This window comes from Ammodytes marinus (assembly GCF_949987685.1).
Source record: "Ammodytes marinus genome assembly, chromosome: 10".
NCBI classification, from domain to species: domain Eukaryota; kingdom Metazoa; phylum Chordata; class Actinopteri; order Uranoscopiformes; family Ammodytidae; genus Ammodytes; species Ammodytes marinus.
In genome coordinates, this window is record NC_137214.1 from 1,487,437 (window position 1) to 1,593,286 (window position 105,850).

General features: G+C 41.7%; 1 protein-coding gene across 2 annotated transcripts; it reads left to right on the plus strand.

Annotated features, from left to right (window-relative positions):
- Positions 1-25,843: 25,843 nt before the first annotated feature.
- LOC307256224 (storkhead-box protein 2-like) lies at positions 25,844-100,653 on the plus strand. 2 transcript variants are annotated; one of them, XM_080035124.1, is made up of 4 exons: positions 25,844-26,620; positions 56,171-56,323; positions 77,566-79,924; positions 98,694-100,653. In XM_080035124.1, exons 1-4 carry the CDS (start codon positions 26,290-26,292, stop codon positions 98,896-98,898), a joined length of 3,048 nt encoding a protein of 1,015 aa, XP_079891250.1. In that variant the 5' UTR covers positions 25,844-26,289; the 3' UTR covers positions 98,899-100,653. The 2 variants fall into 2 exon arrangements, with proteins under 2 accessions (XP_079891250.1, XP_079891251.1); XM_080035125.1 differs by lacking the exon at positions 25,844-26,620 and adding an exon at positions 42,900-42,996.
- Positions 100,654-105,850: the final 5,197 nt, after the last annotated feature.

The following is a 105,850-nucleotide window of genomic DNA, read 5'->3' on the forward strand; positions in this document are numbered from 1 at the left end:
AGGTCGACGCTTCGGACTCCGGGGTAGGGGCGGTCCTCTCTCAACGCTCCCCGGAGAACCAGAAGCTTCATCCCTGTGCCTTCTTCTCCAGACGCCTGTCTCCCGCAGAGCACAACTACGACGTCGGCAACAGGGAACTGCTAGCGGTTAAGCTAGCGCTTGAGGAGTGGAGGCACTGGTTGGAGGGGGTGGAGATCCCTTTTATTGTTTGGACTGATCACAAGAACCTGTCCTATATCCAGTCCGCCAAGCGCCTTAACTCCCGCCAAGCCCGCTGGGCATTGTTCTTTGGTCGATTTAACTTCCAGCTCACCTTTCGACCAGGGTCCAAGAATGGGAAGCCGGATGCCTTGTCCCGACAGTTTGCCGTTGACCACGGTCTCTCCAGTCCCGATACCATCATCTCCCCTGGCTGTGTGGTGGGGGCAGTCAGGTGGCAGATTGAAGCACGGATCCGAGAGGCGCTGAGGGAGGAACCGGATCCGGGAACCGGGCCGCAGGGTCGGCTGTTCGTGCCAAGTGCTGTCCGCTCCAAGGTCCTCCAGTGGGTGCATAATTCCCGTTTCTCCTGCCACCCGGGTGTTAACCGCAGCCTGTCCCTGGCCAAGCGACACTTCTGGTGGCCCACCATCGAGGCTGACACCCGTGCCTTCGTGCTCGCCTGCACTGTCTGCACCCGCAGTAAGTCCTCGCATCAACCCTCCTCAGGTTTGCTCCGTCCCCTCCCGGTGCCTGGGCGCCCCTGGAGTCACATTGGTCTCGACTTCGTCACTGGTCTCCCGCTGTCCGAAGGTAATTCTACCATACTCACCATTGTTGATAGATTTTCCAAGGCTGTCCATTTTGTGCCTCTGCCCAAGCTTCCTACAGCGTCTGAGACTGCTGATCTCCTGGTTCAGCATGTGGTCCGCCTCCACGGGATCCCTGCTGACGTGGTCTCCGATCGGGGTCCACAATTCGTGTCCCAGGTATGGAGGGCTTTCTGTCGTGAGTTAGGATCCTCTGTCAGTCTCTCCTCAGGCTACCACCCCCAGACGAACGGGCAGACTGAGCGCGCCAATCAGGACCTCGAAGCTGCGCTGCGCTGTGTTACTACTCGGAACCAGTCTTCCTGGAGCACTCACCTGCCATGGGTTGAATACGCCCACAACTCCCTGACAAGTGCAGCTACTGGTATGTCCCCATTCGAATGTTCCCTTGGATATCAACCCCCTCTGTTCCCAGCACAGGAGGGCGACATCGCGGTGCCATCTGTCCGGGCCCACCTTCGACGCTGTCGTAAGGTCTGGAGGGACGCTCGCGCTGCCCTGCTCCGTTCCACCGAGCGCAATCGGCGCATGGCAGACAGACACCGGGTTCCAGCACCACAGTTCACACCAGGTCAGAAGGTTTGGCTCTCTTCAAAAAACATCCCACTCAACACTGAGTCTAAGAAGCTGTCCCCACGTTACATTGGTCCTTTTGAAATCGAAACTGTTATCAACCCATCCGCTGTCAAATTAAGACTGCCATTATCTATGAAGATTCACCCCACATTCCACGTTTCCCAGCTTAAGCCTGTCTCCACCAGCCCTCTGTGTCCTCCAGCTACACCCCCTCCACCTCCCCGCATGATTGATGATCACCCCGCCTACACAGTCCGGCGGATCCTGGATATTCGCCGCCGTGGTCGGGGCTTTCAGTACTTGGTGGACTGGGAGGGTTATGGTCCTGAGGAGAGGAGCTGGATTTCTCGCCAGCTCATCCGAAGAAGCAGAATAGGACGGCTGAAAAGCTGTCTTTTCGTGATGCCCGACTGGGTCATCGGTGGGGTATTATTCTAGACCACATAGAGCGTTTTCCTTTAAACGCGGGCTGACTAGCATAAACAAGCGCTTTCTCTGCTTTTGCAAGCGCAGTCTGACACTCAAGCATTAAGCTGTCACTCATAAGGAGCTTCTGAGTGCACTCAGCCAGTGAGTCTGTGTTTTCCCGGACCTCACTGCGTAGTAGGGCTGGCCCGAATGCGCTTGTGACATGCGTGCCACCCATGCATGTGTATGGGCACGTGTCCCAGCAGATTTTTGAAATCTGAATAAAAAAATGTAAGTTTGTAGTTAGCAAGTGTAACATGTTCTTAGGGCAGAATTTCATAAATAAAGGTTTATTTTTTTATTTTTTTTATTTTTTTTTTTTTTAGGTTTTGAGCAATTTATTTCCTTACTTGGTTTGAAGTTACATCAATCAGTACAAGTTGTTACTGTTGTATTCAGACATCAACTCCTGGAGATACAAATGATAACATTTTGACTGACACACAATTGGTACTGTATATTTGCCCATTATATCAGTAAGCCTACACATACATTTCATTTTCATAGCTATGACTGTAAAAGGTTTATTTTTTTAGCAAGATATTTGGTCAAAAGCTAGTGGTCATCCGTCCCTCTGTCCAGTTGTTAGGCATCTGGCTGCTAGCAAGTTATGTTGTCTTGCTAATTTTACTATTCATCTGAACTGAAATAAATATTGACTTTTTCCTTTATTATCTTCGCCAGAATGCACCAGAATGCTTAGATTACATGTTAAAAACACAAAAAAAATCTTCTGGGGGGGATGCCCCCAGACCCCCCTTCAGGGGTTTAGTTTTCTGACAAACATTACAATGGATACTAACATGATTTGGGCATTTGGGATTATAAATCATCTTTGAATTGGTTGTACAGCATATCACATGCTATTCATTCAGGGGTGCGATGGCCACCCCACTCTAGCTCTGTGGCCCACCTTGGCCACCCCCAGTCAAAATTTCCTGGAATCGCCACTGAGACACACACAACTCCGCGTTCAGGCTGCACAGCACATTAATCGCAGGTAGCATTTTGAGCTAAATCTGGCCACTTTCCAAATCCAAGACTCAATAGTTGAAACATTCTCTGAACTGGGTTGTCAGACAGCAGTGTTTCCCATTGATCATAGACTTTGTTTTGTGAAGCTTTTTCATAACAGGTATACCTATTGTAGAATTTATTCTGTGTATGTTCTATTTAGGCTACTATTTTCTTCTCTTCTAAGGAGATTTAAAAAAAAACATTTCCTCAGTGTCTCATTGATACAATCTCATAATTAGCTATTAAAGTGCACCAAAATTTAACGTTAAAATATAAGAAATTTCCGGACCCCAACCCTAAACCCAATGTTCAACTCAAAGGTGCGCCACTGGCCTAGCCCTTGTGATAATAACAATAATAGATTATCTATCTATCTATCTATCTATCTATCTATCTATCTATCTGTGTAGGGTGGTGTGTGTGTGGGGGAGGGGGGGTTGTCAGGGTCAGTGGGGGGGCCCAACTGCAATGACCCAGCTTTGGGGGGGCCCAGCTTGCAGAAGGTTGAGAACCCCTGCCATAGAGCATGCCCGCGTGAACCGAAAATCAGGCAGGGTGTGCGACCAGACCAAATGCAGTAATGAAAACTATATAAAAACGTCTTTCTTTGCACTGATGGTCTCGTTTGCTGTTAAAGGTAATTTCTGATTATGAGAGGAAACATGAGGCTGTTTAAAAGATATTTAAATGTTACTGGAGCTGCTTTAATGAGATATTGCCTCATCTGCATATTTAATTTAATTATTTAGACCAGGGGTTCTCAACCTTCTGCAAGCTGGGCCCCCCCAAAGCTGGGTCATTGCAGTTGGGCCCCCCCACTGACCCTGACAACCCCCCCCCCCCACACACACACACCACCCTACACAGATAGATAGATAGATAGATAGATAGATAGATAGATAGATAGATAGATAGATAGATAGATAGATAATCTATTATTGTTATTATCACAAGGGCTAGGCCAGTGGCGCACCTTTGAGTTGAACATTGGGTTTAGGGTTGGGGTCCGGAAATTTCTTATATTTTAACGTTAAATTCTGGTGCACTTTAATAGCTAATTATGAGATTGTATCAATGAGACACTGAGGAAAGGTTTTTTTTTAAATCTCCTTAGAAGAGAAGAAAATAGTAGCCTAAATAGAACATACACAGAATAAATTCTACAATAGGTATACCTGTTATGAAAAAGCTTCACAAAACAAAGTCTATGATCAATGGGAAACACTGCTGTCTGACAACCCAGTTCAGAGAATGTTTCAACTATTGAGTCTTGGATTTGGAAAGTGGCCAGATTTAGCTCAAAATGCTACCTGCGATTAATGTGCTGTGCAGCCTGAACGCGGAGTTGTGTGTGTCTCAGTGGCGATTCCAGGAAATTTTGACAGGGGGTGGCCAAGGTGGGCCACAGAGCTAGAGTGGGGTGGCCATCGCACCCCTGAATGAATAGCATGTGATATGCTGTACAACCAATTCAAAGATGATTTATAATCCCAAATGCCCAAATCATGTTAGTATCCATTGTAATGTTTGTCAGAAAACTAAACCCCTGAAGGGGGGTCTGGGGGCATCCCCCCCAGAAGATTTTTGTGTGTTTTTAACATGTAATCTAAGCATTCTGGTGCATTCTGGCGAAGATAATAAAGGAAAAAGTCAATATTTATTTCAGTTCAGATGAATAGTAAAATTAGCAAGACAACATAACTTGCTAGCAGCCAGATGCCTAACAACTGGACAGAGGGACGGATGACCACTAGCTTTTGACCAAATATCTTGCTAAAAAAATAAACCTTTATTTATGAAATTCTGCCCTAAGAACATGTTACACTTGATAACTACAAACTTACATTTTTTTATTCAGATTTCAGAAATCTGCTGGGACACGTGCCCATACACATGCATGGGTGGCACGCATGTCACAAGCGCACTTATGCTGTTTTCAAGACCTTTGCTGACCAGAGACCAGTTCTAGTGGCCACAGTCCTACCATTAATTCAGTACTTAATTGTAAACTGATCTCATATCAGTGGATTGGAGTGTTTGTGTGATGAACTTGGCAACTACCTATCAAAAAAAGTTAAAAAAGAAAAAAAATACATATCATCTCTGAACTAGGCTACATATCAGGAAAAAAATTGAAATTACAAAAAAAAAAAAAAAAAAATTAAGATTTTTTATTTTTTTTTTTTCATCCCCCTCGCGCCCCCCCGGTAGAGTGTCCACCGGTTGAGAACCACTGCTCTAGATTGTGCATCATACCGACCAATTTCACTATTAAATACGGATGTGAAGATACTTGCTAAAATTCTCGCCCACAGATTGGAGGATGTTCTCCCCTCTATCATATCCCCCGACCAAACTGGGTTTATAAAGGGATGCCAATCATTTTATAATATCCGCCGGCTAATGAACATTTTATATTCCCCCAGAAATATTGAATCAGAATGCCTCGCTTCTATGGATGCTGAAAAAGCATTTGATAGAGTAGAATGGAATTATTTGTTTTTCACCCTTGAAAAATTCGGTTTGGGTCCTGTTTTCACTTCTTGGGTTAAATTATTATATGCATGCCCTTCTGCCTCAGTATTAACAAACAGCCGTTACTCAAGTAGTTTTGATCTGCACCGTGGGACCCGGCAGGATTGTCCTTTGAGCCCGCTCCTTTTTGCTATTGCAATCGAACCACTTGCGATTGCCATCCGCGGTAACAAACAGATTCAGGGTATATGGAGAGGAGGAATTGAACATAAGGTATCATTATACGCCGATGACTTACTTTTGTTTGTCGCCAAGCCAGCCACCTCTTTACCGGAGGCACTTTCTGTGTTGGAGGTCTTTAGTCAGTTTTCTGGCTATAAACTTAACTTGAGCAAGAGCGAACTCTTTCCGATTAATAAAGAAGCTCTTAAACTTGATTATACAGCTCTCCCACTCAAAGTGGTGACAGACCATCTGAGTTACCTTGGGCTATGTTTTACCAGAAATTTTAAAAACCTATTTAAATCGAACTTCCTCAAAATATTGGATCAGGCGAAGCAAATATTATCGAAGTGGTCTCCTCTGGCTTTCTCTCTCATAGGTAGAATAAATTCAATTAAAGTGACATTACTCCTGATAGTAGAATTATTTCAACAAACAACCCAAGTGTTTGAATAAAGAAACTGAGTCAGGCATCTTCGAAGCAGAAATTAATATTTACTTGTAACAGCATACAAGGGTCAAACAACAATGTATCTGGTTTGGTACATGGTTGAATACAAAAACTGAACAGAAATAGCACTGATATTTATGGTCCAAAAGTTGTATATGCGAAGACACTCGGTTTGTGTGTCCAGCCCCCGTTTGGCTGGCGACAGCAGAAACGTTTTTAATTAGGCAGATATTCCCAGAAACTCATCTCAGCTGGTGTTATTCTTCATACAATGTCTGATAACAGAATATGGGAGTCATTCCTCCTCCAAAGCTTTCCTCATCAACTCTCAACCACTGTGCACATGAATGTGTCATACATCTGTATGTGCCAAATTCTTTAGTAGGCAGTTTTCTTCTTCAAGGCCAAACAAGTAATCAGCAGACTTTGTCCTAAAATGCAAGTTTAGCAAAACTCTTTGGGGCTGTCAGGTTTACTGGGATAAAGTTCAACAGGCAGAAAGCTGTTTGAGCATTAAAATATTATGCAATCATAAGGCAAATTAAATTCCGTTAACAACTCCCAAAGTTCCTATATCTATTCCAATGTCTCCCCATCTTTCTCCCCAAATCCTTTTTTCAGGCCCTTGACTCTTTAATGATAAATTATATGTGGAATGGTAAACACCCTCGGTTACGGAAAGCATTTCTTCAAAGACCAAAACAAACAGGCGGAATGGCCCTCCCTAATTTCCAATACTATTACTGGGCTGCTAATATCCGTTCTTTAGTGTATTGGGTGCATTTTCACCTTGACGACTCAGCCCCAGTCTGGGTAACAATGGAGTCCAGCGCTGTTAGCCCATTGTCTCTATCTGCCCTCTTAAGCGCCGCACTTCCACTCTCTTCGGCTATTCCCAACAGTAATCCCGTGATTAAGCACTCCCTTCGAATATGGACCCAATTTAGGAAGAATTTTGGAATGCAGAATTTTTCACTTTTCAGCCCAATTGCAGCTTATCATATATTTATTCCCTCGACGGTGGATGGTGCATTCAAGATCTGGCATAAAAAAGGCTTAAAATGCATCGGTGATTTATTTATTAATGATCTATTTGCTAGTTTTTCTCAATTGACAAAGCATTTTGGTATCGAAAAGACAAATTTTTTACGATTTCTGCAAATCAGGCATTTTACGCAGAAGTTAATTCCCCAATTCCCTTATAAACCGCCAGCCAATCATGTCGATTTGTTTCTTTCTGTAAACCCCACATTAAAAGGCTCAATTTCTGTGTTTTTCGACCTTATTTCAAAGTTGCATAGCCCCTCTTTAGCAGCTATAATAACCCTGTGGGAGCAGGACCTAGGCTCTGCCTTCACAGATCACATGTGGGATTCAGTCCTGGATCGGATACACTCTACCTCCATGTGCGCCCGACATGCTCTTGTGCAATTTAAAGTAGTACATCGTATCCACATATCTAAAACTAAATTAGCTCGTATGTTCCCCGATGTAGACCCGACCTGTGATAGCTGTAAGAGCACACCGGCATCACTCTTTCACATGTACTGGTTGTGTTCCACCTTGACTGAGTTCTGGACATCAGTTTTTCAAACAATTTCTGAAGTACTTCAGCATCAAATTGAGCCGAACCCTTTCACTGCAATTTTTGGCATTGCTCCAAATCCGGGCTTGCCTAAAGTGAGGATGAAGGTACTGGCCTTTACTTCATTACTTGCTCGTAGGGTTATCTTACTCAAGTGGAAAGATCCTGCTCCTCCTTCCCACTCACATTGGATTAGAGACATTATGGCATGTAATTTAGAGAAAATACGTTACACTACCCAGGGATCCGAGAATAAATTTGACAGAATTTGGCGCCCCTTCCTAAATTATTTAAAAAAACCAACAATAATTATAGAAGATTTTTTTTTTTTTTTTTTCATATTGATTGTTTGTTTTTGTTGCTTGTGGTGTGTGTTTTGTGTTGTTGGGTGTGAGGGTGGGATGTGGGTGGGGTATGTTCGGGAAAAAAGGGGAAAAAATTTGTACTCGTGCTACAATTCTGTTGTTACTAACATTCAATAAAAATACCTTTGAAAGAAGAGATGGAGTTTGCAAGGTTTAACAGCATATTGATATTGCACATTTTTGCATAAGGGGACTATGAATAGTTTTCAAAACCTGAAGAGGCAGTTTGGCTTGGATAAGGATGATTTTACAGATTCCTTCAGGTCCGGCATTATATTAACCAAATACAGAAGGGTTGTACACAAGTAGGCTGGGATAATATTCTGTTAAAAGTGTTTATAGATGCTTATTCTGCTGGCTCTAACCAGAAACTTATCTCAAGAATCTACAAGGGGTTACAACAAACAAAATGTAGTTCACTGTATGTAAAACAAAAATGGGAACGTGAAGGAAACATTGTTATAAAGGAAGAGGATTGGGAAAACTTATGTGAGACAGTCAGTGCGTTTACATGCAGACTCATAATCGGGTAACTAAACGAATAAGACCTCAACAGGACTTTTAAACTGCATGTAAACACCTTTATCCGATCTACTTCGGACACAAATCGGCACAATAACGGACAAGAGAAGTCGGATAAGAACACCTAGATAACTCGTTCATTGTCGGCTTTCTCTCTGCATGTATACAGGGATCGGACATCGCATATCGGACTTCTCGTTCTGTGCTTGTGTGCCTGCGCGTCATAGACATTATAATGTCTATGCTGCGCGTGATAGGGTTATTGACGGAAGGGAACCGGACGTGGCTCTAAAACCACTTGTTGAAAGCATGGTTGAAAGGGCTACAGCGCCACCTAGCATAGTGGAGACAGCCATGCATCGGACATTTATCCGATTTCTGAAAGGCCATGTATACTCAGACAAGTGACACGGTCCGTTCGAGTGTCTTGTTCGATATATGTGATAATCCAATCTAGTTGTGCCATGGAAACGCACTGACAGTGGAAAACTTCCAGCTCAACTGTATGGCGAGAGTTTTGCTGGAAAACCCTTATAAGGTTTTTCATTACTCCAGCTCAAAAGAAGCACTACACAAATGTGGGTGCCTCGAAGCAAATCATTTTCACATATTTTGGTCCTGTGCATCATTGATTCTATTTTGGCAGGAGGTTTATAAAGTTGTGCGAAGCATTTCAGACAGACATTCAATTTAGTTTTGAGTCTTTATATTTGGGTGCCTTAACATCAGAAAATGTCTCTTCTAATGTCAAATATTTATTTAGGATCCTAAGTGCTGCTAGTAGAAAAGCTATTACTAGAAGATGGTTAAAACCAGGAAAGCCTACTGTGGAGGAATGGATTGATATTATCTATGATATTTTTAAGATGGAAAGGATTACTTTTGCTTTGAGACTGCAACAGGAAACTTTTTTGAAAAGATGGGAAAGATGGATAACGTATGTCACACCAATACGACCTTCATTTGTCTAAAGTGGATTTGTGTGTCCGGTTTGTTTTCTTTTATTTTCCCTCTGTAGAGGGCTTTATGTGTCACTGAGGTTTACCCCAACATGTTTGTTTATTTTATTTATTTTATGTGCGTCTTTCCGTCCGATATCGTTACTGTCTGTTGATGTTAAAATACTTGCGAAGGCCATTTCACGTCCAGTGTTTCCCGCAGGATTTTTTTCAGCAGCGGTTCGGTGGTCCCCGAACCCTCTAGGGGGGTCCGGGGGCATGCCCCCCCGGCCAAATTTTTTTTGTACCCTGTACATTGGAATGCACGAATCTGGTGCACTTTGATAGGAGAATATGCACTTAAATCCTATTCACACAGTCCTGTGTATTACTGTAGATAGGATTATTGGTGTTGTAACTTTGCCTTTTGTGTCTTCATTTACAGATTTTGACATTTTTGTATAGAAATTAATATTTAAACAAACAATGCCACAACGCAAAAATAATTTGCACAATTTATTTACAGATTTTTGCCTAATGCTTAAACACTAAAAGTGGTTGCTATGCCCAAAGCATCACAACCTCTGACTTTTGTAACCATGCCCTAAACAAAAGCACCAACCCTACAAACACAATAAGTGCTTTGCACTGTGTTTGAAATTCTCCAACACACTTCTTTCAAAACACTACACACTGTTTTTTACACAAGACACATTGTTCAAAAATTAAATCTCCTGCAATCATGGGCAAAACACCTCTCAGGATCTACCACTGCACCCTCTCTCTCTTGTTCTCCTTACTTCTCTGTCACTTCTCTTTCCTCTCTTACTTGGTCTACCTGTATTTTCTGTAATAAACTTGAGCACTTAAACAACAAGTAAGAAATGCTAGAAATCTTATTTGTTTCCTTCAAATTACCCTATATACATGTATTTGTAATGTTCAAATAATATCACCTAGCATTATGCATTCAAATCCAAAAGAAAATTCTCATTAGCTTGAAAGTTTGCTTTACTAACCTCAGCTCCTCCATCGTCCCCGTCTGCCTTTCTAATCACCCAGCTTTTTAGACTCATCTGCAAATGTAATATATATTATTTAACTATACATTGTGCACAGTGCATCCATTAAGAGCTTGTACCAGCCTTTTAACCTTTGAGCCCTAAGCCATTTTTGAGATGTTTTGGTTTGCCTGGATTTATTCTCTTATTAAGATTGCATTCATCACCCCTATAATGCATAGCTGTCAAGCTATCATTTATTTGGGTCACAACCTGGACTATCAGAATATGTGTGCTGCAGTGATGTCGTTTGAATGTAGGAAATTATCAATTAGACAGTAAAAAAGCAAAAAATATCTCACAATTATTCATTGATATAACACAAAAAGGCAAATGTATTAAGCTTGTTATTGCTTAAAACACTTCTTCTTAGTCTTGGGAGTCAAAAAGTGATGAGAAAATTATAAAATAAATATAAGTTATACATAATAGAAACTATTCATGCTCTTTTAAAAAGTCCATAGGCTTTTTCCCTTTCCCTGCATTTATGCTAATGACCACATGCTTACAGGCGATTAGCATAAATCCCAAACTAAAATACGCGATGAAAACGGATTTTATATGGCAATAAAGAACAACATCGGATCGAACAGTATGGATTCATTTTTCAAAGTTCCCGAAAATACACACACACACACTGTAGTCTAGAGGAAAAACGGCACGGTTGCGGTTTATAGCCTAGATAAAATAAAATAAAATAACAGTAGGGCTCAGAGGGTTTTTAACACTTGTGGTCATGTAGCGACACATTTTAGCAACTTACTATTTCTCTCTCTCTTTCCTTCTTTCTTTGCTCTTCCGCTTCACTCGCTGCTAGAATCAATAGCCTCGTTTGAGAAGGAGCCGTCTTGCTAAGACCTGCGCAATTATGACACTCGTCTTGCTGAGCGCACAGCATTTTTGCAGCATTTTTGCTGACGCGCATCATAATTGCGAGGGTCTGAGCAAGACGGCTCCTGCTCAAACGAAGCTGTTGTAACTTTGCAACCGTGTAGGCTACTACTGCCAACAACTGCCACACTCGCTGTTAGGTTATTTTTCTTCTTTGATGTTGGCTACGTGATGATGTGCCGCGTGCTGCGCAATTTACGTTACGTGCTGCCCATTTTCTAAAAGGAGCTACGTACCAAAAAAAATAAAAAATAAAAAATAGAAAATGCGGAGGAGAAGGATTTTTATAGCAGCGGCGCACGTTCACTCAGCAGCGGCGCTGCGCCGCTGCTGAGTGAACGTGGGGGAAACACTGACGTCGGTTGGAGACTGTTATGACCTCCATCGTGTCAGAAGACCAGACGGGGTTCATTAGACAACGACACTCATTCACCAACATTAGAAGGCTTCTCGGCATCATCCACACCCCACCCTCCCCTTCTGACCCAGAAGTGATCGTGTCCCTTGATGCCGAGAAAGCCTTCGACAGGGTGGAGTGGTCCTACTTGTTCACTGCGTTGCAGCGTTTTGGCTTTGGAGGCAATTTTATATCTTGGATTCGATTGCTTTACACCTCTCCTCAAGCATCCGTATGCACAAATACTTCCCGTTCAAAGTCTTTTCCCCTTTCACGTGGAACGCGCCAGGGGTGCCCGCTTTCCCCTCTTCTCTTCGCCATCGCCATAGAGCCACTCTCGATAGCACTTAAAATGGAAAGAGGTTTTCTGGGCATCCAGCGATGGGGAACAGAACACAAAGTCTCCCTTTACGCAGATGACCTGCTTTTGTACGTAAGGAACCCGTTGTCTAGTATTCCTCGGATCATATCAATCCTTAACTCCTTCAGCACTTTTTCGGGATACAAATTAAATGTTCAAAAAAGTGAATGTTTTCCAATTAATCAGCCAGCCTTGGACATCCCAGCATCGTCTATCCCGTTCCAGTTTTCCAGCTCAGAGTTTAAATACTTAGGTGTTGTCATTACACGATCTATAAGGTCCCTACGTGAACAAAACTTTGCAGCTCTCACGTCAAAAATTAAGTTGGACCTCCAAAGGTGGAGCCACTTACCCCTTTCACTAGCAGGGAGAGTACAAATAGTTAAGATGAACGTTTTACCTCGCTATCTATACCTCTTCCAATGCCTTCCCATCTTTTTACCTAGATCGTTTTTCAAATCTATTGACTCTGTTGTCTCTCAATTCATATGGGCGGGTAAACATCCTAGAATCTGCAAAGCTGCCATGCAGACCTTCAGGTGGACTTGGCTTACCAAACTTCCAATCTTATTACTGGGCGGCAAACGCGCACAAACTCTTACTCTGGTTTACATCCCTACAGAGCAGCTGGTGCCAATTGGAATCTGATTCATGTATATCTTCATCACCGCAGGCTCTGGCATGCGGCACCCTGTCCTTACCTTACTCACAGTACAAGTCTAACCCCCTTGTCGTTGCCTCACTGAAAATCTGGGCTCAAATAAGGGGACATTTTAAGTGGTCTTCCCTTCCTCAATCAACACCCATCTGCAAAAACCATCTCTTTGCACCAGCCAGAATTGATCCGCGCTTTACGTTCCTGGACAGAGGGGGTCTGCGTTCATTAAAAGATTTGTATGTGGGAGGGTCATTTGCAAGTTTCAACCAGCTATGCATGTTTGGATTAACCAGTTCGGATTTCTTTAGATATTTCCAACTACGAGATATTGCAAGAACTCACTCGCCTGCATTCCCACTTATCCCAACCGTAACTGGTATGGACCACGTTCTCTTAGCTAACACCACCCCTAAAGGTCATGTCTCCTATCTATATGACCTACTGTTGCCAGCCAATGAATTAACAATTGAAAAAATCAAATCGAACTGGGAAGACGAACTACAAGTGACCCTTTCTGATCAGTTTTGGAGTAAAGCCCTTACAAATATCAAACTTTCCTCTTCATGTATGCGGCTTAGCCTCATTCAATTTAAAGTGCTCCACAGGATACATTATAGCAAGTCCAAGCTCTCAAAAATCTACCCAGATACGGTTGAAGACAAATGTAATAGATGCTCGCTCTCACCGTGTGACCTTACACATATGTTTTGGACATGCCCTAAGTTATTTACTTTCTGGGATTCATTCTTTAAGGTTATTTCTGAAATAGCGCAGATCCATATCCCACCATCTCCTCATGTAGCTATTTTTGGAAGACTTCCGGAGGGAAATGTTGCAACAAATACTCAATCCAATGTGATTGCTTTCGCATTTTGCTCTTATGGAAATCCCGCCTCCCCCCATCATTTAAATCTTGGCTTCGTGACATCATGTCCTTTTTAAAATTGGAAAAAATTAAATTTGCTTTGAGAGGCTGCTCGGATAAATTCCATTGTCACTGGCAACCGTTGATTAGCTATTTTGACCGTCTGCCTGCGAGTGAAATTGCACAGTAGAACCCAAAACATACTTTACATTACATTACACTACTTTGCATTACATTATTATCTGTGCGCTGCTGCCTGTCCACCACCCTGCCCTCTCCTGTAGGAGTGACATATTTTGAACACTGTGGTGTAAAACATGTTAAAACTGTGAAGTACTGCAACAATTCTATTATTTGCATAACGCAATATTGAGATACTTTAATACTATACTTAATCTTTGTATCTTTTTTGTTTAAGGTTTTGTTTTATATCGTTTATTTACTTGCTTAATTATCTTGTCTGTTCTATCCTGTCCTTGTCTGTTTGCTCTTGTCTGTCTGTCTGTCTTTATTTTATTTATTTTTTGTTATGCTGAGGAAGCTGGGAAAGAGGGTGGGTATTGGAGGGGTTAAGAAATCATAATTTGGAAAAAACTGAAAATGCCTCTAACGGTCAGTGTTAATTTCGTAGACTAAGACTATGACGAAAAATATTCGTCTACGAACCTTTTTCACGGACGTAAACTAAATAAAAAGGCAGATGTGATGACGAAGACTGAGACTAATTTAACTGACACTATAGTCTACGAATAGGAACTAGACGAAACTGTTAGGGTGGGACGAATGGAGAAGAGATCCAATCAGAACTACTCTTTTTGTGGGATAAGTTGGGAAGAAATCCAATCAGTGCAAAGCAGCGAATTCAACCCTGTGTCGGTGAAAATCGACGGGAGACCGCGCAGGTGTGAGCGGATGGAGTGAGCCGCTGTGCTGAAAAACTCTGCGGTATGATGGACAAAAATGATAGTCAGGCATATCCTGCCCGTTAACGATGTCTAGGGGAACGGCTAAGTTCCGCGATCTGTTTGTAGTAGGCTCTGTCTCGAGTTTGAATACACAGAGCCATGTGAAACTGCCGCCTCCGTCCGTTAGTTTCTGTTTTTAAGTTACAATCAACTCCGACGCATGGACAGCGTTCAATTAAAACCTCTAATTGTATTATCTAAAAGGCTTTGATGCAAAAGAAGTCCGAACACACACAGCGGCAGCAGTGTTGCTTAAAGGAAGGCGCAGTTGCTCAAATTTATCAGCACCTCAACTGCGTGCTGCTGCTGCCCAGGGGCGGCCTTAACGATCTCGGGGCCCGTTTCAAGACCTAGTGTGGGGCCACCCACTTTTTTAAAATATTTCCTTTATTTTATTTTATTTTATAAATAATGCTTGTGCATGCTCCCCGCAAAAAGAAAAAAGATTGTGGAATCCAGTTGGTTCATAGACAGATCATGAGATAATGGACCCCCGGGCACAGGCTCTTAAAGCCCCCCCTCTCCCCTATCCAGTCAGTTACACTGATTTTATGTGAGATTATTACTAATGAAATAGAATGTTTTGTATTACAACCATTAAATCTGTGTCTGTATTGCATATTCAAACCTTAATACCATTCAATGAAGAAAAACACTTAGTCGACGAAGTCCGCTGTAGATTTAGTCAAACTAAAATCTGCTTATATTTAGTAGACTAGACTAGACTAAGACTAAAATATTTTAGATAACTAGAGTAGGACTAAGACTAAATGGTGTGATATTCAAAAGACTAAGACTAAGACTAAATCAGAATTTGCTGCCAAAATTAACACTGCTAACGGTAACTGTTTCTGAATGTATACCATACTGCCTCATTTTCTTCAATAAAATGTTTAAACAAAAAAAATAATAATAATAATAATAATGAAGAAGAAGAATAGAAGAAAAAAGGAAATAAAAATGGTGGTGGGTAAAAAAAATCATAAACGCCTACTGTTTACATGAGTTTTGTGGTGTAGTTCTAGTTTACAACTGTTGGCTTACAACAAAGTGGACATCATTACAAATGGATGGAGGGGTGAATCTGATTAAATAATATTTCAACTCTCTTTAAAAATATCAGGTATTTCATGGAAATGACATAATACAACATGGCCGCCACCATATAACGTCATAATATGCTAATTAGATGGAACATTTTACTCCCCAGATAAACTTTAGGTCATTCTCAATATTTGTCTCATTTACACTTTGTCTCTATCTCAAACCACTTTAAATCCAGAGCCTTCTGAAATTTAAGTGTCAATATCTAGTATTTAAAAAAAATTAAATCCGGCGCCTAAAGGGTTTGCTTTGATGGAAATTATGAGATCTTAACATAACGGCAGCAGTCATGGTGCGTAAAGGACAGCTCAGTTGGCAAGCTCTCCTCAGCACTACAAGTGCTGCAGCAAAAAAGCCACAGTAAGAGTTGATCGCTTTGTCGATTCATGCCTCTGACACACACGTCGACTCCCAACATAATGAGTCGAAGCTTTGAATTCAATGCTGGGGGTGTTGAGCTCTTTGGCGATTTCCCGTGCCTTTTTATAGCCTACCGCGTTCTCTCTCCCAGCGCAAAAATGCACGTCCCAGCCGCTTCAGAGCGCACAACCAGTGTTCCACCCGAAAAAAAGAAAAGAAACAAGGTGGACACAGACCCTTAAGCTGAATGATTGCTCTGGTAACGGGCATTCCCTTACTGGACGCCGAATATTAGACCCCACATATAAGACGACCCGACTTTTTACGACCTATTTGTAGGGGAAACCCCCAGTCTTATATTAAAAACATCACCGCTGCATGTAACACTTTTACATTCGTGAAGTTTGTACTTATCAATGTAGCGAGTTGCGAGACAAGTGCAGGCTGAGCTTTTTTTTCAGCAACCCCTGTTGAGAATATGTTCCCGCGGCTATGTGCGCGTCTGTTTTATGTTGGCGAGCCTGAGTAAGTAGCCTATATTTTAGAGAAGTTTCACATCAGGCCAGCCTTTTATGTAGCCTGATGATGTCCTAGTCCTTTTATTTATTTATTTATTTTTGCCTCGCACCCGGCCGAGAGTCAATCTGCTCCGCCCGACAGCATGTCATTCATATAGGCTGCTGCATCCAAATCATCCCACAATCACCAATTTGATACAAGAAAAGTTGCCAGCGTGTCTGTTTCTCCCCAGCGCACAGCAAAGGAGATATATATTTAGGCTACTATTGTTATTATAAAATGTCATGCAAGAGAGACGATAAACAAACATAATGGGCAGTTATCATTTAGATTAGATGGCAAGATGATAAGGCAGATTCTTTGGAACAACTAAAAAAGGCAAAGGTTGATGATGATGTGAACAACTTGTTTGTGCTTAAAAGTCGCCAGAATGCAAGAAACAAGTCTTTGAGGCTGTATTTACTTTTTCAATCTACAGCAGTAGGCTCTAGCTCTATTGATATTAATATCGGCTAAATAAATACCTAAAGATACAGTATTTCTATTATAAAATGTTTGCTAGATTTCAATAGTTAATTTAAGAACTTTGCTCACTACCTAGCAGCACACTCTACAAAACAACGGAGTGTAAGGTTAGTAACTTGTACTTCTATGGTCAGTAAACAATGCGACTGTGCTCGCTCAAACCTCTCACTTGCAATGCTTGAAAACGAGAATATTTCTACATCATGGGGGCTAGGCGGAAGAAATTCTATCCACGATGTTGCGCTGCACCACTGAGCAGCTTTCATAGGAATTAATTGGTGCCATGTTTTAATCTGCTGTCCTTTTAATAAAAAGTCCATGTTTATTGGAGTCGCTTCAAATCAAATCAAATCAAATCAGTTTTATTTATATAGCCCAAAATCACAAATAAATTTGCCTCGGTGGGCTTTACATTTCATACAATATGATATATGATACAATATGATACAATATGACACCCTGCCCTTAGACCCTTAGCTCGGCTGAGAAAAAACTCCCAGTAAAAACCCTTTACCAGGAATAAAAAATTGAAGAAATCTCAGGGAGAGTCGACAGAGTAAGGGATCCCTCTCCCAGGACGGACATGCTGCAATAGATGTCATAAGTAGCGAAAAGTCACGAAGGAATTTGTTCATTGACCAGATGTTTACATGGTAATACTAAGTAAAGTGCGAATAGTGTGGATGCAGGAAGACTTCAGATGCTGCCAGAGGATCTACACCGTCTCACCTCCACCAGGGAAAACTAAGGTTTCCATCGCCGGGATTACATCCCACGTCTCCAGGTGGCGTCCTTAACCACTGCAACATCATTCGCGTTGATGGTCCATTCTCAGATGAAACCGGAGGGGGGACCAGATCCACACCGTCTCGTCACGACCAGGGAAAACTGATGTGAAGCTTAAATAAAGCGAGATAAAAATCACAAACACAGCTTGGTAATCAACAAATCAATTTATGTTCTTTTCTAACTCTACTAAATGTAATGGCCATATGCGTGGAGGAGCCGTGATGTCATCGTTATCAAAGGGAATGGCTTTTGTAAATTCACACGTTAATGCTGGAGTTTCGTGTTCAAAAGATTTCACTCTGGAACCTGGTTTAAAAAGTTTAGATTTTCAGCCCCCCAATACGCTGTTCCTGTGTAAACGAATGGCCCCAAACGTTAAAATACTTTTGCACATTATGTTGAAAACATTGCAGTGTAAACGGGCCCTCAGATTCTGTCCCAGAGACTGTGCCTGCAAGGAACCATGCACGGTGACTGACACTGCTCAGCAGGGAGCTGGTGTGGGCATGTTTGATTTGGCACTGAGCCCCCTCCCCTTAGGCCCGCACTGTGCCGGTTCCATGCCGACGCCGCCCCCTAGTCTCGGGCTGGTTGGTCCGCTTAAACACACTTTTTTGTGATATAATACATGCCTACGTGTTGCACTTGTATCCCGGTTACAGCCCAGGTGAGTCTTCTGCTCCAGATTTTGCAGGTTATCATTATATGATGATGAACAGGCAGATAGCATTGCAGGTGATTCACTCTCTCCCTTTTGAAAGATTATCGGTTGGGAGACACTGTAAAAAAACATTCAGACTGAGAAACTGAATCATCTGTCTTATCTAAATCAGTCTAGACTCTGGTAAACATTTATTAAACGAAATGTAAATTAGCACTACCATCTGGCCATTTCTGGTGGGTGGCTTCCTTGCTTGAGCAGTGTTGAGCAATAGGGTATACAGTGGGAAAATACAGAGGGAAAGAATAATAATTATTGAACTCCAAGAAAAGTTATTTCCATCATTACATTTGTTAACCGGGATGAGTAGGATTGTGTAGGCCTGCCAATGTCAAATTTCTCCCATGACAGTGGAAACTCTGTTGACAGGGTTTGATGTCAGAGCAAATGTTTATAAGTGGTTACCAACGTCACAACTACAATGTGGTTGTGGGACTAGTCCTTCACATGTGTACACACATGATCTATCATTGACTCTGCCTTGCTTTCTCTTTCTAAGCCCTGCAATGAGCCCTACATGAGCATTGCTATGACGCACCACATGTCACATAATATCAACCCTTCATTGCTGCTGTGCAAGCTACATAGGCCAACATTGGTATGAATCATGTTGTTGTTTTCAATGTGTCTTTATGCTTGAGCTATTTGTATGCTGCCCAGCAGCAGGAGAACTAGCATGGAGTAAGAGAAAAAGGAAAAGTTAACTAAGAAAGTAGACTGTAAAGAAGGTTATCGTAGATTCATAAAGATATCATTGATACGAAATATAAAAGTTGTGCCACATTGAAATAACTAGATAGCCTACTAATATTCTTTACTCATGTCAGAATATCACATAATAAAAACACAAATCCAACACTGCATAGCTCACGTTATATAGTGACTACAACCCGAACATGAACATGAAGATGGATCAAACGAATCGAATTAATTAATATTCAGAAAAGAAAATTCAGAAACAGCAATAATGCCATGGCGGGCAAGCATACAAAAACCATATGACAAAAACCCGGTCTAACCGGAGCTTCTACACAAGGCGGAGTCTTATATAGCCTACTACCTATATAAAATTATGAAGTGGAGAGAACTTGCAAATCTGTAGTATTTTAATATGCCTTATAGGCTAGGCCTACTCATGTCATATCACATAGGCCTACCAGTCTGTCGGACTCGGATCAGATGTAGGATAATAACAAAATAAAAACACAAATCCAACACTGCATAGCTCACTTTATATAGTGACTACAACCTGAACATGAAAATGGATCAAACGAATCGAATGAATTAATATTCAGAAAAAACTTTCAGAAACAGCAATAGCGCCACGGCGGGCCAGCATACAAAAACCCAGTCTTACCGGAGCTTCTACACAAGGCGGAGTCTCACAGGCTTCGAGTTGAAAAAGTTGATCATGTCATCATAATCCGAACTGTCAATTAGTTCTCTTTCAAAAGACAAAAGTGTCAAGTTGTTAATATGATATTCCTTTCACGGACAAGTCTGCGGTCGCAACAAAGCCCACTGCCCGCTCTTTGATTACACCTCCGTGAAGGAATCGCACACACACGGCAACCGGCTCACGTTTAGTTAAGTCTTTGTAGCCTACTCATCTGCAAGTATGGCAAAATATTGTCCATGCAGTTCGGTCTTTATCTTGCGTAGCAGGATTGATGCCGCAGCCTCAAGCAGCTCATCCTGGATGTGGTGGCTCATCAATGTGGCATTTCGGGGTGGTATTTCTAGCTTGGCACAGAACGCAATATCAAGAACAACTTTGCTCCCGGTTTCGTTCCACAAATGACGGGGCGTCGCCGTGCAGCTGATTCAAGTCCCGCGGCTTTGCGGTGTATGGCTGTCACTGTATGCTTTTAGTTTAGTTAGTGCAAAAGCATGCGACTTGCTTGATTTCCTTTAACCATCTCTGATTAAAGTAAACTCTGCGTGCATAAAATGCCTACACACCCTGCAAAAGACTGTGTCCCGCTCTTGGCTGTATTCCATCCATTTGAATTGCTCATACCACCTGATGTTAAATGAGCGTGATTTCCAATTTATGACAGTAGCTGGAAATGTTTTCAGCTTTGGTTGAGTGGCGGGTTCCTCCAGGGCAGAGAGATCCGATGGAGTCCCACCGACGGTTGTCTCTCTGGATGCCAGCGGCTGCGGCTGTATTCTAACATTAGCAGGACTGGTTGTGGCCATTTCCTCTGCATTCTCCGGGCAATCCTGATGCTGCGGAGTCTGCATAGCTACAACCTGGTCCAACGGTATTTCATCATAATTTTGTAGACATCGTTTTTTTTTAAAGTGACTCAAAGAGAGCAGTTTAGCCATTGCTAATTGAGGCTGCTATCTGATAGTGCACGAAACCGCCATCCGTTGTCTGCGTCGACCATGATTTTGCGTAAAGACGTCACTGGACAGAACTAATGAGTAGGCTACGAGAGGGTTTTCTGAATATTATTATATTTTGGTAGCTACTGTAAATATTTTGAATTATAAATGTATTCAAGAAAAAAACATATATTGTATGAGAAAAGACAATTAAACATTAAAAAGATATTTTTATTTTTTATTTTTATTTTCATGAATCTGATTGGGTGGGCCCACTGTCAATCTGGGTGGGCCTGTACCAACCAGGCCCACCCGTAGATCCGCCCCTGCGCAGAAGTTGGATGTATTGAACTTTTCGCCAGGAGGACTTCAGATGCTGCCAGAGACCTGCTCCACACTGTCTCGTCTCCACCAAAGAAAACTGGTAGAGCACAAACAGACAACCAATGTGCGAAACAAAATTAACATAAAGAATGAACAGGCATGCGAGTAAAAAGAGTACTTTCCTGCTGAACGGTGAATCAATGCTGATGTGAGGCACTAGCAGCAGGGGAGAGACCGTTCCTAGGACGGTGGATTCTGCACAGAACAGAGGGCAATCAGGCAGGGTGTGCGACCAGACCAAATGCAGTAATGAAAATTATATAAAAACGTCTTTCTTTGCACTGATGGTCTCGTTTGCTGTTAAAGGTAATTTCTGATTATGAGAGGAAACATGAGGCTGTTTAAAAGATATTTAAATGTTACTGGAGCTGCTTTAATGAGATATTGCCTCATCTGCATATTTTATTTAATTATTTAGACCAGGGGTTCTCAACCTTCTGCAAGCTGGGCCCCCCCAAAGCTGGGTCATTGCAGTTGGGCCCCCCCACTGACCCTGACAACCCCCCCCCCCCCCCCACACACACACACACACACACACACACACACACACACCACCCTACACAGATAGATAGATAGATAGTTAGATAGATAGATAGATAATCTATTATTGTTATTATCACAAGGGCTAGGCCAGTGGCGCACCTTTGAGTTGAACATTGGGTTTAGGGTTGGGATCCGGAAATTTCTTATATTTTAACGTTAAATTCTGGTGCACTTTAATAGCTAATTATGAGATTGTATCAATGAGACACTGAGGAAAGTTTTTTTTTTAAATCTCCTTAGAAGAGAAGAAAATAGTAGCCTAAATAGAACATACACAGAATAAATTCTACAATAGGTATACCTGTTATGAAAAAGCTTCACAAAACAAAGTCTATGATCAATGGGAAACACTGCTGTCTGACAACCCAGTTCAGAGAATGTTTCAACTATTGAGTCTTGGATTTGGAAAGTGGCCAGATTTAGCTCAAAATGCTACCTGCGATTAATGTGCTGTGCAGCCTGAACGCGGAGTTGTGTGTGTCTCAGTGGCGATTCCAGGAAATTTTGACTGGGGGTGGCCAAGGTGGGCCACAGAGCTAGAGTGGGGTGGCCATCGCACCCCTGAATGAATAGCATGTGATATGCTGTACAACCAATTCAAAGATGATTTATAATCCCAAATGCCCAAATCATGTTAGTATCCATTGTAATGTTTGTCAGAAAACTAAACCCCTGAAGGGGGGTCTGGGGGCATCCCCCCCAGAAGATTTTTTTGTGTTTTTAACATGTAATCTAAGCATTCTGGTGCATTCTGGCGAAGATAATAAAGGAAAAAGTCAATATTTATTTCAGTTCAGATGAACAGTAAAATTAGCAAGACAACATAACTTGCTAGCAGCCAGATGCCTAACAACTGGACAGAGGGACGGATGACCACTAGCTTTTGACCAAATATCTTGCTAAAAAAATAAACCTTTATTTATGAAATTCTGCCCTAAGAACATGTTACACTTGATAACTACAAACTTACATTTTTTTATTCAGATTTCAAAAATCTGCTGGGACACGTGCCCATACACATGCATGGGTGGCACGCATGTCACAAGCGCACTTATGCTGTTTTCAAGACCTTTGCTGACCAGAGACCAGTTCTAGTGGCCACAGTCCTACCATTAATTCAGTACTTAATTGTAAACTGATCTCATATCAGTGGATTGGAGTGTTTGTGTGATGAACTTGGCAACTACCTATCAAAAAAAGTTAAGAAAGAAAAAAAATACTTATCATCTCTGAACTAGGCTACATATCAGGAAAAAAATTTAAATTACAAAAAAAAAAAAAAAAATTAAGATTTTTTTTTCTTCATCCCCCTCGCGACCCCCCGGTAGAGTGTCCGCGCCCCCCAGGGGGGGCGCGCCCCACCGGTTGAGAACCACTGATTTAGACCAGTGGTTCTCAACCGGTGGGGCGCGAGGAGGCTACGCTACGGGAAAGGAAAAAAAATAAAAATCTTAAAAAAAACAAATCTTAAATAAAAACAAAACAAAAAATCTTTAAAAAAAATAAATAATTGTCAGCGGCTGCTGCCGTGAGCCGCTGCCCGTTCAAGAGCACTCACGGGCGGTTAGTCTCTCAGTAGCCTCCCGCAGCAGTCTCAGCCTGCAGTCAGAGCAGAGAGGAGACACACACAACTCCGCGTTCAGGCTGCATAGCACATTAATCGCAGGTAGCATTTTGAGCTAAATCTGGCCACTTTCCAAATCCTCCGGGCGACTTTTTTTTTTGTCAAAAGCGACTAGCGACAAATCTACAGACTTTAAATGGTGTTATTGTAAACTTCTGTGGTGTTTGGAGACTCTGACTTGAAAGCACGTATCACTCTACTGTGCTCAACGAGCAGCGGGTGCTGCTGTGAGCCCCTGCCCGTCCAAGAGCACTTACAGGCGGTTAGTCTCTCAGTAGCCTCCCGCAGCAGTCTCAGAACAGAGAGGAAATACACACTAGCCTACTCCGCATCCAGGCTGCAAATGAATTGCGCATGCGCATGGCCGCTGCTGTTCCCACCCTATTTCTTCACTCACTCCCACAGCAATTGAACTGCATTTCACTCACATTGCTACAGTCACTCCAGTTTCTTGCCAAGTTCGCTTGTGCCAGCTCTCGCTAGTCTATCTGTTATCAATCTTGATATCGATTTACTTGCCTACTTCAAACCCAAAACAGTCTTTTTAAAGACTATACTACCATAGCTACTAAATTTGAACTTCTAAATCAAATCAAAGCAAATCAGATTTATTCATACAGCCCAATATCACAAATAGCAATTTGCCTCAGTGGGCTACAATCATTAAGTCTGAAAATAAAATCTGCATTCCCTGCAAAATCGTTATTTTACTTGTATTAAACTTTAATTCAACGATTGATTAGCCTAGCCCCCAATACTAGTCTTTCAACATAGCCACACACACACACACACATATTGTTACATCATATCCTAAACTTTATTGAAAACACTAATCCACATCCAAATGATTTCAAAAGATAAACCAAACAAAAATGGAGAAATTTCTAGTGAGGACCAACAAGGCAAGCAATGCACCACCAGCTGCAAAGAAGCTTCGAAGGTATGATGAATCATACTTGCAGTTTGGGTTTACGGTCACGGCATGATCTGAGGCCTCAGTGTGTCGTGTGTTCCGAGGTGCTGGCTAACGACAGCATGAAGCCCTGCAAACTGAAAAGGCACCTTGAAACAAAACATGCTGGCATGAAAGATAAACCGGCTGACTATTTTAAAAGAAAGCTTGATGGCCTGCATCAGCAACAGGCAACCATTTCAGTGCACAGCACTGTCTAAACAGTGTTTGGAGGCATATCTAGTTGCGAAAAGAATAGGTCAACTGGGTAAACCGCATACAACAAACATTTCCTCAGTGTCTCATTGATACAATCTCATAATTAGCTTTTAAAGTGCACCAGAATGATGCATTTAACGTTAAAATATAAGAAATTTCCGGACCCCAACCCTAAACCCAATGTTCAACTCAAAGGTGCGCCACTGGCCTAGCCCTTGTGATAATAACAATAATAGATGATCTATCTATCTATCTATCTATCTATCTATCTATCTATCTGTCTGTGTAGGGTGGTGTGTGTGTGTGTGGGGGGGGGGGGGGGGGGTGTTGTCAGGGGCGGTGGGGGGGGCCCAACCCCTGATTTAGACAAAGTTTATTACAAAAAGTATTTCTCTTAATATGAAGATTAATCTGGTAAAAAAGTATGAGGATCCCATTCACCACATAGCTTTTGTGGTCATTTTCAGGACTTTGGCCCCGGATAGAGATTTTGTCACACATCCCACGTTGTTCACTGGGGTCATATATTAGTCTATAACAGTTGAGATATTCTCCGCTAAATGAAGCGCATACAAAACTTTTCTAGGACCTCTACTAGTGGGGAAAAACTCAGTTAAGCGTAGGCCTACAATTTAACGGATATTGAGGTTTTAAATGAGCGGGTAACACTTTACAATAAGGTACACATAGGCTAATTGTAGGTAGGCTAGTTACTGAGGAATGGCATGACCTGGAGAACTACGTTTAATAGGCCATTTTAATTCAAATTATTTATTGTGAAGCAAACATATTAGGCTACTTCGGGGGCCCGTTGTGCAACTTGTGCTCAGACTGGAACTGTAGCAAACGAATTGATGTTACGTTCAAAATCTTAACTTGAAATTTTAGCCGGAAGATTGTTGTCAGTCTTGTTAACACTCCCCTGACGCAGCTCCGTAACGATGCCTGCCATCACAGTAGGCTACTTGGATGAGACAGCCCTGCATCCAGCTGTATCCTCGCGCATCGCACCGAAGCGTGCGCGCGAGGCAGGACTATAATGAGCGGCGGCTGGAGTGATCTTTCCCTCTCGTTAACCGTGAAGGCTGGCAAAAAGATACAGGTGTCCCATTAGACCCAGTTACCGCCTACCGACGAGAAAGGGGGGGCTCGCCGCATCCGTTGCCTGGATGAATTCATTAACACGTTAGTACCCGGCTAGCTAGCTATAGTCCTTGTCGTAACAACAACGGTCAAGTTTTATCGAAAATCACGAATGTCATCTCTTGTTTCACCCGGAAAGCGTTCGACATTCATCCTAAGTAAATACTCTGTTTGTTTACAGGGCGAGCCTTTACGACCGGATAATAAGACAAGCCTTAATGGTTTCGGAATGGGGTTCATGTAAGGCTAGGGAGCTAACGGGGGCTAACAGGCTAGCTTCATGGAAATTCTGTTGGCTATGCGGTTGTTGCAGAGTGTAGCTTGTAGCTACACAACCTGCTAGCTAACATGGGATGCTTGTTTCAGATTAATTCTGGTAGTGGCTCAGATAGGTAAATACAATGGGTATACTGCATTTTATAGTGAGCTAGAAGGCCGACGTGACAATGGAGTCTTTCCTGCAGATAGCTCCTCATTCCCTGGCTATAGTGTTATCCAGGGTCGAGGCGGGGGAGGCGGTCGGTGTGTCCGAGAGCGACGAGCTGCCGAGACACCACACCGGCTATGAGATTTTTGCGGATTTCAAAGCAGAGAATACACAACAGCATGTATGGAACCAACGGATTCCCGAGGCTGTGTCCGAGACCTTCTTCCTGGGATGGATCGACGAGCATGTGCTGCTGATACAGGGGAAGGAGGATCATCTGGAAGTGCTGAGGGAGGGGTGGATGCGGAGGTCCCTCAATCCGCCACGGGGATTCACCATCAAATACCTGGGTAAGGCCTCTCCACCCACCACTGTCTGCATAGGTTTTAGGCCGACACATTTTCTGCTTGTAAGTGTGTTTCAATTGATGCTATTCGACACCTCCATTCAGCAGTGAAACATTGATGTTGTCATCATAGTCAACATAGCCTATTGAGTCATTTCTCTGTTGCATTCAGGCTGAATTTTAAGTCAGAAATTTCATTGGCATATGCCATATTGCTTAAAAAATAATTAAGGTGGAGAGAAAGTGTATTATCAGTGCGACTTGTTTATCTGCAACTTTTTTGCATGTCCAGAACGATACTACTTTTAGTTATTAACAGTATAACAAGTATAAATTAATTCTGTTTCAACTGTTAATCTTTCAGAATAAGACCAATAACGAAATGGTGCATTGCATTATTACTAACAGCCAGTGATGTAGGAGGAGGAAGAGGTGAAAGAGCCCTACAATTATTTTAGATAAGCTGTTATTACATTGACCGTGAGACTAATGTAATTTAGTATATTCCTATTGTAAATTTGAAGAATAGTACTGGTAAAATTACTTGTTAGGTCCAGGGGATATAATGATTGTAATATGTCCGAATTTTATTATCCTGGGCGGTTAATATTTTTTCAATATGCACAGATGTGTCTTCGCCTCTGCTTAGACGGCTTTCGTATTTCTTTGACTTTATATGCAATCGTGCAACTTAAATTGTCTGAACATACAGTTTCAACAAATTCAAGGCATCCAGTTGTGTCCCTACTAAGTCAACCATCTGTTGCACATTTAGTGTACACTTGAAACCTATCAGAAGCAGAGTACCTGTTCTTAAGCTGCCAGATTTATAATGTAAATTGTGGTTGTTTTGCAGACAACAATAGTTTCTCGTGTCTGATGTCAATGTCCTTCTTAAAGATCTCCTATTATACTACTTTTCTGGTCTTAATTTCTCATTAATAACTCCTATCACCCAGGGGGCAAAGTGATTTTATGGACATGGAGCGTTGTAAAAGGTTGTTCACCAAAAATGACATCTAGGACCTTCTACGATCACAACCTGGGTGGACAACCTTGTCAACAAGCTGCTGGAAAGCTACAGTGGGCCGACATAGCAAATCAGAACCACTGTTTAAGTGAATGGGGGTGAATGGGGATGGACTAATGGGGAATTTTTTGAACTTATAGATATCATTATGAAACTTTGCGAGTTGATTACTGACATTAAAACAAAAACTTTTTGTATTACAGTATTTTCCAAAATGTTTAAATAAATATGAAAAATCATCAATATCTTACTAATGATGCGTAAAGTTGCATATCTGCAAAGCCCCAAAATCTAGATTTTGGAAGAAAACAAAGTCAATTTGTTTTTAAATTTTGAAAACAAAACAAGTGTCCAACTGCCTGAAGCCTTTCCTAATCACAGTTCAAATTTGATCAATAACCCATAGAAAATAAAATCTTTACACAGTTACATTTCATGTGCCATGGACCAAAAGTGTCCTTTTGGAGTCTCCAGCTGGTATTTTAGGAAACGGCTAGACATTCCCTTGGAAAAAACTGTGTAAAAAATGTATTTTCTATGGGTTATTGATCAAATTTGAACAGTGATTAGGTTTTCAAAATTTAAAAACAAATTGACTCTGCTTTTGTCCAACATCTAGATTTTGGGGCTTTGCAGATATGCAAATTTACACATCATTAGTAAGATATTGATGATTTTTCATATTTATTCAAACATTTTGGAAAATACTGTAATACAAAAAGTTGTTGTTTTAATGTCAGTAATCAACTTGCAAAGTTTCATAATGATATCTATAAGTTTAAAAAATTCCCTATTAGCCCATCCCCATTCGCTTAAACAGTGGTTCTGATTTGCTCTATATCGGCCCGCTGTAGCTTTCCAGCAGCTAGTTGACCAGGTTGGGATCCTGGAAGGTCCTGGATATCATTTCTGGTGAACAACCTTTTACAACGCTCCATGTCTGTTTTTCAAAAAAAAAGGGGTTTTGCCCCCTACAGGGTTCGACATAACCAATGGCCCGCTGGCCCGGGGCCAGTAAGATCATATGCAGGGAAAGTTGATTGGCCAGTCACTGTCCCGCCCGGGCCAGTAACGGCCAATCACAGTTCAGTAGGCTATCTTTTTGTAGACTACATCATGGTTCATTGAAATGCGCGTTGAGTCGTAATGAAAGCAGTGTTTATTTAAGACTCAATATAATAAACCTAATATAAAATATATTTTTTAATGAAAGGCCAGTGGACAAACGATGCGTGGGCGTTTTGGCAGGCGGAGCAACAAGCGGGCGCACTCTCGCTCCGTTGGCAGAGCTGCCTACCGTCCGCGAGTCGACAAATCAATCGACTTACTCTGCCCCCTTTCTTTCTTCCCACAGCAGAGGTTGAGGTGCAGAAAATGAAGTGAAAACTGCGCTTTTCCTTTAGCTGCCGCCGTAATGTTACAGTATTTGCATCAAAGCCGTAATGGTAATACAAATGAGAGGCTTTTTTTAACCGCTGTGAATGCGTCTCCAGTGATTGTGTCGGTTGTAGACAGAAACTGACGGAGGGACTCGGATCACGGACAGTTCCTTAGTCGCGCAGTTTGTCTGCCGACATGGCTCTGTGTTTTCAGGCTCGAGACATACAATCAGATCGCGGAAGTCTTTCCCATTGAAATCGCTAACGGGGGGAATATCCCCGGTTATTATTTTAGCCACAAACCACAGTTCTTCTGCGCAGCGGCTCACTCACTCACTGGCGAGATCTCACGGTGAAACGCTGCTATGCTCGGACGAAGGCATTGTGTGTTTCTAAGGTGATTTAACGTCATAGTCTTAGACGAGCGTTTAACTAATGCTTCATATTTTGCACTGCATTGTTTTGTATCAATAGTTTGAAAAAATGGTCCCACACCGGACTCTTATGTGAAGCTGACACTTCATGCTGAAGTGACGCTCCTGCAGCGCGCTCACGAGCAGACGTGAACGGTGAAATCCCCATTAAAAAAAACGGCATAACCCCCTGATTTTCTATTTTTAAAGTCAACTTGAGCGCAAGTGGAACACCGGTCATTCAGTCGACACATTCACATCCCTAATGCATATAAAAAAAGTAATAAAAACAGCCTACCACACCACCAAGACTGATCAGACCTTCATCTCTTATTTTTCCCTATGTTTGATCATGACTTCTGCAGGTGAACTATTCATTAAACTGCCCAAATTCAAGAATAAAAACAATCATCAACTACTGGACTTTAAAATACTGGCCTACCCCATCCACATACTTTCAGTCGTAGGCTTCAAATTCAATGTTTGCCTGGTTTTATATTATATGTATGAGCAATCTCAACATTTCATATAATTAACTAAAAGAAAAATAACCAAATCTAAAGGGAATATCTATACTGTTACAGTGTAGATATTCCCTTTAGATTTGGTTATTTTTCTAATACAGGTATTATAATTATTGACACTAAATTATGAAGGAAAAAAAAAGTGTGTGCAGGGCCAGTGAAAATATACAAGGGGCCAGTAAAACTCAGAAAAAAAAGTTGTGTTGAACCCTGCCCTAGGTATATAGAAAAATCTGACACGAATCACAGCACAAAAAACTATGTAGATTTTCGGGAAATGCTTCCTCTCATCTGGGGCTTTCAGCATTATCTGTCAACACTGGGCTTCGTCCTTCTCCGTCCCCTCGCCCCCCTCCTGCCAACCCCACTCCGTTGTGATTGGTTACCTTCCGGAACACTTTCAGCAGCGTGCGGGCAGATTTGAGCAGGCAGGTGGGGGCATGGCCGGAGCGTGCCTGAGCACGTTCAGGGCTGTACAGTGCGACAGTTTTGATCGCCTTTGCTACTGAAATTGATCACGTGCGATGATGAATACAAATCCATTCGCACTCGTGCGACAGCTTGCTAATGAGGAGAGGCTGTCTTTGAAACACAGAGGAGCGCTCTACATTAACACTGCGGGTAAATGAGTCTTAGGCAAGTAAGTTATTGAGTCCACCCTCCACTTTGGCTGGTGAAAGATATGTGTCCTCGGGATCTGTGCTCGTGCAGCGATTCTAGGTATAAAACTTCACCTACGGCAATTACCGGAAGGAGATGGCACATTACCGCAGTTAAGTTAGCGCGTGTACAAACAGAACATTTCCTGTGCGCCTTCACATTAAGGGCCCACTCACACTAGTGCCGTTGGCCTGTTCCGTGCTGCAGGAAGATTCAGCACGATTCCCCCCTCCCCACCGCAGGCCCGTGCTCACACTGCTTGTGGCCTGGGCACGATTGCACCTTGCCAACGTCACCGTGCGCGTTTAGGATTTGGAGCGTAGTCTACTTGTAGGCTATACGACTGTTTGTGAATATTTGCATCATATATTCCACTTCCACATTAGAGCAACGAGAATCCTTAAGCTATTGTGTTTTTTAAATGTAGCCTTGACGTAATAGGTCGCGGTGGACAGTCTCATATTTGTGCAGCACGCTGTTTATTATTAATATAACGGCCCGTCATCAGACCGTACCGGATGGTTTCATACACATCGATCGCTCCATCAAATCCAAGTCAGAACTTTTTGTATGGGCAGAGATCGTTTTTTTAAGTGTCTTTATAAAGTTTCTTGTTAAACCTTAGTGTAGGCTACTGTTTCCTTATCACCGGGCCGCGGAGTCCCGTTGTGTGTTGTTTTGTGTTCGTCTCCACCGTCATGCGTAAAGGCAGTATTATGACAGCTGACGAGAGGAAAAAGAAAGCCTGTTACTAGCCAAACGTGAGTTGACTTTTATTTTGAAGCCGGTAACAGGAAGGAAGCGCTTTTTTCTAGCTTGGAAGGCAACTCCTTCAGCTGCAGCGAGCAGTCAACAGTAGCCTAGTCTATTTAAACAAAGTTTTAAATAGGCCACTGAAAAGCTACTCCCAACACATTCACAACAACCTATTTAATTTATCCTAAATTGTACCAATATGTATACTTATTTATTTAATAGGCTATGTTTAATGTTTTAAGTTTGGTTTTAATTAACAGAAGGACATTATAACAATAATAATTCTGAATCAGTAAAAAATTGCAATTGGCAGGTTAGATTCTTTTTTCTAAATTGCAATCAGTGCACCCCTATTAATTTGTCCATAATTATCACTGCACACACTAGGTTATAATATTAATTGAGAAAGATGACATGCTCAAAGGTAATTAGAGCGAAATGCAAGGGTTAAGGTTATGCAAGTTTTCGATCATACTTTGTGTGCTACCAAATTTATTTTTGTGCTACTGAATTTTTTTGCTTGATAGCACCAGTGCTATCACCTAAAAAAATAAGCGTACAGCCCTGACGTTGCAGCATTACCATACATGGAAATTCCGGATTGATCTGCGTAGATAAATCCCGGAAATTTTAACCAGTGAATCTCGACCGGCGTTCCTAGTGTTTAGTGCTCTGCACAGCCACCCCAGACGGTCAGCAGAAAATACGTCTAAATGCATGCAAGTCATTATTTGACACTTGAGTATGGTTAAATATGACTATAAATCTTTATAACAACGTTTATAGGTCATAAAAGTTGAAAAAGCATAATAGGTGCTCTTTAAACATTATTTGACCTGATCCAAGTTGATGTTGAGAGTGCTTTGGATCGGTTGTTCAGATGTTTGTTCGATTGCACCTGAAAAATTGTGAACTTCAGACACGGCAGCACACACAGGGTGCAGAAAGACTTTTTCATAAATTTTGAAAATGTGGGACCTAGGACCATGTCTTATACAAACCATAGACTGTATAGAACATAAAAACGATATTGAAAAATTTACAGATGTACTGGAATGCAAACAGGTCTGAACTCAGTACTATTGAGTCTAAAGCTCCCATGTCCATAGTAAAAGAATGCACAGCTGCAGCACGGTTAATACGACATAGCCCCTCGATAGTATAATATAGGGCAAAGCAGCAATTATACAGGTGCTTTCATCAGTGGGTCATGTGCTCAATCACTATTAGATAAATAGGAACTTAAAAGACAATAAATAAGATGTTAATGCGACAGATAACATCTTTAAAGGAAGCAGGATTGTTACCTCATTTAGCACTTTATTACGTTTTTAAATATTTGATGATTTTATTTAAAAGAGCCTTTGTGGACACAGGCTATTTTGTAATTCACTGTGGATTTTTAAAATCAAAATCAAATTTAAAGCAGCTCCGAGTAACATTTAAATATCTTTTAAACAGCCTCATGTTTCCTCTCATAATCAGAAATTACCTTTAACAGCAAACGAGACCATCAGTGCAAAGAAAGACGTTTTTATTACTGCTTTTGGTCTGGTCGTACATCCAGTCCGATTTTCGGTTCGCTCGTTTAGGCTCTATGGTCACATATCCGTATTGGTCGCAGATTTCAGTGTGGCGCTGCAACGCGATTTGAGAAGCCTATCCCTCCAGGTGAGGGAAGGGGAGCGGGAGCCTTGTTTGAGACGTTATTTGTCGTCATAATGACTGATAACGGGGCTGAACAATCAAATAAAAAAATGAAAATGCAATGAAGAAAAGCTAAAAGGGAGAGTGATAGGCGGGCGGGAGGGCGTTGCCAAGCAACGTGTATATACACAATTTCACGGGAGCGAATTAGACTGCAGTGTTTACTCCTAAATGAATGAGCGGTAGCCTACTAAAACAAAGTTTACTTTGCCTCACCAGCATCATCAGATGACCATTATTCATCTGAAATAGTCATTATTTACAACAACATAAACACATTACCTCATCGTGATCCATACTAACTGCCGTCTCTCGTTCATTCGCTTTGTGTGAGGACACGGACTCTTTCAACTCCGTGAGAGGTGAGACTGCATCAACTCATTGCAATCAGGTGTGTGTGTCACGACACAGGAAACAGTTCAGATACCAGAACAGATTTAATGAAAAGTGGATGACAAACAAGTCCAGTTGGGGCAGGCAAAAAGGAAAGTCCAAGGTCAAAAACGGGAACAGGCAGGCAGGATCAGAATGATATGGAATAAACTAAGAACGCTGGAAAGCTGGGTGAAGGCACTAAGCACAATCTGGCACTGACTGATGGAACTGAACTGAAATATATACTGGGGCTGATTAACTGATGAGGAGCAGGTGAGTGTAATTAACCGGGAGTGCAGAGCAGGAGGGAGTGGCCGGGTCTGAAGTGACATGAGTAGAAAGTAAACCAGGAAAACAGACATGAAAACAAACTAAATACTGGCTGAAGTTGTGACAATGTGTAGCACTGACTGGCATTAGTTGATGCTGTGTCACTAACCACTCTCACGGAGCCGAAAAGAGTCCGGTGCCCTCACACTTTCAACACACGGACATGCACTATATTGCTTCCTGATCATTTGAATCTCGCACGCCCGGCACGCGCTAGAAAACAGCTTCACGACAGCTGGTGTCGTAAAAATACTACCGCTTTTGTCCAAAGGGGCCGCCAACGTGCCATGTTACTCGTAGTGGCTTTAATTGAAACCAAAATAATATATTGTTATATTTGCCTTTTTTGTTGTTGTTGATCCGAAAATTATCCGATTTGTGACTCAAAAACCGTGACCGTGAGTTTTGTGATCGATTGCACCCCAAAACAAACTCAGGTAAACCATAATTTACTCATCTTCATCACATTAAACTCCAAACTCAGTCCGTTAATCTAACGGCTAAAAACCATTAATGAGTTGTGCCTTACTCTGTTCATGGTTGAAAAGTCTTGTTCACAGTTCACACTGCTTACAGGAATGGTGAGCGCTATGGCAGCGTTATGGCAGCAAGTTTGCTCAGGCAGGGATAGAGCGGACCAAGCTCATAATACTGTAACATCTAACTGGTTTGTGTCCTATAGTCAGAATAAGCAGTTGACAAGGCACATCAATATAAAATGGCATTTGATAAGGGACAAAGTTAGCTGTCTAAAATAGCTCTCACCTTCAGCATACCAGTCAGAAGATTTTCTGTGAAGTGAAGACCAGTCCTCTAAAAGTGTTTGCTCATCCAAAGGGGTGAACTTGGCAGTGAGACTTTTCAGGTGACTCACAGGAACATTTAGCTCTGGGTTCCTGGCTACTTGTGGGCCTAGAACACTGAATGCACCCAGGATGTGTAGCTTGTGGAAGCGTTGATTCAGCTGCTCTGTTAGGTGTTGTACATATGGCTCCATCAACTTGTTTAACAAAATCTTGTTATCTTGATAATTGTGGTACTGCTAAGATTACAAATACCTGAGTGTGAAATTGTTGCCAGAACACACCCTCGTCACTAGGGGTGTCACGATTCTCCAAATCCTCGATTCGATTGGCTTTTAGATTTTAAGGCCATGATTCGATTTGATTCTTGATTTAAAAAAAAATAATATAAAGCACAGATTGCGGTGCCATTTTATAGTCTAGGTTCAGAGATGGTGTGGTGTCATGAGTGATATAATCTCCATAAGGCTATTATTAATTATAAGTTTAAATGTGTGTGTGAGAAAGAGCTAGGTGGATGGGTAGAAGAACCTTACGATATTCATGTCTGTTTAGGGTCCTGCTCCTGCATGCCCTTTTCAAACAGTGAACTCATATTTACGTGTAGGTATGTTTATCTGAAAACAAGGTATTATTTGGTTGATGTTTTGTCTTTTGATGTGAGCACATTTAAGACATTTTAAAGTGGCATCTATTGTAGAGAAAGTGGCTCAATTGTACAGTGAGCCTACTAACTTTTTTCCATGTCAGCAGTTCAGACATAAAAAAAATACAATATTGGCTATTAAAAAGTAAAAAAATAAAAATTCAGGCTTGTTTATAAATTAGGGCTGTCAAGCGATTACATTTTTTTATCTAATTAATTACAGGCTCTGTGATTAATTAATCTAAATTAATCGCATACTTTTATGACACTTTTATACCTGTTTATAAACAGCTGTATAGCCTGCTACAGTTTGTCTCTCTCTCTCTCTCTCTTAATTCCTTCTCCACAACAGACAGCGCTGCGCTGCCACAGATTCATTCACCATCGTCGTACTCATAGGCAAAAATATTGACACACACACACAGGGCGGGTGTCCGTTTACGCGGGAGGCGAGACAGCTAGCAAACAAAATTGAGACACACACGGAGGAAGATTGAGAGATACTGTTTTGAACCTACATTGTTGCACCCACTAAATAAATAATGCACAGACACTGCGGAGAATAAAGTAAGATGTCTTCCTACCTTCATGCTTATTTGCCCGAAGCATCCCATAAACCGTCCATAGAGCCCTCGGGCCGGCCCCTTTCCCCGGCTTCTCTCTTTACTTTTCTCCCTTTCACCCGTGCGGGCCGTGTATGCAAGCTACAGGTGCAACTTGGTGCAGCTGCGCACCACTTTTGCACTGGGTCAACGTGCGATTAATCTGCGTTAATTTTTTTAATCGCGTTCATTTTTCTGTGATTAATTCATCGAAATTAATGTGTTAATTTGACAGCCCTACTTTATACCATTAAGATTAAATCATAGGCTTATTTCCAGTGATCTAAATGGTCTGGGAATTGTATTTTACATGTAGTTTCGCAAAGCCAGACCAAAACTACAACAAGTAGTATGATGATACACATCATAATAAAGTTCATCATAGCCATCTCTGCAATAATAATAAGGGATCTTTTATTAGACCTTCTTTAACTTTATTTAGGCCGATCATATTCGTTATGTGAAGGGACAAATACTAAACCGCCTTTATTTGGATTTGTAAATAATTTTTTATCACTTAAAAAGTAGGTTCACTAGTAAAGTAACAAGAAAGATAAAGATGTGTGGGGAATGGGGAAATATCTTTTTGAAAATGCCCCTCGCTTTTAAAGTGTTTACTCGTCTTTGTGTTGTGTTCTGCTTCTAATCGGTTGTAGCATGTGTAGCTCTTACACATGCTCAAGTCGAGCCAACTCAGAGCTGTACGGCTTCAGTCAGGCTTTTTCGCCACTCCCCCGACTGCACTCGGCTACTCTCGTCTACTTTCCAGACGAGCCGAAACTGGGGTCGAACGAGCCTATTAGTTATAGTGTCGACCCCAGTTTCGGCTCGTCTGGAAAGTAGACGAGAGTAGCCGAGTGCAGTCGAGGGAGTGACGAAAAAGCCTGACTGCAGCCGGACAGCTCCGAGTCGGCTCGACTTGCATGTGCCGTAGGAAGTAACGTCTTTGTTGCGGATGCAGTTCGTTTTCTAGTTTTATTTTGAAGGCCTACTAGAAACATGTTCGTAGAAGAGCTACACATGCTACAACCGATTAGAAGCAGAACACAACACAAAGACGAGTAAACACTTTAAAAGCGAGGGGCATTTGCAAAACAAGAAACAAGATATTTCCCCATTCCCCACACATCTTTATCTTTCTTGTTACTTTACTTGAAAACCTACTTTTAAGTGATAAAAAATAATTTACAAATCCAAATAAAGGAGGTTTAGTATTTCTCCCTTCACATAACGAATATGATCGGCCTAAAGTTAAAGAAGGTCTAATAAAAGATCCCTTATTATTATTGTAGAGATGGATATGATGAACTATATATTATGATGTGTAACATCATACTACTTGTAGTTTTGTTCTGGCTTTGCGAAACTACATGTAAAATACAATTCCCAGACCATTTAGATCACTGGAAATAAGCCTATGATTTAATCTTAATGGTATAAAGTTATAATTTCACCAAGATAAGCGACTCAAGTTTGTGTTCACTTTGAAATAAATCCATAGGCTACAGGAGAGTTAAACATCCAAATTATTTCTCTGTCAAGGGTTGGTAAATGGTAAATGGACTTGTATAGCGCTATATCTCAGTTTATCACAGACTCAAAGCGCTTTACATTGTTTTTGTACACATTCACCCAGTCACACACACATTCATACACCGATAGCAGCAGCTACCACGCAGGGTAGGCTTAGCACTAGGGTGCTAAGCTAACTAAGCTAACTATCGGGAGCAATACGGGGTTCAGTGTCTTGCCCAGGGACACTTCGACATGTGGCGGGGAGAGGGGGGATCGAACCTCCGACCCTGCACACCAGAGGCGAACTCCCTACCCACTTCACCACTGCCGCCCAGTTCAGACCTGTGGAGGTTTAACTCTGATTAAGTATATTTCTGCTTAAATGCATATAGGCTACTGTGGCGGCTTAATGATTAAACATAAATTAAAATCAAAAAGAATGGATCGTAATTTAATTTTGAGCGGTGATGTCAGACTTTTGCGTAACCAATTGGGGAAACGCATCAAAGGCACGGGTTTAAACTCCCAATTAGCGCTCAGCTCCGTCTGTCAGCAAGACGTTTCCCATCAAACATTTCGCTCCCGCAGCCCGTGGGGTGAAACTGCAGCGACTTGCTCCAGTGTCTGTGTCCGTCTTGATCCTGCAGGACTTCAAAGTCTCAAGCAGCCGAGCCGCCGCCAGCCGCAGGTGCAAGTCGGACAAAAAGTCTAACCATAATGCTCAGCAAGACGAGCGTCATAATTGCGCAGGTCTTAGCCAGGCACCCAGGACTGTGCCTTCTCCTAGCAGCCAGCATGGATATGTGGCCAAGCCATTGGTATTACATGGTTGTGGGAGGAGCTTATTTTCATGCGGCCCGTAGGCAGATTTCCCTGTCCACACTAGGGGTGTGCACGTGTACACGTGTAACCGTGTAACCGTTTAGTAAATCATAACCGTTTAGGAAAAATCAATAAACGAAAACCGTTTTTAATTTTTTTTCTTCTTCAAATTTTTAATTTTCCCTTTTTCAAAGTTTTTAAAAATGTTCTGGAGACATGCATTTATTGATTTTACATCACTAATAAACTAATTGGGGATGATAAAAGCTAGTCTGCCTAATCGGTCTGTCCCTCGGCGAGTGTGTCTCTGTGTGAGTGTGTGTATCGGCGCACACACACGCGGGGAGTCGCCGTGCTGGGGCTCGACTCACAGCCACGGACGAGTGATGAAAGATAACCTAAATATTAAAGTTACTCGGTTGTCGTGAACTACGCTTGTAAGTAGCCCGAACTTTATAATACCTGTTCAACCTGCATAAACGTGGGCATGTAGAAATTTGTGCGAGAGGCTATATTAATCAGGAAATTAATGAAGGGCGATAATGACGGCACACATGACAGGCGAACTTGTGTGTGTGTGTGTGTGTGCGCCATGGACCTATTATAAGAGGCTTGTAAAAGAGCGTAGTTCATGTCAACTGTGTGTTTACTGGTGAACGAACGCGCGTGTGTGTATGCGTGCGCCTTCAAGACGGCGGGCGCACGAGGACAATAACGTCACGGGTACAACCGTGTACACGAAAAAAAATCCGTCGTGTACACGGTTAGACATTTTTGTAAACGTTCACACCCCTAGTCCACACAGTACAAGCGGCGAACAAGATTGTGTCTCTGATTCTGGATATCAATCATAGGCTCATACTTATCTTTAGACCATATACTATTAAAATTGAAGTTTTCTCATTTCAAAACGCCACCTCAAGCGTTTTATTAGCCCTATTAACGGCTTTTAACGGCTTTCAGTTTGTTTTCGCCAGGCTAGATGCTACAGAACGAGAATGATTCTACACCCGCCTCCAGTCCGCCACGCTTGCCGCCCTCTTTCTTGATAGCTCCATAATGCAGCTACGTCATGCTTCCAGGCCGCATGGAATTTCCGGATTATGCTTCCTTGTTGCTTCTCTGCGCCAATGAGCAGCTTTCATAGGAATGAATGGGCGCCGTGTTTCAATCCGGTGTCCATTTCTTTATATGTCCATGGTCTTAGCAAGACGGCTCCAACTCGAACGAGGCTAATAATGTGCTTTTGGCTATTGCTGTTTTCACGGTGTTTGAATGGTGCATGGCGTTTCAAAGCCGATCTCTCAGTCAGCTGCTATGCGCATGTAATCGGCAAATAAACTTTTCAGGGATCCCGAAATTAATATCCAATCACAAGAGAGAACGCTACAGAGCAACAGATGGGTGAATGATTATGCGCCTACAATGGCGCAGCAGGTAAAAATCCTTCCTAATGTATGTTTTGATGGTTTTTATCATGTTTTATCACACTTACTTATCTGAGATGGTGCTAGATAACACGCTGTTTGAAGTGCATTCATGTGGTGACGTGGGGACGAGGGAGGGGACTGCTAACTGCTGTAACTGACAGGAAGTTAGCTAAACTGACCATTCCGCTTACTGAACCTTTAAGGCACATGTGTCAAACTCTAGGCCCCGCGACACGTTTTGATGTGGCCCGCGAATCAATTCAGCCGATTTGAATCAATTCTAAAAAAAAAAAAAAAAAAATTATTTATTTTTCTTCATGGAGCCTGTCCCATATCCGCACGTTGCATAAGCTCCCAACTGTTAGGAAACTTACGTGGCTTACAGCTAGGAATGTCTGCTGAAAGTTCTACAGCTCAGGATTTTAAGCCATGAATTGATGAACTTGCATCTAAGAAGAGCTGTCAGTTTTCTGAGGGCTGTAAATAGGCCAATATATGTGGCCAAATAGCATGCTAATATTGATGATTGATTGTGTCAAGTGTCTAAGGCAGTGGTGTCAAACATCCGGCCCGCGACTTGTAGAGCACACATTTCTGAGCATTTAAAAAAAAAAGTAAGTTAAATTAAATTTAAATTAAATTGGGAAAAACGTATTCCAAAACAACAAATAACCTCTGTATTTAAAAATAAATCAAAACAGTAGAAGTTGCACTTTTATTTAATTGTATTTTGTACTGTCTGCATGTTTGCACAAAATGTGTCCCTGTACATATAGTAAACAAAATTGGCCTGTTGTATTTGTGTATTCAAATAAACAGTTGTTTATTTCATTAGTGCGTATTGGCATCTTTGAGCAAAATACCCCCAAAATTTTTGCTGCGGCGCTCCACGCCCAGGGCTGTAAACTAACTTTTTGGCTCACCTGCCAAGGGGACCGGTAGATGAAAGAATCTACCGGCCAAGTACATTTTTTACCGGCCAAATAATAAATTGCCTCTTTTTGTTGCATATATACATCTGTTTCAGTACTTTTCATTGAGATAACAGTATTATATAGCAGTACATGCTTAGAAAAGAGGCCAAAGTAATATTTAGAAATACATTTTAATATTATATTAATTTAGTTTCATTCATTTCATTTCAAACATTGCACATTTAAAACTTTTATATTATTGTGTTGAAACAGAACTTGTATTATTTCTTTAATTGCTGATATGATCATAGCTCAACATAGGACATTAAACAGGTCATAATTCCATCTATACTATCTATTTTATATTGCTGGGAAAACAAGTTTTCGCCAAAATCTCATATTTCTTTTTTTTTTGTTGCATTTGAACACATCAATCATATTACTGAGCCGGCCTGAACACATCACAGTTGACATGTTTGCTACTTTTTTTAAGCTATCTAGCTCTATATCCTTCCGATTTTAACATGGATTTAAAATCTGGATCACTATTTTTAACCTACGGGACTTTCTCCACCGTCCGGTTGTGTGATTACTGCCGCTGCTTTGAATGACTGTTGATGCGCGGATGCCGACTCTCCGAGCCCGTCTGCACACCGTCTGCAGCAGCAGCAGCTGACAGAGTGTTTTTGGACTAGACGGATACTGAGTTGAAGGAGTTTTTTTAACCCAAAGACAGCAAAGGTACAACACTTTTATATAGGCCTACAGTCCAGTGTTAGATATGACCAAAATACAAGCTGTGGCCGCTCACACTATAGCTTTCCCGCACCGCTTCACGTGCGGAAGGCTCGCTGTGGGCGTGAATGAACGGCGTTCTTATACATTCTATGGCGGTGAAGCGCACGCTACGTTTCTTCGGGGGAACTTATTTTCTACAGCGGTGACGTCGGGGGAGCTACTTCAGTGTGACACACAACAAATCACCAGTTTAGCTTGACGTTTGCTACCGTCATAATTTATCAGTTTACAGCTACTACAATGTTTTGTTCTATCATGCATAATTTATCGCAAGAGGACGACCATCGGGACAAACTTTTACCCGCCCCAGTGGCATGTATCCCTCCAAAATTAAGTCGCCAGGGGAATATTTTGGTCGCATTTGGCGAGTGGCGACCGCTAGTTTACAGCCCTGTCCACGCCGCACCTCCTATTATATGGCCAGCAGCAACCTTTACTAAGACATTTCCTGGGGGCTACAGAGATCCCTTGTGATCCGTGATAATGTAGGTTACATATGTAGGCTGAGTTATAAAGCATATAACTGAAAAACAAAGCTAAAGATTTGGATTTGACATATGTACGTTATTTTGCCATTATTGTACTGGTCCGGCCCACTTGAGATCAGAGAGGCTGTATGTGGCCCTCGAACCAAAATGAGTTTGACACCCCTGCTTTAAGGACTGCAAGGTGGAGTCCAGAAGCAGAAATAAACCAACATGACAAAATATCACAGATGAGTCCTTTCTTGTTCCTAGGGAACATGAAGTGATAACCAATATACAGTATAGCTTTATTTTAAAGTACCTACACTATAATCAGTAAATGACTGTCCTATATAGTATACTTGTAGTATAATCAGTATTATTACATCAGTGTCATCAATGCGTAACTACACTGAACATGTTTGGTTATAATCGTAAATAACTTTTAATTATAAAATATTTTTACTGGACCGTTATGTTTAAGCAATTGTTTTATAATTCTGAAATGTTTTGTTGGCTGTGTGTTTGTGTGTCCTACATTCCGCCTTAGTGTTCTAACTGGGTCACACCAGAACCCAGCTGCATTACTGCAACACCGGGCAAGCAGCGCAGACATGCATGCATGCACGCACGCACGCACGCACGCACGCACGCACGCACGCACGCACGCACACACACACAGTGTAGTAGAGATATGTGAGTGTATTTAGGAGAGATGGCAACATAGAGCAACTGGGGATGCGTTGTTATGGCAACCCTCTTGGCAGCCCGCCCACAAGCTTGTAAATCGGCCTTACACAGTGAGCATGGAGGGGAGGTGGGGGGGTATTGCAGGAAAGGAGAGAAAGCTAGTGTGTGATTGGTCACACCCCCTTGTCTTTGTGTGGTGCAGGGGATTGTGGGTAGCCCTTAACTGAATGCTCATTGTGTGTGTGAGTTGGGGCTGAGAAAGTGTGTGCATGTGTGTGCATGTGTGTGTATGTGCGTGTGTGTATGTGCGTGCATGCAAAGGGACACTAACGGAGGAAGATGACGCCTCCGTGTGTGAATGACAGAGAGGGGAGGGGAGGGGCATAGTATGTGCATGAAAGAGGAGGATCAGCTAGTGTGTGAGAGAAAGGGAGAGAGAGTGTACCTCCTGAAGCTATACTGGGCTATTTTAATACTTTTTTATTCTATTTTTACTAAAGGAGTAGATTACTACCAGTCAAGGTATGCATCCACTGACACACACTGTCTGTCTGTTCTGTCTGTCTCACACTTTTTCATTAGCTAGCCTGTTAGCAGCAGCTCCTAGTTAGCATTAGCATAGCATAGCGTCACAGCTCTACACTGAGAGAGCCACAGAGACATAGAAAGAACAATGATGGAAGGATAGATCCAAATATATTTTATGGGGATAGAGATAATGAAGGTTTATATGAAGCAAGAGAAATGGAGGGAGAGAGAAAATAGGGTTAGAGTGAGGAGGAGGGAGTGCATGACAAAAGGAGGGGGTGTGGTTTAGTGCTTTGGACAAAGGAGGCTAGCTGATTGTTTACTGCCACTGCAGTGAGAGACATGAATGATCAATGTTCCATCATTCTCCCTTTCATACTCCCAATTTCTCTGGACTTCTTTATTTTCATTCTCTAAACACTGTGTGTTTCACAAAGCTGACTTACTCTTACGTCTGCAACTGTTTTTCTCTCTTTCGGTCTCTGTTTTTCGGTCAATAGTACAAATGATGAAATGAGCAGGGCTGTAAACTAACGGCTGCTGCTACAAAATGGCTCGTCTTTTTCGACTTTATCAGAATTGCTCATATTGATGCAGATTCTGAAAACCACCAGTAAAACCCAACAGTTCAATGCTTTCACTCCATACTGATTATATACTGTATTACTGTTTTCTGTTTTTTTGTATGCATGCAAGTTGGCTGTCTGTCTGCTGTTTTTATAAAAAATAAACACCACACAAGGAGCTCAAACTGAAATGAAAGTAAAAAGATGATAGAACCAGAAACCGATTGTAAAAGAAAAGGAATGCTTGCTATATAGAGTAATTTTCATACACAAAAAGTCAGCATAGAGTGCTTTAAAAAACATATTGACCCCCTCCCCTACCCATCCAGAAAGCAGAACATTGCAGATTGTTCAATACATGTTGGGGAGACCGGGGGCAAGTGTAACACCTTTTGGTTGTGATTAGTCAAAAACATCTTGAACAATTTAGATAATTTATTCTATGTTGTGTTACTGTGCTCTACTTGTAACATAAATTGTATTTATTTTACAAGCAATGTAAGATGTCCTCTTAATACAAGAGTATAAGCCTACAGTAATAGCAAGTATTTTACCCCTTGACAAGCATTAATTTAAATATAAATAGGGCCCTATGATTTCCGCGATAACGAAAACGCGGACTGAATCGGGAAATAAAAACGGAATCTACTGTTAACCCATTGATGACTATGGCAATATGGATGCATGTCCTTAATGCCTGAGGGTTTTCTGAAAAAATAGTATGAATTGTAAAGTCTACCAAAACCTTAATATCTAAGCCTGTGTAGCACATAGAAACATGAAATAAAATACATTTAAAAGTTAAGGTTCACAGGTTTATTTAAACATGCTCCCTTAGAGCTTACAAACCAACTCATTTTTCTAAAAATCGTCAAAATTAGATGGGGTAGAAAAAAAAGAATAAATAATATAAAATATTTAAAAATAATGTGCTAAATGAGGTTATAATCCTGCTTCCTTTTAGCATGGATAGTAGTGACTGAGTGTGCAGTGGAGGGATAAAGATAGACAGATGGAGGAGATAGCTTTATTTTATGTTTTAGTTCAGTTATCACTAGCACCATAAATCCGACTTCCCAGTACAACTGGAACGCAGACTGACTCCTGCTGTCGGGAGCCGATCAGCTGGCTCCCGACGGCTGTATACCACAGAGATGAAAACGAAACTGAAACTTAACTATCGCCTGGCTGGGCTGAATTTGAGTTGGAGCAGCAAAATACAGCCTAAATTCATAAATATTGTTTTTTTTTTGTAAGTAGTATTTTATTGAGTTTTTATACTTCACTGTAACAATGTAATCAGAATTGTAGTCAACACAACAATTGACGTCTTATAATTTATCCCTTAGTGATGTTACATTTTTGAAAAAGAAAATAAAGATTATGCCAAAATGGGTAATAGAAATCAGGTAGAAATAGTTAAATAAAAAGGTAAAAAAAATAAAAATAAAAAGAGAGAAAAAAAAATATATATATGTATATATACTAGAAAAACACACATGGATCAGTTGTACAGATTTACAATAAGCAGCACTCTCTCATCTGGTAGCAATATATTGCACGTACTTTCCCCATTTCGCCACATATTTTTCAGTCCTGTCATTGATGTTGAACGAGATTTTTTCGTAGGATGCCACTTTTGCCAACTCCGTGCTCCACTCCTGAAAAGAGGGCTCACCTGGGTTCTTCCAGTTTCTCATTATAATTGGTTTTCCAACCATTATACTGGTCTGAATAAAGTCCGCTGCCCCACAGTTGGATGTTATTTGTGGGTCATTTAAAACATACAGCCTAGGGCAGAACTCCAAGGTAGTCCGAGTAATGTTTTCAATGCGATCGTGAATCTTTTGCCAGTAGCTCTGAATCATGGGACATTCCCAGAGCAGATGAAGAAGAGTCCCTTCTGAGCTGCAGCACTTCCAGCAGTCTGCATTATCCCGCAGCTTCAGCCTGAACAGTCGGCTTGGAGTCCAATAAAAGCGGTTCAGAATCTTAAACTGGATTAATCTAATTTTAATGTCTCTAAACACCCTCTTGATGTTTTCACAAATACAATCCCACTCTTTATGTGTGACATCAATGTTCAAATCTGCCGACCAAGTTAACATTGTTGCATAAGATATGGTAACAGTCTGTTGGAATAACATTGCATAGAATATGGAAACCCATTATTTTCGTAGTCTGAGAAAGAAGGTTTGACTGTTGAGGTTCTATTCCTCTCCCTATTACAGTAAATAACAAGTGACGCATTTGCAGGTACTTCCAGAAATTATTCATTCATAAATATTGTTAATAAATAGATTCAATGTGTTGTGTGATTTTCGTCAGTAGCCTATAGTAGACCTAGATTCTGCGCTCCGAACGCCACTAACTGTTCTGTAATACACTATCGCTGGCGTATTTTTTTTATAATTATTTTTTATAATTTTTTTTTTATTTATTTTTTATTGGCGTGATGTTCGGCAAACCACACAACTTTTGGGTGGTCACGTGGTCTTAAAAAAATCAACAAAACCCACCTCATGTGTATTTGAACCAATGACGGTGCATTTTATGTTGCACACGCTATGAAAATTAGATAAAGTAACAATGCTGCGCTACGCAGCATCAGGCAGGAGATACAATGTGGCATTGTGCAGCAGCCGTCATCAATGGGTTAACAAGGAATGCAGTGGAATTAGGGACATTTAAATACCGAGTAACACACGTGCAAAAACACCGGTGTTACCGGAATGGCTCTTAAACAGGACCTATGATACTTTTCGACTTTTATGACCTTTAAACCTTGTTATAATGATTTATAGTCATGTTTAAACATACTAGAGTATCAAGTAATTACGTACATGCATTTCGACGTATTCCCTGCTGACCGTCTGGGGTGGCTGTGCAGAGCACTAAAAACTATGGCAGCCGGTCGAGCCGAACTTGTTCAAATTTCCGGGATGTGTGAGTCACGCAGGGATCGTTTCTGTCATGTTTCCATATATGGTAATGCTGCAGCCTGCTACTCGGGCAAGCTCCCAGGTTGCTATATATAGCAGGGGGTGACATTACTAGCCCAGTGCTCGCTTAGCTCAGCCGGTAGGGAGTTCGTTTATGAAACAGTAGACCCGAGTTCGCGTCCCGCCCGGGCTGTTCCTTTGCAGACTAGACATTTAGAATTTTTTCACTATATTTTACCAAAGTAGGCCTACAGGTTCCTATCGTTTAACACTGATTCAGTGTCATAAACCTTTTTGTATTATTTGTGTGCCACTGTCACCTGCCATTTATACTAATAATAGTACCTTACAAAGCATAAAATTGTCATAAAATCTACTACACCAAATACCAGAGGTGGGACCAAGTCATTGTTTTGCAAGTCACAAGTAAGTCTCAAGTCTTTGCCCTCAAGTCCCGAGTCAAGTCCCGAGTCAAGACAGGCAAGTCTCAAGTAGGGCTGGGTATCGTCAAGGACTTCGCGATACGATACGTATCACGATACACTGGTCACGATACGATATATTGCGTATCTTGATATATCACGTTATATCGCGATATTCCATAAACAAGTTGCCTTGTCAAACATAACAGCACAATATATTGATAATTGCACAAACAAATGAAGTCAAAACTATTTCATTCACAACTTCCTTTACTATTTTTCTTCCTTTTTTTTTGGTTTTGGCAAATTATCAAACACTGCTGCAGCTGCCATAACATCAAAATAACAAATCCAATTCACTCTTGTACTAACTGTACAGGACACAATGAAAATTAAAACACATCAGTGTGCTTTTGTGACACAGTGAATCTTAAGTATTTTTATAAACAAAACTGATCTAACTTCAATAGTCAGTATCCTAGAGGCTCAGGCCTGACAGCAGACATGGGTTTGAATCTGACCCGTGGTTGTTTCATTCCCTCTCTGCCCCACTTCATATCTGTATCTCTGCACTGTCAATAAAGCATTTTTGGGGGCGGGACCTGATAAGCCTTTGGCTTCTTCCGTCTCCCTTCGGACAACACAAAGTATGATGTATGAATATTTGCAAGAGAAAATTGTGTATTGTGTGGAATTGTCCGAAAGAATAATAATAATAATAAAAAAAAGCCTTGAAAAGCAAAAAAAAAAAATCATAAAAAATGTATTAAAAAAAATCGATATTTTGATATAAAAATCGATACTGATATCGGGAAACTATGTTGTCATTGAACACATTGAACAGCAGTCATTTTTAACATTTAATTTATATTATGCAAGACTGTTCGTAATTTTAAACCAGTCTTGTACAGAATAAACACATTTTAAAAAACAAGGGCAACTATAATTATTTTTAGAAAGTGCTAACATTGAATTTCCATGGCATTTTGCATTTGAACTAGTTACACAGCAAATAACAAATACTTACAACACATAACAAAGAACACGGTTGAGCATTTTATACTGTATATCATATACATGTGACCTATGCTGAATTGCATTTGCAGAAGACCAAATTGTCCAAAAGTCGGTCAGTCATCTGTGCACGGTGGGGACGCAGTATAATGCCACCATGGCTGAAGACTCGCTCCACTGGAGCACTTGAGGCGGGCACTGCCAAGACTCTCATGGCCACTTGGAACAGTGAAGGAAGAGTCTTCGCGTTCAATGCCCAGAACATAAGGGCGTTCTGTCCTTCTGCTTTGTCAAGGTACCGACTGAACTGAAGTGCTGAAGTTGTCCTGACATCCGTCTTCTGCCTCTTATGGTAGGCAGCAAACAGCCCTTCTCTTTCTCTTTGGTCCTCTGGCTCTTCTTCCTCAACAAGAGGCACAGGTTGCTCAGCCTCTGCTGCATCTTGCAGTATCAATTCTGACAAAACATGTAAAAACAATAGCAGAAAAGAGTCCTTATTCCCATTTGTGTTGGTTATGCAGTGTGTTGGACTGAAATACTTAATTATAGTTTATATTTGTTTTCTTTTCCATTCTAGCTCTTTAATCCAAAGTTAAATAAAACACTAGTGTTTTATTTAACTTTGGATTAAAACATTGAAAACATCAGTTGGAGAGCCATGACCATTATTCAGCCGGGATGCTACAATTACCTTTAACTCGTTGTGCCACCTCTGCCTTGACGTCATGATTGACCAGCACATGGGGCTCCACCCAGAAAAGAGCAAAGGCTGGATCCAAGGCAGCTGCTTTTAGGTACACTGGATCTGAAAAGGGGGCAGTGATCCCATCTTCTGCCCTGGCCATTTTCACATTTATAAAGATTCCAAGAAATTTTTTGTGAAGGGAAGCCTGGAGGCTCCTGACCAGGCCGCTCAGGAAACAGACTTGAGGCTTCAGCTTCTCAAGGTGGTGGTTGAGGGACAGGATGGATGGTACAACAGCACTGATTGTGATGACCTTCTCCCCCTGTGTCAAATCAGTTGCTTCTCCAAATGGCTTCAGGATGTCCACCAACTCCTTCAACAGATTCCACTCCCGTACTGTGAATGACAACTCCCTGTGCCCAGCCTTTTCGAGAACAGCAGAGAGCTTTACATGACTGCACTGGAGAACTGCCTTCACTTGCCTCAGTGTTGAGTTCCATCGTGTGCTGACTGCAGCAGGGATGCCTTTCTTTTCCCCAAATTCAGTGTCAAACACCTCTTTGAATGTGGTGCTTGTGTGCAGCATTGAGCTGAGTTTTGACAACTTGGAAAGAGAAGGAGATGCCACTTTTGTTTCTTTTAAACCGTTTCCCCCCACCAGCTGAAGAGTGTGCTCAAAACACTGCAAGCGCTGTTTCCTTGCCATGGAAGCATTGACTGTTTGCTGATCTTCCAGCGTTAAATCGCACCAGAGCTCAGGGTCATCAAGATCAGCTTGGTCATCCTCATCCTCTTTTTCACTGGGGAAGCACACAGTGAAAGCTTTATGCATGTTAGCAGCATTGACACTTATGATGTAGTCCAGTTTATCTTTGATTTTGTACTCATGAGTGATGGCCTCAAATTGGTCACAAATCTGTTCAGCTGTGTGAGAGCCTTTGAATCGCTCACAGGCCAAGAGATTGGATTTAAGCTGAATCCTCTCTGCCTCTTGCTCTATCCAGTGCACAGTGACACCGAGGAATCCCCTCATCTTGCGGCCAGACCAAATGTCCACAGTGACTGATACATGGTCAGCGCTGCTCAATTGAGTTTTTAATTTCAATTGTCTCTCTTCAGCCAGGGTATCTGTTTTTGTTGTTAGTGTTCTGCGACACACTGGACTGTACTTGCTGTCAAGTACGTTGAGGAAGTGCCGAAAACTCTTGTTTTCGACAATAGAAAGTGGCAAGCTACAATTAAGTCAGACAGTATTGCGTTGGTTATGGCTTTCTGCTGTGGATGATTACTGCTGTAATGCCCGACATGATTGTCTAGGAATTGTGCGATTGAAGGCTGTAGTGGTTCATTTGGGATGCTTTTGTTCATCTGGTATTCTTCAAATCTATAAGAGGTAAACATAATAAAACAGAAGTCAGAAAATCCCTCATAAATTGTATTGAAACTACTCTTTATTACCCATATTATTAGTATCATTATATTATTATTGTCAATCTCAACATTGTTATGAATTGTATTGTAGTGTGTGTATGTGTGCTTTTTTTATAGCTTAAATAATTGTAATGAAATAGTATTTATTGTAATTAAACGATTTTAAAGGTTGCAGCCCGGGCATCATGAGTGCTGTACGCCAGTGATTTATTGTGGTTTATCTTATTTTTATATCAGTTGGAACCAACACTGTCTGTGCTCTCGGAAGCGTCCGGGGCATGCGTGTGTGCAATGGGAGAGAGAACGCTTTGTGTGGAGAGAAAACAAGAGGCACGGGAAATCGCCAAAGCCAATGCAAAGCCACGACTCATTATGTTGCCAGTCAACGTGTCGGAGGCAGGAATCGGCTCCGCGATCGACTTTTACTGTGGCTTTTTAGCTGTGGCAGTTTGCAGTGCTAAGGAGAGATTGCCAACTGTGCGTTCCTTTTACGCACAACACAGCCGCCGTAATGTTTAGATTTCATCATTTGCATCAAAGCTCTAATGATAATAAGAATAAGAGGCTTTATTTAAACGCTGTCTATGCGGTCGTTGTGATTGTAACTTTATCGGCTGTAAACTGAAACTAACGGAGATCGCGGAAGCCTTCCAATCGACAACGTTAATGTGCCCATTTCAGCCTTAAACCACGGCGTTGATAGCTTTCGTTTCAGCACTAGGCTATGTGATTAACTATGAGCATTAAATAAATGTTGCGTCTCAGATGCCGAGGACAGCAGCGAGGATGACCCGCTAATGCCACTACCGAATCAGAGAGAGATGAGCGGGGCAGAGGAATACAGTCTGTGGTAAACACATCAGAGTTTGGTCTATTTGCACTCGGCTACTGTTCATTTGCAATGAAGGAAAGTGTTTTATTCAATGCGTTTTTATTTTCGTATATTATTTTAATAAATCAAATACATTTATTTTTAAAAACAAAATCGGGTCTTCAAATCTTTTTTTCCAAATATGAGTTTTGAAAAACGGGGAGTCATCTTATAATCAGGGTTGTTTTATATTAGGACCAATACGGTATATGTACTGTTTAGTGTCATTTTGGTTGGTGGTGTGCCCCAGGATTTTGTAAACGTGAAAAGGTTGAAAATCACTGACATAGAACATATGGTAACCGGCCGGCCGCCTCCCCTCATTGAAATGAATGGAGGCGACGGGAAAGGACGTGAGTTTACAGCCCCATTGACTTTGCAAAGAAAATGTACTTAGCCAATACACATTAGCTTACATTCAAAACTTACCTTTCTTTGTGTAACTTCATGTGCCGAACGAAGTTGGAAGTGGTTCCTTCTCCGTCGGCAATCCTTGTCCCACATGTTTTGCATATGGCAATTCTTTTTCTGTCTTTTACTTCATAGTTTATGAAACCGAAAGCAATTATCTTTGGTATCATTGTAGATTCTCGATTCAGTTTCAAACTGGCGCGTTGTTGTTGTTCTTCTTATTCGTTGGTTCAAATTGTCCTGCAATTTCATTGGACGAATGCTTTCGGAAGAAAACGTGGGTCTGATTTGATTGGATGTTGTGCGGACAGCGCATATACACCACACGCACAGAGACACACCCACAATGAAAGATACAGAGAGCGCAGTCATAATAACATAGGCTACGTTTCAATCTTTATTTGGGGGGTAGCAAGTCTTGTCAAGTCTTTCAAGCCAAAAGGCTCAAGTCCAAGTCAAGTCACGAGTCATTGATGTTAAAGTCCAAGTCGAGTCGCAAGTCCCTTTACATTTTGTCAAGTCTCAGGGGCCACTCACACTAGGGCCGCGGCCCCGTGCCAAAGCTCATTTGCATACTAAAGTCTAGAACGTTTGGCTAGTGTGACCACGCCAACTTGTATTCCAGCACGGAACAGCCCCTTGGCCACGGCACACCTGGGAGCTGAGCACGGAACAGGCAAACGGCACTAGTGTGAGTGCGCCCTTAAGTCATCAAATTCAAATTCGAGTCCACACCTCTGCCAAATACCATTGCTGTAGTAAAAGGGGGGGGGGGGAGCACGACTTCCCTTCGCAAGGTAACCAATCACAACGGAGTTGGGTTTGCAGGAAGGGGGGGGGGGGAGGGGGCGGAGATGGCAGAAGCAAAGTGTTTACAGGGCCTGCTGGATCGCCAAAATAAGAGAAAGAGCTTCCCGAAAATCTACATAGTTTTTTGTGATGTGATTCGTGTCAGGTTGCTCTACAGCAGTTTTTAACAAGAAAAGAAGACCAGAAAAGTAGTATAATAGGATCTCTTTAAAAAAAAAAAAAAAAAACGCAAATTTCAAGAGAAGATACCTGTGCTCTGTAGGGCGCTTACTTTGATCTTAAATGTTAGATCGTGGCATTTATTTTGAACAAAATAATTGCTTAGTGTTGTCATTAACTGTTGAGGTGTGTCGTTGTCGCAACGTCATTTTACGCGAATGTTTTGAGTGAAGCTACCACGGATATATGGTAGCTTCACCCCCCCAATCTCCCCACCCCCAACACACACACACACTTTACAATTTGTTGATACTTTTTTCACCGCAAGCTGTCATGGACACGGAGCAGCAGCACACAGACAGCCTGCCTCTGTGTGTGTGTGTTACCTCCCGTTGCTGTATCTTCAACAGTTTGTAGACTGCCTCGTTTAGCCTACGTTTTCAGGCTCCCTAGTATTGGGGTTTCATCCAAAATATTGCCAAATAGGCGCATTTGCTTTGGACTTCGTAGCCAACTCCTGCCCCATCGTCTTGTTGGTAAACTCTCCTCTCTCTACGGGAGACTCCGCCGCTGTGACACGGCTGTGTGCTGCACGGAGCGGAGCAGACACTTTCAGTATCATTGTTTTATAAGTAGCCTTATTATAGCTAAGAATTTATAGTAGCCTCGTAGGCATGACTAGTTATTTATTTAGCCTAATGAACTGGCGCTGTCACACAAAATTTAACCAATTGTTTTTATGTCTAAAAAAAAATAAAAATTAAAATAGGCATAAGCCTAGGCTACTCGGTGCTGCCGGTGGGCAAGTGATGTTATCGGTGTGAGCCTCAACACTGAGTAACACCGGTAACGCCAACTAAGTTGAATTCACAACCATTATTTTGGTGAAATTCAGTTTCAAAGGGAAATAACACTAAGTGGGGTGAAATTAAAGCAGAACTAGGGAGGAATTTTGGTTTGGCGACATCTAAATGCCAAAATACTGCATGACGGCGATGACAGAGCCTGGACCATCTTTATAGGTCCATGCTTATGAGAGGTTGGCTACACAGGCGAACGAGCGTCGGGTGGCGGACCATTACTCTGACTTCACAGAGAATTTTTGGTCCGACGTCACACAACCACGGCAGTACATTTATTATGATCGGCCTCTTATAATAGGTCCATGGCAGCACTAAGGGAGGTACACACCGTTTATTGTGAACAATGAACTAAAAGTCTATGAAAAGTGCTTTATAAAATAAATGTAAATTCGAAAGAAAAATGTATTTTCTTTATAAAATAAAACATACTATTATGGAACAAAAGCTGTTCTGCATGTGAAGTTATGCTGCTATCTTCAGGGGGTTAGTGGTGATAAACTGGTTGTAATGAGTCATAATTAGTCCCCACTTAACAGATAAACAGAAGATGGAAAAAGATAGCCTGGAAATCCAGACCCTGATATCTTGAACGATAGAGGGTCTGGCCACGATCAATAGTAATTTCCAACTCAAGGGGCGGCTCCTACTCGTGCATTTCAAATGCCACTGCACGCAGTTGGATAGCACTACAACCAATCAGAGCGATGCACAAGGTGACGTAAGCCCCTTTCGTTTAGCGAACAGCTGTTAAACTGTTCAATTAAACGTTTGCCGTTGTCGGTCGGCAAAACGGAACATTCCACTTACTTGCTAATGCAAGATTTGAGTGCCGTCTTCCAAATCGTTAAGGGTCGAGGCCAAAGCAGTCTCAAACTCACACAACATATCCGCAGCCATCTTTGATGTTTACTATCACGGCTTCGACGTCACATGCACGTCACTGTCGTCATCCGGTTACGTCCTCCCCAGAGTACCATATAAAGGGCTCTGGCGCGCCCATATTAGATAGAACCAATTGAATTGCACACGCTCTTCCTTGATAAAGCTTCAACGGAGCGTGTCCAGACCAACACGCGTAGCAAATTTAATTTGCGAATGACACGCGATCTAGCAGTATTGTCACGCATGTATTAGGCACGTGTAGGCTGACGACGAGGCAGCGGCCGCCTGCACGCTTCCTCCCGTCAGCTGTTCTAGTGCTGCCTTTAGGCACGGTGGTGGAGACGAACCCAAAAAAAACACACAAGTGGGACACGGCGGCCTGGTGCTATAGAAACGTTTAACAAGACACTTCATAAAGACACACTTGAAATAATGATCTCTGCCCATACAAAAAGCTCTGACTTGGATAACTTTATGGAGCGATCGATCGTATAAAACCATCCGGTAGGCTACATGTGTCTGATGACGGGCCGTTATATTAATAATAAACAGCGCACTGCACATTAGAACAGCATGTACATTAAAGATCTCGTATCCATCCTGAGAAGGCAAACACGACAATTTTTCTGCACAAAAATGGTTAATTTGACAACGTTAATAGTTGTGGTATTATCTTTACAGAAGACTTCTTTGTATTTTTTATGTCAGTTGAATTTTGTTTCAAGTTAAATGCAAATGAGCACTGTTAATATTCCAAAAGGCACACGCTCTTCCTTGACTGTTTTCAGTCTGTGGTTCTCATTGGGTGTATTTATTCCCTTACTGTAAATCCAATACTGCATTTAATTTCATATGGGTGTTTTATATGTTTATCTATTTGAATTTTTAAGGTGTTGTATTGTTCAGGTTCTCTTTTTTACTCTTTTTGACTCTTTTTTATCAAAATGATTACTTTTAGCTAAAGGTTTAAAATGGAGATTAGATTACCTGGTAGTCTCCACATTAATCTCTATTATTATATTGTTTGAAACAGTGTTGTTGTATTAGATAGTATGTAAATTGTGTGAATTTAATTTAATTTAAATTTTAAAATAGTTTATTTGTAAGTTACTCGTAATTATATTGTTAAAGTTAATAGAGTTAAATTTGGCCAACATCCTGGGGACTTTCAGAATGGTATCATGTATGGGTCAAATATATTGGCTTCCTATGTTAATATCGTCATTAATTAATTAATATCATTAATTGCAATTGCAAAAATGGCCCCACATTAGGGCAACTCACCCTACCAAAACAAACTCTATTTCTCAGAATCGAAAAATGACTGATAGTCCAAAGGTTAACCCATCTTATTTTTTAGTTAACAAGGCAACGTCCGTGTTTAAACTGTGAAACACTGTTGGTTCTATAACCTATTCATATGGTTTCATATTACTCCGTTCGTCTTTCTCTTGAGTTTACTAGCGAGTTGGTTTTTATGAAAAACGATTGGAGTGAAAACTGTGGCAATGGCGGTCTCAGCTTGGATTTCATTTTCGTAGGGAGAAACTTGAAAGTCACGTGACATGTACGCTGTCCAATAGAAATTAATAGCGGTTAATGGGCTGCTGGAGCAACAGTTTTGAACGTCAAACAGTCAGAATTTGACGTTCTAGGAGTGAGACTGTGCGCACCACAACTCGAACACGATTGGTTCTGTCTGTCCTCTTCCAGTTTTCACTGGTGGAGACGAGACGGTGTGGATCAGGTCCCCCCTCAGCATCTGAAGTCCTGCATCCACACTATTTTCACTTTTATATTTTACTTTATACTGTCTGTTATATGTTATGCAAACTGAAGCCCACTGAGGCAAATGTATATTTGTGATATTGGGCTAAACAAATAAAACTGATTTGATTTGAACAAGACTCTCATGATTTCAGTCCGACATTGTAAATTGGTCTGCGACTATCAAATCGTGTGAGAAGTCGTTTTGTTTGAGGTCGGCATTATGTGTCTGAGACGTAGATCTGAGACTTGGGACCTGCACAGTGTTCATGTTGTCCTACAGGTTAAGACTACATCAGATTTGAATGCAGTACCACTCAGTGATTGATTTCTGTCTTTTCACAGGTGATGTATCGCCCATCAGTATGTCCCCCATCAGTCAATCGCAGTTCATCCCTTTGGGAGAAGTATTGCTATTGGCTATCTCTGCTATGAACTCCGCCCATAAGCCTGTCACTCAGGAGGCCCTTACTGAACATCTGCAAACATGCTTCCCAGGTAACAGCAGTTCACACTCCAACATCATTCAACACCAACCATCAGCCTATGTTTACTGCTGTATAGGTTCAAATGAAAACTGGGTTTGTTTTGATAACAACCTTATACTGAATGTATTGCTGCCTTGAGTTGATTGAGCAAGAGTGTATGCTGCAAAGACACTTTGCCCCTTTGTTGTGCACACAGGGCAGGGTGATCCGCAAACAAGTTTACAAACCTAGAGACTAGTTTTTGGTATCAGATTTAGTTATCAGGTAGGACTGGAGTTCAACGGGGATTATTTATTGTAAAATTTTAAATGTTACCTCTGACATAGTTCCTTATTTGCAGATATCTGAAAAAATGGGCTGGCTGTAGTACGGATCTATCCCTCAGCTGAGCAAATGAAGAGAATACATTATCAGTGTACAAATGCTTACTTGTAACAAGACTTCCGCTTTTCCAGGCGCGTCCCACCATTTGAGAAGCACTGGTCTACACCATGTCCTGCTCGCTGCTATCTCCACCATATGACATTTTATGCAATTAAAAACAAATATATGTATATATGAACACACTCTGCATGAATAAGACCTGCATGCTGCAGCAGCAGAGAAATATTTTGCCTGCTCCCTGACCAAAAATTTAATAAACTAACATTTATTACGTTTGGGTCATTATACATTTTGTGTAGTTACATTTCAGGCTCTTACAGGGATTGACGGACTTGAGAATTATGAATTATATTTTATGCTTATATTTTGTGGTTTGAATGCAATAGTACTATTTTGGAGGGCTGCTTTCACCTGTGAGTGGATAGACTTTAAAGAGTTGGAAAGGGTAACACAATAGTTCAACATAGTATCATCAAACCAGCAAGGTAAGGAAATAACATTTTGGCAAACACAGGTTGCCATTCGTTCCACACTAGACATTTTTTCCAGTCTTACCAGTCTTCGCTCTTGTTTGGGAGCATTCTGCTATGCTTCAATCAGTTCTGCAAAGGGGACAGGAGTCATAGATGGAGAAATGTTAGTTATTGCATTGTTGCCTGTGAAGTTGCTTTTGCTCCTGCATCAGCTATTTCATTACCCCTTGAGACTGGTTCTTTAGCCTTGATGTGTGCTTTACACTTGCAACAGCCACTTCCTGTGGGAAGAAAGCATCTAATAAGTTAGATACCAGTGACACATATGCACAATTTTCTCCCTCTTGATGTTAGAAATCCCCTCATTTTCAATTATGTACCAAAATCATGAACAACTCAAAAGGCCTTCTTGCTATCTGTGTACACGGTAACCTTTCTTCCTTTTCCCATAATATTGAGTGCAAACAATTCTGCTGCTTATGCAGACAGATGTCCTGATCTGTAACAATAGAATAGAAAACGTGTGTTTCATGTCTAACTGCTGACACCACATGAAGAATCAAATCAGTAATATCAATTCTAATAATTTATGTGATAGTCTGTTCATATTGAAGTCAGAGGTTTGAGAAATACACTATGCAGACTATAAAATACAATTGATCTTACATTGCAGAATAAGTTGCAAATGTGGTTTAAATTAAGTCAGTGATGTGGGCAATAGGCAAAATAAGGGTCCCAATTACGTTTGTTTTATCTCGGGAAAATATATTTTCTTCAAATGGTCTGTAGTTTGAAAATTTACAGTTTGTAATACTAAAGACAACGTCTTGTTTGGTCACATTTGCAGCAATGTATGTAACGCTTCTATTTGTACAGGGTGAGTCAATGGTATAGTTTGTGGTTCCACACAGTTCCACATTTTATCTCCCCACTTTTTTCCCATATACAGAGGCCTAAAACCAAGATAAGGGATTTACCTTGGATATTTCAGTTATCCTGGCTTGCTTTAGCCATGATTCGGTTGCTTAAAACGGGGGCCTGCCCGTAATTCCGACGCCTCATTATTCAGACATTTCAATGTTCCCAAATATTTCCCGTTGGTTCGACATGCCACTATCCCAACGGTTCAATGTTACGGAACCCATTGTTCCGAAGTGCCGTTTGTTCGATTAGTCAAACAAGACGCGCATTAGGCCGACGGTCCTATATGCCGAAAGTACAAGGAGTAGCCATATGTGTATAAAGAGTGTTATACCTTGCTCTCTCTTTCTCTCTCTTACACTAAGCACCACAATACAACCTAGGCCTACATATCACGTTCACGATGAGTAGGGTAGAATGGGGTAAGTAGGCACACTTTTTACTCTAGTGAGAATTGCTCATCACCTAAACATCTTTCAATAGTCATTCCTACATTAAATTGAAGCTTAAGGTGTTGGCTTGAAATGTGTACCCCTCACTTTTTCTATCTTATTGTAATAAAGAAGAAGTTAATCATCAAAGACACCCTTACACATTGTGACAACCAACCCCATCAAGGGGTCGGTTGTCACACACTATGGGGTTGTTTGTCACAGTGTTATCTTAATGGGAATAATCTTAAAAAGAAGGCAAGAAAGCAGAACTAAATTTGAAAGTTTAATTGCATTGTCAAGTTGACAAATAGGCCTACATAACTTACTGTAGCCTTGGCAGCTGGTCTAGTTTGGGATGCACTGGGTTGTTTGGATTTTGTTGCCCTTTTTTCCTTTGCATGCTAGCTGCCTTTTCCTGCTCTATTCTCTCCTTCTCTGGGGTGTCAGTGAGGACACAGCTTGACAATTTATTTCGTTATTGGGTTCCTTTTCTGGCTGCAGCCTTTGGATAACATGTGACAACCAACCCCCCAGAAAATGTGACGACCAACCCCAACTTGAATTTCTTGCTAGCATCAAGGCCAACAACCATCTGACAACTAATTAGCTTGCTAACCACAATCTAAACTATAGTTTACTCTTCACAATTTGTATGGGTAACAAGTGTTTTGTTATAAACCCATTGTGTAAAAACCTAGAAGAAAAATACTGAGGAGCTAAATATTTTCAATTTGACATGAAAAACACAAACAGTCCTCTCACCTCAAGTTCAGCAGTCTAACTCCAAGGAATACTTTCTAGGTGACCTCTTATCCCAATTCTGGATATTTACTTATATCAACTTAACAGACAGCGCCTTCTGGTTCCGAGATATAACGATTGTGACAACCAACCCGTGTGACATATTACCCCGTTCTCCCCTATTGGAGAGAAAAGTGACAACGCTTCACTTCATTTTGGCACAGCACCATGGACAGAGAGCGGAGGTCTAGTTCTTAACACGGGCATGGACACACACACACACACACACAATAGACGGTATGAGGTAGCCTATAAGTTTGACTAAATCAATAACAGCGACATTATTTAGGCTAAAAGCCCACTGCACAGTTAACAACACATAGGCCCACACACAGCTACTTTTTTTTTTTTTTTTTTAACCTTTATTTATACAGGAATATCCCATTGAGTCCGAAGACTCTTTTTCAAGGGAGACCTGTTCCCATTCCCACGTTACCATTCACACACTCATACACCGATAGCAGGCTAACTATCGACATTCACATGAGGCAAGGTGGGTGAAGTGTCTTGCCCAAGGACACAACAACTATGACACAGGTGGCAGGGCGGGGATCGAACCTCCAACCCTTTGATCATCGGCCGACCCGCTCTACCAACTGAGCCACAGTCGCCCACTATATTGGGCGACATATTTACTAAATATGAAAATTGGATTTGTTTTTTACTCCCCCTTGGACTTCTTTTCGGGGAAAGTGTTAGTCCTTGTATACCGTGCGCTTCATAAATTCACTTGCTTGTTGTGACAGTTCGAGCCCAAATGTGGTAAGTTCCGGTTCAGCCCCTTCAGGTGTCATTGGGAATATAGGCCTTCAGGGGTAAATAGTTGCATACTTTAGCTAATTCAATAATGCGCTAGAAATATGTTGCTTAAAAGCTCTAATCAATAGAATAAAAAAATATTTAAATGTTGTTTCAACATTACCTCTTAACAGTTAATGAACATCAAAGCCTGACTGATTTCTCAATCGGAAATTTATATTTAAGATTTTCCGAGGAGCAGTTGAATGTTGCATTTGCCGTCGCACATCTCGCCTTCCTCATGAAGTATCCTAACTGGAGTCACGAAACTCAGAGACCAACCCAACCAAACGGATAACAAAACAAATGTGTGATTATGAAACCAAAACACAACACGACTCTCAAGGACACCGTACAATGAAATAAATACAGTACAATCAATTGAATTAAAAACAGTTAAAATAAAGTGGATGAATGTGATATGGTGAAATGGGAAGGGAAGATCAGGAGGGGTATGCAAATTTGAAAAGGTGAGTTTTGAGTTTATTTGAACAGGGATATGGAGTCAGTATTGCGGATGAAGGCTCTGCTCCCCATCGTGGTGAGACGGGCAGAGGGGACAGTGAGGTGAACAGAGGAGGAGGAGTGGAGTGCACGGGAGGGAGTGGTAATTTGAATGAGGTCTGTTAGGTATGGGGGGTGCAAGGTTATGGATGGCTTTGAAGGTGTAGAGGAGGATTTTAAATTGAATACGGAAATGAACCGGGAGCCAATCAAGCTGGTGAAGTATAGGGGTGATGTGGTGAAAGGAGGGTGTTCTGGAGATGATCTTTGCTGCTGAGTGTTGAAGAAGGTGGAGTTTATGGAGGGTTTTTTGGGGGAGACCGAAGAGGAGGGAGTTGCAGCAGTCGAGCCTTGATGTGACCAGACTGTGGACGGATGGTGGCAGTGTGGGGGGTAAGGGAGGGGCGGAGGTGGTTGATGATTCGTAGGTGGAAGTAGGCAGTCCGGGAAATGTTATTGATGTGGGGTTGAAAGGATACTGTGGTGTTGAGGATGACACCCAGACTATTAACCTGTAGGCTAAGTTCCAGCAGTGTACTTCACCAAGCCAGACTGTTGCTGTGGGCTTGAACTGTCTCAACAAGCAAGTGAATTTATGAAGCGCACGGTATAGGTTAGGCACAGATATGTGTTATCTGCTTTATTAGCCTACAGTAGCTCACATCCCCCACCACTCCTGGAAATAATAATAATTTTCCAAAAAAAACGGTTTTCGTGTATTGGTTTTTCTTAAACGGTTATGATTTACCAAATGGTTACACATGTACACGTGCACACCCCTAGTTCAGAGACACAAAAGCACACTGATGCATTTTAATTTTCAGTGTGTCCTGTCCAGTTAGTGCAAGAGTGAATTGCATTTGTTATTCTGATTGTTATTATGGCAGCTGCAGCAGTGTTTGATAATTTGCCAAAATCCCAAAACATAGGAAAGGAAGTTTTTAATGAAATTGTTTTGACTCAATTTGTCTGTGCAATTATCAATATATTGTGCTGTTATATGACAAGGCAACTTGTACAGTATGTGGAATATCGCAATATATCGTTATATATCTTATTGTGACCAGTGTATCATGATATGTATCGTATCGCGAAGTCCTTGATGTTACCCAGCCCTACTTGCCAGTTTCATCCCAAACTAGCTCCCTGTTTGAAGCTGAAAGCTGACTCGGGTCAAAGAATTGCAGTGCTGGGTTACACAATGATACCAGTACAGTATGAGAACCAGCAAGTCACTCTACCATTGGTCATAAAGGAGACAGACTTGCTCTTCTTGGCCAAAACTGGCTGAGGAAGCTGAACCTGAACTGGAAACAGATTTTCAGTGTACAGTGTTGACGCCAGCATAGTGGGACCCAGGAGTCGAAGAGGTGTTACAGCGCCATAAGGCAGTGTTCTCTGACAACCAAGGCTCCAATTCAAGGGTTCACAGCAAGGATCCAAACAAAACCAGACACCACCCCAATCAAAAGCCCGTCCAGTTCCTTATGCACTCAAGGAAGAGGTAGAGAAGGAGCTGGATAGATTGGAAAAAGCGCAGGTGATCTCCAAAGAGGAGAAAAGTGAGTGGGCAGCTCCCATAGTCACAGCGCCCAAGGCTGATAAAACAATCAGGAATAAGCGGTGACTACAAGTGGAGACCATAGATAGTATATAAGATGAATGTAGCATCCGGGCTGACCTCAGTTATTCCAACTAGCAGCTCATTCAGAATGCAGTAGCTCGACTGGTCTTCAACTTACCAAAGTTCTCTCACACTCCTCCGCTCCCTTCACTGGCTACCAGTAGCTGCCCGCATCCGCTTCAAGGTACTGGTACTTGCGTACCGTGCAGTGAATGGATCAGGCCTAGCCTACATCCAGGACATGGCCAAACCTTACACCCCAGCTCGTCCACTGCACTCTGCATCTGCCAATCTGCTGGCTGCTCCCTCACTCTGAGGGTCACCTCGTCACTCGACTAAAAAAAAACGACTGTTTGCTGTCTTGACTCCAAAATGGTGGAACGAGCTCCCCATTAACATCAGATCAGCTGATAGTTTACACATCTTCCGCCGCAGCCTTAAAACACATCTCTTCAGACTGCACTTCGACAAAAAAAAAATAGAAAAAGGCGCTTGATACATCTCCATGCACTTACATGTGGCACTTTGTAGTTTGGTTTATTTGAAGTTATAGTACTTGCGGGATTCGTGTTCTTTGGATTAAAGCGTCAGCTAAATAAAATGTAATGTAATTTAATGTGACTACATCCAATCGTCCTGGCCTATGCCCATCTAGCTGACGTATGCCTCAGAGGCGAAGTGACGGCCATTGGGCGGCTAGCTGTCACTCAAGAGGCCATGCCCCTAATTATTCGTACATTTTAACCTCCAATAGTTTAAAAACTAGCGTAATCCCAAAAAAATCACCCCCCTCAGTGTTGTCATGGACATATGACCTAAACATACAGACTAGAATGTTTTTTTTTTTGCACCAGGCAGTAAATAGGTTTAATAATGCTGTGAAAACGGCATTATAATGTCTTATTGACTCCCATTTAACATTTAACATGGGAGTCAATAAGAAATTGCTCTGTTTTAGTACCACCTCTTAGTGGCCATTCAGTGAACTGAATTTTTTGTCACTAACGCATTGGATGCTGGTAGAACTCGCTGTGGTTGGGGCTTGATGGAGACATACCCGCTGCCCAATACTGCAGATTTGTTTGCTCATCTAGCAGGAGGAACATATTTTAGTAAACTCGACCTCGCTCATGCTTACCAGCAATTGGCACTATATGAACATTCAGAGAAGTATTTGGCCCGTACAAGTATCATCGCCTCAGCTATGGCGTATCCAGTGCTCCTACTGCAATCGCAATGTGAGCTTGTGCAATTACATAACCGCACAAATGCTGCAATTGTGATATAATGTAAATAAATGCGAGTGCGTGTGTCTTTTAAACATTACAACCGCTTCTCTTGTCTTTTTGGTAGCGCCCCTCAGCTGCTCTTACAGTGTGTTTGTTTGTGTGTGTGTGTGTGTGTTGGTGTATGTGTATCTGCTCGCAAACCTATACGGCGTGCAGTCCAGGTGCAGACATCACAGTAAACAAACATGGATGTTGATGCGAAGCAGCATAAGGGTCAAGTGAAGCTGAACTGTTGCGGAAACAAAACCATCTTCTGCTCTTGGAAGATATTTAAGATTCAAGTTGAACAGATTTAAGTGCTGCGAAAAACTTGAAAACTAAAAGTCGCTCTGTCAAGCGTCAATGTTGTAGTGGAGCAGCTCAGCAGGACAGTGGGCGCTCTCACAGCTGATCGTTGCCGGGTCGGCTTGTGCAGCTGACGGCCGGGCTGACCACTCGTGCCAAGCGCATGCTGTCATACAGTAAAATGCTAAATGTGTTATTTTTAGTTTTTAAACCCCTTTTGAGTAATGCTATCTAAAAGGGCCAATACATTTTAATCATTCAAATTTCTGCAGACGTGTATTTCTTTTATGGGGACCATTAGGTTGACCAGGTTGGTGCGTCTTTTTCTCCTCTACCACTTATATTATGCCCGCACGTTGGTTGCATTTCAGAACAGCAACACGCTTTTTTTTGTGGCGATTTTTGAGTCGGACCACTTTTTCTTCATCTATGTAAAGAAATGGCGACATATAATTGTATATGCTGTTTTATAGCATTTGAGATCGTTTGTTGTCAACACCAACGCTGTTGACCGCAGGAGTTATTTCCTTCCTAACTGCTGCCTTCTGTCGTTCTTTGATGCCGCTTGTAATGCTCCGAAATGAAACTATTTTTTTTTCTTTCGCTGTTAATTTGTCAATTTCTACTTCAGAGAAGTTCCTCTTCTGTGCCGTAATGCACATATCCATGTCGTAAAACCTCTGGGCGAGGCCTCTAAACTGAGAAAATATAGGGGCGTGATACGATTGTTTTCAGCCGCCGCATTTATCAATAATGGCCTGGCGTACGCCGAGATTGGCGAGATACGACTGTTTGATAAATCCCACGCGATACCTGGCGTAGGGAGGTATTTGCGCCAGAATCTGCACCAGTTTCCACGCAAGTTTGATAAATGAGGGCCATTGAGTGTGCAGCTTTAAAGGATCCTGTACTCAGTAAGGTATGGAGCTACACAATGAATGGCTGGCCCAGTTACGCTTTTTATTGGCCCGCGGCCGATTTTAAATATATAATGTAATATGGCCCTTTGAATTTTTTTTTTTTTTTTTTTTTTTTTTTTTTTGCATTTCTTAGTTAACCCACTAGTGCAGGGGTGTCAAACACTGATTAATTGGCCCGTGGCACATTTTAAAAATATAATGTAATATGGCGCTTTTAATTTTTAGATAATTTAAATGCACTCATTATATTACAGAGAAATATGTCCCATAAAAGAAAATGAGCAACAAGCCCATCCCAGAGGACCCTGCATAATATTTTATTTTAAATTAATATTATTATGGAAAATCTATGCGTCCTTCTCCAATAGCTTCTAATTCATCTGACAGTGTCTCAATTTTTTTTTCATACAAAATTCTTCAGATTTAGCCTCTTAATTTCCCTCTCAAAGTGCACCAGATTCATGCATTTCGCTTTAAAAACTTTAAAAAATCTCCGGGGGGGGGGGGGGGGGGCATACCCCCGGACCCACCTAGGAGGGTCGGGACCTCGGCTGGATACTATTTTCACCCTGCTGGACATTAGACGCAAAGGCAGAAAACACTGGGTGTATCATTGGCATATAAACAAGAGGGGGAATGTGTCTGTTTAATGTGCAAGGAAAGTGTTGCCGTGAAGAAGGATTACAATTTACAAAGACACTATGAAACTAAACATCAGAGCAGCTACATGTCCTGATAAATGTGTTATTTTTGCAAAGTGGCCCGGCCCTTCGTAGATTTTTCTGTATGTGGCCCTCAGTGAAAAAAGTTTGGAGACCCCTGACTCAGACCATACTTCTTTCGCAGACAGGAGCTATCAGCAGAACAGGGCTGCATTCTTTGGGGCACACACGTCATTATACCACCAAGTTACAGAAAGAGACTACTGGAGGATCTTCATCTTGAGCATCCCTGTGTCTGTTGCATGAAAGCCCTTGCCCATTTGTGGTGGCCAGGCTGTGATGCTGAAATCCAAGAACTATTGCAGAACCACTACAGCTCTGGAAAATGGCCTGAAAGACAGAGGCAGTCCCCAACTACCTCTCACAACACCATTAGTGTGCTACGCAGTTTGTTTTCTTCTTACCAGAAGAACTCGTATCAGATAATTGTCCACAACTGGGGGCAAAAGAGTTTACACAGTTCCTAGAGAGAAAGAAGAGAACGGCTCTAGAGACTGAATTTATAAATACAGTGTATTAATACAAGTTCTGGTGGTTTTGCTTCGTGATGCACGTTCACTTGCAAAAGGGGCAATATGAAAGTGGACCACACCAAAAAAAAAAAAAAAAATCGAAATTCTATTTGGTCTGGACCAAAGCAAGTGAACTAGCGGACATTCCCATGTGAATACACCCTTAGTTTATGGTTTGCCAAAATATGAAACGTTATCTGTTATGTAGCCACTTTGTTCTATACCTGTGTGTATGGTTCCGGTGATTACCAATTAAAGACACATGTAACTTGAGCTCTCTCTCCAGTCTGATTTATTTCTAAGCCCAGTATATAACAACCTGCCTTTTTAACAATAAAGATGGAGACGAAAAGGAATGGACAAACACTGTGTTGTGTATTTCTCTGTTTGCATTCTGTCTGTCTGCATGCTGTTGCATCATTCTGGCTGAGCCTACAGGCTGCTATGATGTAACTGGCAGTAATATTTCCAGACTAAAAAGAGCAGGAGAGACTGAGAGGAAAGAGGAGAGAGCAGGAAAAGAGGGAAAAGCAGGTGATAAATGATAAAGGGATGAGAAACAATCGGGAGTGTTAATGTAGAATGCCTTTCTGGACATACATGTATAATCAATGCACATACTCTTGTCATTCACAGCAATTCTATAAATTTCTTTATTGTAAAAAAAAAAGAAAGAAAAAGTTCATCAATTAACATTCTCTTAAAAATATGTTAATGCGCCCAAGTTAGCTTAAAAGCTTGTTTGCTCTCTTTATGCTAATGACTTTCTTTTGTATACCGGACCCGCTGACTACTATTCCACCAATTGTATCATTGCTGGAGAGATTTGGCTCTTTCTCAGGCTATAAAGTGAATCTACTTAAAAGTGAATGCTATCCTATAAACACCTTAACTTTACAACTTAAACAATCGGATATTCCTTTTAAGCTCAGCCCCTCAGGGTTATTTAGGGATTAATGTGACCCACACCTTGCCTTCTCTTTATTCTGCCAATTGTGCCCCATTAGTTGCCCAGCTTGGACTGGATTTTAAAGCTCCCATATTATACACTTTTCGGTACTATTATACACCATATTATATGGTCTTAGTGGTCCCTAATACGTTTTTCTTTAATTGTTTGCTGAAAAAAACTTTCAGATAATTTATTGTACTATGCTGATGTTCAGCTAATCTCACAATGGCCTATTTTTTAAAAAGAGCTGCAGCTCCCCTCGTAAATATACAATCTTTGAGCTGCCCCCGCCCCTTGTCCGGAAGCGAAGCCAGATACGCCTCGCCCTCTGTCTGTCAGGGCCGTGGATCAATAAGAAATAGGGGTGTGGGCTGCACAGTGGAAGCTTCTGGCTTTCCAGTTTGTGAGGTCAGAAAAGGGGAAAATTCTGACTGGAGTATATTGGGGGGGAGGGGTGGGGGTTTCAGAAAGGGGGAGAGTGAGAACAGGAGAGATTGTTATTTTTAAAATATTTTGGCAGTCTCTAGGCACACTATGGACCCATGGATATGTTAGAACACATTTAAAAAGTGCATTTAGCATAATATGTGACCTTTAAGGTGGAACTCTCTCCCTCTGTCATTGATAGGTAGGATTAACGTGGTAAAGATGAATGTCTTGCCAAGATTTATTTTTCTATTTCAGTGCACAATTCAGTGTTTTAAGTCTTTGGATGGTACTATTACTTCCTTCTTGTGGGGAGGTAAGACAGCCAGGATAAGAAAGTCATTATTGCAAAAATGTACATCTGACGGCGGTCTCGCCTTACCAAATTTTCTTCTGTATTATTGGTCAGCACAAATACACAAATTAACTTACTGGCTTCAATCCCCCAAACTATTTTGGTGTAAACTTGAGACCCAGTCGTGTTTCTCCTCTACACTTGTGGCTTTACTCACATCTTCATTGCCCATTAATCCTTCTACTTTCACTAAGAATCCGATTGTGCTATCTACTCTGAGGATTTGGTTCCAATTTAGGCGCCATTTTAAGTTTTCCTCTGCATCCACTCTGATGCCCATAGTGAACAATCACCTATTCCCCCCATCTGTTCGGAATATCTCCTACATGTTATGGCAAGATCGAGGCATTAAAGTTTTCAGAGACCTTTATAAAGACGTCACTTTTGCTACTTTTTCAGACCTGTCCAAAGATTTTAATTTACCTACACCCCATTTATTTATGTACTTTCAAATCAGGCATTGTGCCTCTTCTCTTTTTTCATGTTATCCCTCCCTCTCTATTAACCAACCATGGGAAGACCTTCTGACCGTAAAACCTCAGCAGAAATCACTAATATCTAAGATTTATGACAAACTCATGGCTCTGGAAAACAATTCCGCTGTCAAAAGCAAAAATGCGTGGGAGCGTGAGCTTGGGGTAGATTTGACAGATCAATGGTGGGATAAGGCTGTAAATAGTATACGCTCATCTTCTCCTTGTGCCAGGCTGCAGCTTATACAGTTTAAAGTGTTACATAGAGTCCATTTGAGCAAATCCAGACTATCTGAAATGTATCAAAATGTTGTGGACCAATGTGACAGATGCCACGCCTCCTCTTGTAACTTGAGTCATATGTTTTTTTATTGTCCCAGACTAAACAGATTCTGGAATGACTTTTTTATGATCATGACAAAGGTTCTAGGAGCCAAAATTAAAACAGATCCCCTCATTGCAATATTTGGAACCCCATCTCAACAACCCCATATTACAGCCTTACAATCACAAACATTAGCCTTCACTTCCCTTCTGGCAAGACGCCGTATTTTTTTTTGTGTGATGTAAAAATTAAAAACCCCAATAAATAAAAAAAAAAAAAAAAAAGCTTGTTTGCGTTGGCACTCCCTTCACCTGTTGTAAATGGGCATAAAGTAAAAACAACATAACATTGCATGTACTGGTACAGTTTGTACTTTTTCAGGATATGGCAGTGATGAACTGAATCCAAAATGTAATCCAATAAATAATTATGGTTAGAGGCAAACTATTTAACATTTGAATTAAAAAATAAATGATAGTCACACAAAAAAAATCTCTTTCAATGATCACTTCTGCCCCACTACAATATGCGGTGATGTGTTCATCTGCACAGTCCTCCTCTTTCTGGCTGTATTTTACAGTTGGTCAGTTCTAGGTTCTAAGCAACCTTATGTGCCAAATAAAGCTTATCAAGGGGCCATATGCTAGGGGCAATATGTGCTGTAATCAAAGCTACAACAGGTGGTCCAACAAGATCTTTGAGTGTGTGACTTTTTTTGGGCCGGGCAGTGTATGTGCTGGTGTGTTTATCTGCACAGTCCTCCTCTCTCTCTGTCTGTTTTTACATAGTAAAGCATTTGTTGTTATTGTTTTGTAAACAGAAGTTTCATCTCTAAGCTCCTCCCTGCTACTTCGCGGGGCCCCCTGGGTGCCGGTGAGTGTGTTGATGCTTGGCATGTGTCGGTGTATGCACGAGGAGGAGCAATCCGAACACGGTGACGTCACAGCATGTTCAGTTTAATATGTGCTGCCCTCCTGGCAGGCAAATACTAATGTTGCAGGTTTCCAGACTAACCCCGGAATTCCACTGGCTGCGCGTGCGGTGTCCTACGGTTTTGCTCCGTGCGCCCACGTCCGTCAACACCCACCGGCTTCGTTTTCAAAGCTGGCACGGCCAGGGCCGCCGGACAGCTGGAGTCGCGAGACCGAGGAGTTCTCGTGGCAATAAAAGTGACGGGATCTCGCTCTTGATAATGTGATTCTCCTATATGGTATTTACACAACAACGAACGCACGGAAGGTTATTGTTCCCTTCCGAACGAGTAAAACAACAGTGGACATGCTTATATGTGTCTCTTTTTTGGGATTGTTACCTGCATTGAACACCGAGTGTATTATTTTGAAAATTAACCAGTTATTATTGTCTGTGTTCCCGTCTATCTCGATGTGTTCTGTGCTAAATTGATGCGGTGAGCTCCGGCATCCAGCAAAAATAGAAGCAGTGCGTATTTCACCGGGCGGCTGGAGCAGCAGCAGAGCAGAGAGACGGTGCAGAGGAGTTAGTGGACGCTCACGCGCTGACTAATGTAAAGACCTGACGGCTCCGATGCCGTGCTGGAGCGGAGAAGGACCGGACAGGCAGCTGGTGGAATTCGGCCTTAACATTTTCATTTGTTGCACTGGTGTAGGGCCCGACCGATATTGATTTTGGAGTGCCGATGCCGATTATTTTCAGATAAAAATTACGATAACGATTAAATCGTCCGATTAAAAAAATCCCCAAAATATATATTGAAAAAATTTACTTTTTTGAACCCTTAAATATATATACAGTATATACCTTTTACTGTTGAAAATATGTACAGGAACTTTTTCTTTATTGCAATACACAGTCTAAAAAAAATTAAGTGTAACAAATATGTCTAAATTCAGACATTATGCATTTTATCTTACTGCACCCAACCCTCTGGAACTCCCTCCCCCCAAACATCAGCATCTCAGACTCAATAAACTCATTCAAAAGTCAACTAAAAACTCACCTCTTTAAGGAAGCATAATGACACCTGACTCCAGTGGCGTTTTCTCCCGGAGGCCAAGGGAAGCCAGGCTTTCCTGTTTTTTAGGCTGTAGTTGTCATCCAATAAAAACATTTTTATTAACAGTTTCGGTAATTCTTTGGTGCTGTGTTGCTGTCATTTCTTCCCCATTTTTCTCCTCTCATTGAGCATTTCACAATGCGCGAAACAGCGCCCCTTTACATTTAGATTCTGAAGACGCGGCGAAACACGATACTGTAATAGGATTGACCAATCAGATGAGGCTATTGTCTTGACACTGCCCTCCTGTGATTGGTCAGGAGGGTGTCATGAGGGTGCCAAGGGAAGCCACTCAGCCCTTGGCTTCACACCAATCAAATCAAAGCATCATTATCAACGTCACTGAAATTTAACAACAATAACAATAGCGGGAGATTAGCATGTTTGAATTGTTATCATATTAAGGCCAGGACACACCAGTCCGACACGTTCCGACTACCCAAAAACTGGAGTCGCCGTTTCAGGAAGCTCCAGTCTTTCCGTCGCGGCCAAAAAACACACCGAGACGACTGCTTATTTTCCGTACGCTCTGCGCTTGCGCGGGACGTAATGTCTCCACCACAGCAGGCGGCGCTAATCTGTATTGTGGCCCGAAAAAAATACGAAAGCCGGAAATGATGGGACAGCTCTCTAGAGCATAAACAGAGATAGAAATACGTATTTATATTTATGGACCATAAGAGCACAATTTTTAGCAGAGTGTCGAGCATGGCGTCGAGCAGTCAACAAGGGTTGATGCATGTGAGTACTCGCAAAACGAAACGAACAAACACATTAAAACGATGGCTAGCTGTTGTTAGCTGTTTGTGCTACCCGCCTCACTTCCGGGCTTCACTGATTCGCTAGCCCTCCACCAATCAAATTGCTCCAAATGAAAGACGGTCGGCCGCCGATTGAACATGTTCAATCGGCGCAAAACAAGCCCGACTACCTCTACGTCGGCCGACGTCACGGCACACACCAAACAGATTCGTGTCCCGACCCCCTACCGACACTACGACGGCGATTATCTGGCCGGTGTGTCCTGGCCTTTAGCAAGAACAGTTATGGAGGGTGGATATTTTGAGTATTTAGTAAAAAAATATTTTACCAAACTGCCAATTGAGGAGCCATTAAAAATCAAATCTGACGGCAGGCCAATGCGTGTGGAGAGAAAGAAAGTTTATCGCACTTTCAGGGAGGAGAACTATGTCCGCACCGAGTGGCTAGCTGGTAGAGGCAATCTTCAGTTAATGGCCTTCCTCTACAAATAGTGAGTAAAATACACACCTTCTCCCGGCGCGGGTTAACTGTTCCCTTTACTGTCCGTGTAGCTATATGTTATGTTTTGTGTTATTTTATTGCTAATTGTGCCTTGATTAAGTTGCATTGGTATCCACTGAAGTTGTTCTGGGTTGTCTTAAGTAGTGTTGTATAATGAACATTTGGCCTAGTTCTTAAACGAAAAGGATGCATAGAAAGTATGTGTGTATGTCAAGCACATAACTGATTGTGTGAGTCGTGTCTCACGTGAACGTGAAACTTAAAATAGCCTATAAAACGTCCCCTAATTATATTGTGAATGAATTCGAATCTGTATTGGACATTAAGCGGCTAGTTGTGCATTCCGGTCGGGGTGGGGGGTGCATTTATAATATAATGTATAATTTAATAAAACGATTAGGAGGTGTGTGAGTGAGTGAGTGAGTGAGAGAGAGAGCGAAGGAGCGGTGTCGGACAGATTACAGGCGTGTGCAAGTCCTGGTAAAGTGACCAGGCGCTATAATAGCTCTTGTAGTTACATTAAATACAAGCTGCGATGTAGCCTACTCTTTTCTGTACCCCACCTTCCAATAAACATGTAGATTAAAGGTGTTGTCTCACATGGCTTCCTCAAAAAAAATCCCCACGCCACGCCACTGCCTGACTCCAATTCAAACCTTATTTAATTTTTTTCTGTTTTTTCTTTTTATACATTTATGATTCTCTATGATGTAAAGTGTCTTTGAATGACCTCCAAAAAAGCACCATATAAATTCTATCAATTATTATTATTATTATTATTATTATTATTATTATTATTAGGGCCCGAGCACAGAAATGTGCGAAAGCAGGTCAGACCTGCAAGAAATTGCAATGTATCAGTGGTTCAGGATTTTTGCAAAAGAACGGCGCCCCCTATGGCCAAAAACAGTTTTTCAGGAAATGCATGCTCAAAAATTGGGGTAGAAGCCTGAAATTTCAGGACAACATGTAATGGCCCAAGGCGCACATAAATGCAATTGTATGTCATTGGCCAAAATCAACAGGAAGTCGGAAGTCGCATGTTGGATTAAGTGCCTAAAACCGCCAAACCATAATTTCGCATTTCGACGAAAGGCTCCTAGAGATTTTACGCCAGGGACGTCAAACCACTTCTCAAATACTCAAGACCCTTGCCCGATGTTAAATTGCGGAAAGATTTCAAAATCACAGTAGTACCAGTGATCTATTGGGGGTCAAAGTTGGCGTACACATCATAATATACGCACCTCATGAAACTTTAATTCATCATAACTCATGCTGTGTTATACAAGCTGCACCAAATTTCAAACCCAAATGTATCTTTGCAGGCCCCACAAAAAAGCCTCTTGAAGCCCCACCCCAAAATCAACAGGAAGTCTTTTGTTTTGAAATATGTGAATTTCTGACTCTCAAAGCATCACAATGTTCAAAAATTAATAACTCCTAGCAGGAACATATGTAGCAAAACGAAAACTCTAGGGACACTAATAAGACAATGAGGATACACCAAAAAAAAAATTGTTTTATTACGAATAACTATGACGCAATGCCGGCCGATATTCGCCATAATTCCGTCATATGTCATAAGTCCACATTACTCTGCAGGATTGCAGAGTAAAGTGCACACATAACAACTTTTTGTGCAAAAAAAACATGATAGGGTATGTCCTCTGACATGGAAGATGATATACCCGAAAGCTCGTTTTCTCCGGAACTACCGTCTTGCAGCCTGATTCGCCAAAAACGGACGTCATGAACCCTTTGATTGGTCATAACTCAGGCTGTGTTACACTTAGATGCACCAAATGTTATACAGCAATGTACAATCCCAGTACAAACAAAAAAGCCTCTTGACGCCCCGCCCCAAAAATCAACAGGAAGTGTTCTATTTTTAAATATTCGCCAAAAAAACAGGAAGTTGGCCTAACTCCACCATACTCTCTCATCTTCTCCAAATGTTTTATGGTCAATGAAACGCAAGGCCTGAGGAAGCCCGCACGCTATTATTCATATAAAGTGAGAGCGCCAACTGCTGGGTCAAGTAAATATTGTATGCTACTTATTTACCTCCACATCCTACACACTTGATCAAATCAACCTCAGAGCAGCTCAGGGAGGTCTGGAGACAATGATAACACGGGAAGCCGGTTCTATCGGATCCGTGGCCTTCGTAGTTTCTCGGCATCATTGCCACGAAACAGGAAGTCACTGTAATTTCGCTCTGCACTGTGCCATGCGCTCCAAACTTCACCCGCCTGGCAAGAGCCCAGGCCTGAGGTTGTCCTCGCGTCCGTATCAAGCGCGTCGAGGACACTTCCGCGCTTCCGGCGTCCAGCACGAGAGGGCGAGGGCCCGTTCATCACTGCTTGCAGTTTTAATTATTATTATTATTATTATTATTATTATTATTAATTGTCAAGCGATGACTAATGCCTCTGCTATCGGTGTCATGGGGAACTGTCAAGTGTAAATTAATCCAATGTATTACAACACACCTGCTGCTGCTGTAAATAGGCTATAGCATTAATGCTATTAATTTAGGCTACCTCCAGGGCAGCAATACATTTCACACATGATTGATTGAAAAAAATAAAATAAAAAAATTCCGAAATATGTGATATTCGGCTGATATAATCGGTCGGGCCCTGCACTGGTGTGCCTAACTTTTTCATCTAGGTGTACTAGAAAATATTGTAGGTGCACCCAATATTACATTTTCAGCGTATACTCAGGAATACTTAACCCATACGGAACCCGCGTTCAATCATTATAAAATCGCTATTATAATATAATGATTGAGGTTTTCTTCCCTCAGTCTTTCCTCAGTCTTCGCTTGGCCCAGCTGTCCTGTTAATCTTAACCCTACATTTTCCCATGTGTGATGTCACACATGGGAAAATATAGGGTTAAACCAGGGGTGTCCAAACTACGGCCCTCCCTTTACCCCGCTTTTCATTGGCCCGCGGCCGATTTTAAAAATATAATGTAATATGGCCCTTTTAATTTTTTAATTATTTAAATGCACTCATTATATTACAGAGAAATGTGTCCCATAAAAGAAAAAGAGCAACAAGCCCATCCCAGAGGACCCTGCATAATATTTTATTTTAAATTAATATTATTATGAAAAATATTTGTGTCCTTCTCCAATAGTTTCTAATTCATCTGACACAGTGTCTCAATTTTTTTTTATACAAAATTCTTCAGATTTAGCCTCTTAATTTCCTTCTCAAAGTGCACCAGATTCATGCATTTCACTTTAAAAATCTCCCGGGGGGTCATACCCCCGGACCCCCCCTAGGAGGGTCGGGATCTCGGCTGGCTACTATTTTCACCCAGCTGGACATTGGACGCAAAAGCAGAAAACACTGGGTGTATCATTGGCATTTAACAAGAGGGGAAATGTGTCTGTTTAATGTGCAAGGAAGTGTTACCGTGAAGAAGGATTACAATTTACGAAGACACTATGAAACTAAACATCAGGGGCCGTATTCACAAAACATTTTAAGGCTAAGAGTAGGTCCTAACGTGCTGATTTAGGAGTAACTCTCAAAAATAAGGGGCGTTTCACTCCTAATTTTAGGACTCCTAACTTTTTAAGATAAGTGTAATTCACAAAGCATTTTAGCGCTAAAACTAGCTCCTAAATCTATGAAAAGCTAAGAGTCCTCGAGAGGACTCCTAAGTCGCTAAGAGTAATTCACAGACAACCATTTGATGGCATTTTGGAGAGATTTAATGATAGTGAGCTTAACAAAAGGTACCTTTAATAACTGTGAGGGTTTAATGATCTTAGTGAAGTTATATTTAGAAAGTATAGACACATTTATATGTAATATATTCATATAATTCATATATATATTTATTAAGTTCCTTTTCCTGCAGTTGCTTTGGGTTTACGATGCGCTGAAAGTTACTGTTGGTGTCACGTTTGGGTTTAATTTCGTACTAGAGTAGGCCTATAGCCTATGTGGCGCTTCGCAGCATCTCCTCCGTTCCACAGGTCCGCTGTCTGTATAGGTGCGCGTCTCGCCTTTTTCCTTCCGCATGCACTTTACGATTTCGCCGGCTGTTGTTTCCAAATTGTGAATTTCCTGGTTTGTCGCTGTCTGACTATTGCTGCATAGTCGCCGTTGAGAGAAATACAGTGAGAGTGCATGGCGTGCAGCTGTTCAATGAGGATATTTGTCCCGATTCAAATAATTGTAAAATGTAAAATGAATAGACCTATGTGGCGCTATTGTAGCCTATAGGTTAATAGTGAACGAATGTGTGGGAAACCCTGCAGTATCTTGGTTTCATGTTAAATCAGTGTCACTTGTCATTAATTGTATTAAAAACTCTTAACTTTAATACGGCGACACGATATGGATATCTCCCACAGTGTTTCTATCATAAATTCACTCTTAGCTCTCATTCCCTTTCAGCCAATCACTGTGGGCATAGAAGGTATGAACATGACGTCATCCATAGCAACAGGGTCAACCCCGCCCCCTTATCTTAGCTTAGTAGTCCCTCCCATTCCTTAGTAAAAGTTGGTCTTATCAGCTTTGTGAATAGGTTTTAAGAAATTACTCCTTACTAAGAACTTTTAGTGCTCCTTATGAGTACTCTTAGCGCTAAGATAAAATGTTTTGTGAATACGGCCCCAGAGCACTACATGTCCTGATAAATGTGTTATTTTTGCAAAGTGGCCCGGCCCTTCGTAGATTTTTCTGTATGTGGCCCTCAGTGAAAAAAGTTTGGACACCCCTGGGTTAAACAGTGAGTCCATAAAACATTCTCTCTGTCTTTTCTCACCGATTTAAATTTTATTTGCACATACATAGGATGTCAGAGTTCAATACACCTTCATATTTCCACTGGTCAAGTAGGTCTTTAATCATTTTGTATGTTCCCATAGAAGTAGGTAATTTACCAAATGTTAAAATTATTGTAAAGAGGAGTAAATGCTTCGGTTAAATTTTTTTCTTATTTTTTTCACTCAAAATGTGATAAAGCTCAAAAGATAAATAAATCAAACAAATATAGCCTTGCTTAAACAAAAGTGTTTGCTGTTCCTTAAAGCTGGGGTATAAGATTTGGGAGAAAATAGCAGTTGGGATAGAGATTCGAATCCAAATACCACAACCGCTTCACTTGTGTTCTCTCTGGTCCCTCCCTGACACACTCTACACCAACAACGGCGGTGCCAAAGTCAATGGACAGTCCCAACAGCCAATAAGAACGGAGAATCGGAGCCTCGCTCTGATTGCTCAAAGTGTACATGAGCGGTGGCAATTTTTGGGGCTGGCACACAGAGGCAGGGGAGAGCAAAGTGATGAGTAGATATTCTCAGACCACTTCACCTACATATAGCTGAATGGCTTATATGAAATCTTTGCCAAATATTACAGTGAAAAAGTTACCCACCCCAGCTTTAATTCTTATTGAGCATCTGCTGCATCAGCATATTATCTTGACATCTTGTTCCAGGTAACTGCTGGGGCCTTTGATGGTTTTTGCAGTCAAAATTATGAATAGTTTTGTTAGAATTTTAATATTTCAGCTACTTGGGGTTAGCATTATGAGAGTAGTTGTTCTATGCATGTATAGGTTTCAGCTGGCTTTTGAATTTTACCCATAATCATACTTTTTTCTTAAATAAATTATGTTGGTATGGATTGGGTTACACATAATTAAAATAAATGCTAATATGGACTTCGGTGAAATGTCTGTGCTCTAAATTCTTCTTGTCTCTTTTTGCTTTTGCTCAGGTGTTCCCACGCCAACTGAGGAGGTTCTGCACCACACACTTAGCATGCTGGTCCGTGAACGGAAGATCTACCCAACACCAGACGGATATTTAATTGTAACCCCTCAAACTTACTTCATCACTCCAAGCCTAATTCGAACCAGCACTAAGTGGTACCACTTAGATGAACGATCCACTGACCGACACCAACAACAGCAACATCAGAACCAACAGCAGCATCAGCAGACGCAGTGCACCTCCCCTCTCTCTGGCACCATCACTCCGTCCACCTCTGGAGTTGTGCGAGATCGGACACACCCAAAGTCCAGTCAAAACGGAGGAGGTGGGGATTGTTTTTACAACAGTTACCGTGGAGAAGAACCATCCAGCCACCACACCACCCTGCAGCGTCGTTCCCCCAAAGACCACAGAGAGTCGTACTCGTCCCCGCAGTCCCCACAGACACCTCCTCAGCAAGCAGGAGGGAACACAGAAAAGAGTCGCAGCACCCTCGGGTTCCCCTTCAAGACGGACACACTCACCAAGCACCGAGGAGGGGGAGGAGGGGGAGCAGGAACTGCAGAGATAGAGAAACATGCGGGTGGAGGTAGTGGTACAGGAGGTAGAAAATTTGGTTTAAAGCTGTTCCGTCTGAGCTTTAAGAAGGACAAGACTAAGCAGCTGGCCACCTTTTCTGCACAGTTCCCCCCAGAGGAGTGGCCACTCCGTGATGAGGAGGCACCCAGCCAGCTGCCACGCAATGTAGAGATGGAGATCATCCGCAGAATAAACCCTGACCTCACAGTGGAGAACCTTGCTCGGCACACAGCGGTCATGAAGCGTCTCGAAGAAGAGCGTGTTCAAAGAAGCAAAGCATCATCAGCTAATCACAGCTCCAGGAGTAGGAGAAGTGGGGGTAGACACAGGAAGCAGTCTCAGACCAAGCTCATCCGCTCACATAGCAAGACAAGGGCTTCAAGGGTTGAGCCGAGCGATGGTTCCCACCTGGAGATGGCTGACAGGGACTACAGAGCCTACTCATCCTCACTGGCTCGGTCGCCAAGGGAACATGCCCTGGCTATTGAGCGGCAGCGTGCCCGGCTTCACCTGGCACACAGCAACCCTAACATCCTCGACTCCTCCCACCTGCCTGTAACACCAGAATGGGATGTATCTGGAGAACTCGCCAAGCGGCGCACAGAAATGCCTTTTCCAGAGCCAAGCCATGGCCCATCAGCCCACCACTCCAAAGTCCACCGCTCACACTCCCACACACAGGAGAGAAAGTCCAGGAATGAACGCAGCGACAAGGCCAAGGAACGGTCCAGATCCATGGATAATTCAAAGGGACCACTAGGAGCAGGGTTGATTGGACCACCTGATTATTACGATGACCGGAGCCGTTACTATACTGACGATGGCACTCTGCGAGCCAATAAAAGCGCTTCTCACTACTCTCATGCGACCCCCCCTCCAGCTTTGCTGCCTGTGGATTCTCTGGGCTTGGATGGTGGCAGAAGCTTAGAGAAGATTAAGAGCAGGGACAACCTGCCGGCATACTCACCCAAACCTCTGCTCGCTTCCATCCCTCCCGATGATTACTTTCAATCTGCTGGTTCCGCTGAGGCTGTTCTTGTAGCATCAAACCCACTAGGAACTCTGGGCAAAAGTAGCCATGAGGGATTAAAACTAGGTAGTACTGACAGGCAAACAGAGAGATTGACACCCTATCCCCTAGAAACTAAGGAGGACTTGGCAAAAGTGGGACCTAAGGGTGGCAGCCTGCCTCCAATACCTCTCTCTATCACTGACCCCCCCCTTCCTAATGGACGACCTCCCCACAGTCAAGAGAAACGCAAGGAGATATTTAGTAAAGACACGCTCTTTAAACCTCCTCCTAGCCTCCCTTTACCCGGCTACAGCTCCCTCAGAAAACCCTCAGCGCTCGCCTCCTCTCCTCTGTCCTCATCCTGCGATGCACTCGATTCCCAGGAGGCCTTTGATGCTCCCAAACCTCTCGTGGCCACATTGTCTGCTCCCTCACAAGGGATTGAATCCACTACCAGTGGTGCAGAGGCCTCCTTCGACTACTACAATGTATCAGACGATGATGAACTTGAGGGGGGGGATAAAAGTCGAGGAGAGGACGGAAAGTCTGGCATTGTTGGAATAGGAGGAGGTGGTGCAGGGACCATGCAGTGGTTGTTGGAGAGAGAGAAGGAGAGGGATCTACAGAGGAGGTTTGAAAGAACCCTCACCTTTCCTGGTGCTAAAGAAAACCTTCCAGAGCCCAGTCAGAACCAGCAGTCAGCTCACTCTGCTAGACTGGACAGTATGGACTCAAGCTCAGTCACTGTTGACAGTGGATTCAATTCACCACGGTGAGAACTGCATACACATTATTATACCTGATTAATATACATACAGGGCTGGGCGATGTTGCCTGAAAATATAATTCCTGATTTTTTCATACCGCATTCATTTTTTATTTTAATCGATTCCTTTGAACTACAAAAGGACTAAGGAATTATTTAAAATAAGTTGTTTTATTATAAAATGACTAGGGATGCACCGATCCACTATTTTTAGTTCCGATCCGATTCCGATATCTGGGTTTTGGATATCGGCCGATACCGATACTGTCCGATACGATATCATAATTGTTATAAAAAAATTGTTGGTGGTGATGTTATGTATAAGGCTAGGAAGGCTTAAGCAATTCTAATTTAAAAGAGGAAGAAATATACACAAATATAGGTTTATCTTAAAGGCAGAATTATAGTCATACAAAAAAAAAAATATGTGGTTGTCTGTTTGTCTGATCAGTCTTCCTCTCTCTGGCTGTATTTTACATAGTAGAATTTGCCTCTCCACTTCCTTGACTTGGATTAGCTTTGGTTAGCTCACTGGATAACAAACTGATATGTACTGTATGTCAAATTACAAAGTGGTGTCCTCTCTCCCTCCACCGAACGTCGGCGCATGCTCGCACGGCTCGTTCGCTCTTTCATAGTATAAATAAAATAAATTTTATTTTTATTTTTTTTAATCGGAGCTGTCAGTCCGATATCCGATACGCAGATTTCGGCCATATCGGACCCGATACCGATACTGGATCGGATCGGCCCCATTCCTAAAAATGACCTAACAAAAATGAATTTCCCTATAATAAATAAAGTGCAAACAAACTTTACATTAGCTTTATCCAAACAAAACCTTTTTTAAATAAGGTTCCTCTTGATCAATCAAAATGAATCCCTCTTTTGGGATTAATGAAGTGGAAACCTAACTTCCACCAAATTTCACTGTTAATAAATAAATGACAGGTTTCTCTTATCTTATGGAAAAAAGATAATTAATAAAGTGCAAAACTAGCTGTCACTTTATGTAAACTAAATCAAAGTGCCTCACTGCCTTATCTGTCGTATGGGGTACTGTGTGAATCGTTACCTGCTCACCTTGCCTGCTGCGTTGCAGTTGGTGTTTGAGGGCTAACGTTATAGTTGTCTCGCAGTGCATCACACTGCCTCCATTCGGCTGAATGCCTCTTGCAGGTGCTGCCTTAAGACAGACTTAACAGCAGGGCAATGTTTTGGTAGTTGTTGGAAGCTGCAAACCCGAACTATTTCCAAGCGACTGAGTTTAGGTGCCTTTTTTTATGTTATTTCCCTACTAGTGGGTGTGTTGGGGACAGAGCTAGGAGGGGAGGGGATGGGATGGGAGGCCAGAGCAGAGACAAGAGAGAGCCATAGGCTACCATATTTAGCCTGGTTAAAGGGAACATTTATATTCGCAATAAAATAATTTGACAAAATCCAAACAAATTCTTAAAAATTTACTTTTTGGACCAGGCCCTATCTTCTCTTAATTTTCGATTGACCATTGTGAACATATCGGCTGGAATCTGATGATAAAAAATAATTAATAATATAATAAAATGCATAGTTGATACACAAAATACAGAGATCATGAATTATGTTTTAATGCTTCATGTACTGCAGTGTTTCTAGCAGGATATCCCCATTTAAAGTAGACCAGAAATGGCTTCCAGACACTATAAAATCCTGTTGCTGAGAATTTCAGCTTTTTTTGTGCTTCAAATGTGACATCACATACCAAACCCAGCGCCAATGAGAAGGAGGGGCTGCTGATTTCCAATAAGTTAAAATAAGACGTTAAGTCAGTAATGATGAAAAGGTTACGATAACTGACTGGGAGACAAATACTGCCACCTCGCCTGGGGCAACACCAAATATTGCAATTATAGAGACGGCAACGTCATGGAACACACATTGCGCATTCCCTATCGGGACCCATTGTTATCAACAATGTTGCGCTGCGCCAATGAGCAGCTTTCATAGGGATGAATAGGCAATGGTTTTCAATCTGCTGTCCTTTTCTCTATAGGTCAATGGGTGCAACGGATAACAAAACTCACGTTTCGAATCGTGTCATGGTTTTTGAGTCACGGATCGGATCATTTTTGGATCAACAACAATACAAAAGGCAAAGATAAAAAGACAAATATAACTTTGCTTTCAATTACCTTTGTCGTTTTATTTTAAAAATCCACCGTGAATTACACAATAGCGTCCAAAATAGTGTCCACAAAGGCTATTTGAAATAGAATCTTAAAACATTTAAAAACTAAATAAAGAGCTAAATGAAGTTATAATCCTACTTCCTTTGAGCATGGATAGTAGTTACAGAGTGTGCATTGGAGAGAGAAATATTGGCAGACAGAGGAAAGAAGAGATAGCTTTATTTTCTAATTTTGTTATATTACTTTGGATTTAAACTGACTCCTGCTGTTGCAAGCTGATCAGCTGATCCAAACAGCTGTTTGACGAGAAGAAAACAAAACTGAAACTAAACTATCCTGACCTGGCTTTGCTGACTTAAGGTGGAGCAGCCAAATATAGCCTAAATGAATAAATATTGTTGTTATACACAAGAAGGCCTAATGTGTTGTTCACGTGCGTCCCGAACCGTGAGGGTTGGTCCGTGATCCGTTGCAGCACTACTGCTTACTAACTGGGGATTCTAGCACTTTAAGTAGGGGAGACTAACTATCCAAATTCAGTGTCCCTCAATTTTGATTGTAGAATTTTTTGAGATTGTTGTATCTAGATCCTTTACGAAGTCAAGTAAAGATGTCTGTGACAAAAAACAGATTTATTACTAGTATTAGTATGAGAGATTGACCAGGCCATGCACAGACAAGAGCAAGCTCATGACCATACTTGAGGAGCATCGCAACCAGTAGGACTAGGGATGGGGCCGATCCGATCGGATACCTAGATAGATAGATAGATATATATATATATATATATACACACACACACACACACACACACACACACACACACACACACACACACACACACACACACACATATATACACATATGGGAGAACGGGGTAATCTGAGCCACTTTTTACATTTGCTCCCCTCTAAGGGAGCTAAAATTATTTATCACTCAAATTTACACATTTCCCATTAATTCAGGATGTTTCCTAGAAATGGGCATTAGCAGAATTTCTTAAAGACAAAGGGCAGTGAAAATATGATTGTTTTAATGTGGCTCACTTTACCCCAGCTGTGGGGTAAACTGATCCACTTACTTTTTCCACTTTGAAACTACCATAACAACACATATTGTAACAGTAAGAATCCTGAAAGCTAGCCACACATTCCAGAACTAATGTCGGACTAGTAAAAGAATGATGGGGTTTGGTCAATTAAGCAAAGCAAATTTTCTAAACACTTGAAAATAACTCTGAACAAAATCAAATACAACATATTATAATTCAAAAGGTTTTAATAAGATTCAAATTAAAGATAGAACCAGTTAGATTAGAACACAGTCTGGGGGTCAGAACACAGGACCCTTAGAGCCAGCTAGTGTCTGGGGGTCAAAGCATAGGAAAATCAGAACCAGCGAGAACAGCCTGGGACTCAGAACACAGGAGAAGACCCAACTGGATTATAACATCAGCCTGTTATACTCTACAACTAGGCCTACTCTACATTCCAGCCCTGAAGGTTACAGGGAAAGATGAGAAGGTGCTCTTTCCGTGTGGTTGCCCCAGGTCGTCTTCCTGGTGTATTTCCTTGGCATGATGGCTTTTCTACAATGTGTATGACATTAAAATATGTTTAAGACTAAACTTAACTTGTGCCTCGTGGGGGAAGATTCAAGATGATTTATTTTGTCATTGTACATGTTTCAGAACAACGATTATCTGTTTACAGTTATACCCCGCCAAGAGACATAGAGTGACAGTAACCAAACATGGGAGACGGGGGATACACTGAAGAGTCGTCTAGCGTGCGCTGCGCCCCTCAAAGTAGGAAGAATAAAGAGAACGTCAGGGAAAGACAGGTTAAAAAAATGCTACTCTCACACTCCGCTCCTTATGGGTGCGAAGTGTGTGATTAGTACAAAAACCACCTTGGCATAATAAGCACATGATAACGCCACAGAGAAATCGAACACGTTGATAAGCACAAAGGTACGGGTTAGGGGTTTATGGGACGGTAGGTGTCACAGCCCAGGCACCAGGGGGCGTACGCAGCCGGCAGGCGCCCCGCCCGCGGCATCCATTCTGCAACGAGGGAGGGAGAGGGGTAAGGAGACAAGAAGGCTTGGGTGGTCAGGGGTCGTGTGTGCTATGTGTCTACGTGTGTGTGTATGTGTGTTCCGTTTATCTAAATCTGTCCAGACATAACGGGAGTCTTCAGGCGCCAGATGGTATAGCGAGTCCATGTAGACAACCTCGAGGCCCAGCCAGAGATAGAGTTCACAGGAGATTAGGTCAGGAGCTGTGGGGGTAGAGCGTCTTTCTGCATAAACATCCCGGAGAGAGAAGAGATAACACCTCCAAGGTCTGTGTGGGGAGCCGAATCGAGATAATGAATTTGTTTTGAAGAGACTAGGCGCTGAATGTGTGAAGCCCGTCTTAAAGTCACTGGTTTAGGTAAATCCGAAATATTCCAAATCCAGTGGCCGTTTTCCGTGCCTACGGACCGTTAACGCTCACCCAGATCGCATCCACTTTTCAATTAAGTCCGTAAAGCACCTCCAGCTTGCGGTTCACTTCGCTTAATACTGTACGTTAACAGCCTGGCACAAGCCCTCAAAGACGGGCAGCTTGTTAATGGCCTGATGTGCAGCCAATGCCTTTTTAACCTTGCGGTAGAACAAGAACCCGCCAACACCAAACAGCAGGAACCCTGTTACCAAAAGCCCAATTATGTAGATATCTTCAGCATCCTCAATGGAAAGTGGTGCCAGACACATCGGGTTCCAACTGCTCCATGCGTCCCAGCTGTATCCGGCAGCAAAGGTTCCATCAGGACAGCGGGCTTCTCCTGTGCCCACTTTTCTCGTTGAGAAAATTTGATCTATTGCAGAGAGACCCCAGTTGATCAGATCCATAATTTAGCTATTCGGAGGAATATGCACAGAGAGTCTCAGGGATAGACAGAGACAGCACAAGACAGAGAGCAGAGCAGGGAAGATAAGGTTCAGGAGGGAGGAGAAATGCGACCGCCTTCGTTGAGAGCTAGTTCAGAAACGTGAGACAGTGGCTCACTTTCCCCCACCACCACAATTTGAGAAAAAACTACCTCTCTTAGCATTTCAGGCTAATCTTCAGTTATCAGCATCGTATGATAGAAGTTTTTCTACGTGAATACATTTGCTTTGGCACAACAGTTGATTAAGTTGACAGCAAGAAAATTTACTTTTACATGCAAAATACCTATTTTGGTGAAAAAAACATGCTTACACCATGAGGCCCTTTCTTTCAGGGCCATGGGGAAATGAGATGGGCTTGAAAACATATATCTCACATGACCACAAATGTTTTCCGTTGCCTACATACAGGGGGTGGCTCACATTACCCGATGCCTCAGATTCCCCCGTTCTCCCCTATATATATATATATATTTTTTTTTTTTTATTATTAAAAATAAAAAAATATATATATTTTATTTTTGAACGTCAATGCAATGCATTTCTTTTTGCGAATGACACGCGATCTAGCAGTATTGTCACGCATGTATTAGGCACGTGTAGGCTTACGATGAGGCAGCGGCCGTCAGCTGTTAGTGCTGCCTTTACGCACGGCGGTGGAGACGAACCCAAAAAACACACAGCGGGACACGGCGGCCCGGTGATATGGAAACGTTTAACAAGGAACTTCATAAAGACACACTTAAAATAACGATCTCTGCCCATACAAAAAGCTCTGACTTGGATAACTGTATGGAGCGATCTCTGTATAAAACCATCCGGTATGGCTACATGTGTCTGATGACGGGCCGTTATATTAATAATAAACAGCGCACTGCACATTAGAACAGCATGTACATTAAAGATCTCGTATCCTTCCTGAGAAGGCAAACATGACAATTTTTCTGCACAAAAATGGTTAATTTGACAAAGTTAATAGTTGTGGTCTTATCTTTACAGAAGACTACTTCGTATTTTTTATGTCAGTTGAATTTTGTTTCAAGTTAAATGCAAATGAGCACTGTTAATATTCCAAAAGGCTAACGCTCTTCCTTGACTGTTTTCAGTCTGTGGTTCTCATTGGGTGTACTTATTCCCTTACTGTAGATCTTTCTTATCAAAATTATTACTTTTAGCTAAAGTTTTATTTTAAGATTAGATTACCTGGTAGTCTCCACATTAATCTCCATTATTATATTGTTTGAAACAGTATTGTTGTATTAGATAGTATGTAAATTGTGTGAATTTTTAAATGGTTTATTTGCAAGTTACTCGTAATTATATTGTTAAAGTTAATTGTGTTAAATGTGGCACTATTTATAAAAGGGCATTATTTTTTTGACAAAGTGTGGGAAATTTGAGGCTTTAAAGTACCGGTTAAAGTACCGTTTAAGCACCGGAACCATTTCAAAAGTACCGAGTAGTAACCGGTATCGGAAAAAACCCACCCGATACCCAACCCTAATGAACAGTGGTGGACCTGACTGCAATGCAATGGGGGGCGCCAGCTAAAATCTTGCCTAGGGCACCAAATTGGTCAGGGCCGGCCCTGCGTGCGAGCATGCTCCGACATTCGGTGGAGGGAGAGAGGAGACTTTCTAATTTGACATACAGTACATATCGGGTTGTTAGCCAGTGAGCTAACCAGAGCTAGCCCAAGTCAAGGAAGTGGAGAGGCTTCTGCACTGTGACAAATTCTACTATGTAAAATACAGCCAGAGAGAGGAAGACTGTTCAGACAAACAGACCACCACATAGTGGGGCAGAAGTGATCATTGAGAAGGATTATTTTTGTGTGACTCTATAATTTATATTTTCATTAAAATATTGCATAGTCTGCCTTTAAGATAAACCTATATGCATTTGTGTTTATATCTTGCTCTTTTATATTAGAATTGCTTAAGCCTTCCTAGCCTTACACATAACATCACCACCAACAAAAAAATGTATAGCAAGTATCGGTATCGGCCGATATCCAAAACCCAGATATCGGAATCGGATCGGAACTAGAAATAGTGGATCGGTGCATCCCTAAGTAGGACTAGTGATGACTGTGGTGACATTGATCAGCAACAACAAAATACTGCCAGTGCCTTCATTAAATCATATTAGAAGGTCTTAATTCAGATATTACTTTGCATATTAAAACAGCTGTGTACAACTTTGCAAGTTTCAAGTACAGAAATAATATAACTTGAAATTGTGTTCATTTTGTTCACACCTATGACGGTCCATGTTCAACAGTTTGTAAGAACAAAAAACATAAAAAGCGAACGAAGACATTTGTCAAATACTAATAAACATAATCAAACCTGAAAAGAGGACTTTCTGGGAACTTCATTTAACAAATGTAGTGATCCTGGCATCGCAACCAAATTCAAAGGTGCAAATTAGTTTTAAAAACTACAGAAATACATTGGCTCCCCTACTATTTGGATAAAACGGAGAGGTTTGAGAATGGTTTTTAATTATTTAAACAACTTGGATGACCTCGGTTTAGTAAGGGGAGAACATAAGCAGCCTTCCAGATCTTCGTGATTTTGTTTGAAACCAATGAGAGATAAAAAAAAACAATGAGAGATTTAAAAAGTGTCATTGGTAGGGTTGGGCACCGAAACCCGGTACCAGTATGGCACCGGTTCTGACGTAAACGGTAGTAACCAGACCGAATAAGAACGAAAGTTTCGGTGCCTCATTTCGGTGCCGCCTCCTGCTGTAGTCACGTTTGCTCAACACTCGCTCACGTTCGCACTTTCACAGACTCTGATCGCGTTGTGTCAAACAATTTTTTAATTGCAATGCAATGCATTTCTTTTTGCAAATGACACGCAATCTAGCAGTATTGTCACGGATGTATTAGGCACGTGTAGGCTGACGATAAGGCAGCGGCCGCCTGCATGCTTCCTCCCGTCAGCTGTTCTAGTGCTGACTTTATGCACGGCGGTGGAGACGAACCCAAAAAAACACAGCGGGACACGGTGTTCCGGTGATATGGAAACGTTTAACAAGAAACTTCTTAGACACACTTGAAATAATGATCTCTGCCCAAACAAAAAGCTCTGACTTGGATAATGTTATGGAGCGATGTATAAAACCATCTGGTACATGTGTCTGATGACGGGCCGTTATATTAATAATAAACAGTGTGCTGCACATTAGAACAACATGTACAGTAAAGATCTCGTATCCTTCCTGAGAAGGCAAACATGATAATTTTTCTGCACAAAAATTGTTAATTTGACAACGTTCACAGTTGTGGTCTTATCTTTACAGAAAACTTATTTGTATTTTTATTTTATTTTTTTGTCAGTTGAATTTTGTTTCAAGTTGAATGCAAATGAGCACTGTTAATATTCCAAAAGGCACACACTCTTCCTTGACTGTTTTCAGTCTGTGGTTCTCCTTGGGTGTACTCATTCCCTTATTCCCTAACTGTAAGTCCAATACTACATTCAATTTCATATGGGTGTTTTATATGTGTATCTATTTTAATTTTTAAGGGGTTTTATTGTTCAATTCATAAGGACTCTTTCTTATAAAAATTATTACTTTTAGCTAAAGGTTTAAAATGGAGATTAGATTACCTGGTAGTCTCCACATTAATCTCTATTATTATATTGTTTGAAACAGTATTGTTGTATTAGATAGTATGTAAATTGTGTGCATTTTATTTTATTTAAATTTTAAAATAGTTTATTTGTAAGTTACTCGTAATTATATTGTCAAAGTTAATTGTGTTAAATTTGGCACTGGATATAAAAGGGCATTATTTTTGACAAAGTCAGTGTTTCCCCTACCATTATACAGGCCATTGGGACCCCCCCGCCAGGCCAACAGCAGCCTGACTTTACATTTTTTTTTTTTTTTTTTTTTTTAAATACATTTTTAATTGATTCCGTAATAATCATTTGCGAGCGTCTGCGTGACAGTGTCGGTCTACCCCTCGTGTGCGCCTGTCTTTACAACCTCTCGTTTGATCATCCCATCAGCTGATCTGTCTGTGGCTGTGTCTTGATTCAGGGGTTGCACCCTACGTTGGCTGCATTTGAAGACCGATTGCGTCATAGCGGCGCGTAAAGGCTGTCCCGTTTGCAAGGCTCCTTGCAAGGCTCCTCATATGCGGCCGAGAAATGCAGCCTTCGTTTCACGGTTTTGAAGGCTGCATCAGATGGATCCTTCGTGGCCCAACATATCCCAAGATTCATTGCGTTTTTTCAGAGATGGCATAAAATAAAATAAGAAATAACAAAACAGCAACGTGTTGCTCCATCTTCTTAACTTTTATCTTCCTTTCTTTTTTTCTTGTACTTTTTTTTCTTTTCGTCTGGTAGGCAACTTCTTTTTCTTTTTTCCTCCATTGACAAGGCTGTCTCCGTTGGCAGCAATCAGGGTTGCTAGGCAGCACAGGAGCGGCGAGTCATCACGCAAGGTAACGGCTTGTTACGTAAACCGGAAATGCTCGTAAACGGAGACCTGCGGAGACCGTCTCATAAAGGCTCGTTGGCCTTGGAATCGGCCTTAAAATCGGCCTTCATAGGCTATAGCCTTCATAGACCGCGAGACTGCGTCCTACCGAGTGCGTGGTCTCTGAATCAAGACACAGCCTACGTGTGTCTGCGCGCGGCGCGATCGATGCGCGTGTGCATTCGGTGCGCACTTGTTAAACACGGAAGCCAATGAGCAGAAGCATGACTTGCAAGCAAACGTTGAACAAGTGGCGAAAATAAAACTAGCGTCTGCTCTATGGAGATATTAAGGACTCAGTAACAGGGACGTTGAACAGGAAAAAGTGCTGAGCAAAATTTAGAAAGTTAAAATCACTACGTCGCCGTGGCAACACAACCAATCTGTATCAACAGCAGAGATGGTGCAGAAAAAACGGCATGCACACATTTCAGTAAGTTTACAGAAGTGCCACACTGCTACTGCCTTTGACATTCTCAGAAAAGCATTCATTTATTTTCAAGGGACATAGGCCTATTTATTGTTTTAACTGTTAAGTTATCTTGAAAACAGCAAGCTATTGTAGGCCTAGAAGCTTTATTTTTTTGTATTTTCAATGCTACTTTATTTTTATGTTTTAAATTGAGAAATACGCTAGATGAAATATAATGGTCGGAATAGGGAATTTGCCTTGTAGCACACATGTTGATAGGCTAATCATGATGTGTAGCCCATGTTAATTCATTTATTTTCAACAAGGCTATTTGCATAAAAAAAATGTTTCAATAGGCTAGGTTCGAGGTGAGGTGATTCAGATTATTCCAGAAATGAGTACTAGACAGGACCTGTCTATATTAGATCTTAGTGTTTATTGTTTTTTATTGAAATCCACGTGTTTTTCTTCAATAGTTAACATGGCTTATGTCTCCAAATTATTAGAGAAAATTATTATAGGCAGGACATATGACAGTTGTTTACAGAGCACAGAATTAATCAGATTTCGCCTCTCAAAGTGCACCAGATTGATGCATTTAACTTGAAAAGGATAAAGTTTTCTTCTGCAGGGGGATGTCCCCCTGGAAGGTCCATTCTCACCCAGCAGGATCTAAGGGGCCACTCACACTAGGGCCGCGGCCCCGTGCCAAAGCTTATTAGCATACTAAAGTCTAGAACGTTTGGCCTAGTGTGACCACGCCAACCGTATTCCAGCACGGAACAGCCCCTTGGCCACGGCCACCTGGGAGAGGTGTGCCGTGGCCAAAGTACAGATGCTAATGAGATGACACGCGCACAAGCAAGCGCACAGGCGGCGTTCCTGACGTGAATTTATTAAGGATGCATTGTCCGTTAACGTCCGCTGCCTTACTAGTAGTCGGCACCAGAATTGCCCAACACTTGGACTTGTAGCTATAATGTGTGAGAATTAACGTGTGTGTAGGCCTAGGTGTGGGCTAATAAAAGAGGGAGAGAGCTAATTAGGTCGGCTCAGAAAGCACAGCAAAAAGGTTTTCGTGTTTACTCACGTTCGTCAGATGATTTTTTTTCTTTTTCCTCCCGTCAGCTGTCATAACTGCCTTTACGGATGGCGGTGGAGACGCACCCAAAACAACACACCGCGGCCCGGTGATAAGGAAACAGTATAGCCTACACTAAGGTTTAACAAGAAACTTTATAAAGACACTTAAAAAAACGATCTCTGCCCATACAAAAAGTTCTGACTTGGATTTGATGGAGCGATCGATGTGTACAAAACCATCCGGATACATATGGTCTGATGACGGGCCGTTATATTAATAATAAACAGCGTGCTGCACAAATATGAGACTGTCCACCGCGACCTATTACGTCAAGGCTACATTTAAAAAAAACAATAGCTTAAGGATTCTCGTTGCTCTAATGTGGAAGTGGAATATTTGATTCGGATGAAAATATTCACAAGCAGTAGACTAAGCTCCAAATCCTAAACGCGCACGGTGACGTAGGCAAGGTGCAAGTGTGCCCAGGCCACGAGCAGTGTGAGCACAGGCCTGCGGGGGGAGGGGGGGGGAATCGTGCTGAATCGTGCTGAGCACGGAACAGGCAAACGGCACTAGTGTGAGTGCGCCCTAAAAATCCTGTGAGAAACACCACATGTACAAACATACTTTATGTGAAAGCACAACCCTATGCCCTCATTTTTAACGGGCTGTCAAAAGAGGCTCATCCCAAATGGGGTTAGTTTTAGTAAAATTTTTCTAGAAATTTGTTATGCACGCGGCGCGCATACTCTTAATCAGCTCTTACCACCGGGCCTAAAAAAAAAATGGGGGAAACACTGAAAGTGTGTACAATTTGAAGCTTTAAAGAGGACCTATGATACTTTTCGACTTTTATGACCTATAAACGTTGTTATAATGATTTATAGTCAAGTTTAAACATACTAGAGTATCAAGTAATTACGTACATGCATTTCGACGTATTCCCTGCTGACCGTCTGGGGTGGCTGTGCAGAGTACTAAAAACTATGGCAGCCGGTCGAGCCGAACTTGTTAAAATTTCCGGGATGTGTGTGTCACGCTGGGATCGTTTCTGTCATGTTTCCATATATGGTAATGCTGCAGCCTGCTACTCAGGCAAGCTCCCAGGTTGCTATATATAGCAGGGGGTGACATTACCAGCCCTGTGCTCGCTTAGCTCAGCCGGTAGGGAGTTAATTTATAATAATTGATTGGATTTATATAGCGCTTTATTTCGATGTTGTTGACTCAAAGCGCTTTACAGGGTTCCAGGTTCAATTCGTTCACACACAGTCATACCGGTGGTGGTAAACTACGATAGTAGCCACAGCTGCCCTGGGGCAGACTGACGGAAGCGAGGCTGCCATTCCGCGCCATCGGCCCCTCCGACCACCACCTCAAACACACAGCAATCATACACATTCACACAAGGCAGGGTGGGTGAAGTGTCTTGCCCAAGGACACAACAACCATGACACAGGTGGCCGGGCGGGAATCGAACCTCCAACCCTTTGATCATTGGCCAACCCGCTTAACCACCTGAGCCACAGTCGCCCAATTTATGAAAAAATAGACCCGAGTTCGCGTCCCGCCCGGGCTGTTTCTTTGCAGACTAGACATTTAGAATTTTTTCACTATATTTTATCAAAGTAGGCCTACAGGTTCCTATTGTTTAACACTGATTCAGTGTCATAAACCTTTTTGTATTATTTGTGTGCCACTGTCACCTGCCATTTATACTAATAATAGTACCTGTAGTAGTTGCTGTAGTACGCTAACTGCTAGATGCACCGGCAAAAGGAGGGGGAGCACAACTTCCCTTCGCAAGGTAACCAATCACAACGGAGTTGGGTTTGCAGGAAGGGGGGGAGGGGGCGGAGATGGCAGAAGCAAAGTGTTTACAGGGCCTGCTGGATCGCCAAAATAAGAGAAAGAGCTTCCCGAAAATCTACAGTTTTTTTTTATGTGATTCGTGTACAATGGATTATACATTTTTTCCCCTTCCCCCCCTCCCCCCCCCCGAACATACCCCACCCACCCTCACACCCAATTACAAACAATCCTGCATTAAGAAATTAGTACACAAAATAATGCATAATGTTAAAAATATCAGAAACGAAACAGAAACACACACTTCAAGAAACAAAAACAAACAACCAATATGAAACAAAAAACACAAAGAAATAAAATTTAATCAAATAAAAGAAGGGAGGGGGTAGCTATTCTTCAATTATTGTGGTCGGTTTCTTAAAATAGTTTAGGAAGGGGCGCCATATTTTATGAAATTTAGTCTCAGATCCCTGGGTAGTGCAATGAATTTTCTCCAGATTCATACATGACATAATGTCTCTAATCCAATGTGAGTGGTATATAGCAGTTTTTAACAAGAAATTAAGACCAGAAAAGTAGTATAATAGGATCTCTTTAAAGTACCGTTTAAAGTACCCTTTAAGCACCGGAACCGTTTCAAAAGTACCGAGTAGTAACCGGTAACGGAAAAAACCCAACCGATACCCAACCCTAGTCAATGGTAGACCAGAGAAATAAAGGGAGTAAACTCATAGATATGGAACACTAGATACGACACGCCCCGTCTCAGCCGCAGCACACAGGGCCGCCAGCTTGTGTAGGTCGTGCACCACACTTCTCTCTATGGCAGAAAGGAGACCCAAGAAAAAAAAATGGGAAAAGCAATCTTGTTTTTAAGATTTTGAAAACTTTTGAATAATGTAAGGGTAATTCTTCAACTACAGACACTTTAGGTGTTGAAAGTTTTAAAATATCACATTATTTTGAGAATTGTATTGATATGTTTCTGTTCTCTATCTTGTCTATAAACAATCCTGATAGTGGCTGTGCTAAAATTATTTAAATAGCCTAATATAGCAGTGATTCTTGAGAAACAGGACAAAAGGCCGTCTTCCAATATTAACTGCTGTTATGTTTAAAAGTAAACATATTTAAAATTGTAGATGTTATTAGGGATTAAAGCAGCTACGAGTAACATTTAAATATCTTTTAAACTGCCTCATGTTTCCTCTGATAATCATAAATTACCTTTAACAGCAAACGAGACCATCAGTGCAAAGAAAGATGTTTTTATATTTTTTTTATTACTGCTGTTGGTCTGGTCGCACACCCAGTCCGATTTTCGGTTCACACGTGCATGCTCTATGGTCACATATTCGTATTGGTCGCAGATTTCAGTGTGGCGCAGCAACGCGATTTGAGAAGCCTATCCCTACAGGTGAGGGAAGGGGAGCGGGAGCCTTGTTTGAGACAGTTATTTGTCGTCATAATGACTGATAACGGGGCTGAACCATCAAAGAAAAAAAAGACAATGCAATGAAGAAAAGCTAAAAGGGAGAGTGATAGGCGGGCGGGACGAGGGCGTTGCCAAGCAACGTATATACAATTTCACGGGAGCGAATTAGACTGCAGTGTTTACTCCTAATGAATGAGCGGTTGGTACTAACACAAAGTTTGCTTTGCTTCACCATCATCAGATAACCATTATACATCTGACATAGTCATTATTTACATCAACAACACAAACACATTACCTCATCGTGATCCATAATAACTGCCGTCTCTCGTTCATTCGCTTTCTGTGAGGACACGTAATCTTTCAGCTCCGTGAGAGAGAGTAGTTAGGTGACACTGCTGCATCAACTCATTGCAATCAGGTGTGTGTGGCCATGGACGTCGATTTGGCTAAACAAGTGGGGGGGACAAACAGGCATTCTGGAGTGAATTTTCAAAAGTGGGGGGGACAATGAGGAAACATCTTTTTTTCTCTTTAGTGCAGGTAATGAACGGTTCTGAAAGACGGCATACCCGCTCACTAATGAATAAAATGTATACAAAACACTGATGTCTGACACATTTGATGAAAAAAGCATTTTCAAAAAGCAGCGGACATATGAGCCACTAGCTGCTCCCCGTAGCCCAACCAAACATGACGTAAACAAAAGGAGCTTGGGAAGGTAGTTCCGACTGAGCACATCGAGCCGAAGCACGGCTGGACTGTCGCACAACAATATTACTCCGCCTCGGTCTCCATGGCAACCTAGCTAGTAGCATAGCCATGATCAGCTTCAATTACTTCTTGATAAACAACCAGTGACGTGCGGTGAGGTCAGTGAGTGGGTAGGCAGTACTGAGTTCTGAAAGCCAGATTTCTCTAAACCTATATATTGTTAAATCAAAAACAATAAACAACAAACAGGCACGCACGGCCGATTTCAAATAAGTTCCTCCCTTTCTTTCTCTCTCTCACTCACTCACTCACTCACACACACAGACGGGACGTATATGAAATGTCACGACGGTGACTTCAGGTTTGCCCGTAGCCTACTGTAGTTTGGTCTAAATGATTAAACATCGCATCCATCGACTTAACGGACCCGTCCCTCACACCGAGGGCCGAAAAAACGTAAGGCAACAAGTCAAACCTTCGCCGATTCAAACTACCCCGGTACTACTTCTATTCAACTTAAAAATAAAAGACAGCATTCATCATTATGTAGGACTACAGCATAACTGATGGCAACTCCACTCCATAAACTTTATCTTAATAGATAAAGTACCACTAGCATATGCCCCATGGACCTGTCCAGCATCAGAATGTAACCATTTATCCACATTGCAGAGCTTAGGTTTGTTCGTCAGTAACAATGAAAACACAACTGCTCAATTGAATATAAAATGCAGAATGGATTGCACTCGGTATCAATTCATCCAACTTTATTATTAAATAAACCCCAAAACAGTTTCTGACTCACCAATCTGACTCCCTGGCTGTAGAAATAAGCAAGACGATAGTAATCCAGTGACAGTCTGACTGACAGCACAGCTAGCTAGCATCCTTCCGTTCATGTAGGCTACCTGTCCGTTTGAAATGCTCGAACATTGTTTGTCCCTGTTGCTGCTGTACACCGTCCAAGGCTGGCGCAGGCCTTTCTCTTGCTATTCATTCTGTTCCTTTTTAAATTATAATCCAATTTGTTAAAATTCCTCCAGTCTGAAATATCTGCATGCACGGACACGGCAGCTGCAATGTTGACTTAAAAATCCGCGGGGGTAATGCGACGTGAATGAGCATAGCCAACGTAATGACGTTGGCCTAAGCTGCGTAAATGTCTAGTAATATCTCGATTTTAATTGGTCCATGAATGATATGTAATGTAAAGGCTTATGTGGCATACCATTTACGTAAAAAAGGCACAAAGAATTATGCTTATTTGCGTACATGTTAAATAATACAGAATCAAGTGCGCATGCGCGAAAACTTTTTAGATCGAAATAATTAACAGTAACAGTAATAATACAAATATAAGTTTATTAAATAAAAAAAATATTTTATTTTAATTTTTTTGCACACGGCGCGCACGTCACTGTAAACAACATCGTCAGTATCCATGTGCCGCGACACAAGCTGCTGTTACATTACATTAACAGTCATTAGTGGGCATAGAGGATGGTAATCCCTACAGTTTACACTTCACAACGGGACACTTAAAGCCACTCGCCATTGTCTCTCTGCTGCTGATTGAAATGCATCAGTCTTCTCTGGTGTGCAAACTAGCGGAGACTTCGGAGCATGTTTTCTCTGGTGTGCAAACTAGTGTGTGTGTGTGTGTGAGAGAGAGAGAGAGAGAGAGAGAGAGAGAGAGAGAGAGAGAGAGAGAGACCTTAACGCTGTGTTTTAATACGGCTGGACGCACTCCATGTCCGGCTTAAAAAGTGGGGGGGACAAAATGAGTCTTGACGAAAAGTGGGGGGTACATGTACCCCCCATCCCCCCGTAATCGACGTCTATGTGTGTGGCACTGACTGGCATTAGTTGATGCAGTGTCACTAACCACTCTCACAGAGCCGAAAAGAGTCCGTGCCCTCACACTTTCAACACACGGACATGCTCTATATTGCGCCCTTCTCAGTTGACACTCGCACGCCTGGCACGAGCTAGAAAACAGCTTTGCGACAGCGGGCGTCGTTAAAATACTACCGCTTTTGTCCAAAGGGGCCGCCAACGGACCATGTTACTCGTAGTGGCTTTAAGAATAGAATGTCTGGAGCACAATTATCCCCTAAAATGTAATTTTATCATTATTATGTCAAATATATGACACTCGTTGTCTTCTCAAGACGTCCAAAACAGTGTGTCCACAGAGAAGGGATCAATCATTCGTACGCAATAAAACCTGTTAAAAATGTACTTTAATGATTAAAAAGAGCTTTTCTCATCAAAAGCAACACTAAATAATCTCTCATTTCAATAACAACTGTTTTTCTACAACAGATTCATGTTTTATATGGTTTCTTAGTGGTGGGACACTTTTTGTCACCACTGTCAGACAATCCATTAAAATGTAAGAAAATCAGTCACATTATTTTATAAAATTTTTGTTTCGGCTTCAGGTCGCGTTGTGTGCCGGTGACAGCAGAAGAGAATAAAGTGCACTTCTGGTGCGTGAAATGCTTGCTGTCTACAGGGGGCTATTGAAATGGAAACAACATGTGGGGCTGTCGTTGGACAGATGTTTTAGCTTGTGTTATACATATAAACGGTATCTCACCCTCAACTATTCAATAAACATGTATTATTTTGTTATGAATTTGCATGTCTGTTATGCATGGTACATAGTCTTGTATTCCATTTCCTCTTGCCTGGTTCCAGAAGTAGGCCTTTCACACCGCCGCAAAATCGGAGCTAGTTCCAGGGTAGTTCGGAGCTAGAGCCAGTGTTTTGGTTTCACAACGCCAGAGAGCCGGCTCCGGGCTGTAAAAACCGGTTCAACTCAAACCCCGGGATTGAGCAGGGTTTGAGGTGAGAACTGCTTGCGCCAGCGGCCGGGGGAGGGATTATCCTGACCAACTAGACCAACACAAACCTCATGCCCGCCATATTTAAAAACACCGCTACTACGAGACGTAAACATAACATAATTACTGAACGTAGCGATCAAATTGACCGGCGAAAATACGCTGTATGTGTCCTGTTTTAGCAAAATGAACTTGTGTCACCACCGGTAATGCCAGAGACACAGCTTTCTATATTGAAAAACACTATCTTTAGATCAGCGCGCAGCAGTTAAGTTACAAATAGAGCATTAAGGCTGCGGCTTCACATTAAAAGCATTTCACTGGCTTCACATTAGCATTTCACTGGACAAACGTGAGTTGGCTTTTATTTTGAAGTAACATGAAAGTAAACGCTGAAGCAGGCAGCACCTTCACAGCATGGACATATAAACACAGAGCCCACTGAGCCGAGCAGCGCGACAAACGGAGACACACGCACACACACACACACACACACACACAGATAAAGTGAGAGCCAACACGTGTAAAAATAAGACGTATTCGCCGCTGTTGTTGTGCTTAAAGCTAGCACTAGCTTTAGCGTTAGCCATGAGACCAGCAACGTCGGGCGACGTACACACGTTTACAGTGACGTCATGACGTTGCTCTCTTGCCGGCTCCATGGCTGGCTCTGGTCGTTGTGAAACCAACCGGTTCATAACTGGTATAAGGCTGTAACCAGTTTTGAACTGGCCCCAGCACCAGCCCGGAACTGACTCATGGTTCTTTTTGGTGTGAAAGGCCTAAAGATGGAAGTTTTAAGCACTTCCTTGGTGTTGTGGTTGTGTATGGTTCTATAAATTCTTAATATGTATCTCTCTGCAGAACAAGGGAGAGCCTTGCGTCCAACACTTCTTCTATAGTGGAGAGTAACCGTCGGCAGAACCTGGCTCTGAGCCCTGGCCACCTTGGAATTACTACTGGCAACGGCCCCCCTTTCTCCTTCCGCGCCATCCCAGAACCTGGCAGCACCCAAACGGAGAAACTCCAGAAGCCCAGTGCCTGCCTTGCTTCAATCACCAGCGTCTAGGAGCAGAACTAATGACTGGGCCAAAAACAAATGGACTGGGGCTACAAAATAGAAGTTCCACCCCAAAGGACTGTTACACCTTAAAACAGACTGTCTGGATCAGTGGAGTTGCCCCACCGTGGAACGATAGCTGTACACACACGCACACACACACACACACACACACACACACACACACACACACACACACACACACAATAATAATATATACACAATGACATATACAAACAAAGGAACTTAAACCACAAGGAAACTACACTCCCCCTCACACATACACACACATCAAGCAGATTGACCATGTCATTTTACAGCCTCTAGTTTACACACTGCTACACTGCTGTTATGTTGTTTTACTTACGTGGGTTCTAGGTGTGTGTGTGTGTGTGTGTGTGTGTGTGTGTGTGTGTGTGTGTGTGTGTGTGTGTGTGTGTGTGTGTGTGTGTGTGTGTGTGTGTGTGTGTGTGTGTGTGTGTGTGTGTGTGTGTGTGTGTGTGTGTGTGTGTGTGTGTGTGTGTGTGTGTGTGTGTTGGATTGGAGGGAGGAGGTTGTATGTTTGTATAATCTGTAATCTCAGGTCATGTTATTTTCACTCCCACTCCAGCTGCTCCAGGTCATTGTATCTCCCTCCAGTGGTGTCTCCTGGTATTACATACTGAAGAAATGCATCTATGCTGACTAAACAGTCAATGATCAATTAGCTCCTCTCTAAAATGTACCACTGGCCTATGAAAGGCAATGACAAATAATACTGTGTATCATCACTACAAAATGCCACCACAATGAGAGGTTTAAGACCGTCGAATGAGTTACCAGTAACCATCAGGACTGGGTTTACGATAACACCTTGTAGAATGAAGTAGTTCTAATCTGTTGGTCTGTTGGAATCCATGGTAATCGGAACTGCCTGAACACTGTCTCCAGGTTTCTAACCATCTTCTAACTATTCTTCAGATACATAGACTAGTATTTTTAAACATTCATGGAGACATATCTTCCATTTTTTCCCTTCCTTTTTTATGTTCACCCATCATGTCCACGGGGTGCGGCTGCATCATGGCTGCCTGAAAACAATTCTCTGTCCACTGGACACATTTTCTCTTTTTTACACTCCAATATCTTAACGTAAGACATGTGTGACTTTCCAGAAAAAGATAAGATACTTTCTTGATCTGTGAGGGGGAATTCACGTGTTAAGACTATCTGAATGCTAAGAAAACATATAGAACTATTTGAAAGAAATTATATAAAAAATTTAAATCTGAGAAGAAAAGTAAATAGACATTTTTAAAGTTACATGCAGTATATGCAATACCTTACAAAATACAAGTGAATTAATATACATAGTATACATTTCCATATTTATTGTCATTTGAAATGGAATTGATATTTAACCATATGCTGTGTACAGTTTATACATTTGTCTTCATGTACATGTAGCAAAACTGGTTTGCTTGTAGTCACGTCACAGAAGTGTTCAGATATCATATACAATATATTGAGGTCCTGTAGGTGACGTGACAGCCCGTTATAGCTGCGATACTGGCAGGCAGAAAACATTTCTTTCTCTGTCCTGCTAGAATGTTAATGTACTGATATTGAGTACTGAGGTAGGTTATTCACAAGATAATAAAAGTTAAACTATGTCAGGTTCAGCACAACACAAAGTTAAACATCTAATTATTTTCAGCAAACATCACTTAAAGCTGTGTTACGCTGAAGAAAATAATTGTAGTGGTTAAACTTGGAGCCCACAGAGTTCTCAAGGCTTTGCAGTGATCATATTCTAAATGATGAAATTCATACTTCTAAAAAATAACTGTAGAAAGAATTTAGGGTTGTTAAAGAGGGTGTAGTACAGTGAGTACTTTGGTCCTTATCCAGATGAACGGTGAACAAAAACCTTAAAAGGTATATTTATTCTTCAATAACCTTTAAAGGTGTATTCCCCATTTAAGCATGATTTTGCTGAACAGCTTTTTAACCTTATCTACATTAGCTATTTAAGAAACGGAGAAGGCTCGTTATGGATGAGAGGGTTAGTAGTAGGCACTCATTATAAACATTAGTTATTCACTCACCTTGACTTGGCCTACTGTCGCCAAACAAGAGCTGTGGTTACATTCGGATGCCTCAGTAGGTAATATACAGCAATCACATTTTGTAATTCCACTTTTTTATAACAATGTATTTATAAAAAAAATTAGATCCCAGAGGGTGGAAACCAATCCCATGTAATGACCGAATTAGAAAATGAATTTAGCCATTGTTACTTATGTAGCTGCTGCCTTTGTTCTGCCCTTCAGTAAAGCACCCGGCAACTTAACAGCAGGACCTCAATTAGCACAAAAACTGAGAATAATCATTTGTTCCATTTTAATATGGACGGTTTTTATTTGGATAATGTATTTCCTATATATGTTTTCAGTTGAAGTGGAAAGAGGATACAGAGAACATGGATCAAAAGAAAAAAATGCAGAATATGTCTGCTAAACCATGTTGGGCGCAAAGCATCTTCGTTCAAGGGAACACCAGAAAAACCAAGAACTTAACCAAAAAAACAGTAAACGTGAAGAATGGACGGCTTAAAGACAATGCAGCTGCATCCAGTGGACATGAGGGGTCACAGTCACATACCTTCTATGTTTTCAAGCTTAGCTGGTAAAAAGTTAGTAGCTGACTTCTAGGTGATGTTAACCATAACTGACCATTTTCACTGGATGGGAAGTGAATCTGCAATTCTGCAGAAAGTCATGGCATCAGATAAAGTTGATTTTGCTGCACATAAAGGCCAGTACAGGGCCTGAGTGCACCTAAATTGGGGTCAGTAACTTATATTGATTTAGAACAGAATATAAAATCTGATCCTAAAAAATCTTGCAACAAGCAGAGATGTGACTTTATTTTTTGATATCAGTATTTTTTTATTTATACATAACGTAACCATTTATTATCATTCCTATCAAGTTCATGACTACACAAATCCCTGAGCCACTCTCACTCCTGGTGCTAAGATGTATTATGGTCAGTGACAGCTGTGATAAGTCATAATACAAAGGGTGATGATTCAGTTGGTAGATAGTATTAAATAGCTGCTTACTAACGTTTTTAGGTCAGTTTTTACCTGGAAATGGTCATTTAGTCCCTTTTATGAAGCATTTAGGAGAAACAGTATTGGCATTACACAGTGACTGAACAGTCAGACCACAGTGAGATGTAAAAAGAGAGAGAGAGAAAAATGTTGGTCTTGTAAAACGACTGGAGCTGAGCTGGATTTATCCATCTCAAAATAAACTGCAGTCAATACTTTCCTGTTGTCTGCTCTCCTATGGTCTCAGGGAGCTGTCAGTCATCCTAGTGTTGTCGTCTTATAGGCTCCTCTACAACTACCTCCACAGCAGCAAAAACACAGCCCGTCCCATAGCCTGTGAATGTCTACAGACACACACACAAACATATATAGACTAACACGCTACACATCAAAGTGCTGGACTCCTTGTTGTTTCCCTTTCTCCACTCACAACGTTTCTTCTAATGGTACATGATAGCAATATGGTTCAGCTTGCCACCATATCAAATTTGACTTCAGAAAAGTTTGCTGTTCCGCCATACAACAAGCTCATCATTTGAAGCTTACTGACCCTTTAAATGTGCCTCGGTAAAAAAAAAAAAAAGTACAAGTGTAGCTGCTTTTTATTAAGGAACCATGTATCAGGGCACCTTAAGTTCTCATGTCAAGATAAATGATGATTTTAAAGATTGTATTTATTTTCATAGATTTCTCTCTATGTGGGGTGCTCAATTGCCTCTGCCCTGCAGTCTACCCCTTTGCCACCGACACTAAATCGGCTGGTTGGGAAACGGTGCCCATCAGGAACTAGTTATTTTGTTGTCCACCCCAAGAGAGCCGGTTCCGGCCAGAACAACTGGTTCTGGAGTGGCTCCAGTTTTGAGATGGTCTGGAACTGTGACCGCTTATGCCAGGGGCCGGGGGAGGGACTATCCTGACCAACCAGAACAACTAAAACCTCATGCCTGCCATATTTAAGACGTAAACATAACATGATTACCAAATCGTCCAGCGCAAGTATGCTGGATAGGTCCTGGTTGGTTACCAAAGCAAAGCTAGAGGCAACACGTGTAAAATTAAGACGATCTGCCACTGATGTTGGGGAATAAAGCTAGCGTTTCAGCCGGGAGAGCGGCGACTTCAGGCGACGTACGGAGACATTTACAGTGATGTCATGACCTGGCTCTCTAGGAGGTGGAAAAACAAACTGGTTGGGTTCCCAAGTTGAACCTGCATACCGGTTCTAGGACTGGCCCTGAACTGGAACCTGGTTCCTGTTGGTGGAAAAGGGGTACTTTTGTGGCACATTAAGTATACTGTTAGTCTGAACAACTGTGAAGGACCCCCAGCAGACCAATAGGAGTCACCAGTCAATCATTTAATTATTTTTATCCATTAAGCTACTAGTGTTACAAGGATAAGAGCCCTCACTGATTTCTCACATGTGAACATGTCTTTGTTGGTACAATGGACTAGGCAAGAGCTACTGAACCAGACTGGTAAACTGGAACTTAACCCCTTTACCACCATGTGCTAAAAAACAGATGTGACATAAACCTTCAGGAAAACTATTGATTCCATCACATAACCTGTGAAATGGCTTCAGTTATCATGTAAGTTGGTATCCTTAACAATGGAGGAAGATAATACTCCCTGGCCTATTGTTGGGTTTCAGTTCTCATTCTCCGTCAATTGGTTATACTGTGCATCTTGCCACTTCACAGGGGTTAAACCTCATGGGTTAGCACTATGGTAAGAGGTTAAGTATGCTTCAAACTACTAATATAATAATATAACCCACTTTCCCCTATCTTACAGGGTACTGGTTTATAGCCTGTCTCCATTGAACTGATGTTTCTCTTTTTATGGATATGGTCACTTTGCTGTCAATATTTTATTATTCTAAACTCAGTTTCACTGCTGTTCTTGGGTTTTAGCCACCACAGGTGCTGGGGACCAAGACCCTTGGGGATACTCCCAATAATTCAAATTATGGTCTGACATATCTGTTCTAGGATTGTAGCCCATCGTCTGCAATGTCTAATACTATTAAAGGGTTTCAGTCCATTTTCTGTCAGTGTTCTATTAGTATACTTTGTATCCTTTCTGTATCTGTAGGCTTCTTGTCTCTCAAATCCATTACAAAGATCACAACTTTAGGACTTAAGTACTTACTAGATCATTTCAGTAAGGTACTTGACCCAAGTTTACCTCTGTGGAGGTTCGTACTGCCAGTTGTACCCACTTAGTTGACCCTCTATGACTACAGAGAGGGAAAGGTCCAGATTTTGAGTCTTGTCCATTTCGTCTTTACCATTTAGATGATGCCCTGTCCATACAATTAAAGTAGTTCTGTACCTATTGTAATACTCATTTGGGTTTGCCATTAGAGTTGAGGTCCTGTCCCCACAGTGTAGTTAGCCGCCCTGCCTGGTGGAGGTCATTGTGTCTGATGTTTGCACTGGCCCTACCCCAATCAAAACTGCTACTGTCTGGCCATCCATCAAGCCCTCATCCCCTCCAGCCACGGTCATTTTCATCCCTTTTTTACACTGACAGTCCATGAAATGTCTTCCCTTAACATTGGTGGTGGTTTATAAAAATGGAAGTTCAATAATAACATTGTTTCTAATGCTGACAATATGTCATACCTGTAAATGATGTTTATCTGTCATGCTTAGTCAAATAATTTAAACAATAAAAAGGGATTTTTTAAATGTCTATAATATCTGAAAGTCCCTTTGATGTGCAGTACTGGTGTTACCGTTGTTGTAGTGTATGTGATACCCTATGGGGATTGTGTTACTTTTTAAGATAATAAAATAACAATGTTTGGTTATACCACTGTTGTGTGATTTAATGTGATCAATGTTACTGCCTTATTATAAAATTATTTATACTTTACTCAAATTCATATTGATAACTTTCTAGATATTTGAGACCGACAAGGTCAAAAGCTTAAAGGTTGAAAAGTCCGGTACAGGGTAGATTTGGGGCTCACAATATAAGTGTAAATATACATACATGGCAAGTATTACAAGGATTTTGGAAAGCAGCACCAATGGTAGCCCAGGCCACACATCCTGTGTCTACCTCTGGAGTGGGTCTGTGTCTGTTGCTGCTGCGTCTCGCTGTTTTCGTCCACACATGCAACGTCTCAGCTGCTGCTGCAGTGCTGCTTCTGAAAGCCCTGTCTTTCTAAATTGAGTTTTCATAGATAATTCCCATTAATATGAATTTGTTTCATGTTATTTTATGACGCATGAATACTGAGTTTCAACAGTAGGCTAACTAGAAATGCAATTCCTGAAGAAATTGCGTGTGAATGCTGCGCTGCTGAGCTGAAGCTGATACTGAATAACCTTCACTGCTGAATGTTGATGAAGAACGAAAGATGAATATATCTGAATGAACAGAATAGTTGAATAATACAATGTATGAAAAATGTGGAATATTTAGAAGTTTGAATGGACTAGCTGGAATTAGGAATGAATTATGACCTTGACGTATGACCTCCAAAATGTAATCAGTTCATCTTTGAGTCAGAATCAACATTTGTGCAACATTTGAAGAAAAACCGTGGAAGCGTTCATGAGATAATGCAGTCACAAAAGGCAACGTCACAGTGACCTTGAAATTTGACCTTTGACCTCTAAACTCTTGTGATGTCATCTCTGAGTCATAATCAACATCTGTGCAAATTTTTAAGAAAATCCGGTGAAGTCTAAAATGTTGTGTTGGAACGGGGAATCGAACCCCCAACCCTGTGTTCAGCTCAATCAGGATACTACTATGTAATGTCCTGAAGGAGTGTTGAGTGTTGTTTGAAAATCTTAGATATAAAAAAACTAAAAATGCATTCAAATCAATATCATTGCTAATTTT

Coding starts and splice junctions, on each gene's coding strand:
- LOC307256224 (XM_080035124.1), top strand. CDS start 26,290: ATGGAGTCTTTCCTGCAGATAGCTCCTCATTCCCTGGCTATAGTGTTA. Junction 26,621..56,170: donor ATTCACCATCAAATACCTGG/GTAAGGCCTCTC, acceptor GTCTTTTCACAG/GTGATGTATCGCCCATCAGT. Junction 56,324..77,565: donor TCTGCAAACATGCTTCCCAG/GTAACAGCAGTT, acceptor GCTTTTGCTCAG/GTGTTCCCACGCCAACTGAG.